The sequence below is a fragment of the Porites lutea genome, chromosome 6, assembly GCF_958299795.1.
Source record: "Porites lutea chromosome 6, jaPorLute2.1, whole genome shotgun sequence".
NCBI lineage: Eukaryota > Metazoa > Cnidaria > Anthozoa > Scleractinia > Poritidae > Porites > Porites lutea.
Genome location: NC_133206.1, coordinates 24,435,623 through 24,543,122, shown reverse-complemented (window position 1 = coordinate 24,543,122; position 107,500 = coordinate 24,435,623). Strand labels below are relative to the sequence as shown.

General features: G+C 39.0%; 5 protein-coding genes, 1 non-coding gene and 2 pseudogenes across 7 annotated transcripts in view; 2 read left to right on the top strand and 6 right to left on the bottom strand.

Moving 5' to 3' along the window:
* LOC140941349 (melanocyte-stimulating hormone receptor-like) overlaps positions 1-15,085 on the bottom strand; it is a 15,344-nt gene extending 259 nt beyond the window's left edge. The window contains exons 1-2 of one of the 2 annotated variants that reach the window (XM_073390331.1): positions 14,936-15,085; positions 1-996 (exon numbers count right to left, since the gene is read on the bottom strand). The exon at positions 1-996 is cut by the window's left edge and continues 259 nt beyond it. In XM_073390331.1, coding sequence (XP_073246432.1) covers positions 48-947 — 900 coding nt within the window. In that variant the 5' untranslated portion in view covers positions 948-996; positions 14,936-15,085 and the 3' untranslated portion in view covers positions 1-47. Of the gene's footprint in view, positions 997-3,622; positions 3,730-14,935 lie in introns of those variants that run through there. The other variant, XM_073390332.1, reaches the window with a different exon arrangement.
* A 20,545-nt stretch (positions 15,086-35,630) lies between these two features.
* Positions 35,631-47,710, bottom strand: LOC140940773 (uncharacterized). The gene is made up of 8 exons (XM_073389736.1): positions 47,005-47,710; positions 46,069-46,163; positions 45,146-45,302; positions 44,351-44,414; positions 43,772-43,890; positions 41,394-41,540; positions 39,922-40,084; positions 35,631-36,458 (listed from the first exon to the last, which is right to left on the bottom strand). Exons 1-8 carry the CDS (start codon positions 47,548-47,550, stop codon positions 36,211-36,213), a joined length of 1,539 nt encoding a protein of 512 aa, XP_073245837.1. The 5' UTR covers positions 47,551-47,710; the 3' UTR covers positions 35,631-36,210.
* Positions 42,820-42,892, bottom strand: Trnas-gcu (transfer RNA serine (anticodon GCU)). The gene has a single exon. It is a non-coding gene; the product is annotated as a tRNA-Ser (tRNA).
* Positions 47,711-54,657: 6,947 nt separating the features above from the next.
* On the bottom strand, positions 54,658-55,913 carry LOC140942064 (uncharacterized). Its single transcript, XM_073391046.1, has 2 exons — positions 55,909-55,913; positions 54,658-55,135 (listed from the first exon to the last, which is right to left on the bottom strand). Exons 1-2 carry the CDS (start codon positions 55,911-55,913, stop codon positions 54,658-54,660), a joined length of 483 nt encoding a protein of 160 aa, XP_073247147.1.
* A 539-nt stretch (positions 55,914-56,452) lies between these two features.
* LOC140942063 (uncharacterized) lies at positions 56,453-58,790 on the top strand (annotated as a pseudogene).
* A 21,283-nt stretch (positions 58,791-80,073) lies between these two features.
* On the bottom strand, positions 80,074-85,369 carry LOC140942255 (large ribosomal subunit protein uL3-like). Its single transcript, XM_073391216.1, has 7 exons — positions 85,315-85,369; positions 84,017-84,209; positions 83,344-83,512; positions 82,592-82,727; positions 81,232-81,684; positions 80,882-80,977; positions 80,074-80,286 (listed from the first exon to the last, which is right to left on the bottom strand). Exons 1-7 carry the CDS (start codon positions 85,315-85,317, stop codon positions 80,116-80,118), a joined length of 1,221 nt encoding a protein of 406 aa, XP_073247317.1. The 5' UTR covers positions 85,318-85,369; the 3' UTR covers positions 80,074-80,115.
* Positions 85,370-91,182: 5,813 nt separating this feature from the next.
* Positions 91,183-92,558, top strand: LOC140941431 (uncharacterized). Its single transcript, XM_073390430.1, has 2 exons — positions 91,183-91,446; positions 92,314-92,558. The coding sequence occupies exons 1-2, from the start codon at positions 91,188-91,190 to the stop codon at positions 92,367-92,369; spliced, it is 315 nt and encodes a 104-aa protein (XP_073246531.1). The 5' UTR covers positions 91,183-91,187; the 3' UTR covers positions 92,370-92,558.
* A 2,910-nt stretch (positions 92,559-95,468) lies between these two features.
* LOC140942062 (uncharacterized) lies at positions 95,469-98,496 on the bottom strand (annotated as a pseudogene).
* Between the last annotated feature and the right edge of the window lie 9,004 nt (positions 98,497-107,500).

Genomic DNA, 107,500 nt, shown 5'->3' with positions numbered 1-107,500 from the left:
GTGTCCTGGGAGAGAACATGGCGAAAGAGAACGAATTACGTAAAGCATTAACGGGTAGCAAGAGGAATAGCAGCATTTTGTCTTTTCTGACATGTAAATAATGCTATGAGAGCTTTTCTGAATTCTGGTATTCTGATTGTGTAAATGATGGGATTGACAAATGAGTTTGTGTAAAATAGAAGCAATAAAGTAAATCGCACACGCATCATTTGCTGGAAAGAAAGGGAGCGCCTACCAGTTAAAATAACAAACGTAAAAATTAGGTACGGTAGCCAAAACAGCAAAGATACAATAGTCATAATGAGTAATGTCACAGTCAGTTTTCTTTGCCTACTGGTTGCACCATGGTGTTGAGGACGCGCTGCACACCAATATCTAACAGCAATGGAGGTGTAAGAAACGCAGATAACAAGTAGGCACAAACAACAGTATGTAAGCCATAAGTACAAGGGAAGTGGCTCTTGTCTTCCAGAGCGCAGAGATACCAACGTCATGGCAGTTGACATAACTGCAGAAAAAACCCAGATGGCTCCAATAGTTACCCAGTAGACCCATTTTTTGATGTTGCGATGCCTGAATGGACGAAACGTGGCATGCATCCGATCTAATGAAATAACTGCAATGCTTGTTAGAGAGGTGAGAGGGAACCACCGGAAGACGAACAACGTGGTGTTTCCTTCCGGAGCAGTATTAGAGCCTACATTTACAATTTGGCAATGGGTGCCCAGTATTTCAAATAGAAAAATACTGGAAATTCCTCCAACAAAGATATCAGCTACGGTCAAGTTAATAACCAAGTACATGGCACGAGTGCGAAGGTTACTGTTCTTTATAAAAATGATGATTGATAGGAGATTCACTGTTACTATGGCAACAGGCTCGGTAAGGAATAAAGCAAACCAATTGATGCACTCGGATGAAGAAAACATCGTGGATCGATTTTCCATTTCCTTCCAGCTTCACTTTAACAGAGCTTTCTTGCTATTGCTCGTCTACCTTTAGAAAAAAATCAATTGAATTTATGAGTAAATTGAAGAAGGAAAGTAAAGAGGATTCTTTTTGTAATCGGGAATGAATTTAATGTGATAATGACGTCATAAATCTTTTGGCAATAGCCCACGTTCGTTATATTAAGATTTCAACATGATTCCGAGGCTTTAGGATCAAAATTGCAAATTTTTGACGATTCCATTGTCTCGCAATTCCCAGAAGAGACTTGAGCAGTGTAAGAAAACCAAACCAAACATAGAAAAATGACCAGAAAGCCTCGGAGTCATGTTAGAATTTCACTTTATCAAAAGTAGGGCTATTATCCGAATTTCAGCCGTTCTTTTGGTATCTTTTTCTGGAGATGCTCTTTGCTACGCATACTTTCGGTTCTGACTCTCTGCTGTGCCATTTTTTGTTGTTGTTGTTTTTTTTTTTGCAATTCGTAAGGCTACTTTCACGAAAACAGCGATTAAATGTACTATACAATTTAAATGTCATGCTCAATGAGAACTATATTTATCATCCATAAATTTATTAAACTAAAGCAAAATATAACAAAGGTATACACTATAGTAATATAAGCAAACCATGTAAAAACAAATAAAATAAAATAAATAAATAAACACATTTGAAAATGTCAACCCGAGAAGCCACAACACATATCAGAAATGCTTAGCTGGGAGGTCCACTTATCTCTGTGTTTCGTGTGGTTTCCAATTACGAACGCAATTTTTCTTTCATATTGTTTCTAGCAAGGTAGATGTAATAGTATCGTGCAATAAGAAGATAATGATTTGAGGGGGAAAGCATGTTGATTTGGGTTTATAGCCCTAAAGAATTTCTGTAGCACCTTTTGTTATGTTTTCAGAACGTGTGAAGTTCGGCCAATTTAAGACATCATTCAGGGAAAGCTTTTCACGGCAGGACAGTCATGTAAACGATTATTGGTATGTAGTTTCAATAGGAAATTTGCAGTCCTCACATTGAGGCTGGAAAGTCTTTATGTTAATTTTCAAAAGGTCTTATTAGTAGCAATAATATTGTGCATGAGCGTAAACTGGAATTCAACTGAACTTGTCAGCTTGTTCTCAGTGGTAACTATGAACGGAAGTTCATTCATGGCGCTAGGATTCAATTGTTGTTCCTTTTAATAGGCAGAATACAAAGGAACTTTTCGCCGCCAACCCGTCGAAACACGCAAGCGAGCTTGGCGGAGACTTTATCAACGGTTATTCTTTTGTAGCCTTTTGGTTATATCCTAAAATGGCGTTTTGGTAATGTCTCGGAATCGCTGCTAGAAGGCCAGCGAAGTCGAGAAAGGTACAACGAATTTCATCCATGGCTACTTTTGAAGTTTTCGAAGGAGAAAAAGGTCCAGGAGTTTTTTCAATCTTTAAATGCATTTGCTTGCCCATAATAAATAATGTTGACTTTTCACCTGTCTTAATAAAACAGTTGTTCTAAAGTGTCAACCAAGTTTGGTCGACAAAAATGCGATATAGATCGTGAAAAGTTCTATTTTGTTAAAAAGATAAACATGACACTTTTGCAAACTTCAAAAGCATGGTAGCCTCGAAGGTTATCCGGGCTTCTTGCGTGATACAACTTGAAAAGTGAATGACCATAAGAGCGAAAGAAACTTAACGGGGTTTTTGCTAGATTTCTACAGCGATGTCAGTGAACTGGACAAAATCTTTTGCCATTATGCGAACTGATAATCGTCATGATTTCAGTTACATGTAGTGTATCATGCAGGCGTGGATAAAGCATCGCATGTATAATAAACGCTATCACTGATAAGCGCGTAAAATTCCTCAAACGTGCTTTATTCTAGAATGTTTTTCGTGTATGTGAGAGGTATAACTTCAAATATATAAACAGATCCAAACGCACAAATGTTATCTGGTGTTTATTTGTGTCTTTCTAACTTCGAAAAAAGCTCCAAAGTTCATTCATTTGCCGAATTCAAATAACCGTGCTTTTGACACAATCATCTTGTTTGTCTTGTTGGAGCTAAGGTGCTACACGTGATTGCCATTTGCCCATATGACTTAAAAAAAAACGCAGAAATGCAGACCTACGACGGAAAACGCTCAATGAAAAGGTCACCATAGAGTACTACAGGATACCCAAATACCAAACGGATCCCAAGATTATGTGTTGCGTTTTCCTAACGCCGAACACACACACACACACACACACACACACACAAAAACAAAGGTTGGACTTTAGCTTAGGATTTCGTCTCGAGCTTGTTTGGTGTCAAGTCCTTAAGGATCGTTTGAGTAGAGATTACATTGAGAACAATTCTTCGACCTTTTTCTTGATGCCGTTACAAAAATTGGGACAACACTCTTGCTTTAAAATTACCCTGAAGAGAGGTATTGGCTGACAGGGATCTGAGAAGCAAAAATATTTGAATCTTAGCCATTAACCTCAGCCCTCGTTCACCTGCTGGTAAGCGTAAAAAGCAACTGCACCTTGTAGAAGTTTAGAGCCAATGGTCAATGCTAACAGGCCAGCTGTGGGAGGACGCATGGCGGCAAGAGTGCAGGGGGTTCCGTGCAATGAAACCTACATACATGTATACAAAAATTATCCATCGAGCTTCATAAAAGACATCACGACTAACCTTATTTAATGTAGTGACCGTTTTGAGCCAAAGGCAAGGCTGAACTATTAAGGCTAGGATGAATGCACAAGACGTGTTAGATTTGACAGTTATGTTTGCCAATAAGGAGGCGGCAGCTGACATACATTTGTTTTTTCATCGTTTGTGTCATTCGAGTATTTGTTCAGACGTAAAAAATCCAGCTGTAGAGTAAACAGGGTAAATTCTATTTATTCGAAAAAATAGACCGATTTAGCGCACTTGATTTCGATGATATAGAAAGCACTCAAACCCCTTTTAAAATACCCGTGCGTAAAAAAGTCAATGAAAAGAAAGGAAACAAGCTTATCCTGCTAGAAAATAATGGAAATTTTACGCAGATGACCAGGCCCGGTTCCTCGAAAGATGGTTAAGTTTAATCCAGGATTAAGCCAAATTTTAAACAAGGTTTTCTTGTCTAACAGCATGTAACTCGAGCTGGTGTTTAGATGGCTCCACAATCAAAAATTCGACGTTGTTTATTTACAAGAAACTTACTCTTCCAAAAGTGTCGAAGAAATATGAAATACTGAATGAAATCTTATGGAACAACCGCTTTATTAGGATCAACGATTATTCAGTATACTACAAAGCATGGCATGTAGCGGGTGTTGAAAAAATTGGAGATCTTTTCAACGGCAATACCTTTCTATCTCACCAAGACTTCTGCTCTTATTTTGGTCTTAAAACTAATTTTCTTACCTACTACGGTTTATGCAAAGCAATTCCTCCTGACTGGATTAAAATAATGAAAGGTAAATTACAACCGCCTTCGAATAAATCCATAAGTATGGATAGAATTCCCGTTGAGAAGCTTTCTTCTAAACTTGCTACCAACTTTTTTGTTGAAAGGAAATTTGTTCCTGCCACCGCCAAAAAAAGACTCAGAAAAGCTAGTTTACATGAACAGCAAATTTCTCAAATTTACAAGATGCCTTTCAGTGCTACGAAAGACATACAACTCTCAATGTTTCAGTTCAAGATCTTACACCACATCTTACCCACCAACGCTACATTATATATATTCGGAATTAAAGAACATGACCGCTGTCATTTATGCGCTGAAAAGCAAACAATCACACACCTATTTGTGACTTGCCCCAATGCTCAGCTGTTTTGGACACATTTTTCAGTTTGGTGGCGCGAAAAAAACAACATTGAGATCTCGCTTTCTGAAGCACAAACACTTTATGGCATTACAGACACCGTGCCTCAGTGTCTTGGTTTAAACCTCTGCTTGATAATTGCAAAATACTATATTTACACCGCGTCTAAAAATGAGGAAGATTATTTTTTCGATGCTTTTTTGTCTATCCTTAAAAATAAAATACAAATTGAAACTACCAAAGCTAAGGTGCAAGTCAAGCTGTAAAAATAGTTTTCTTGATTCTGGCTAATTTCCCTTGTTTTTTGGCTTTTTTGTTTTGTTTGTTTGTTTGTTATTTATTTATTTATTTATTTATTTTTTGTCCTTTTTAGCGTATTTACTCTTCGTTAATAGATAGTAAGTTAGTAATTAGTTGTTTTAGAATTCCTTTTTCATTATTTTGTAACAGACTCCAACTCATCGGCTCCTGTTTTGTAAGCATTATCTTGTAAGTTAATATTATGTAAGTAAGTAGTATTTAACTTAGCAAGCTATATGTAAGTAGGTATTAAAGCTTTATGTAACTAAGTAAGTACTATGTAAGTAAGTCAGCATTATGTTTGTAAAAACAATAAAAATTAAAAAAAAAAATGTAACTCGAGATTACGAAATACTGTTGTGCCTTTACTTCAAAAAAAAGAAATGATAACCCAAATTGTTACTCTAAGCAATGCATAGGAAGGTAAATATAAAAGGGATAAAAAATTTTACTCCTGGATTAGCGCTAATTGGCCTTTCAGGAACCGGACCCAGATCTCTTCGTTTGTTATTATAGACCATCATCATCATCATTAATATTATTATCATTATCATCATCATCATCATCATCATTATTATTATTATTAGTTTATTACACCCTAAGTTCTCACACGATCACAAAGTTGTTAATGGAAAGCGATTTTCAAATAACACGTACTCAGTTAAAACAATCAATAATATTTTACCGCAAGTAAAATTAATTGACCCAAGAATATATCGAGTCTATTTATAATCGGGCCGTTTCACGAGATTAAAAAAAATAACGACATTTTAAGCCGTCTTTGTCACTTCTCATGGTGGGCAAAGAAATAGTTTACGTGGTCAATTTTCACATCGACGGAAAAAAAACGAGGATCCGTAATTTACAGTACGGACCGAAAAAACGAGGGTAATAAGATGTTTATTATATGGCTTCTCCCTGTTTAGGGGACCGGAAACAAGTTCACTGAGGACGCGCGATTTGACAATCATTTGACAGGCGTCAAGAAAGAAAGTTTTTATTGGCTCACGAAAACAATAGCGCACAACAAAGGGTTTCCGAGAAAGTGAAAACAAATTTGCCACGTTGAAAAAGTTTATTTGGTCAAAACTAAGCTAAGAGCGCTGTAAGTTTTAACTCTTCAATGCAACGCTAAAGTATTCTGGAAACCGAGCACTGTGTCTGTCTCGAAGTCGTTCCTATCATTCCTCCGTTCGTCCTTGTTTAAAAATAACAATGAAAAAGGCAAAGGAGCTTTTCAAGGTAAGTTTGTTGTCGTTGTCGAAGGATTCACTCGTTAATTTTTTTGGGAAGCCTCTCTAATTTCTGCCAGTTCATTCTCATCCCTTGCAACACAAACGCAGCGACAAATAGTTCCAAAGTAAGGATTACACAACTCTAGATCTCCAACAGCTCAAAAGAAAGGGAGTGAGCACGTAGTTTGTTCCATAACTAGATTTCCAACGTCCGGGCACTCCGGCGGACTTTAAAGTTGGGCACTCGACAGGAATCATGCTAGTTTTTGAAAACACTTTTTGTATAGTGTGAAGTCGCGAATCGAGCTCAATAAACGGTTACATTATCACTCTTAGTTCCGTTCATAGTCCTCCTACTAGTTCGTTCACCACTGTCCTATATGCAAATCAAGTCCCTCTTTTCTTAGAGTGTTAACACTCATTTCGCATCTAATTATCCTACATTAAGTCCCGACACTACATCTTCCCCCCCCCCCCACTTTTTCTAGTGTGGCTCAAAGTCCCTGTAAATAGTGTTCCAAGTAGACGTTTTTGCACGCGCTGGTTCTTGGCCCGCTTACTGCAGCATCGTCTGGCTGCTGTTGATGTCCCTCCGGTTCCGTCGCTCCTAGGGATATCCGTGGACCATCTGACTCGTTACGTGGACCGCCAATTATCATCTCACTGGATGCGCCGAGGTTGTCGGGTTGCAAACGCAAATCTTCCCTGGCTCCTGTTTCAGTTTCTTCCGCACTGGATGTATCCAGACCTTCTTGGTCCAAATCCACAGATACGTGCTCATCCTCCCTCGCGTGTTTACAGTGGGATGAATTCCGGGATTTAATCTCCCTACCCCTTTTCACGGTGGTCATACTTCCTTTCACGCCTATTACTGAGAAGGGTCGCGGGTCAAATGATTGGGTGAGAACATCTGCTTTGCTCTGCTTCAAAAGAACTTGGTCTCCAACCACTATAAGGCTTTCCCAGGCGTTCCGCCTCTTGTCTGCGTACTCTTTCATCTGCTTCTTTTTAGCCGCGTCTCTTTGTCTGATTGGGTCGTATGGAATTTCTCCTGCGAGTACGATCCTTTCCGGTAGCTTCCTCCGTAGCTCTCTGCCGAACATGAGCATATCAGGGCTTTCCTTTGTCGCTGGGTGGGTGCGTAGCGCGATAGCCGTTAACCGTTCTTTGCACTCCCTCCCGAATAGCTTTTCCTTCAAGTTTAGAAGTTCTCGCACTCTTCTTGAGGGTTTACATGAAACGCTCCACGTCACCATTAGCTTCAGCCCACCCAGGGGTGACGTTTGGGCGTCTGAACCCTTGTTCCTGATCCATTAAACGGGGGCTCATTATCCGTTTTTTATCTCTTCGGGGATTCCGTACTTGTTGAACACGCGCGTAAATAGGGGAATGACGTAATCAGCAGAAGTACTTGATGTAAACTCAACGACCGGATACCTGGCATACTGGTCCCAAAAGACCAAAGCCATGTCTTTGTTTCGTAATGGCCCCGCGAAATCTACACTGACCTTTTTCCACGAACCCCTTGGCAAATCTGTCATCTGTAGAGGCTCTCTGGTGTGACAGGGCTTGGTAGATTGGCAAGCGAGGTATTTCCCTACATGCTTTTCGACCATTGTGTCCATACCAGGAAATCACACATAGGCACGGAGTAACTGCTTTGTACGAACAATCCCTTGGTGGCCTTCGTGAGTAATCTTAACCATGGCTTCCCTGAGAGTCTGAGGCACCACGATGCGTTCACCGCGGAGAATGAGCCCACAAACTACGGCCAGTTCGTTGAAAACGTTAGAGTACTTTCTCAAGTCTGTGTCTTTTATGGTCTATACTCTTCTCTTCTACACACTTAATCAATTTCTGTAATTCCCTGTCATTTCCCGTTGACACGATTATTTCTTCCTTGCTTATCGCCTTTGGAATATCATTTTCAATTACTAAATTCACGTAATGCATGACATCTTTAGTCGTGCCCAGTTCCCTCTTGCCACTCTGCTCGAGAGGAAGGGGGTACCTTGATGTGTAGTCTGAGATGTTGGTCTTCCCTGGACTGTATTCTACCTTAAACTCATAATCGAGCATTCGCACAGTCATTCTCTGCAACTGTATAGACGTTGCATGCCTCGGGTTATTAAAAATGACCTCCAAAGGGCTTGTGATCAGTGACAACTATGAATGGCTTGGCATACAGGAAGAAGTGAAACTTTCTACACGCGAAATCAGCGGCCAGTGTCTCCAGCTCGTTCTGGGAATATCTCCGCTCGGCGTCTGACAGCGCCCTGCTCTCATACTGTACCACTCCCCAATGGTCTTCGTTCGGACTGCGCTGGACTAACGTCGCCGAGATCCCAAGCGGACAGCCATCAACATTTACTTCATGATCAGAGGCAGGATCAAAGTACCGTAAAACTGTATCAGCGCTTAGAGCATTCTTCAAAGCTTCGAATGCTTGCTGGTGTTTCTCTTCCCACTTAAAAACGTCGGCTCTAACCAGTGCCCTCAGAACATCGGTTTGTGGGGCGTAACTCTCCATGAACCTTGCATTGTACTGGACGGTGCACGTACAGAAACGAATTCAGTTCTTTAGCGTTGCGTGGGGGCTCAGCCTGTTTAATGGCCTCTACCTTCATGGGATCAGGGGAGGCCCCTTCTTTCGAGAACACCATTTCAAATACAGGCACTTATCCTTAATGAATTCGCATTTATCTTTGCTGAAGGTGATTTCTTTCTCTCTAGCTCTCTTAAGCAACTTCTCTAAACTCTTATCATGTTCCTTTTGGTTCCTGCCGAATACAAGGATATCATCACTGATGTTGATACATTCCACTATGTCTCGGGTTATTTCTTTGCTGACGGTTTCCTGGAATATCTCCCCAGCGGATCTCGTACCAAACTTGAGTCTCTTGTACCTGTAGAGACCTACATGTGTCGCTAAAGTGGTGATGTTGCGGCTATTCTCCTTCAGTTCCTGTTGGTGGTACCTATGGTTCATATCAAGATGAGAAAATACTGTGGCCCCATTGAGCTCATTGATGTTATCATCAAGTGTAGGCATGACAGTGTGGGTTCGTGGAATGGCTTCATTTGCTTCCCTCATATCCACATTCAACCGTATTTCATTGCTGGACCGCTTCGGCGTTATAACTACAAGGGACACCCAACTGGTAGGCTTCTCTACCCTGTCAATTATGTCGTCAGCCTCGAGTTTCTCCAATTCTTCTTCCAGCTTGGGTCTTAGACTGAATGGTATTCTCCTGTGGGCCTGTGCAACCGGTACGGGGTCAACGTGCAAATCTACCTTCACTCCTTTCATCTTTCCGATACCGTGAAACCAAGAGTGCGTGAAACAGATCAGCGTACTCTTGTAACAGATTGCTTGTGATTGTTTCCTCACTTTGGACCGTATTTGCCACCTTAACAAGACCAAGATCCTCAGTGGTCTGGAAACCTATCAAGGGCTCATGATCAGTGTTCGTATGTCCCTTTATAACATGAAACGTGGCAGGGGCGATTCTAGTGTTCGACTCAACAATGGCCTCAAATATTCCCTTGACCTTCAGTGGCGTTCGATTGGTATGCACGCAAAACGCTCGATGACCTTCTCAATATCACTTTATCGGCCAGTAACCTCTTGAAAGTTATCTCGTCCATTACATTTACCGTGGCCCCTGTATCCACCAGCACTTGAAATTCACGATTTTCCACTGTCACACTGCTCACGGGCCTCCGGCCCTGATTTTGTTTGACTGCCCCAACTTTCTAAATACCGCAAAGGGATTCCTCATCGCTACTATCCGAGTCCTTTTCAACTGCTTTCAGCACACCCCTGTCTTCTTTTCCTTTCATCCTACAACATTTGGCGAAATGATTCATTTTGTTACACGTCAAGCATTTCTTTCCTTGGGCGGGACATTTCATCCTTCCTCCAGCGTGCGGAAAAGTTCCACCACAAGAAAAACACACCTTTCCAGCCGTTTCGCTTTGCGCCTGTTGTTCGAGCGTATATAACTTCTCCTTTGGATTGATGTCAGTTCCATGGCTTTGTCGGTCTATTTCAATTCTTTCCGCTTGCTTATCCGACATTTCCTGGGCTCTTGCGAAATCCAGGGCCTCCCTTAGGGTATGAGGTTTGCTAAGCAACTGTCGTCTGACCCGTCTCGATTTTCCTTTCTCTATCAACATCAGCTGAATTTCAACATCACGCCAGTCCGTCGGAAAATCGCATGGACCCGCTGCTTGTTTTAGGCGTGTAGCGAAGTCATCGTATGACTCCTCTTTCTCTTGAGTTAGCTGCCGAAATTGGTATATGTTGAATAGGTGATGTTTTCTTGGTTCAAAATATTCCATGAGTTTCTCAGCGGAGGTTTCGAAATCTTCACAGGTGTCTTCTAGGGTGTCAAAAATGTCTTGTACGTGTACTTTTGGTCCTGCACAATGTAAAAATAAAGCTCTTTTCCTTGCTTTATCCTTTATGTCCAGTGCCAACGCATAAACCTTGAATCTTTCCACGTATTTTCTGAAGCGCGAACCCACCGAAGTTGGATCCATGTCGGGGTCGAATATTCCGTAATTCAGGATTGTATCGAAACCAGCCATTTTCAAAGAAATAGAGAAACTCCTCGTCGCCAATATGAAGTCGCAAATCGAGCTCAATAAACGGTTACATTATACGCTCTTAGTTCCGTTCATAGTCCTCCTACTAGTCTGTTCACCACTGTCCTATATGCAAATCAAGTCCCTCTTTTCTTAGAGTGTTAACGCTCATTTCGCATCTACTTATCCTACATTAAGTCCCTTGAGACCCGACACTACGTATAGTACCAAAAAATGCTACATACCTGAAAACGTTAAATTAAGAAAGGCGACTCACTTATCGGCGCCCTCACAGAAAGCCCCTTTGCTCGACGTTTCCACAGAATTTCTCTCTCCAGTCACAATTGAACCGAAGCTCTCACCTATTCGCTTAATGTATCTAATCACTCTCCGCCTTTAATTTCGCAAGGTTTCAAATAACATAATTGAGGACTAAATTCCCTAAGGCTCAAAAAAGAGTAATAAAAGAGTTTCCTAGAAGTCGGCACCAGAAGCCATTATTGATGACGTCATCGAGTGTCCAGAAATGGTTATGGCCCGGAATGGCTATATTCGCAGGATAAACTGCTAACTAAAAACGTGCCGAAGTGCTCTCCTTTTTGAAGAATATCTGGTACAATGTCTGCTTAACATCCCGCCTGTACTTTTCGTAGCACGAGAGTTGGTGGGATGAGTGAGATCACAAAAAGGAGAGATGAAAGACGTTCTCCTTGAAATATTCTACTTCTGACATGAATTTCGCCAAGAGCTTCACCTTCAGCAGTTATACTGTCTGCCACTGGTGTTTTGGATCAAAACCACCAAATTCTGAGCTATGCCAATCATCCTCATACATTCAAGTATCCATGAGTAATGTTTTTTTTTTATATATGATCAAGTAATCCAAGCCATTCCGAGTCTGTTCTTCCTCATTTTACAGTTATTGTTACTAGTAATAGTTGACACTACAGCTGCCCTCGCTCTGTATATAATCGGTCAACATAGAGGAGAAGTGTGACGTCACGTTACCATGGTAGCAAAATGTTTGGATCACAACAAAAGGAAGCTTAAGCAACAACGACGGCGACGGCAACGGAAAGGGCAAAGAAAGCAATAAGTTTATATCAGTAAAACAAAAAGTTTGCACTTGCATCACGCTTTTTTGCACATTCTTTAGCAATCGTTGCACGATTGCGACATGAAACTTCCTAACTTCACTCGCCCACTTTACGGAGAAGGTGAACACAGTACAAAAAGGTTCTTGTTCTTTTTCTAAACTCAGATACGGTCCTTTCGGATTCAATCCAGAAAATTTCGCCAACATTTGTCAAATTAAATGAAACTGAATATGATCGATGAAGTTTGAAACAGGGCGAATTTACTTTTTAAGTGAATTTTTTTCGGTTTGTTGTCATCCAAAAGTTTTGCTACCATGGCAACGTGACGTAACGACTTCTCCTCTCTATAGTATTCTTGGTCGTTGGGTAGCTCTTTGAAATATATCGATTCATAATGAAGATTTTCGCATTTTCTGAAACTTTATAGAAGGACATGTCTGAGCAGGGAGTAAGTCTGCACCGGCAGAATTTCTGTAATCGTCCATCCTTCTGTGGGTGATAAGCTAGCCGTTGATTCACTCGTCTTACTTGTTTGTGGCCATGGACTGAGTTTTATTCCCTCAAAGACAGAGAAAGAGTGTCTGGCAAATTGTTTTCAATCAAAGATTTGTCAGTCAACCTCTCCAAGTGTTTATATATACACAATTACACACACCTTATTACTACTTCATCTGCGCTTAACGGGTGCCTTTTGGTCCATAACATTCAAAACAGCTGCTACACAGAATGTGAACGTGATAATACGTAACGCAAGAGAGTATCGAAGTATGACTGTACAGTAAATGTCACAATATGTACCTAGGCGGTCCCTTCGGGTTTTTCTGTTTTACGTTATCCTAACCATCTCTTACTTGCGGGCGCGAACAATAGAAACGTCATCATTACCCAACGATTCCGTGCGGACCCTGTTCAAGCAAATAAAGATGTTTTTCTGGCACACTGACTGTATATTTCAACTGTAAGTACTATTCTTAATATACGCGCGAGCTACTAGTCTAGAGTGTCTCCTCGGGATTTTGCCTTCTGGGCGGAATCCCTGCGGGGCAATTATTAAACATACTGAAAGACCTTTCTAAATTATTATTATTATTGCAACGCTGTGTTCCGCTAAAAATCGTCCTTGCATATCGTCCAGTATCCTGTTCCAGAGGTTCAAATAGTAGAGCGTGGCGGTCAGTGGGGAGCGAGTTAAACTGTACACCGTGAAAACGAGGGGGGAACGACGGGGGGGGGGGGGTGAGAGCGAGGTTCCCTCCCCCTTTCCCCCTCTAGTCTCCCCTCGTTTTTTTTTTCTTCGTGAATTTTTCTCCCGCGCTCTCCTATCTAAACGCCTGGAACAAGCTAATCGTCCAGTCTAACAACACCTTAAAGCATGCAGCAAGCGACAAGAGCAGGAAGAATGTATAGGGAAAAATTCTTTTCCAAGCCTACTACTGTGATCGAACTTCATTAATTTTTTTTCTTTTGCTGTGCTGTTTTCACTTCATACGGATTCAGGTGTTTTGGCAGATTTTTCCTTTTTCTTAATTACCCAGTCTTTTCCTAAAGAGGTAAATGGTTAGCCTCCTAACCAGACGTACTTAGAGCGTCGTCACGCATTACTGCACTTTTCAAAAACACGTGAACTCTGAAGTTCAAAAGCCAACTGACGTTCGCATTTTTCGCTGTCGCGAATCATATTAGCGGACCCCTTAGGAAACAGAAATTTGCTTTACTTTTTTTAGTAACTAGACGTCGTGTTAGTAGAAATCTGACTTTATCACAATGGGTGCAATGTTTTCAATTAGCTAGCTCAATGTCCGTTTTTTATGTTTAATAACAACTTTATTTGTAATAATCAATACAACAAGGCTGCCATCAGGGAGGAACTGAATAGTAGTATCCCGTATAGTGGAATTGACCCCGGAGTAATCGATCGATAAAAATCGGTAAATCTGATTTGATTGATATCATTGTAACGATCAATCAGTAGAAATCGATGACACACTCGTTTCGTTTATCGATTTATTTGATTTTGACCGATTTCATCGACTTACATCGGAAGATACATCTGTTCATCAAAAAATGAAAACTGAATTCAAGCAAACAACAAATTTATTGACAATTGAGTTGCAATTAAGAGTCAAAGGACCAAACATTTATTATTGGTCACTGTCTGTAGGCGCTTTTTGACAGGTTTTCAGGATTTAGATCTCCCACCCTTTCAAAACAGTCGGTGTAGTTCGGGGTGTTGACCGTTTAACTGCTTTCCGTATTAACCGGGTTAATTTTAGAGAAAATATGTGAACTTTTCGTCGGGACAAAGGAATCTATCTTTCCGTTATATATGGTTTTTCTCGGAGCGGGGTTCACTACATAATGGAATTTATGATGTTAACAAAAGGTGAGAAAATGCTAACACGAAACTGTCACTTCTGTAAACAACTGATACTTCAAGAAATTCTGTTATGATCTTTGCATGCTGTCAGTTCAGAGTCAATTACTATTAACAGTCACCGAACCATGAAACGACTTGCGTGTTTATAAAATGCTCCATTTAGAAGTACTTACAAGTTTTATTTCTGTTGTAGCTTTTCTGGCTTTCTTTTAGCATTGTAACGAAAATTAATTAATTCAAAGCGTCTCTGTTCTGAGACAAAAATATTTGAGAACGATTATCTCAGCTATTAGTGTAAAAAGTAATTTCATAATTCCTTTATCGACTTTTAGTTTGTGTTATTGCTCTTAAATCTCGGGCTGCAGACTTGTGACGTCGAAGAATTTCTGCCAAACATGTTCTGAACTTCGGTGAAACGAAAGGTTGAAGATAATGCATCACAAAAAGCTCTCAGTGTGTGTCACCGCGTCTTGTAGCTGACTAAGAATTCTATTAACGAAACTAAGACAATGAAATTGTTGTTTGAAACCATTCATAGTTTTGATAATGAAAAAGTGATATATAAATTATACAGGTTGAACTGTACCCACCTCGAGATCTATGATGTTATCCGTGGTACGTCTGACCTTTGCTCTAACTACAAAACCATCAGCTACAGAAAACAACTGCGAAAATGCGAGAAAATGATGATCAGTGAAGCCAAAGACACATCGACGCACTTTCATACTTCATATCATTGATCTCAGTCCACTTGTGACAGTATATACGCAAATTCCTGTGATTTTTAATCCTATTGGCCACTAAACAACCTACATACGCATGAGGGATGTCACAGACCAAAGACAAGAACAATGGAATTTATGAGGTCATTTGCTCAAGCACTTCTGTAAACTGTTCAATTCTCTGGAAAATTTAGCCAAAATCGATTTACGAGAATAACTGAAAAAGGCATAACGTTGAATTATACGCAAAAAATCATACTGGTTTGACCCTTAAAATAGAAAAAAAAAATGAAGAAATTGAAAATTTTGAAACTGGCGCCTGATTTTCAGTCGATTTCAGCATTTTTCCTTTTTCCAACCATTAGGCGCTAGCTATCAGCCACCAACAAAACAGAGGAAAAATTATGTTTAGAGGAAACGTTATTGAATTCTCCAATTATCGGGTTATTTTTATTGACTTGGGTATTTTTCTAGCACTGAATTAAAGAGCACGATATTTTAAGTACAGTCGACTTCCGGTAACTCGAACCTCCCACTAACTCGAAAAAATTTTCATTTCCCTTCAGATCATTTTCAGTAAAATTTTACCCTCGACAACTCGAACTCCCGATAACTCGAACTTTTTTCTATTTCCCTAGAAGGTTCGAATTATTGGGAGGCGACTGTGGTGTTGACATCTACACTCTCGACATACGAATAATTAACGAAATAACGATGTATTGTTTCAGACTGAGTTAAAATTACACTCACTCTGATGCTGTGTACAACTACTGCTAAACATGTATACACCCATACTGGGGGGGGGGGGGGAGAGACGAGGTCTGGGACCGAGAAACGATGTTCTTACAACTTGCACAGCGGTCACCCTGCGTGGTGGTCAGCGGATAATTGCACTTTTTCCCGCAGTAAATATTTTTAGACTTTCAGAAGCAAGAAGCGAACCGGTAGAGGAAATCAAAAATGCTTCAAAAATTGAAAAAAATAATATCATGCATCTTTGTTTTTCTTGCATATCGTATTTTTCTTTCGGTACTGAAATTGCGGGGGAAATTAAAACGCAGCCGTGTTTAATAGATCTTAACCAACAACAACGCGCTCCCCATCGATTTATAAGTTGCATCGTTTTTGCAGAGCAGTGATAACCTGATGCTGATAAAAATTACTGGAGAAAGTGTCAAATTTATCGCAAGCAAGTATATTCAGAGAGCTTTATAAATATGAGTTTGCAGCTCTACATATCATAACTGAATAAACATCCACACTTCATAACATTTCACTTCGTTTATTACGATCAGTCAACACCTTGAATCCAACGTTAAAATTCAAAACGATCCTAATAAACAAATCACAACTACTTCTGAAAGCTCTGTACCTTGAAGCGACTTTAATTTTCCTAAGGTTTGTAGCAAAACACTGCTCGATAGCTCAACTCTTCGGCGATTCTTATCAGCTATACGGAGCTACATTTTGCATATTCCAAACTCTGCGGAGGGAAATTGTTTAACAGAAAAAAAAAACCACAGACTATGTCTGAAAAGCGACATAAAATTAATAAAATTGCGAATTACCAATTGTTTGTTTAATTGTTTCTTCTCAAGACCGTTGATTTATGGTTTCTGACGTAATGCGCATGATCAGTACACAAATCCGCTGGCAAGAACCTTGCTGATCGCTTTGCAAGTTGTGAGAACATCGTTTGGAATTCATTTAAGAGAATGTACGGGAAGTAGAAATGTAGAAATGCTGATTAAAATGTTAGTTAGTAACTATGACTTTGAGGTCTTATTATTTCTGCTATCCAACACTCTTACATATATCACACACACACACACAAAAATTATATTATCTCTCTGAAGTTCTTACACATAAGATCTAAATTTTTACTCACACGATTGAAATATGATAGACCAAGAATCACTACGTGAAGGTGCTTCCACTAAACCTTTATAATTATTCAGTTTTCATTTTATCTATTAATTAATTTATTTGTGTTTCTTTTATTATTGTTTTCTAAAAGCTTTTTTCATTTAAAACATGTTACCTTTATATAGTGACAATCGAACTTTGATAAATAAATAATACAACCCATTGAACTAGTATTTTCCAATTATTAACGGAAACGGGAAGGAATAACAGTATTTTGTCTTTTCTGACATGAAAATAATGCTATGAGAGCTTTTCTGAATTCTGGTATTCTAATTCTATAGATAATGGGATTAACAAACGAGTTTGCGTAAAATAGAAGTAATAAAAAAAATCGCACACGCATCATTTGCTGGAAAGAAAAAGAGTGCCTACCAGTTAAAATAAAAAATCTAAAAATTAGGTACGGTAGCCACAACAGCAAAGATACAATAGTCATGATGAGTAATGTCACAGTCAGTTTTCTTGGTCCACTGGTCGCACCATGGTGTTGGGGACGTGCTGCACACCAATATCTAACAGCAATGGAGGTGTAAGAAACGCAGATAACAAGTAGGCACAAACAACAGTATGAGAGCCACAAGTACAAGGGAAGTGGCACCTGCATACCGAAGCGGAGATATACTAACGTGATGACAGTTGACATAACTGCAGCAAAAACCCAGATGGCTCCAATAGTTACCCAGTAGACCCATTTTTTGATGTTGCGATGCCTGAATGGACGAAACGTGGCATGCATCCGATCTAATGAAATAACTGCAATGCTTGTTAGAGAGGTGAGAGGGAACCACCGGAAGACGAACAACGTGGTGTTTCCTTCCGGAGCAGTATTAGAGCCTACATTTACAATTTGGCAATGGGGGCCCAGTATCTCAAATAGGAAAATACTGGAAATTCCTCCAACAAAGATATCAGCAACAGTCAAGTTAATAACCAAGTACATGGCACGAGTACGAAGGTTATTGCTCTTTATAAAAAGGATAATTGATAGGAGATTCACTGTTACTGTGGCAACAGACTCGGTAAGGAATAATGCAAACCATGTGTTGCACTCGGATGAAAAAAACATCGTGGATTGGTTTTCCATCTCCTTCCTCATTCTTGTTTCAGTTTTCTTTCTTTCACTCGTCTACTAAAACAATAGAATGTAGTTTACTTAGTTGGCAAAGAAAAATTTGGTATATTCTTAAAGGGGCTATAGGTTACGCTATCTGCGATCTTTTAAGATATTTTCGCATCAGTTGAATTTCAAACTTAATGGCTCAGTTTTGATGGCTATACAAGTATTAAAACTGTTTCCTGTCGTCTGTTGCTAAGAATGGCAAGGATGGACGTAATGAATAAATGAATGAATGAATTTAAACAAGATGAGTGTTAAAGCAGTAAAGATGCTTAAATTGACGCGGATATAAATGGATGTTTTAGCTTTTAACAATTGAACCAACTTTAACTGTGGTGATATTTTGCCCTAAAAATCACCAAAAAATCATCATGGTTGTGCTTCTTGATGAAATTTACCTGATTTTTAATAACTCTACAGGAGCATTTTGAGCATGCGTACGGCCACTAAGTAATGACTTAAGCTATATTCAGACCGGGCTTTTTTTACTTCCTCCTAACATGGTGGTGGGGGGTGGCGGGGGTTGGCGGGGCTCTCCCTCATGTATTCATCATTACCAACTAATCTGACATCATTGTGACCTCATATTGTCGAATTTATTGGCAGAATTCAAATTCCATCAATTTTCCCCTCAAAGCAAAAAATCATACTTCATTACATAGTAAGGTGTCTGACAAAATCAATAAGTAGGCTAATTAGCATCAGTAATCTTTAACAATATCAGTGGTGTCATTTATTATCAATAAAGATCTGAAACCATTCGCCATCTTAGATCTGCCATTTTGAAGACGGATTTGATTAGTATGTATCGAGGCGCTCTTTTTAGCGGTTTTTGTAAATATTTTGGTGTACTTTAACAAATGAACAAATAATTTTATTAGCTGGATGAATTTTTTTCAGAAATTTCAGATTCCCGATATTATCCCTCGTTTTATATGACCTTTGAGTTTCAAGATTATTGATGTATTGTAAGGCATTAAAGTAAGGCATAATAATGGATGCTATTGGCTATTTATTTTTTGTCGGAGGTTTCGTGTTTACAGGTGAGAGCCTCTCATTAGTCAGGGGTATTGTCTCCAAGTTTCATTTTAACGTGCATAGAAGTAACTGACAAGAGAGAATGCATCTGAAATATGCAGAAACGGTAGCTATGTAGGGTTAAAACAGCAATATTTTCGTGCAGCCTTTTAATAATTCTTCGATAGAGTGCCTAACCCTGACCTGATTCGGCTCGATGACACCGAAAAGATTGAGGCCAAGCTATTCCTTTCCCCTGTGGGAAAAAAATAAAAGTAGTGCTTAAGGGAGGAGTATGATGAATTGCTTGACTAGAAACTGAGAGCAAAATATGTGAATCTTAGTCATTTATCTCTGCACTTGTTCACCTTCAAGAATAAGAAGTAACTGCACCTTGTCGAAAGCTCAATGTCAAGCCAGCCGGGAGAAGACGCGAACCAGGCAACGGCACTGAGAATAGTGCCGCGCCAAGTAGTGATGTATATGCAGAAAATTCTCGAGCGGAGTATAACCTCGACTAATTGACTACATGTAAGGTGGAGCTTCGGTTTCGCCAATGAGTGCAAGCTAAATTATTAGAACTTGCATGTATGCCTGAAATGCAAAGACTGACATATTAGACGTGTTAGATTTTGTTGCCACTTATATAACTGTCTAGTTGTTATCTAATAAGAAGGCAGTAGCTGACACACAAACTTTTTTTCGTCTCTTGTGTCATTTGCGTGTTTGTTTAAAATGTAAAAAGAAAACTCCGGCTGTAGATGTGGAGAGGTAATCTTTCGTTCTAGTTGACGACAAAGGCCGGTAAATTCTATTCCTATTTGAAATTTTAAGAAACAAGAAAAAGGAAGTAATCGAGACTGTCTGGCAACACAGCAAACAAACGGTTCTAAGTTTGCCTGATTTCGGAATAACTTTTCACATAGTATTTACATTGAGCAAAAACGGATAGCAAAAGCAGCAACGCGGATATAGCCTTATTTTGATGGATTCTTACACAGTCGCAAAATTATCTGTAAAGCGAGATCATAACATTTAATGTTTTCAGATAGCACGTACGCAGTTAAATCTCTTAGAAGCTAGCAAATACAACTTTCTTTTACCTGCATAAAATGGCTTTAATATTTACCGAGTCTAAAATTAAATCGACACAGGAATCCTCTACCCTACTCGGACATTTCAGCGAGTTTTTGTTATCTTAGATACCCCGAAAATTTCTCTGCGTATGATGTTTGAGGGCAACAAGATGGCGACTAGAAACCAATCTTCGGCCATCGAGTTTTGCTACAAAAGCGTGATATCCTCTCTCAAATTGACTGCGAACAGTCGTCCTTCTTCAATTCGGTGCGATAGCTTAAAATCTGTAATCAAGTTATAGATCTAAGCTGACCCCAACTCCATTTCGAAGTCTTTGGGATATGAGCAAATGAAGGAACCCGTGAGAAAAAGCATGTTGTGCTGTTTAGTGATTTCTTAATCTTATGTTTATACCTTACCAAGAAATAATCAGCCCAGTTCTTTTAAAAACAATAGGCCGTGATAGACATTTTGTATCTCGTCCGTCTTTTATACCCAGTCCACGTCTTACGCCTCATTCTCACAGTCCTTGATTTAAACTGGCACAAAAGTATTTAGAAATGGAAACAATTAACTGTGTAAAGTCGACTTAACCTTTTCAAAATAAATTATGAAGAGTTTTTTTATATCAGCCCAAAATTTGGGCGAAAATTGAGTGAGTCAAGTGAATGAGTACGGTGCGATAGTGAGTCAAGTTGAAAGGGGCGAGCACATGGTGAAGAACGGTTTACAAGGGCAATAACCAGAACGAACGCCCTAGATTCTTATTTGCTAAAAACCAGATACGCTTCACGAATAGCTGCCGACTGTACCTGCAGATCACAGTTTTTGCATGTTATGCCGGTTTATTTAAAGAAAAATATTGATTAAAATATGAAGATTTACTATCTTTCATATCTTTAACAACCCTATATCTAAACTCTCTTATAGAGATAATGAAGGTTACGATTTGGTTGTTTACTTTTAAGTAATTTGCATGGAATATAGTTTATCCCTATACTTCATTTTAACACTGAAAGATTTCTTTTAAGTAATCCAAAGTTTGGAGGATATCTTAACTTCCTTCTTGGAAAGCCTCTTATAACGTACATGTATCTTGCAAACAGAATCGAGTTGGTTATAGAAAAGATCAAACTTGCCATTAGTGTTCAAATTACTATTGTAAACAGGAGAGAAATCAAATTTACTTCCTAATATAGAATTACCGAAAAGCGAGATTGTCGCGCGAGTGCTCTACAGGAAAACTTGTATCGCGATGTAAATGATGCGGTGCAAAAAGCGTTTACTGTTTTACAAGGTAATAGGGAACTTAAGAACCACGACGCCGGCTTTGTGGACGACGACCGGAAGTGAGATACCGTGCACTGCGCAAGCGCGGTTAACAAATTTCGTCGTCGTGGTGTCGTCGACGACGCCAAACACAGTACAGTCTCGTCGTCCTGCAGTCCACAAGCTTTGGCAGGTATAACTCCCTGTTTTTAAGCGATTTTTCAAGGGCTTTGTATTTTTTCACCTCGCAAATCCAGGTATCCTTTCTTTTTTCTGCTAACAAGCGATGTTGATTTAAAATTTGACTGATGAATTGTGTTTACTTCGAAGACAACACTGAGCTGTGCAGGCCGAGTGACAAATTTATTTGTACGTATTTAGGTCAGGCAAATCATACATCTTTAATATAGAGGAAATGAACTTTATATAGAAAACAGCCAGCGCATCGGAATGTCTCTTTTTCCAAATCTAAAACTCTGACAGACAATCGGACTCGGTCATGTCATTCAGGTTGAACGTTGAATAACCTTCGTACGGAAAGCAGAGATTTTTCCATTCGAAAAGGTCAGACAACACTAAAAATTCTTCATCGTCAATGAAAGTAGACGTACGGCTTATAAAATAAGATCTTGCATCGTCTTAAAAGACGCCTTTGCGAAAAAACCTTGTTGCGAACGAACATCACAGTTGTACTACTTCTACATGTTTGTTTACATTCAGTGTCGTCGTCGTCGACCTACCGATCGACTGCATCTTAAGTTTCCTTTTTCCCGCCGAAACTGACGTTCTCGTTCCAGTCCTTTCCCAGTCAACAGACGTCGTCGTCGTGAACTTCGTCGTGGTTCTTAAGTTCCCTAATATTTGACGGAAAACGGAATACAGTATTAATCCCCAATTGACCATGACTGAGTTAGTTCCTCCTAAAAAGACAAAGTCGACTACCAATGACATGCACAGTAAGAGAAGCGATTTCATTTCCTCAAAAACGGTTTCTGCGTGACCATTTATAGCGCAAATAACCTTCAAAAAATCTCTTACTATCTATCTAAAATAACTAGTAACAAATATTTTCAAATAAAATTCACTAGTTGCTGAACTCGAAAGTAAAAATTGTATAAAATTCGCTGGCATCTTAGCAGGAGTGATGCGCGTAAGAAGAAAAATGGAACGCAAGTTAATATGCCAGCGAACAGAAAACAATAAACTCACGAATTGTTTCTTGAAAATTTCTACTCGAAGACTCATAAGTTTACCGTTAAAAGCAATTTATGTAGCACTGACTGGATCGTGGATCTGTTCCCACAAGTAAAATCGGCTGAGCAGATGGCAAAAATTAACACTAAAATTATCTGCCTCAGAATTCGGGCGCATTTCCGAATTTTTCTTGAAAACTCTATCAAAAATATATAAAACGTCTATGAAACATTTACAAATACACAAATTTCCTTTCAGGCGTACTTTTAGCTCGAATTCTCTGATTCCATATTTGGGCAAAATAATTTTCCGTGCCTCTGATTGGACGGCTGCGTCGGCTAAAAAACCCCAGCATGCATGGTTCTAAACAGATAAGGGGAATTTAGACGCTTCAGGGTTATATACTTCTGATTCATTTCAAGGTACTTATAACTTACGTTAAGATTTAACCCTCCTTGAAATAGCCTTTTCTATTTTAATAATTGAGACCCACATAAAACAATTACATATTTTAGATCTTCTGTCTTTGTTTGCTGTTATTATTGTTGTTTAAACAATAACAAAAATAAATCCTTTACTGCTGCGTTTTGGATAAAAAGGAAATGACAGCAACCTTGAAAACACAGGTTTAAGTCAGAAAAGTAAGTAAGGAAAATAAACATCGATAGTAATCATAATAACAACAATAATGCGATGGGTGGTAGAAAACAAAAATAAACGAGAAAAGAGCATGAATTGTGATCCCAATCGATAACCCATAATCGACAAAAACAATTGAAACTAGAAATATTTCTGCATTATAGATTGTCCTGTGTCATTACGATCCTTATCTCACTTTTTAGGTAAAGATAGCAATTTAAATGAATATCAAATCGGGGGCTGAAAAGCCAAGATGAAAAAAGAATGACGGAAATTTTTGAGTTGGAATAATGACACAATTCCCTTGATTTTTGGCTGGGTGCATGGGCGCAATAATAGAATAACGAAGTGGAGGTGGAATAATAGAGTAAAGCTTTCTTGAGAGGCCTAGGTGGAATGACAGGTGAACGACAGTTTTCGAGAAGACTGGTAATGAAGTAATGAACAACATTTATTTCCCGAAAAAAAGAGAATTCACAAAGTGTGTTATTTTAACAAGTAGATTAGTCTCTTTATAGCACTGATTCTGGATGAGGGCTACTTTTGTAAAATTAGCTTTCAGCATCTCGTAGCAGGACGGACTAAAAGTAATAGTAAGTAATAAAATATTTATATAGCGCTTATACTTTTCAGTGCTAAGCGCTAAAAGGTATTTTCAGAAAACTTAAATCCTATAATCACTTTGTCAGAGAACACAAATATTCATTCGGATAAATTTTTAACTATCTAAAAGAAACATCCAGTGAAAGAACTAACAAATCGATCGATATGAACTTTATTTATATAAATATAAAAAGCAGGGAAAAACCTACGATGAACTTTCAGACTACTTATTAATAATTTCATTAAAACACCCATGAAAAATAAAATCGCAAAGTGTGAGAAGTATTGCAAACTTTACTTCTGATCAACCTGAAAATATGAACAGAGGCAAACAAGTAACTGATAGTACTTTAGGAGAGTTTCCCGATTTTCTGGACAAGGAAATTCACTTTATATTAAAAAGGTATGCCATGGCTATCATTTCAGACGAGGAGAATTTCTCCTCAAAAAGTTTTGCAAAACTTCCCAAAGTCTTCCATACCCTTTTTTCCATAACAAGGTTCTTTCTCTTTAAAATACTTTCCTCTGGCTAGCGTTCGATGAAGCGATAGTATCTCAATAAAACCCACAGCTTACCCAATTTTGTATTAATGTTAGTACTTTTTGCGTTCGACGTCAGGAGGACGCAATCTAATAATCTCAACGCGCGAGCATTTCCGAGAAAGAATTAAAACTCGATTTTTAGTAACTTGGGTCAGGTATTGAAACAAGAAATACTTGTTATTCCCAGAGTCTTTCGTTTCTTTAGGTTATTTCAAGCCATTGAATGTGGAGCCCCTCGGGGACAAAACATGCTTAGAAAATGCTACTGGAATATCGAGAAAGCGCAAATGGGATAATATATAATTACAGTTGAAACGACAGCAGAAATCAGCTAGCCACTGTTGGCGTGTAGAATTAAGGCCTGGAGTAATCGGCAGGTGATTTACTTTGCAAAACTGCACATTGCAAAGCAACTGTTAAAAATATCTGTACCGTCAACACATGTCACTCTGCTGAAGAACAATTTGTGCGCCAGTAAGAGCTATTTTAAACTGCAAAAATGTTTTGTTGGGTACAAGGGAAATAGGAATGGAAAAATTAATATTTTTCGTCATTGCTTGATACAAGAACCTTTCGTGTATTTTACTCAGGTAATTTTATCAGTGAAGTAGCTACAAACGAATTTAATAGCGCCGTGCTCGTATTATCAACGCAGTTCTCCAAAGTTCAGGCGGAGCATCCGAGAACCGCGTTTATTACTCGAACGTGGCTCTATCAAGTCCTTTACCCTAATTTCACTCATTAATATTATACGAAAGATTTCACGCTGACGAAATATTGACATTTGCAACCGCAATCCTGAAGGTAAACCGTATACATGGCTAACTAAACCCCGATTACTGCTACAGTTGAACCTCCATGTGCGACGCGACCTCTCGTAAGCGACCACCTATCCAAAACCCCAAGAATTTCCCAGTCAAAGCCTTACAGTTGGAACCTCTAGTAAACGACCATCTCCTGTAAGCGACCAAGACCACTTTTTGGGCCTGACGGTTAATGATTTTCCTTTGTTTTTAAACTCTTGTAAGCGACCACTTGACGCATGCTCTGATCTCTATTTCCGCTGTGTACACTATGCTACTAAGAATATACGAAGAACTTTAGTGACAACATGGAACTACAGATGGCGTAACTTAGACATTGCGTGCAATAAACATCTTCCATAAAGTAGATGTGTCTGGACCTCTTCTCGGAAGAGAGCCCCTATGGTTCGATTCTTGTAAACGACCACCACCTCCCGTAAGCGACCACCCAGTCTTTGCATTTTGGGTGGTCGCTTACGGGAGGTTCGACTGTAGCTATATGCTACAGATTTTCCTTTATTAAAGTGAACGGAAATACGAATTTCAAAAAAGAGAAAAAAAAAAACACCGTTGAAAAGACATCTCATCCGAAAATTCCCCATAGTAGTAACACAAATGCCGGGGAATTGACTCAAAATTTTGATTAAGTAATTATTTATTCTTAACAGTAACTGTAACAAGCTCTCCTTAAAGAGAATAACCCCTACGATCGTCATAAACCCTGTGATAAACCCTGTCTCGGTGTTGCACTCAAGATCACGCTATTTGCACTGTTTTTTAACGGTTATGAAATCGTGTTAATCCGCAGAAATCTGTGATGGTACATGGGTTAGATGTTTACAATTACCTCATAATTGTGAAAATGAGATTACACAGTTTCCAGATAAAGCAGGGTTGACGATACGTAAGAGTTTGTGACAAGGGGCAGAAATATGTGTCCGTTGACCTTATTAACCGGTCGTTCGTAATAAGCGTGTTAATTTTAGAGAAAATGGCTGAGCTTGTGTGGGTGTCCGTAGAGTGGAGCTCCACTGTATGAAATATTAGAATTCATGCTCCAACAGCGTTATAAAACGAAAATACGGAACTCTGTAACTTATGTCAACCTCAGTTTGAAAAGTGGTATAAAGTTGGGTACTGATTTCGTCTATTAGTCTATTAATTCCGTCATGAACTTTGTCTGCTGAATCATGACTACAAGACTCCTGCGAATTTCAATATTTAAACAGTCATCGAACCATCACACCACCATCTCATCGCGTGTTCATAAGTTGCTATATTTAGTAACTGCTTAAATACTGCTGCAGCTATCCTTTAAAGTAATATTTTTGTTGTAAACTTCCAGACTTTCTTTTAGTATTGTAACGACCATAAAATTGATTAATCAAAGTTGTCTTCTTCTGTGTTATGAGGCTAAAACATCCAAGAACGATTATTTCAATTGAGTGTTGAAAGCTATTTCAGGATTTATTTTATAGAGCGAGTATTGCTTCAAGAGTTTGTGGTCAGCTTTAAAATTTCAGACTGCTGGCTTGCTAATAAGAAGTTGATTAAAGTAAATGATCTCCCAGCTCTACCAAAAAATATTCTGAACTTTGAGGAGTTAAAGGTTAAAGACTATGTCCCATAAACAAAGTACCTTTTAAACGAAGAGCCTTTAACACCTGTTCACGTATCTTTTAGCACTAAAGGTGACGATTCATGGGACGATTCGCAAGGACGATTTTTAGCGCAACACAGCTTTGTAATGTTGGCACAATGTTGTGACCATTCGAAACAATGCCGCAACAATGTTGCAACCCTATGTTGCGTTAAAAATCTCCGTTGCGAATCGTCCCGTGTAACTACACCTTTAGAATTCTATTAATGGCACTGAGACAATGAGATTTTTTCTTTAAACCGTTCATTCTGTCGATAATATCTATTAGACCGATTACATGTATAAAAATACCCACCTCTCGATCTGTGATGTTCCGAGGTTTTTCTGACCTGCTGTAACTAAGAACATCGGCAACAGAATGATGACCAGAGAGTCCAAATATACATTGACGCACTCTCATACTTTATATCGTTGATCTCAATCCACTTGTGACTGCATATACGTAACTTCCTTCCTATTGCCAACTAAACAAACTAATATATACGTTTGAGGGATGTCACAGACCAAATACAAGAACAATATAATTCACGAATCATTAGCTTTAGCATCTTTCCAAACAACCACTGGTGTAATATTTTCAATTCTCTGATAAAATTAACCAAGTGAATATCATTTTTAAAAATATTGGATAAATCAACGGAAATGACTAAGAAAAGCACAAAGATGTGTTTCACAAAACAAGTAATTGGTTTGACCTGTGAAATCGAGACGACGGCAAAATTATTTCCTTTTTTGGTTTTATAAACGGAGTTAGTAGTAAGAGTGAATTTCAAAGCATAAAAAGATCCAAAAGATGTCGTTTCGAGTTCTTACCTTGCCGTCATGATCTGTGTTGAACGTAAACAAAAATAACGTTAAGACCATAGATCCTTCTTGATAATCGGATCGCGCACCTCTACAAGGGTCTACAAGGTACGAGGGAACGAAAGCGATCCCAGGGGCGGAATATCGGAAACAGACACTCTAGGATCAGCATTTCAGACGAAGGGGTAGAACTAAAAATGGTCACCAATTGAATCATTCCCTTCAGTCATGGCGGATAATTTTCTTCATCCACTGGGTGATTTTGAACATATTGAACCGTCAAAGGTGATTTTGCAAAATATGTTTCAAGGAAGTATAATCATCGTTAACGTAAAATTAGTAGAAAACCATGATTTAAAGCCGTGCCGCAATGTCCTTCAAAACAAAATTAAAATCAAACCATGAGTCAATGCACGCTGGACAGAACTGGCCACAACGGGCAGTTTCGGGGAAGGACATGCATAATTGCCATATGTTGGAATAACCCACATATGGATTCAATTGAAAGCCGCCAGGAAAGTTGCGGTAGAGACCTATCTATTTATTAAACGTGGATTGAAGTTAGTCGACTCAGACAAAGGGCAAACTATGGTACCACAGTAAAAAACGTGCGGAAGAGTAAAAAGACAAGTTTTCCTCAGCAGTTAACCGTTACGGTAGTTATATATTTTCTTCTTTCCTATCATAGTTTAAAGAAAGTGAAGGCTAACTTAGCCTAACTTGAAGTTAAAAATCTAGACACTTTTAATCATGACTTAAAATCTGAGGCGCTCCTTGATGGAGACGATTCCATTCTCCAATTCTTTTGTACATAAAAAGAAATGTATAATCGCGTATCCATAGTCTTAATATATATCCGCTATCAACATTCCTGCAGAACCGGTATCCGGAATGAAAAGGCGAATACGATCACCTATCTCCTTTTGAGAAATAATAATAAGCGACATAGGAAAGGAGTGGGAGTCCCTCTTGTAATGGTAGAAGACTAACCGGATATTCTTCGTAAATTTCAAGATTAAAAAGTGATATCCCTCTTTTGTATTGAGACGCTAGCGAGCAATATTACTCTTCGTGTGAGAATTTCAAGTACACTTGTAAGGCAAATTCAGCCTAAATTAGGTCACACACAACCACAACAAAGAACCAAAAACGAGAAGTCCAAAGACTACTGCAAAGCTGATCAGAACAACGTGTATGGTTCATAAGAATATTTCGGCTGGCCATACCAGTCTTCTTCAGGTTTACAGTAATTACTAAATTTATGATAGGAATCACAATGTTATGTAGATGAAGAATGTCGCAATAAAAGTTGTTTATAAAAGGGAGAGGCGGAAATGACGTACAACACAAAAAACTGGAAAAAAATAATATAATAAGGATATGGATTACAATAATAATTTTATTCAACTTTAAAAATATGTACATAATTTACAGAAATATTTGAAGTAAGAATTAATCACTAGATAACTTTAAGAATTATATAAATCAAATAGATTCCTTGCGGCCCAGATGCGATCAATAACTCTGGGGTCCAGAGTTTTAAACACCGTAAGTCATTACAAAAGAGAATCATCCTTCTTTGATATTAAAAAGAAACAAGTTAAAAAGAACGAAATCTCGTATTCCTAAATTCCAAATTCTTTAAAAAAGTTCTTTAAAAGAAATAATAATCAATTACTAATAATTAATTCGGGCAGGCTCTAATATTTTCGATCTGTAGATCTGAGTCAACAAAGTCTAGCTGTCGTCTTCTGGATCTTGAGCCTCTCAAGCATAGTATCACAGAGCGTACGATGGCGAAAGATACTTTAGCTCTTATCCAGGAAATTGCGCTTGAGTAACTTTCTCCCTTGTTATATGCGATCAGCCCCGCAAGTCTGCTGTGGTACTAAACACACTCATCCGCCATTCCGTGGTTGTGAAAACTAGGGGAGTGAACGTTCCCTGTTCGATCTCCATTACTATTTCAGCATACTGCCTCTTCTTCTCGTTTTCATGCTTCTTGTAGATTTGCTTAGAGGTCAAGTCTCTGTAAGAGTTTGCATTAGGGTGACAGATCCGAACTGAGTCGAAGAATGCAGATATCTGTCTCTCCCAAAAACCTAGAGCATGAATATCCACACGGGCATCAGGGACTTTGTTAGCGCCATGATTTAATGTCTCCCCAGTGACCTCCCGAAAGGACCGGCTCTAATTCCGGATCATTACAGAGCATCTTAGCATCTCTGCTTCCAAGTCGCGCAGTTCGTTATGACGCTGGATAATGAAACCGCCTCGCTGACACACCATTGCGTGATCCACGCCAAATTGAACATTGCATGCGCTATTTTCCGTTATTTCCCAGTCATACCGTAACTTGATTGCATCTCTAAATTCCTTCTTATTCAGTTTGTAATCCAGCTCTTTGAGGGGAATCACGGTCAGCCAATTTGATGATCCCTTCTCTGTAGCTAACTCACCAGCTTGTTTAGCTATTGTCGGCAGGGAGTTCTTCACCTGCTCCAGCCTCTCACTTAGACAGTCGTCTTTTAGTTTTCGTGTGCTCAGTTGCAGTGTTCGAATTTCTCAGGCATCTGGAGGCTGGTGCTCTTGCTCAACAATTCGCCTCACGAGCGGACCGGATTACAATAGTTTGTCACGGTGGTTTAGGCCATTAGGTTAAAGAGTCATGGCCTTATCTATCAAATGCGACTCCCTAGCCTTACGAACTGATGAGTCACTTGAAGAATGAATTCTCTCAAGTGCGATTAACTGCATGTCAGTATGAGAATGGTTAGAGTGAGAGAGAAAGTGTTTAGAAACATTAGTGGGTTTAGATTTAATGTTAGTTTTGTCGACTGCACGTCTGTGTTCGTTAAATCTGTGCTTAAGGCGTCGCTTAATTTCAGCTATATATTTTAGATTACAACGGTTACATTTAGCCATGTCGATCACGTTTTTAGTGTTACAAGTAATATGTGAAGTGATGGAGCGTGTTTCACCTGTAGCGCAAAAAGTATAACTTCTGAGGCCGTTAGGTAATGTATGGACAAGTGGCACCATTTTGTCCACAGGTAATTGTGGTTTAACTAAAAGGTCACGAAGATTAGGGCTACGTTTGTAAGCAACAGAATGGAGTTGCTTAAAGTCGTCTTTGCAACTGTTAGGGGAGTGTAAGGTGTTAAAATGTTTGCGTAAGATATTAGAAATGCGTGGAAGTGCTGGGTTATATGTGACGACAAAGAGTACAACATCGTTAGAATCTTTATGTTTAGTCAGTAACACGTTAGTACGATATTGATATTGATACTGATATTGGCGGCGTGAAGAAACTGTTCCTATAGGAAAGTATTATCAGTTGTAACCACGAGCAAGGAGATATGTTTTCTGTTCATTAATGCTTAAGTTTAAACTTAACGTCTGTAGAGCAGATACGGCGGAGGCGAAGGGCTAAGCTGAACGGAACGGCTTTCTTAGTGTGGTGAGGATGGCATGATGAGCTGAGAAGGTGTTGACGTTTATCTGTGGCTTTAGTAAACAGATCAGTTTCAATTATACCGTTATGTAGAGACACCATGACGTCGAAAAAAAGGAACGTTAGTAAGTGAGTGAGAGCTAGTGAACTTAATAGTGGGATGAATGTTACTGAGATAATCGACGAATATTTTCAAAAATCTGGACCTTCTGTCCAGATCATAAAATATCATCAATATATCTTCACCATGTGGGAGGCTGCCAACAAAGGGTGTTAGTGAGAGCGTTAGTTTCGAACATACCAAGAAAAAGGCTAGCAAAAGAAGAAGCCATTTTAGTACCATAGCAGTAGAATGGATTTGAAGATAATGCTGTTGGTTGAACGTGAAATTGTTCATGGTGAGAATCATACGTAGGAAATCACTTAGTGTCTATGTGGGGATGTGTCAGAAAATGACAGCATTCATCAATTCGTTGATTATGTGGAATGTTGGTGTAAAGTGATGACACATCAAGAGTTACTAGGATAGCATCGTTAGGTAGGTTACCGAGGTTAGAAAGTTTATTAAGGAAGTCAGTAGTGTCTTTGATGTATGAATCCAAGGTAGAAACGAGAGGGTTAATGTGGTAGTCAACAAATTGTGAGATGCGTTCAGTAGGGTGGCTGTTAGATGAAACTATGGGACGTCCAGGATTTTCCGTTTTATGTAGTTTAAGAAGTAAGTAAAAACGTCCTGGTTTCACGTTTGTCTGTACTACAATCATGGACAAAAGTTTTGAGACACTATTGCATTTCTGAGGCGTTTTCCAATTCACACAGGTCCAGCCCCTTCGCTCACCCCACAAACAATGTTGGACGCGTGTATCGAGAATTTTTCCGAGTTGTATAGGGTGGGGGGAGGGAGAACTGCAAGAACATTTCGAAAAGGATGCACTGTTTTAAGAGGGAACCGAGAAATGGTAGAAAAATATGAATATTGCAGTACTGTCCCAAGGACTTTTGTCCAGGATTGTAGGTGGCTCTCATTTCACTGTTGGTGTCATGCGCCGGTTGTTATTATCGTCTCGCGTTTCATTGTTGGTTATTAATTTATTAACGATTCGGGAGAGAGTATGTCATTATTTATTACCGTTAATTCAAATTGCTAATAAATTAATAACTAACGATGAAACGCGAGACGATAATAACAACCGGCGTGTGACCACATAAAGCATGGTCGACTTGAACATAGTTTTCGCATCGTAAAACAACTTCCATTTCACTTCGCGCCACAGCAGATTCAAGAATAGAACAAAACAGGTAAGATTTTATCTCTTATCTAATTTCCATTTGCAGTTTACAAATAAGAGCGTGGGTTCCCTATGAAACAATTTATAAAAAAGCTTAAAAAACGTTTTATGAAATCAAAGTATCTTGATGTTTCTTGGTGTTGTGGAATCTTTTGTAGATTAGATTTTGTTTGTTTAAGTCAGTGATGGGTATTGTTCAGTGTGTATTCATGTCTTGTGATCGCATCCATCCACAACACCGAGAAACTACCAAATGTCTTTAAATCACATAAATAGAAACTTCTCCTCAAAGGCTGGGTCAACTGGTAATGGTTGTGTGGAATGTTTCGGAGAAAATCAAAAATGGAACAAAGTGGTTTTTTATTGGGATCCCTTGAAGGGTGACAAATTAGAAGTGGAGGTTGAAGGTCAAGGTAAGGTGCAGTTGAAGAAGGAGACATGGTCCAAGAGGAATCGTGCTGGGCAGGTAGTTGGAAGCCGCACTGAATATCCTTTATCCTTTTTAATATACTCACCACAATTGCCATTCCGGCGAGCAAAGAGACTGCTTGCTTTCCTTCTTTATCGAATACTGCACTGCGTTCGTTAAAAAGCCACCGATTTCGCATCTCTGTAATGAAGACATGCTCTTTAAAGACGTTACCGTACTTTGTTTTGAAAGAGGAAATCTTCACTTTCACATTTTGCCAGTTTGAGCTCCTATTAGTCAATGAGAACAATGCGGACAAGTCATGCCTTTGGCGCGTTTTAAACTCAGGTTTGTGGAAGAGAGCATCGATGAAAAGATGGAGCTTAAGCAGCAATGGTAGAGGCTCAGCACAAGTTGAAGATCCCTGTTGAAGGTTTCAGTAAGAGCCCTTACCGACTTCGAGCACGGCGATTTATATCGATCTCAACAATTTTCCACGTAAGCTTCGTATAGGTAGAGAGGATCGCCCTAAAGAAAATTTATCAATTAACTTTATATATTTTTTCCCATTTTGGTTTTTTCCCCTACAATCTCTTTTTTATTGGCGCCATGCTGTGTTCAGAAAAGTATATACTGCTGCCTGAAGTTCAAATAATCGTGAATCACCTTAAAGTGACTCAATGGTGTTTATCAGGGTCAATACCTCTTAAGTTTGAGTATAAACTTCGTCGCCATTATCAAAGATTTGGAAAAATTACCACCAAAGTAGTATTATCATATTCAATTTTTTACCGTATTTCTAACCATAAAAACTTCATCCAAAAATATATCGATAACGCTCTTATAAATTTCGTTTAAACTTCACGAACATCGATGCGGCTATTTAAGGAAAAAGTTCCAGTGAACGATTTTGGAAGCGCAGTTCCCTGTGCCGAGAAATACGGCTGCAAGTAAAATAGGTAGTGGCGTCATTTCTTTGCTATGACAACTCCCATGTCATAGTAACCCTGATCAAGACAAATTTTCATCTTAATCTAATACGCCATTTCCGAGTTTCCCCGGGTCTCTTTGTCAAAACGAGGTTAAGTGCTCAGCCTTTGGTATGGAAATGATTTTTCATTCTCATGCAAATAAAACTCATTTTCACAAGAAAGGCTTTGCACTTGGCCTCATTTTGAAACTGAGTGTTTTTGGAATTCGGAAGTGACCTATACAGCTGTGGTCGTAATTTTTCCAAAACTTTGTTAAGATGGCTGAACACAGTTTTGCGGGCGGTCAGCGGTAGCGCGTGTTTTAAATTAGACAAACAAACATGGCGGCGAAAAAAGCAATGGTACGCAGAAGATGACTTCTAAAAATCTACTGATTAAAATTTTGTCATATTTGGCAGATTTTTACTTTTATCATATTTTAAATAATGTGAACCAGGAGCATATGGGCTCCTGTGTGAACGTTAAAGTGAAAATTGAGCAGACAGATTTAGTAACATTCAATCATTACAGTACAATTACATTTTATATATTATTTATTGTCTAAAAACCCGTCTGGTCAATTAAGTTTCAAATGGTAATTATTAATTATAGTAAGCTGTGTGCAAAGTTTATAGGAAAATTTCATGAGCGAATTTTAAGTAAACTGAGCAAAAGTGAATTTTTAAGGTTGTATTCAATCGTTCATGTTGCCATGGAAACAACGAAAACGTCAAAGTTTACCCGTCAATCAAAATCTTTTATCAGTGTATTTTTCATTTGCCAAGTTTCAGCTTGTCAGCTGCAACCTTTCTCTTGCCATGATTTGGCAAATGACATATCCTCACAAACTGCCAAAACAGTGTTCAGTAACCTTAATGCCGACGTAGTTTATGCTCAAAGCTGGAGGTATTGACCCTGAAAAACCCTATCAAGTCACCTTAATCACAATATTTGCTCGTTAGTTTATTTATTCCAGCTCAGACCCATTGTCCTTGATGATTGATTGATACCGTCAAGCTGTTTGCATATATCGCCTTTATTTCTTAAAATTAAAGATCGCGATCATTTTGAAGAAAGCAAGGTACCGAGCAAAGTGACATCCCGTAATATTCCGATCATCTTGTTGAGCGATAAATAGGATATTTGCGATTACGCGGGCTTGTTACGTTTTTTTACAGGCTATGTTTTGTGTGACGGTGTCTTTATTAACTCTAGTTGCAATAGGCATAGACAGACTTCTCGCCCACTTACTGGGGCTGAGATACAGACAAGTTATTAATTCGAGGAGAACCCGTATGACCCTAATTGTTTGGTGGATCTTTTCTATCGTCGGCATATCAACCTACTTTTGAGATCCTCTTGTAAAGTCGTGGTGCATCAATGTAATCTTACCTCTTTGTCTAATTACCTCATTTTTGTCGTATGTAGTTTTTTTCCATTCTGCGTCATAACCAAATCAAAGTGCAGGACCACCTCTCCCAAAGACAACAGAACCAATCAATTTCATTGAACATAGCTCGATACAGAATAGCAGTGACCGGTGCATTGTGGGTGCATACGGCATTGATCGTATCTTACCTATCGTCCCTTATAACTGCTGTTGTTGACACCAGAACGGGGTATGCCATTATCGGTTTACCTTGCTAGGGATTTTATCGGTACCTTGGTTCTCTTAAATTCCTCATTAAATCCATTGTTCTATTGCTGGAAGATCAGAGAAGGCAATCTGAGAAACATACCATGAGAGAACTTTTCTGTTTACTCGGGTGTCCATAGACATTGGTTACATTCATTGAATATTTAGAATTATTCAGAACTAATACGATTTAATAAATAACGGTCGAGCTGCTACACGTGCAATTCATAAAAAAGAATATAATATGGGTGCATGATTTATATATTGTATAAACGCCCGTGAAATACCAGATGGGTTTTCCAACGAAAGCATGACACCTTCCTTCACACATTATTTCATGGCTGCTTGGAGATGCGAAATTTCTCCTCTCATGCTGAATAATGGTCGAACGAGTGAAATATTTTTCAACACTTGAAGAGATATTTTGTATCTCGGCGCGGTCATGTATAAAGTATCCTCTAGGTGTTAGCTGTAAAGGCTGGGTTAAGTTTCATCAGCATCCTAACACAGATGTGGAGAATTGCGAATTTACCTTTATTGCCAATACCATGGGTGACAAATTACCCTCTAATTTTGCTGCGAGATTTCAACAATACATGTATTTTATCATTTTACACATATGAAATTATAAAAATTGCCACAACAAAGTTTCCTCAACGCCAACATGGCGTCCAGGTTTCAAGATGCTACCGTTAAAGATGTCATGGTACATGTATCATGAACGCGGAAGAGTCATTCATCTGCAACAACTGGCAAAGAAGTGAGATCTTTAGCTCGTTCCCTTTGGTGTCGCTCTAACATAGCTGCTCGTCTTTGTTGCCAGCTTTGCTGAAAACTTTGGAGTTCTTCATCTATTCTCATAACCTCCATACTTTGTCTTGAGAGGAGTTGTTCTGAGGGATCAGGACCAAACGATAATCTCGGGGTCGGTTTGGTTTCCAAATCCTCCAAAGTAATGTTGGCCGATCCTGACCTGACCCCTGTAATAACAAATGATTTTTCTCATTACCTATTTGTTATCGATCCCAATATTTTCTGTAATACGAGTTATAATTTAAGGAGCATAAAGCAGTGACGTGTCTCTTAGTCTTAGTTTTTACTCTAAAAGTATTTTAAAACAGACGGAGATGATATGTTGAAAATAATTAAGAAAAAAAAACAATACTTTGTCGAGATAGGATTTTTTTCAGCTCAAGAGTTCAGCGAGCTTTATCAAATCATGTAGGAAAATTTTCTGGGAGCAAAAATGCTTTAGGTAATAGATCAGTTCCTCTACATTAATGTTAATACTTTTCTGGTTCTGTGTTGTCATTTGCTTACGTACATATAGTTTAATTTTCTCTGTTCGTTTAATTGATAATCATCATGTAATTGGGATTAAAAAATCCATCGTCTTGTGCTCTCTATGGAGGGTGACCCGCATCTATGCAAATTTATCGAAACAAAAGAAAAAGTTTACAAAAGAAAAGAGTTCAACACCCACAGAATTTGTTTGGAACACCAATATGGCGGCCGTGACGTCATGTGAAAACGCTCCATTACCAGGAAATCAATTTTCTTGCATTAAAAGAGTTAATAGACCTTTTAAGCTGGTATGTTATTTTGTTTTACCATTTCACCAGACTTGGTGATGTTTCTCCAGAGAACTGTTTCATTTAAATGTTCTTCTATCTAGCTGTGCACGTGCGTTATATGAATGCATAATTTATGAGATTCGTTTGAAGACATCGCGTGGTCTTCACTGGGAAAACCAAAAGCTCTATTTTCATTAACCCTGTTGATCATTTTTATCTGAAGAAAAATTGTCGCGGGAAATAGGGGACCACGCCCTTCCATCCAAGTCAAAACGAGGGTTTTAGTATATGAGAATAAAGTTGACCGCTTTGCCCAAATCAACAGTACTCGCCCCGGCTCTGATCGTGTCGCCTTAACCCGGCGAGTTGGAGTGGCAGGGCTAGCCAAATTGTTTAAAATGGAGAAACATTGGTTTGGGTGGGAGGGTTACCTTACCATCGAAAAATAGTGACCCGGCTAGGCGGGTTAACCTTCGAGCCAAATTTTTGTTTCTCTTGTAAACGGTTCCCGACGTTTTGTAAGAAAACGTATGTGAAAAGTTGGCTGACCTAGGTTGCTAGCAGGGTTCTCGACATCGAGGCCAGCCAATATTGACAATAATTTCACTGAGAAAATCGAAAAGATTAAAAAAATCCTCGGGAGCTGGTCGGCCAGAAGACTCACACTTATGGGTAAAATTGCCATTCTAAAAGCTCTAGCAGTATCTCAGATTGTTTACGTTTTGTCCTCCCTTCCGACACCGAAAGGGGTCATAAAGGAAATTAACGCTCTGTTATACGATTTTCTTTGGGACAATAAAGGGAACAAAATAAAAAGAACAGAAATGATCAACGATTACAGTAAGGGAGGGCTAAAGATGATCGATATTGCTAGTTTTAACCAAGCCTTAAAAATGAAATGGGTAAAAAGCTATTTAGATGATCAAGATACAGGGAAATGGAAGCTTTTTTTTAACCATCGACTTGCACAATTTGGAGGGAAATTAGTTTTCTGGGGAAACTTAAGCCCAAAAGACGTTCGTTTACTTAATCTGCGAGATCCATTTTTAGCTGAGATTATGGAGTATTGGACGACCCTAAATTATAAGGACAACAATCTAGATTTCACGTCAACTCAGATCTGGCACAACTCCCTCATAAGAATAGAGAACAAACCAATTTTCTATAAATCTTGGTTCACCGCAGGTGTGAAAGATGTTGAAGACATCCTTGATACGGACGGAAAGTCTATATTAAGCTATACTGCATTTACCGCTAAATATAAAATCAAGACTAACTTTCTAGAATTCTATAAGGTAGTATCAGCCGTTAAACTGTTCAGGCAAAAGTGTTCTCAACAACCCAATAGAGGACCCAAAACCAAGACCTTTGGGCAAACATTACTAGCCTCAGAAAAAGCATGTAAAACCGTTTACAAATCAATTATCGAAAAAAAGGCCACCACCCCTCTTAAAAGCCAGGAAAAATGGCTGTCTAAGGAAAATATAATAGGAAATGCGAATGTGAACTGGGAGAATACATACCGCCTCCCCTTTCTGTGTACAACAGAAACAAAGTTACGAGTGTTCCAATTCATGTTCCTCCACAGACGAATAGCAACAAACGACTTCCTCTTTAAAATCGGCCTAAAACAAGCAGACTCCTGTTCTTTCTGCGGGGAATTTACTGAAACCCTTGCCCACTTGTTCTGGTATTGCAGTTACACTCAAAAATTCTGGAAAGACATTTATCAATGGATAGCTCAAAACACCACCTTAAACAAATCCATTGCCTTCTCTCCTCTTATCTGTCTTGGACTAATTGATAATATCTCTGATTTATTACTACATCACCTTTTCCTTATCGCCAAACGATATATTTACACATGTAAGTTAAATAACTGCAACCCTGCGCTACAGGTTTATATACAAACCGTTATGAACTCCATGGAAATTGAAAAAGAGATTGCCTCTAATAATAACAATATGTCCTCCTTCAAAAACAAATGGCGCCCTCTTAAACTTTGCCCCTCGGACAAATAAACTTGCTGTTATTAAATAATTCCAAAAGTTCCAAAAATTAAAAGTGATGCAGAAACAAATGCAAATGCAAATCACCTTTTAGTTGGTAGGACAGACTCCTTATGTTTTTGTTGTATCGTGTTTTATTTTGCAATTTTGCAAATAATAGTCAATTTTGTAAAATTTTTTAGGCTTAATTAGTTGCAAATGCTGTAACATTGTATTTTTCCTTTATCTCTTGTACGTTGTTTTTATTTTTCCTTCATGTAAATGTAAGTATTGTCATAAGAAGTGTTGTAACCAAATAAATGTTATTTTAAAAAAAAAAAAAAAAAGTGGACGCACACAGTATGTATAAAAAAAAAAAAAAAAAAAAAAAGGTTGCTAGCAGGGTAGGTGGGCGGGTGACTCTTTAGTACCCAGGATAACTCTGATAACTTTTCCCCTTATAAACGGGGCCTAAAACGAATCCGCTTATAAATGTAAATTTCCACTGTTCAATGCTTGAACAATTGCCAGTAAAGTTTGCAAGTCAATGTAGGTTAACAAGTGTCTTATAAGATGTAAAGGTGGAATTTTACTATATCGGTTGTATCTATTGTTCTTGCCGCAATGTTTGACTGTAGTAGGATAAGTGTTATTGTCTCTCTTTTTTTAGAAGTTGGGATCGGAGAATTTTGCAATATAACTAATCAAACTATTTCTAAGTAACATTGTCATCTTATGCATGATCATATCCTCGCCACGTTGCAAAAATAAGGAGCGTAAAGAAATATGCATGAGCTCTTTAAATGCGGATTCATTTTTAGCAGCCTCAGCTAAGTGCCGCATCAGTTTTAAGTATTTCATTTAGCAGGGTAATCTCACACCTTCCTGATTCTCTTCAAGTTGTTTTTTCTTGTTGGTTTTCCTGTACATCTCCCAGCCAAGTCCTACAGCAATCAGTACCACAAATAATGACAAACCACTGTACACAGTGATGCTGAATATTCCTCCACTTCCGAAGTAGTCCTCTGCAACATTTATCTTTGTCTGTTAAATCATGAATGTAAAAAAATCCTACTTAAACCTCTCATTTTTTTCAGCTAGTTTTAAGTAATTAGCTAGTAATTATAAGAAAGGAATGCGTAGGCAAGTACAACTATCTAATCATAGAAAATATTTTAAAAAATAAAAATGAGTGCAGACAAGCGCGGAATAACCTCGTTTGTCTACATTGTTATATAGCTGGGAATTTTTTCCCTACAGCGCGAGCTCTCATTGGTTACTTCGAGGTCTCATCCCATCTAACAAAATCTCTGAGCAGGCAGTGTTGCAAAATATGACGTCAGAGGGTAACAGTTCACTGTTACTCGCGTATGGCTACCGCTTGGGAGATTTATTTTCATAAATTTATACACAGTCAATAATTAAAAAGTTTTCTTCGTGGGCTATGTAACAAATCGCTTAAAGACTGGTCCCTCGGGAAACAATTCATTTTGTTCCCCTCGAATCTCGCTGTTGAGATTGAGATTAAGATTGAGATTCTCTCGAAACAAAGTAGACTTTTTCCCTCGGGACCTGAGTTATTAAGCGTTTATTAGCGAGCAAGAACGAGCATAACCTGACCTCTAAAGAAATTGGTATTAGAAATTGGTATTATTAGAAGAAGCAGGAAAAACTACCGCGAAAAAGGCAAGGTTATAGTGTTCAGATTGAGAAATGAACTCACATAAATGAAATCTATTGTTCTAGAAGCAGCTGTTTTTATTAGCGGCTTATCTAGGCGAGTCGGTGTCACACTGCCTCTTGCTTAATTACCTTGTATACAATAACTTTCAATTCAGCCGAAATTTCAAGTCCTCTTTAAGGCTTTCTATCAGGAAGGTAGGGGAGGATCTCTTTTCAATAAATGAGTTTCAGAATGAGCTGCTATATAGTTCAACTATAATATAATTTTTAATTTCTCCTTTTCCTGAACGACTTTATGAAGTTTAAGTTTCAAAATTTTTCCCTGACTTACTTTTTCTTAACTCCACGTTAACTATTTGTAAGTAAAGTTTCAACACCAACCAACACTAGGAAAGGCAGCGGGGAGGGGCTGCTATGAAACGGGGAGCGGGAAGCGGGGAGCGTGGAGTTGGAAACGAGAAGGGGGGGGGGGGGGGCGGGAAAAATGCATTACCTAACTTGAATCCTAGCTCTATCATCAACTTTACAGTTATGTATTTCCATTTCTCTGCATTTTTTTTCATTTTTCACTTTCCCGTTCCCCTCTTTAGAAACATCAAAACTCAGTGTTTGGTTTAGTTTTCCCACTGAAATTTCCCCCCTTTGCATACCAGTTGAAGAAAATGCTTACCTGAGTAGTTCCTGTGTTCTCTGCCAGAACATGAAACAGCCGCTGCTCTTCATTTTCTATGAATTCCCTGAAGCATTGTAGGAAGTGGGTGGAGTTAGGTGCGACGATTGCGCCATATGTCACTTGACTGCTGAGAATATTACCAACCTGTCGACAAACATTAATTTAGTGACTCACAAAGTAACTTAGGAAAACGCTGCGAAGTTCATGCTTTTGGTGTGTGATAACATCAATGTAAGGCGAGTGCTGAAGAAGCGCACGTATTTACTCAAAAGAGAACCTCGCTCGCACTAAAGAGCAAAACGTTATTTTAATAAGCGAAGAGTGATCATTATCATTAATTTTTGACATAAGAGATCAGTGGAAGGGGAAATAGCACATTGTTGAACAGATAGTCAGTTGGAATAATAAGTTTATTTAGTCTGATAAGAAGTCAATGTAAATGCAGCATTGGCGTTACGCAGGAATTCTCAAAATTAAGGACATCTTTGATACACAGCAAAACTTCTTTCCGTCCTTCGACTCTTTTCGTAATAAATTTAACGTAAGATGTAATTTTTTACAGTACTTTTGCCTTTTAGTAACGCCATCCCTCAAAGTTGGAAAAAACTCCTTAATTTGCTCCCTCAAACAAAGCTCAATACTGCAAATATTAATAGAGGAAACGACTTGCAAAAAAAATTATACTCGTGCTGTCTCTTCGATCAAAGCCTCCGCCGACTTGTGAGAAAAGACTCTTAAATTTTGGCTACCAGAGGGATGATTTGAGAAAATTATATCTATTGCCTTTTTTTGAAATAACAAAAGAAGTAAAGCTATCAATGTTCCAGTACAAAATTATTCACAATATTCTGTGCACTAAGAGCTTATTATTTAAAATGAAGAAAGAAGTCTCCCCACGCTGCCCTTTTTGTTCAGCAGATCATACCATCGTACATCCTTTCACTGAGTCCGCGCAAGCCACTTTCTTCTAAAAAGAGTTCTGGATTGGGCCTCGCGCATAGTGAACTCAAAATTATCGCTTTCAATAAAAGAAAGTATGTTTGGTATTATTAATAACGATTCTAAATTCTGTTCAGCCCTCAATCATTTAGTCATTATAGGAAAGTTGTTTTTTTTTTTAAGTAAAAGCTCTTAGCGGTAAATTTTACATCTTTAATGAATTTGTTTCCCTAGCTCGTGATAAAATTAGTCTAGAAAAATTTATTTCTTGTACGACTGGTCGCGAAAAAGAGTTCAGAACAAAATGGTCTGTTTTTTCGTCTCTTTTAAATACGGTATGAAATTCTGTTTACTATAACTGATTGCGCATCCATTTAATTTTAGCAATGTTTTTATTGTGTTAGCTTAATGAAAGCGAAGAAATGATCGTCGAAGTGAACGCAATTTATGCAATTGCGTAAAGAAGCCTGAAAAAAAAAATTCAGGACTTCAACGGGGTTTGAACCCGTGACCTCGCGATTAGCGGTGCGATGCTCTACCAACTGAGCTATGAAGCCACTGACGTTGGGACAACACTTATTTCCATCCGCCAAACTGACGTTGACAGGTTAATGATTCGTACACAAAGTAAGGGTTAGGGTTAGAGTTGTTGCTATAAATATTCAAACCAAACCATCCATTGTCAGCAAATCCTCGGTGGTGTAGGGGTTAAAGTGATGCACTGGAGGGCCATCCTGAATTTTTTTTTCCTTGAAAATTGAACAGACTTAGACTTTTATGAACAGAAATTTCAAGAGACAGAAAGTTCATGTAAGGAAAGTGAAATGTCTCGTGAGAGCCACTGAGAGGAAAATGTCAATTTGGTTTGGATGGAAACAAGTGACAACCGCTCCGATCCGTTAGGAGCAGGCCAATTGTGGGTTCATATTTTCCCGTGAAAGAAATGAGTGTTAATTATGTATGAAATAAATCATATATGGACTGCGGGCATGAAATGAAAATGAAGAAATGATCGTCGCAGTGAACGCAATTTATGCAATTGCGTAAAGAAGCCTAAAAAAAATTGTTGCAGATTGGTATTTGTGAATGTCAGCTGTACGTGTGTATGTTCAATAAAGTTGTATTGGAAAAAAAAAAGGAAGGGGAAATAGAGGCTAGAAAAGATATTACCTTGTGCATGATACCCACATGAGGAAATATTTATAAGTGGTGAAGAAGAAGGAAATGCGAAACGACCCGGAAGAACAAGGCGTAGAGGGTGGAAAACATTCAACCGTGTAGCTACGTTTTTGTTGGGGTGAGACAAACTCGAAAACAAAATATTGCCAGGTTGGTTTTACCTATGAGAAAATGAAACTGCCGCATGACTTAGTTACATCTTTGGTTTTAATGGTCTCGCTAGGAGTTAGATTGTATCTCTCTTATATTTTGTTTACCTGTATGTTATGCTGTGTGAGTGAGACGATGTGATGCTTAAGTCCGTGCACGTCCACTAAAGCGCCTTCAACTTTGTGGTCAAGTACATAAGTGAATACTTCCTCACTGTTGGCTAGAGCTGAGGAGAAAAACAAAAAACAGAGAGAAAAAAGGAAATTCTCCATAGCATAGGGCTTTTTCAAAATCCTTATGAAACGCCACATTTGCCCAACGTAGTAGTTTAGCAGCATTCGTTCGATTATTGGCCACAGTTAAGAGAATAAAGATAAACTCAAGCTCAAATTATGCCATTTTGGTCATCTTAAAACGTATTTGAAAGGCTGTCTTAACTAATAACCTGGGGGAGGAGGAGTCCCAGGCAAAGTTATTAAAAGTCATAAAATAAGGGATGTTTTCATTTATACTTTTCAATTATTTGGGGCCATTTGTTCCCATTAAAACGGAATTTTCAGTTTTATTACTCAAGGAAGACAAAATAAACAAATGCATGACGTTTGATGCCGTCTAGTAAATCACTCTTTTTGAGCTGCCCTTCGACAAAACAAAACAGTAGCATAACGTATGATTAATTAACGGACCTTTAACGTTAGCAAGCTCACGAATGCCGAGCTTGTGTTCTTCGCTATGATTGACTGCTGAAACCTATTAAATAGAAAAGGAAAGAGCAGGGCAATTAAGATTAACACGTGTATACGGTCCGTTACGCCCTGTTATTAGAGATATATGTTCCCAGAAATATCATATTCATCCACTGCATTAGAAATATTTTCACTCATTTTGGTTAACTAGATAACACAGATTTTTTGATCACGCGTTGGCTCATTTCATTTACTCTTCGAGGGAAAAAATGGTCTATACCGTAACATGAAAATAAAAAAAATAAAAACAAACAAAACAAAGACAAAAACAACAACAATGTTACGTTTTAGTCTGTCTTCCTATTATAGCTAAAGGGCCTGCTGTTAGTTTTAAAAATCAGCGCAACGACCTACAGATTGTATGATTTCAGTAATGAAGTAATGAGTTAAATAAAGCCCCCTAATGTGAGTGTGACCACACCCAGGGGACTACGTTCACTACTCTTTAAGAACAGTGTGTGGTTCTTTAACGTCCCACAGAATTTATGATTCGTGCAAGCTTACGGGTTGTAAGACGGGACGCTTATTCGAGAAAACTATAAAGTTTCACCGTTTGCAGATGTCATTACAAAGGCAGAACTTTCCCTTCACCTATTTTATAGACCCTGAGTGTTAGTCAGTCCGGGATTTTGAACCATCAGCGGCAGACTGCTGGGGTGGTTATCCAACTGTCCTAACCGGGCAACTCACTATGTACCAAACGGGAATACTTTTACTACAAAAATCACATTTTACCGTGACATCTCGTAAGTTGGTTCTTCCTTCCAAACTGACTGAAGTCAGTGAGGTGGTGATGATACTGATAAACATGGTTGTAATAATAAGTCCGCCCATCATCCACACGACTCCCAGAAGTTTACCGGGAATTGTTTTTGGGGCTTTGTCCCCATACCTGAAAAAAAATACATTTTAAGCCTTAGAAGTGATTTTGATTGTCAAGCGCAAGCTGGCCAATCAGAAGGCAGAATTCTGGTAAGTGTATAAGTTGGTTCTACTATAATTGGCTTCCACGGACCTTTGCGTTGGTATTTACATAGAAGCCCTTTTAACAATACACTACAAAAAAGGAGTGATCTTTTGATTCATCCTGTTTTTATGGGTACTGCGAGTCGAAAAATGTGTACTGACTACCCTGATTCAGACTGACTTGGGAGTTACGAAAACCGTCACTTTCAAGCCAGTTCTTATGGTTGTGTTCTGCCTTTGGATTGTTCTTACTGTCACCTTCAGCCGTCAGAATTCATTAAATTTTCATAAAGTGCTGGTATTTGTTACACCGCAACAGTTATTTCAGCTTGTTGTCTTCTTTTACCAACATGCTACTACTAAATATCTCCGGAAAGCTCCGACAGCATTTTCAGTAATTATCATATAAACAATAAATTGCGTATTGCAGTGACACATGCCCAAAAGACAAGCGTCCCTTTAGTGTTTGTAAACGAATTGAATCTTATTGTACTCACTATGTTGGATACAGGTTAAGTTTTTCTGTCCGCTTCCTTACACTTGCAGAGGCCGTCTAAAGGACTATGTGAGTCGAACATAATTAAAAAAGTTTGGAGCCTCCTACACCTGTTAAAAAGGCCTTGCGAGTCGTTTTTATCATCGGTTTTACTCGGCCTCTCCCAGAAATTATTACTTATTGCGCACGCGCTTACCCCACCGTAGTCATGGTGATAAATGCCCACCAAAATCCTTCAAACACACCACGGGAAAATGCCAAAGGAAACTGATCTGAGTTCTGTTGTCTCTCCTGTAGGGTAAACAATACAATTTATAGATCATGACATTAAATATAGAGGGTGAAGTGTGTTATCATTACGCACAGTATGGACGGAACGGAACGACTGACTGAGGGGCAACACTGAAGTATCCAATAGATCGTTTTCTTATAACGTCGGCGATATTGGTGTTCCAAAACAATGAAACGGCCTCCACATATACCAAACAACGGCGCGTGTCAGGATTGAACTCTTTTCTTATTTTATTATATATATTTTTTATTTCTTATTAAATTTCTCGTTTCACCGTGAAATTTTGCTTTTATCAAATCCGGTTACACTTATGTCATAACTTTTTTTTATTGTTCTAAGAAACTTGCACGGATTTTGACTGATTATAGCTGCAAATACGTGATCTAAGAAGAAAGAATTGTTTTACCCTCCCCAAGCCTACCTCGAAATTTCCAATAAAATCAGTCAGGTATAGTGTGACTAAACTATGGAATGACCTGCCCAATGAGGTCAGGGCAGAGTAAAGCTTAGCCGCGCGCCTTCAAGGAGGGGCTTAAAAAAAAGTGATAACCCAAAATAGCAAATAGTAATGAAACAAGTGAAACATTGTAAAAAAGAAACTGTAGATAGACACCTGTAAATAGTAAAATGCAAATCATTTCGTGCAAATTCAGCCGGGCAAATGTTTTTAGTATCTTTTCGTTACTACTATTTATTCAGTTTCAGTTATATTATACACAACCACATCAGCTAAGATGTAAAATCATTGGTTTGAATAACACTCCATAATTGCTATAAATAGATTGAAACGTGACTGCTCAGCCGAGTTTGAAAATCATTAATAGTATGAATTCTACCTACCATTAACCAAATTAAAACCCCTGCAATAGATGCTGTAATAAGAATGAAGACGAGTAACGGCCATGCCTGAAGCACAGACAGTAACAACTGCGTCCCGGAAACATTCCCCCTAATCAACACTGCAATCCCTGGAGACTCCAGAATCCCGGCGAAGGGGTATAGACGAACGGTCGATGCTCCCACTTGCGTTCCCACGGGTATTATGACATCAAAATGATATGTCGTTAAAACCCTATCTAAGTGTGATGGCCCCTCGGGGATTTTTGTATAGTTGAGGGTTGCGTTGCTATGACAACAGCGCTTAAGCATGATGCTTAAGATGTGTGGAAACATCCCTGATAAATCCGTTTCCTCATCTGCTTGTCGATCTTTGCGTGAGTGTTTCTCTGAAGAGTAAATATAAGGCTCTTGACTCCACCAAAACACAGTCAGTGGCTGTCCATTAGCACACTTGTGGTCGACATCGACTGAGTTTCCAAAACGAGTATTGTATACGAAAAAAAGCACTGTCATGAAACACAGCTTCGTTTCTCTCACCATAATCATGGCCCTACGTATCCAGTCATTGTTGTTTTCTTTGACAAATCCTTTTAAATTTTCCAATGTTTCCGTTTAGCCTCGCGAGGATTGTTTAAGGGCCTTTAGAATGTTTGCTGCGTCTTAAGGGGGTCTGTATTATAGCGATCAAAGGGCCGTTTTACGCATCTTGATAGTCGAGTCTTACAATTCCCTTGTCGGAAACTCAAAGCCACAACGCGTAAAGGAAAAAAATGCCTGGACTTAGATTCACCTTCAGTTACAACACGAAACTTCCGTCATAGTCGTTAGAACTTGGAACTTTTACATAATTGATGGCAATGCATACAAGGAGATGTATATTGTTAGAATAATTAGCATGAGGTGATTATCATTAATTTTTTATAGCTGGTTATCAAAGATGACGCAAAATAACTATAAAGGTTTTGTTTCATCTGGCTTTAAAACCAATTAATTATTTTACCCTTCATTTTTGTCTGCTTCCTTTCCCTCCAATTTAATACTTCAATCATTAATACTCTTTTTGTACTTCTTATGCATTTGTGCCACTGTTAAGACTTTATATATAACTTCCGCCTATACATTCTGTGCTTTAAACTTTGTATAAATGGTACATTTTTTAGTATTTTAAAGTAAAATTGTAAATAGCTACGGTTTCAATGAATACTTTATACTTTTACTGTGTGAATGGTCTATAATATTTCGAGGAACCACTTTAATTAAGGTGTTTTGATACAGTTTTTCAGAGGCCATACTGATATTTTTCAATCGCCTTAAAAGTGATTTTTTCTTTATCCGATCGACAAAAAATTTTCACCAGTAACTGGCTACGGATTGAAATTTGTGAAAATGTAGTTTTAAATAAAATCGATATTACTATGAGAACAATAAACAAAAAAAACTTTGAAATTAATAAAAGCCGAATTTTGTGTGATCTAGACCAGCTACTGAAAATCCAACACTAGGAACTTAATTAAAGTTTGATGTTTAGCAAACAATCTCCGTTAGAAGTAAAAAATTCTGTATGTTTGAATTCGACTAAAACGAGGAGAAAATATATTTCAAACCTCACATTTTCAATAGCAGTGATAGATTAATTTAATAAAAACGCTATAAATGACTCAAATTATTCTTAAGTAGCGTCAGAATGCTGCTTAGTATCGGGTTTTGATGCTAGGAAATTTTGGTGTATTTTCGTTCCTGCGATCTTGAAAACTAACCCGTTTTCTCACCACTTGTCTAAGTGCAACTTCATTCAAAATTTGGACTTTTAGCGCTTTTTTGTATATCTCTGAAACCACTTGAACTAAGTGAACTCTTCATATAATCTTCATAATGCATATAATAAGGTCTGAAACTTTCATTGAGATTGATTCACTGCATCATCTTAAAATTTTAAGACAAACCTGTCCTACGAACCTGTCAAAAATCTGCGCTACAACATTCACTGTTTTGACGTTATGCTAATTTTTCCAAAATAATGGGCACTATACATGTACATACCTCCATGACTAGTACATTTTAGTTTGAATTTATCACAGCTTTTATATGTAAAACATTGACAATACTCACACTTACAAGAAAACGACCACCTCGACTCTTGCAGGCGACCGCGACCACTTTTGGGATGAAAGTTTAATTTTCCATTGTTTTAAATCTCTTGGGAGCGACCACTTGACGCTGTACGTACTACGCCACTCAAAGTATACGAACAACTTTCCGTGACATCGTGAATGCAATAGTACTCCCTTCCAAAAAGTAGATTTGTCGGAACCTTCTTTTTCGAAGATACTGCCTTCGGGGGGGGGGGGGGACTCCACATATGAAAGGGGTGAGGATGCTCGTCGGAAATTTTGAATTAAATCCCTAAAGGAGACCGATCTGGGTGTGGCTCGAGTTTTTTTTGACCCCTAAAAGAGACCATGTTAAAAAACAGACAGTATATATATACATTTTTATATTTTTTCGCGTGCAACCCTAAACGAGACGTTCACGGCTAAATATGATGGCGTTTTTCACAGAACACCCTACGTGAGACCAAAATCCGAAATTTACACCGCTTAACGAGGCAACAAGCATCCCCATCCCTTTCATATGCGGAGTCCCCCTCCGGGACTGCTTATTCGTCGCTGAACTCGCTTATGACGAGGTCGAATGAAGTAGAGAGAATTCGTATCAATTTTCATCTTGTTTGACCATCAGCTCTGTTTCATTAAGCAATGATATTACAGGAAGAAATTTAATGTAATCAAGTTGTTGTTGTATTTCCTCCTTCGAAAGTCGAAGATGACCATGACCTCAGACTGAAGACTAGCGGTGGTGGATCCAAAGATAGCTAGTGAGGCCAATCCGAGCCCGAAAGGCTAACCCACATATGGGACATATGAGGGTGCGGGAGCTGCAAGTGGAGGTTGCTCTGGCTTTGTACTCAACAAGTTTTCTGCCTCACGGACCCCAGTGGTGACTTTGCTACGCCAAGTTGGACGGTCCTGGGTAAGCGGCTCCCAAATACCGGGATTGATGTCCAGGCTTTTGTGGTGTGGAACTCTTCAAGGCAATCTTTGAAACGCTTATTCTGCCGTCAACCAACCGAACGCTTGCCCTGCTGACAGAGTTCTCTATACAGAAGCTGCTTCTGACGGTCAGCTGTCAGGCATTCTGGGGACATGTAGGGGGGTGTGAACGCTGGGGATGCCGGCCCTTTCTATGACCGTTTCAGGAATTTTGTCCTGCTACCATCTGATATGGAGAAGTCTGCAGAGGAAGCTCAGGTAGAACTATGACTGAGCTGCTTTTCGTGTCTCTGCTGACAATCCAGTACTTGCAGGCGTAGAGAAGAGTAGTGAATATCACTGCACGGTAGACCTTCAGCTTCGTGAGGCTGATTCTGTACCAGACATTCACGCAGTCTTCCGAAGGCGACGCTGGCCTTAGCAATCCTAGTGGCTCTGTCATGTTATGACGAAAAGTTCGTCACAGCTAAATGCGCCTGTATTAATGACGGAGTCACCTTAACTCTAGTGTGTGGCTGGTTCCTGGTAAGGCTTTCCGGTTGCAGACTGTACAGTACCTAAGCAGTCCATTTCATGCTGCGTCATCTGCTCTGTGCTACTGCTAAGGGCATAGTTATCAGCAAATAAGAAGTCTCTGATGACGGTCTCCTTCACCTTTGTAACAGCCTTCAGACGCCTGAGGTTGAGCAGCCCGCCGTCAGTCCTGTATCTGACGGTATTCCGTTCTGGCAGTTAAAAGGAAGGCATCAGTCAGTATGGCGGAGAATACCATATTGAAGAGCGTCGGAGAAAGACTTTAGCCTTGTCTCAAGCCGTCCGTGACTGAAAAGGCTTAAAAGGCTAAGCAAAACATTTGTCTCTCCTTGAGCCTTTGATCCTCCAGCAGTACAATTTAGGACTTAACGTGGAATTAACGAAAACGAGAGTCCCTGATATTAGCCATGCGAGCCAAACAGTTGGCGTTAGGTCCATGCAAGAATCTATCTACGCATATTGCGGCTAGAGTGAACAAAGACAGTAAATCCATAGACATACCAGCCGCAAAACGTCACCACTAGACTATTATAAAACGGAACGGACTCCCATCTTTCGTATTGGATCGTCAAACTTCGGAATATGACATAAAGTGGCCCTGAAAGAATGCCAACGAAAACGTCAGCAAGCGCAAACAGATGAAACAAGATTTTGAAGGGTGAATGAAGAGACGATTGCTCGCAAAGTGCAGCAAGGTTCATGATAATATGTAGATTTAGCTAGGGCTAAGAGCGAAGCCCTCGTTAATGTCTATAGTTTACTCAAACAAAATATAAAATCGTGTAATGCTTAGCTTCGACGGCAACGAAAACAGCCAAAAAAAAACATTTGGTCTAATAAACAAAAACTGAAACAACTTAAACGTGTAGACACTTTCTTTGCCGTTAATTGTTTTGCGCGACTACAACGTAACCTTCCAGAGACGTCATAGTTACACATGATAGAGGAAATGTTGTAACTGTTCCTGCTCACTGTTTTTCGCTGCCGCTCATTTTCACCTTGGTGGCCGCTAGCATTTCTCATTTAATTTTCTTTACCACCGCTATAAAATTTGCATGTCTTTCCTTCAACGAAATTGGTCTTACTCCTTTATTTTTTATCTCCCGCTCTAGCTCTTTCTCACAGTTATCTAGATTAATGAAGACATTAAAATGAAGTCGAAAGAAAGAATCAGCTTTGTTGTTGTTGTTGTTTTTTATCTCTAAAAGTCCAGGGGTGGTTACGCCATTTATTGTCAAAACGTGCGTGTGCTTGAAATGCAAAATTTCACATCGGGTTGCATGAATAAGTGGAATTAAGTACGTGCGTACGGACGAAGAGCTCTGCTATTACCCAGAGTCGCAGTCAAAGGGAAAAAATGTTCAGGGCGGCCAGAAAAGAGATGTCGCAACTATTGTTTACTGTTTTGGAAGACTCCAGTATACATCTTTGTTCTCTTTCACTTATTTTCATGCACCGTTTTGTTGTTATGTTGCTTCTCAGTTAAATACTTTATGTCGATGCACCTCAAAATGTAAAGCGCTTACAACGAAATGAACTGCAGTAGACCAATAACAGACGACCAATAACATTGCGCCTCAAAGACCGTGTTAATGAACACAGACGACCTATACTCAACCTTACTGGTAATTACATCCATACTGCAGTTTCAGAACGCTTTCTAACCAGTAATCATTCCGACAATCATATGCTTTTGATTCCTATTAAAAACTTAAAAATGGGCGTGATTCTTTCAGGAAAGCACGTGAGGCCCACCTTATCCATAAAGCTAAGACAATTGAGCCTCTGGGCATCAATAAACGTGATGAACTGTAACTATATATAGCATATCTTTTATTTTTTTGTTATCTTGTCTTTTTAAGTAGCCACACCATGCCACGTCATATTATGTAATTTCAGGTCATTGTTTTACTTCATACAGTCATATATATTTCTGTAATTCGTGATATCTCAATAAACCTGATGAAGACTGGTATTGGCCAGTCGAAATATTGCAACTAAACTTTATTTCACGTTGTTTGATCAGTCCCTGCAAAAATTGTCTTGACTGCAACGCTTTCAATTTGATCTATTTTGACTGATCACGATCTTTTTGGATCCGATGTTGAGCAAGACTGATCGTACACGGTTTTTGCAGTGGTTTTTTTAACCTTAATTATACATTGCGACGTAATTGACCAATCAGATCAATAACCAGAGTACAATACCATCAACTGACTTGATACAACTCACTTTGACTCTGAAGATGACTACCGCACAGGTTGTCGAAACGTCAGTCACTGTCAACTACAACAGTCCTATTCAGGACTACGTTCACCCGGACGATCAAACTCAACCTACTTTTGAAATGACTCCAGGGTTCAAACCTTTCACACTTTTACAACATTGTTCATCATTATTTACATTGGTTCAGTTTAGGGCAGCAAACCATTTGACTTTTAGGCCTAGAGGAGCTGCTACATGACCTCTCTCCCCGGAATGAAGAAAAATAATATGGCCGCGAAATACATCCTTTTAGTTTTTAAAGTTCTACTTTATTAACAAACGTTGAACATTTATTTCGGCAAACAAACCATGCAAACAGTTAAGTTGAAAAAGGATTTTACAAAAGTTTGAAAAGTAGGTCTCCTTTTCGATTTTAATTTCCAATATTGGTCAATTTACGCAACTTTTAAACACCTGGCGCAGTCTTCATTTGCTTCTGCTTTGAAAATGGAATAATAATTACTCATGGCTAATACAGTGTAAAGATTTGTAGAGAAAAACAACAAAAACTTGCTAATTTATGGTGAAAAATGTACTTCAAAAACGAACTAAAATATTCAAAACGCTCTGATTACGTGACTGATGACGTCATGTCCCTCTTTTGGTAACGAAAAATATTATCAGGTAGAACATTATTTTCCTGCAAATTTTCTCTGCCGTGTGATAAAACGTCAACTCTCTACAGCCCTCGGCCTAGTCTCCCGATTTTTTCGCTCATGTTCATTACCCCCTTAAATTTTAAATGCCGGACGTCAACTGGTTATTATTAAATGCCCCACACATCCAAAACCTGACAAATATGCTATTTGTTTTTAACTCGTTAATAATAATAATAATAATGACTGTTTATTAAGACTCGTTGCAGCAATATACAGAATGGCTGAATTACAGAGCTATTTACAAAACATATAATACTAAAATATAATACAATAAATCCAATAAATACTAGAAAATATAATTGTACAAGCCACTAAGTATACATATGCGTGACAAACTCTTGCGTGCGCTTGGCCCTACAGGTAGGACGCGTAGAGCGGCTAATGCCAGGTCTAAGAGGTCTAAGCTTTGGGGAGCATAAAATGCAAGGGGTGATTCTCATTCCGGAGTCTATCAATATAAACCTGGCATAGATGGGCACGTGTTTCACTTAGAGTTGTTAAATTAAGGGCATTTAATGCCTCGTTGTAATTCATTAAAGGAAAAATGATGCGCATAGCCCCTTTCTGAATGCTCTCAATCTTATAAGATAGAAAATCTGGTATATTTTGCCAGACAGGGGCAGCATATTCTAGAACAGGACGAACAATGGTTGTATAAACCTTAGCCAGTGAAGCTGGAGGTGCACCACATTACTTAAGGACCCTTAAAGGGTAAAGCCTCCTGTTTCCCTTTTGCACTATAACTTCTACATGATGGTTCCATTTCAGGTCATTACTTACGTAAACGCCTAGTAATTTATATGCCATGACTCTCTCAATTGTGTTACTACCAGTTACCATAGGATTCACTCATAAAATTAATTAGCATCTCCTTGCATTTAATAGGGTTCAATTTCATTCTGTGATCTTCAGAAAAAGCATAGATATCATTTGTAACAAAATTGAGTATACTGGCACTGTTCCTAGGGATTATTTCAAGGGCTTTGACATCATCAACAAACTTTATTCTAAGGTTTCATGAGCGCAATAAATTATTTGTCATGATTGTAAACAAAATGACTCCTAACTTAGTGCCTTGTGGTATACCGCCCTTGGGAGTTTTCCACTCAGATATAATGTTCTCAATCCTCACAGCCTGATTCCTGTTACACAGAAAAGCTATTATCGCGAACTAAAACAGGGTGCATATGCATGTTCCTTAGCTCCTCAATCAGCACACTGTGGTCAATCATGTCAAAACCTTTAGAGCAGTCAGCAAAATAAAAAAGGAAAAAAAGCCTAGCAGCACAGCTCCCTGTATCCACTGCCTCATACACAGCCTGCAGCAAATAGACTAACGCGTCAGTGGTGGAATGTCCTGCACATGCAAACTGACGAGGGTGGATCTGATGAGACACTTGTGTAATCAAGCGGTCCCGTGTGAATCCCTCAAGCACCTTAGCAAGAGTGTGTGTCAGAGCGATGGGCCGCAAATCGCTCTCTATCTGCTGCGGAGGTGAGGTTTTAGGGATTGGGTTCAGCAGTGAGGCCTTCAAGGCATCAGGAAAATAACCCTCGATCAGGGATGCGTTGTAAATATCCTTGACAACTGGTGCTAGTTTTTGAGCGAACTCCTTCAGTACCCTGTTTGGGATGCAAAAAACTCTAATAGTCAACAAAAAAACCTAATAGTCACGTGACTGATGACGTCATCACCCTTAATGAGACATGGGAAGATATTTTACGGCAAATGTTATCTTGTTGTGGTCTGACATTCTTCTACGTATAAAATTGTCAACGTTATAAAGCTTTAAAAAAATTGCCTTACGGGATTCTGGGATAGTTTTTATGATAATTATAGTTTACTTTTATAATTATTATTATTATTACTATTATTTTGAAGATCCCGTCAATATGACCAGGATTTCAAGGTTTAACGGTGGTCGCACTAACGTAGCGAGTTTTTTAATTTTTCCTGCAGCTTCACCGCTGAGACACTAATATATATAAGCTTATTTTAAGTTGCCCGAAAAAACCCGCCAACTACAGAGGCTTCCTGTTTATTTAAAAGATATCATGAATATGTCGGCGAATAACCTAGAGCATCGAGACTGATTTGTTGTAAATAGAATAAATAAAAAAATCATAAAATATCACTAAAATCAGTTTACTTGTGACACCGTTAATACTTTTTTAAAGCCAGGGTAATTTTTCCTCTGCCATGGATACAGCCTTAGCTCTTAGCCTATTTGCTAAAAACATCTGGTGATAACTGACGGATAACTTACCCGTCATAGAACAAAACGTGGTAGCGGGTGAAACAAAAACATCTCCGATCGCGAATGAGTTATTTGAGTCAAAATAATCAGTTTAAAAACATTTTAAAAAAGTGAACGACGTTTCGGGTGCTACGTTACGCCATTATCAAGTTGAAAAGTGAAAAAGTATAACAAAGGGGTGTAAAACGAATATATAAAATTTGACACAATACATAAAATATTTGCGGGTCCAATGGCTATAATTCCCAAGATAAGAAACACAACAAGAGAAAAAAACAACAACAACAACAAAAAAATGCACGAAAGTGTCACGTAAATAGTTTGGCGTGAATGGAGTCGGCTTGCTTTCTCGATTAATATCCAAGGACATAGACGAACACATAAACAACATTTCGTCGTGTCATTTATATTTCTCCGAGAAGCTAATCTTAATCTCAAATTTTCTCTTCCTCTCAGCACTGCTACAGCAAAGATATTCAAGCCAGCTTCGAAAAAGCGTTTTGGAGATTAGATCCTCTTATTAAAGATCCCAAGAAAAAAGATCTGGCATCCGCCACCTTGCGTTCAATCGCACTTAACTACATCGCAAAGAAAGGCCCTAATCCTACTAACTGCACTTTTGAGAGCCCTCAACAACATTAAAAGAAGAGATGACATTATCATCTCCAAACCAGACAAAGGCTCTGGTGTTGTCGTAATGGACAGACACCAGCAGTATCTTCGTCTACTAAGTGAGGCCTCGATCAACAACTCTACGAAGTTTACACACATTGATCAACACCGTTTAAAAACCAGAGGAAGACCTCCGAAACATTTCCACCCACTCCTAGAGAAAGAAAAACAGCTCATGAGAGGGTACACAAGATTCTTCCAAAAGCCACGGCCGAACAACTTAAGCCTGGTTTCCATATGATCGTCCGGATCGTCCCGTTCGCCCCAGTCGTTTCAAAATATTTCCAGACGATCCGGACGACTGAGGTGACTGGTAGTTTCCATATGATCGTCTCGACCGCCTCAAAGGCAAGAGATGCGGGGTCGTCAGCGCTGTCTCTGGGTCAGACAATAGAATTTTTGCGCGTGTTTTGCAAACAAGCCAGATAAATGGATGATTTTTATTCACAAAGCGAACCTCGTACCTTGGTATCTGCTTTTTCTCTTGATTTTGCGGGATTGAGAAGCTAGAAGAGTTCCCGAAGACATAGTATCTCTTCAAAAACTTGATGTCACGGACTTTCTCTAATTTCAAATAACTCCCATAAGCGCTGCGAACATTTGTGTATTATTTTTTCGGCTTCAGCGCCATCTGGGCCGAACTTATTCTCGATTACTGGAATAAAAGCGACGACTTGTGGGATAGCCTTCGATCGTCCCGATCGTCTCAGTCGTCTGAGAGCGTTTCCATATGATCACTTCAAAATTTACGTGATCGTCCCGATCGTCCGGATAGAACTCAACTCTATCCATCTATCCGAGGTCGTCCGGGTCGTTTGCGATCGTCTGGGTAGCGTTTTCATATGATCGTCCGGATCGTCTGAACATTTTTTGAGACGACTGGGACGATCGGGACGATCCGGACGATCATATGGAAACCAGGCTGAAAGGTTCCAGACTTGCGCACCTGTATGGCCTCCCCAAAACACACAAAGAAAGACTGTGCATGAGACCCATCTTATCAGCCTCTGGCACCTACAACTACCCTCTGGCGAAATGGCTGGATAAAAAAATTAAAGCCGTTATCAACCAACAAATATTGTATCAACGATATTTTTGGTTTTATTGACGTGATTAAAAACACTAGCATCCAGCCTAACCATATCCTTGTCTCCTATGATGTATCCGCATTATTCACCAATGTTCCTTTAAAAGAAACTATTGACATTCTCGTTGACAAAGCTTTCGAGGGTGACTGGTTCAATAAGACACATAGCAAGCAACTCGAAAAGCATCAACTGACGGATCTATTGGAAATCGCTACTATGAACCAGCTATTTCAATTCAACGGCGAATTGTATGAACAAACGGATGGTGTAGCAATGGGCTCACCGCTGGTCCCACTATTGGCTAACGTTGTCATGTGCCATATAGAAAACCAACTAGAACAAAAGAGCATGATTTCGTCTTTTTATCGAAGATATATTGATGACACTTTAGTCACAATGCCCAACACAGAATCAGCGACAGATTTCCTTCAAGTACTCAACAGTGTGCACCCTAGCTTGTCTTTCACTATGGAACTTGAACATGACGACTCTATTCCGTTCCGCGGTACAGTTTTGACAAGATGTGGTGGCACCCTAACAACAGAAGTCTACAGAAAACCAACCGACACAGGACTGCTACTCCATTTCCAAAGCCACGTCGACAGCAGATACAAGAAAGACCTAGTCAACACGGTGGTTAACCGTGGGTACCGTCTATCTTCCACCAAAGAAGGTTTTGCAAAAGAATGCAACAAGTTACGCACCATGTGTTCAAAGCTGCGTTATCCGAAACATTGGTCGATTCCACTTTAAATAAGTTCAGCCAGGAACCAGATAAAGAAATACACACCGTGCCTTCAGTAGACTCATCTGTTTACATAGTATTGCCCTTTAAAGATCAGCGATCAGCTGATCGCGTACGCAAAGATATCTATTCTCTGGGAGCCAAGATCGATGTTAACGTAAAACCCGTCTTTACAAGCAGAAAACTGTCACAAACCCTGAGTGTCAAGGAAAACAAGCCCCCGATCGTCAACACTCAATGCGTTGTATACTTATTTCAATGTGGTTTGTGCGATGCAAATAATGTCGGGTACAATGCCCGACACTTACATAAGTGAACACCATTATTCAGCCATCGGGAAACACCTTGAAACACAGCATGGCAACAACAGAACAAAGACTGACCATCTTTTCAAAGTTCTGAGGAAATGCGACAGCAAGTTTGATTGCTTAGTCTACGAGATGCTATACATAAAGGACATCAAGCCTTCTCTTAACACGCAAGCCGACTGCATTCGGGCCAAACTATTTACGTGACACTTTCGTACATTTTTTTGTTGTGTTTTTTTGTTTTTTTTTCTCTTATTGTGTTTCTTACCTTGGGAATTATACCCATTGGACCCGCAAATATTTTATGTATTGTTTCAAATTTTATATATTCGTTTTACACCTTATACTTTTTCACTTTTCAACTTGATAATGGCGTAACGTAGCTCCGAAACGTCGTTCACTTTTTTAAATGTTTTTAAATGTATTTTAAAAATCTTTCAGCGTTTAACTTTTTGATCAAATCATTTTCGAAATCTCTCCTGTTACAAAATAATCTGCTTGCGTGGAAACACCTGTTAGTATCCAGTGGTGTTCAGTTCCCAGTCTTCTTCTTGTTTTTCTTCTTCTTCTTTCTTCTTCTTCATACATGTTTCTTCAATGTACGCCAAATCTGAGTGCTTCTCATTTTAAGGTTAGAATTACTTTAACTGGACCATAAGAATGGATAGGGACCAGGAGAGGGTAATAATGGAGCAGCCGGCACAAAACCCTTCTATGACAGAACCATGCAGCCTTATGTAAAATCTATCACGGCGTCCATCACAGTCCATCTGATCCAGTAATACAAGCAGAGAATCGTATGTTTCTAATTTGAAGAACGGCTGAAAACCTCTCTAACGGTGTCTATGACGGCTCATCTCACATCTCTTATCTTCCAGCAATACAGGAACGGGTTCAAGGTTGAATTTAAATTCACCAGGGTGGCAGAAAATGTGCAAGCAAAAGCAAGGGACGAAGTCATTGTTTTAAAAACAATTAACGCAGAAACCACCATGAAGGGAAGATAACACACAACAAGTGTTAGCAATATCCACAGACAAGTCGATACTGTCTTTCTGTACCTCGCCATATTTAGTCGCTCTTCCGGGTTTATTGACGGTCCTTGGAGAATATTCAATTGCAGTACTTGTATTTGAGCTTGCTGATGTCGAAGCCTTTTGTATATTTTTGTATAACAACAAACAGATGTTAACAAGCATACCGCAATTCCAACCAAGCTATAGTATGGAGCAATCAGAGGGTTGATGAGTACCGCTAAACCAAAAGCAATCCCCTGAGTCCAACTAAAAACCAAGAACAGTCTAACGCGCTTTAAAGTGACAATTTGTCTGTAGCGCAAACCAAGTATTAAGGCATATAACCTGTCCACACTTATAGCAGTCAAAATTGACAAAGACACTGAAGACAGAATCTGGCTTGTCGAATATGAAATCTTATAGAAGCTGACACAAATTTCCGAGCCTTTAGAATCCAGCGTTATTAAAAACACGATAAAGATGGAATCCGCGAGAAGGCCAACAAAAAGGTCGGTGAGTGCCAGAGAGCGAAACAGCGTCTTGGAAGGCGGATGAAGAGACGACGCCCGGTAAACTGCAGCTATGATAAGACTATTGCCTAAGATTGCTGTGATAGCGAAAAATACATGAGAGGCAAGGAGAAACCATAATGTATATGTTTGTCTCAAAGGTATAAGTCTGCATAGCAACTCCAGTTGATTCTGACCCTCTTCTTCAGCTTCCATGGAAAATAATACCGATTAAAGCACTGATGGAGCCGATAGATACTTTTCGAGTTTGGAAAGTACTATTTAAGATTCGTCCCTGAAATCAATCGGGCGTTTATTTAGCCAGTCTTCACGAATTTTAGGTAAAACAAATAACAAGCTTTCAAAGTCGATTGGACCTCCTCAGCGACAAAAAAGCTTTTTCTCATTAATATTTTTGCTGACAGATGGTTCATTTTTGTAGTTCTTTATTAGCATCATAAGACTAACATAAAATAATTTAAGATCTTTCAGACAAAAACAAACAAAAATAGATTGCGCTTTTATTCTAGCCTGCGTAGCTAGGGGACTGAATTGTTTGCCTGCCGACGTACATTAGAGTTTTGGTGGCGAAGAAGCGAGAAAACTACTAGAGAAAATTTCTCTTCTCCATTCTCCGCGCGGCTTTGCAACTCCTCTGTCAATGCGTACACTGGCAGACTACTTTAATTTCAGATGACCGGCCTTTCTCCTCAATTAAGAATCAGCTGCAGGTTAATCTTTTTCTTGTCTATTTACAATGTAGAACCGACAGTGTTAAGAAAAAATTAAAGGAGGAGAGACTTCACTGCAGCAGGTGCAATGGTTTAAAGGGCTCTTAATTTAAAGATCTGTATGGTAAAAAGACTGAAAGTAAAAAATATCTACCGAGAAATATCTATATAACATCAATGGTTAAGTGGACTTGCTCATATTTCGGTTTGCAGCACAAACCTTCAACGGAGGCTAACGACATGCTGTTTAAGATTTGTAACCCAGACTCCGCCGACAATGAAACGGAAGGTTTTTTTTGGCATGTCTAAGTATTGTAGTAGGAAACTTGGGGGAACAGTAATCCTCTACAATGAACTCAAACTCTTGTCTCTTTCAACTGTTTTAATGTAGATAACTTGTTGCTCAACTTTTCACAATCAAGACTAGCAGTATCTCTCTGACAAGACCTAGTTTCAGCTCCTTTTATCCTGACTGAATCTTAAGGCTGCCAATCTTACTCAAACTTAAAATAATCTTACATCAGTAAAAATTCGATTGGCTATAAGAATTATTAACATATTTTCCTTCGAGGTTGTGTCGTAATGGGAAAATCAGTTAAAAGTCCAAAATTCACTTTTGTCCAATAATTGTCCAGTCAAAACAAAACAGTCAGAGAGACACAAAAATTACAAGGAATGTTTACATGAATGAAAATCACATATGTACAATATCGTTACTCTAAAATGTACAATTTGTCAATTCGCGTACAGTGCTTAAGTTGTCGTTTAAAAGCTTCTTGTTGGAATATCGTACAATGGTAATTAGTCCCGCCTTTTTCCATATATTAACTAAAAGATTGTTTACAAATCCCTAGTCAAAAATCAATTAGCAAGATATTTACATTGCGAAAGCCTTTAAACAAAGGTATCACTGGTTACAACTTTTAGCAAGTAAATTGAATTAGGCAGTAACAAAAGCTTGTTTATCACAACGAGTTAACTAAGATAGTCTGTTGGACAAGGTTTTCTTTTGGAAGCGCACTGAAGTTTCGATCAAACCACTAAACACGCGAAAGATAGTAAAAATAGGAATGTCCAGGAAAAGACAACTTTGTAAGGTCAAGCTTCTAAAGATTTAGGAAAAACCAATTAAGCCAATTAATGTAAGATAACAAACAAATGTCGTTAAATTTACCAGAACTAATTAGATTAAGAACCTCTGTGTGGGCTCAGTTTAAACAAAAAGCATCATTTCTTAATTGAATAGCGGCACGTGTGCAAAGAGAAACCGACGTCCAAAAGAGCATCTTTACAGAGAAGGGGCAAACCTTATTAACGAAAGACAAATAGCTTTTGTAAGCCCAGTACATTCTAGTAGAACGTATTTATATAACAATTCAAAACACTCTACTTAGTGATAATAATAATTAAAATATTTTAAAATAGCAATGCTTGATGATTCATTAACGTTCCTTATTCGATAAAGGTATTTTCATTTTGGTATTAACTTATACCCAAAAATATCGTTTTACAGTATGTAGGACAATTACACGTACACTATAGCACTGGGGTGGACTTGCCCACTCAATGCAAGCGGCGCGACCTACAACCGTCTGTAATGGACAGTCAGAAAGAGTTCCTATGTAATCTGTTAAAAGTCTATGATCTCCGAATGGTACTGATAAATTTTATTTTACTGATGCTTGAGCAACCCGGTTTGGGAGGCAAACTTCAATTCGTCCATGGAACAAAGCTGAATGTATCCATTAATTCACCTGTTCCGCAGAACTGAAATTCTCGTATTTAATTTATCAATAATTTGGTTTACTACTTATTTATCAAGGACCATAATGAATATGAATAGTTTCACACAGGAAGTTTTCGACAAACGGGAAAAATTCGTGACATACCTCATCCTTTTGCCATGATAATGGCTTTTGCTTAATGACACTTCAGGTGCAGCGATTATATCGATGAGTGATTTGTTTTTCCACACGGTTTTCACGACAGCCTTAATTATTATGGCTGCTAGGAAAGTAACACAAGTTTCAAGTAGATAATGAAGTATTTGAATCATTAAAAGGATAGAAAAGTATTTCTACGATCTTATAACTTTCGACTTTTTATACATGTACTCCCTTGCTCTGTGTTGAAGACAAAAACAGGATATGCATAGTTACCATTTCCAAAAGAAATCAAGCGTGAACCACTTGAGATGGACAGCCAATCAAATACATCTTAATTATTTAAACAGCTATTAGCGCTGCTTTTAATACTTTAATACTGTCGGCAATGCAATTGCGAGGCAGTTTGTGGGCAAAGCAGAGGTTCTAAGGGTTCTCTATACCAAGCGACATGGCCGCTAAACCTGCTGACAATCGAATCAAAGCAGTAACCGGAGGACAGAGCCTTGCTGTGGATGGAGTACGATACAGCATCCCTGAGCCAGATGACCAAGATGGGAAAACATGTTGGTACTACTCTGCTCGTAACATGTTGAAAGGTTGGGGCTTAGACGACAGCAAAGGCGGAACAGACTTGAAGAAAATTAACCCTAGAGATACGAAGTTCGAAGGAAAGGATAGGGAGCGCCTCTTCAACGAACTTTTGAAGGAAGCCGAATTCTCCTTCCAGAAAGTCGACCTAGTCGATTTTGGGCAAGTTTGCGACTTGTTAAAAGAGGGTCCCTTTATGATCTCTTTGACGAAGCATCCTAAGGCTAATCAAGCTACATTATGGGATGCGAGAGTATTGGGTACACCACTTGGCGAGTCTGCTGACAATGTTTTGACCCGTGTGCCGTACGAGTTGGAAGGAATGGTGCCACACATGATGGTAGTCGTTGGATTTGTCAAAAGGAAATACAATGAGCTGACAAAGCGAGTGCGTGAGGCCGAAGGCATTCCTGAGGGGTTAAAGAAAGTTATTTCCGAGATTGCAAACGTGGGGGGTTTTACTAACGAAATGCTTTTGCTCGACCCTAATCAACCCAAAATGCGTCCAGAATTCGGTAAACGGAATGACGTCGTATTGTGCGATTGGCACGTTTTGTCAGCGAAAATCCAAGGAGAAGGCAATATCACAAAAGCCTTTCGCGTTGTCATGAAAAAGTAATCTGACTAGTACTCAAGTGAGGCGTGAAATGATATTTAGATAGATGCAATAAACTCTGTTATACTACTACATGAGAAATTTCTCCAATTTGATTGGCTTAGAGCAGTGGTATTTCAGCTTAATTTGAAATACCTACATGTGAAAATTACAAACCTTTTGCGGGTAGTAGTATAAACAAATAATAGCATGATTTGTACGTGATATTTGGCATAATTACCACTTGTGATATTTCAAAATTGTCTCAAATTTCACTCGCCTAACGGCTCGTGAAATTACGTATAACAATTTTGAAATATCACTCGTGGTATTTATGCCAAATATCACTACAAATCATGCTATTACCTATACTAATAATCTTTCTGCAAATCTAACGCGGAAAATTAGCTGGCCTGTAAGCAAGGACAATAAGGAGTTTATTAAACCGGGGTTTGTGTTAACTGAGCCTTAACACTTCAAGGGTTTTCATGGTTGAATATAGAAAACGATGTCCCAATAAATAAATATAAGCTTACTATTTTAACTGAGCTTTTATATTCTCTCCTCATTCCCCTTGTTTTTAATAGAGATGTATTTCTAGCGCGATCTTTTTTTTCTCCTCTGACCAAACCAAGAATAAACTCAGGCGTCCATTAGCTCAGATTTTGACGATCGAGGGTAAGTTTTGAAAAGAACTTTCGAAACGCACAATAGACCATAAAGATCTAAAGATATTTCTGCTAAGATCATACGCTGAGACAACAGATGTGCATGGAACCCTGACTTAAACAGTGAACTAAAATCTACCTAGTAAGTATTTAAGTAACTTTATTTAATCAGGGTATCCCATTCAGCGGCAACAAGGCTGGTATCCATAGGGGCCTGTCACTATCTCCTCCTCAGAGGTTCCCAGTGGGTATGCTAATAAAAATTGCAATAATTGAATCCCTACTCGGAACACAAAGAAGCCTCCGCAGAGGAGAGAGGGTCCTGAGAGAAATAAAGATGCCATGTACAATTTTAAAATTCCCAAGGTATCTACATGATTGAAATCAACAATAATACTATAAAAATTTAGCTAAGTCAATATAAAAAGTGTGTGCTAAGTAATAATTAAGAAATACTTAATCATCATATTTTTACAACTAATTACAGACGTGGCAAACATGTTACGTTTAGGCTTTGGTGGGTCGTTCCTTCTTCTCCCAGTTGCATGATCGCGCAAATCCGCATTCCTTGTAAGATATTGAGTAAGATACTTGGGTACCAGATTATATTATTCAAGCACTTAAGAACTAGAATACAAACTTGTTCAAAAATATGTCTGATATGAAGCGGCAAACTGATCCTTACGGATAAGTTTAGAGAAAGGTCAAGAAGGGCTTCGAGATGTCCGCAAATTTCGCAAAAATCGCAAAAGTAACAAGAATTTTTCTTCCTATGTGAAAAGATTGAACAACAAATATGGCAAAAATAACAAGAACAACAAATTTCACAAAATTCTACACTTAGAAAGACAAAAGGTCGAGAAGGGCTTCGAGATGTCCGCAAATTTCGCAAAAATAGTAAAAGTAACAAGAATTTTTCATGCTACGTGAAAAGATTGAGCAACAAATATGGCAAAAATAGCAAGAACAACAAATTTCACAAAATTCTACACTTGGAAAGAGGAAAGGTCAAGAACGGCTTCGAGATGTCCGCAAATTTCACAAAAATCGCAAAAGTAACAAGAATTTCTCTTCCTATGTGAAAAGACTGAGCAACAAATATGGCAAAAATAGCAAGAATAACAAATTTCACAAAATTCGACACTTAGGAAGGGAAAAAAAAGAAAAGGTCAAGAAGGGCTTCGAGATGTCCGCAAATTTCGCAAAAATCGCAAAAGTAACAAGAATTTCTCTTCCTATGTGAAAATTTAGAGCAACAAATATGGCAAAAATAGCAAGAATAACAAATTTCACAATATTCTACACTTGGAAAGTGGAATGGCCAAGAAGGGCTCCAATAATTCCGCAAATTTCGCAAAAATCGCAAAAGTAACAAGAATTTTTCACGCTATGTTAAAAGATTGAGCAACAAATATGGCAAAAATAGCAAGAATAACAAATTTCAAAAAATTCTACCCTTGGAAAGAGGAAAAGTCAAGAAGGGCTTCGAGATGTCCGCAAATTTTGCAACGTTCTTGTCCAGTAATTTTGTAATGCATTCCATTTTTGAGAAAATGAAATCATCAGTTACAAACGTGACACTATTTATAATTACTGACAGTAGCAAAATACCGTAATATCAATCTGTTTATGCTTCTTTCTTCCATCAACATACAGCTACAATGCACAGAAAGGAGTGTCGCTCACAGAAGGGGTAAATTTTCAGCAACAAAAGGGGGTGTTAAACAATCGTTCCAAAATATCAAGAATAGCAGATTGGGGGAAAAGTAAACGGATCATAAGATCCGCGCATTATACATGAATGTTGCGGTGCAATACGATTTAGTAACAAATATGGCAAAATGGCACAAATTGCGCTAGAGTAACAAGAATACGGGCTTAAGTATAGAATTTTGTTAAATTTGTTATTTTAGCGATTTTTGCGATATTTGTCATGGGTGTTTTTAGCTCGCAAGAAAAATCCTTGTTACTTTTGCGATTTTTGCGATATTTGCGGACATTTCGGGGCCCTTCTTGGCTTCTTTGCTTTCTAAGTCTTGAATTTTGTTGCATTTGTTATTTTAGCGATTTTTGCGATATTTGTCACGGGTGTTTTAAGCTAGCATGAAAAATCCTTGTTACTTTTGCGATTTTTGCGATATTCCCGAACATTTCGAGGCCTTTCTTGGGTTCTTCTTTTTCTAACTCTAGAATTTTGTTACATTTGCTATTTTTTGCGATTTTTGCGATATTTGTCACGGGTGTTTTCAGCTAGCAAGAAAAATCCTTGTTACTTTTGCGATTTTTGCGACATTTGTGGACATTTCGGGGCCCTTCTTGGTTTCGTCTTTTTCTAAGTCTTGAATTTTGTTGCATTTGTTATTTTAGCGATTTTTGCGATATTTGCGGACATTTCAGGGCCCTTCTTGGCTTCTTTGCTTTCTAAGTCTGGAATTTTGTTAAATTTGTTATTTTAGCGATTTTTGCGATATTTGTCATGGGTGTTTTTAGCTAGCAAGGAAAATCCTTGTTATATTTTTTTTTGCGATATTTGCGGACATTTCGGGCTCCTTCTTGGCTTTTTTTTTTCTAAGCCTTGATTCTTGTTACATTTGTTATTCTTGCGATTTTTGCGACATTTGTTAGTGTTTTTCTGACATAATTTTTTCTCAATTACTTCTTTTGCGACAATTGCGAAAAACATTTGTTAGCAAATTTTTGCTAACAAGATCGATCCTGGACATATCTCGCCTCCTCGGGATTTCGCCTTCTGGACGAAATCCCTGCGGGAGCAACTACTACTGTCACTACCACTACCACTATCACTACCACTGTTACTACCACAACCACTACCACCACCACTACCACTAACAATTCTACTACTACTACCACTACCACTACCACTACAACTACCACTTCCACCACCACCACCACCACCACTACTACTACTACTACCACTACCACTGCCACTAACACTACCACTACAACTACCACTACCACTACCACTACCAAAACCACTACCACTACCACTACCACTACTACTACTACTACTACTACTACTACTACTACTACTACTACTACTACTACTACTACTACTACTACTACTACTACTACTACTACTACTAGTACTACCATCATGTAAATAAGTTAGTTATGAAGTTTGTTTCCTTCTGTATGAAAATACGTGATTCATTGTTAGTAATGTAACTGAATTTTTCCAGATTATTATTAGTGCTGTTTGTTTTATATTTTGATTGTCATATGCATGCTTTTGCAATACTGTAAAATGATGCAGTCATGCAAATAAAGCAATTTATTACTACTGTCACTATTACTACCACCACCACTACTACTACTACTACTACTACTACTACTACAACTTCTACTACTACTACTACTACAACTTGTACTACTACTACTACCTACTACTACTGCTACTACTACTACTACTACTACTACTACTACTACTACTACTACTACTACTACTACTACTACTACTACTACTACTACTACTACTACTACTACAACTTCTACTACTACTACTACTACAACTTCTACCACTACTACTACTACTACTACTACTACTACTACTACTACTACTACTACTACTACTACTACTACTACACTACTACCACTACCACTACCACTTCCTCTTCCAATACCAATACCATTACGAGAATCCTGTCTTCAGAGTTTTTGCTCTCTTGTGCAAATCATGGCTTTTGTTATTTGAACTTCTTAATTTACTTCACTGGGATTTGTCTTTGCACATCTTACATAATCGTGACACCTTGTTTGCCCCGCAAAATTTTGCACAAGCCGTGGTCTACAATTTCTCTTGGAACGACTGAGAAAATGAGCAAGTGAGCAAGTAAATAAAAACCCTTTACAACACCAAAAGCTGACGGCACACGCTCAGTTCTTCCCCGGTGGGGGTACTCCCATACATTACCTATACGGGAATGTGCCGCCCAACGGGGTCGTGATTTTGAAGCTCCTGATTTAGAACGGGGCGTTTTCAGAGGCGTTTTCTAGAACGGGGAATACAAAATTGTGGATCACGGCTTTATCTTCTGCTTAAAATTGTTGCTGATTATGAAGAACCGTTTATTTGATGTATAAGTCGAACAAATAAAGAAATATCTTTTTAAAAAAACAGGGCTATTTCAATTTACAAACTTTCTAGAACGGAGTATAAAAAATTGGCCTATTTCTAGAACGGGGTATCAGTTTTAGGGCAAATTCTAGACCCATTTCTAGAACGGGGTATCAATTTTAGGGGAAATTTTTTTAGAACGGGGTGCCAATTTGGAGTCCCGGGCGGCACATCCCCACCCAAAAAATACCCAAGTACCCCCCCCCCCCCCCCCCCTGAGAATTCTTCAAACGTCAGCTTGAAACCGGAGATGTGATGCAAGTTTAATTAAACGAATTTCATTACTTGCTCAGTGAACATTGTCAATATATAAATATAGTTTTGTTGACCTGCCAGTGAAGAAAAGAAGCTAGTCATTTGCTCACATCAGGCCTTCTTATCAATATACCGTGAACAAACATATTTTTTCCGATTTTCTAATGATAATTTATTAGGAAACCGTCTGTAGATAAGCAATATGTGCGTACACAAGAGATCAATATTTTCCCATTTGGGTCACAGATCAATAACGGAGTTGAGTTTTGTAAACAATACTTAGCATAAAGTAGACTTTTTGGCAAATATATGACACTCTAGAAGCAGCTGCAAAAGGTCAATTTAATTGTACATTCTACATTCTAAGATGCATTAAAGATACACTACGAGCCTCAGCGCTCCGGAAGTTAAAAAATTTGTACCGTCTGGTTGCTATGAAGTGACGTAATCATCCAGTTGAGTATCCATCACCGTAACACTTTTGCGCTCAACTACCGCATCGCTCGTAAAGTACTTTAATTAAAACCGTGTTCAAAACCCTGTAGGAAGTCTGTTTATTTTTGAGTCAATTAATGCACTGCTGACTTTCACGAGGTCAACTTTTGCATAAATTATCAATCATTATGTTAAGCGGGAAATCTACCTATGGTTCGCGGGAGAAGCAACTTCTATAACGGCGCAAGACAAATGTTTCGAGGGTCGAGGATGTGCTCGCAAACTATTCACTATGCGACGAAAGGAGAAATCACTGGCATGATAGCTGCATGTAATGGTAATTTTATCAATCCAGGTCGCGCCGTGTTCGCTCGAGAACACTGTGACAACCTCATTTGGCGCGCTTCTCAATACTTCCAAAACATGTTGTAATCGGTAAGTAGACTTAAGCACTTAGTATCGCCAAGCCATTCGAATCAGTGTATACCCAATTCTTTGTCTGAAGATTCTCGCAAACACATATACCAAGTAAATCTGGATGGAAGAGGAAATTGTCTCCCTGAACGCAGCCAGATTATGGATGGCGGCACAATTCAACGTGTCTTCCAGGTCAGCCCTAATTTATAGTTCGTAAGAGTATAAATTGCGATCTCCCTATTTTCGCTTAAGCTTTTTTTGATAAAACTTCAGTGGAAACAAAACAACGCAGACATGACATTCTCCTGCATGAGACACAATCGGCTGAAGGAAATATCTGTTTACAAGTCGGGTAAATTATCCATTCTTGCGCACCGCAAAATCAGCTAAAATCAGTCGCTGGAAACCTGGCATATTATTAAGCCTGAGCGCTTCTGAGAATAACACGTTTAGAACTTCGACGCGTAGAAAAAAAGGCAGTTGTTCTATATCCTTTCTGGTTCATCCAGGTAGAAGTCCTGGCATATTATTATGCCTGAGCGCTTCTAGGATATATAACACGTTTAGCATTTCAACCCGTAGCCGTAAAAAAAAAATTAGGCAGTTGTTCTATATCCTTTCTGGTTCATCCAGTTAGAAGTCCTGGCATGATATTATTATGCCTGAGCGCTTCTAGGATATCTAACACGTTTAGCATTTCAACCCGTAGCCGTAAAAAAAATTTAGGCAGTTGTTCTATATCCTTTCTGGTTCATCCAGGTAGAAGTCCTGGCATGTTATTATTATGCCTGAGCGCTTCTAGGATATATAACACGTTTAGCATTTCAACCCGTAGCCGTAAAAAAAAATTAGGCAGTTGTTCTATATCCTTTCTGGTTCATCCAGGTAGAAGTCCTGGCATATTATTATGCCTGAGCGCTTCTAGGATATATAACACGTTTAGCATTTCAACCCGTAGCCGTAAAAAAAAAATTAGGCAGTTGTTCTATATCCTTTCTGGTTCATCCAGGTAGAAGTCCTGGCATATTATTATGCCTGAGCGCTTCTAGGATATATAACACGTTTAGCATTTCAACCCGTAGCCGCAAAAAAAATTAGGCAGTTGTTGTATATCCTTTCTGGTTCATCCAGGTAGAAGTCCTGGCATGATATTATTATGCCTGAGCGCTTCTAGGATATCTAACACGTTTAGCATTTCAACCCGTAGCCGTAAAAAAAAAAATTAGGCAGTTGTTCTATATCCTTTCTGGTTCATCCAGGTAGAAGTCCTGGCATGATATTATTATGCCTGAGCGCTTCTAGGATATATAACACGCTTAGCATTTCAACCCGTAGCCGTAAAAAAAATTTAGGCAGTTGTTGTATATCCTTTCTGGTTCATCCAGGTAGAAGTCCTGGCATATTATTATGCCTGAGCGCTTCTAGGATATATAACACGTTTAGCATTTCGACCCGTAGCCGAAAAAAAATTTGGGCAGTTGTTGTATATCCTTTCTGGTTCATCCAGGTAGAAGTCCTGGCATGATATTATTATGCCTGAGCGCTTCTAGGATAAATAACACGTTTAGCATTTCAACCCGTAGCCGTAAAAAAAAAAATTAGGCAGTTGTTCTATATCCTTTCTGGTTCATCCAGGTAGAAGTCCTGGCATGATATTATTATGCCTGAGCGCTTCTAGGATATCTAACACGTTTAGCATTTCAACCCGTAGCCGTAAAAAAAAAAAAAAATTAGGCAGTTGTTCTATATCCTTTCTGGTTCATCCAGGTAGAAGTCCTGGCATGATATTATTATGCCTGAGCGCTTCTAGGATATATAACACGCTTAGCATTTCAACCCGTAGCCGTAAAAAAAATTTGGGCAGTTGTTGTATATCCTTTCTGGTTCATCCAGGTAGAAGTCCTGGCATATTATTATGCCTGAGCGCTTCTAGAATATATAACACGTTTAGCATTTCGACCCGTAGCCGAAAAAAAATTTGGGCAGTTGTTGTATATCCTTTCTGGTTCATCCAGGTAGAAGTCCTGGCATATTATTATGCCTGAGCGCTTCTAGGATATATAACACGTTTAGCATTTCAACCCGTAGCCGAAAAAAAATTTGGGCAGTTGTTGTATATCCTTTCTGGTTCATCCAGGTAGAAGTCCTGGCATGATGTTATTATGCCTGAGCGCTTCTAGGATATATAACACGTTTAGCATTTCAACCCGTAGCCGTAAAAAGAAAAAAGAATAGGTAGTTGTTCTATATCCTTTCTGGTTCATCCAGGTAGAAGTCCTGGCATATCATTATGCCTGAGCGCTTCTGGGATATATAGTAGCAGTTTGACCCGTAGAAAAAACAAACTCAGCCGTTCATTTTGTAGGAGATATTTAAGCGTTTTTGTCTGTGTTAGCAATGTGATCGACTTTATACGCAGACCTTAATAATATGTTTTTTTCTTTGACGGCACTGAATAATTTTAGCCGAAACCTGAGCCGTACATTTGTTGAATGCCGCGCTTTTAATTAAATTTCTCGCCCTAGAAGGTCCTAGAATGACGACATGATGGCGCGAAAATTGACGCCTCTATCGTATTAGATGCGAAATATGATCAGAGATAAATGGAATAGTGAATGTTACAAGCTTCTGAGTATCCAGCTGAGATAGGGGACTTTTAGTCCCCTATCTCAGCTAGATAAACAAAATTTTTTTGGTTGCTAAGACGGTGCGGCTCGTTATGGCCTCCAGCTGTCCTCGAAGGTACGGTTTCTACTACTGACACGAGAGTTCATGTCGTCTTAAGCGTTTTGCATGTTGAGGTGCATTGACATCAAACCCTTAACTGAGAAGCAATATAACTTGAACAAAATAGTACCATGGAAATAAGTGAAGATATATACTGGACGTTTCCAAAGCAGTAAGGAATAGTTGCGACATCTCTATCGAGTCTCGTCGCCCTGGACATTTTTTTCGCTTTGACTGCGACTGTGGGTAATATTGATCCTTGCTGCACTTTGCAAGCAATGTTCTCTTCATCCACCCTATAAAATCTTGTTTCGTTCGCTAGCGCTAGCTGACGTTTTTGTTGGCATTCTTTCCGGGCCACTTTACGTCATATTCCTTTCGACGATGAAGGTGAAGAAGACCGTCATCAGAGAGTTCTTCCTGACTTGCTGACGACTGTTCCCTCAACGCCAACACAGCAAATAATGTGGCATGAAATGGACTGCTTAATGTTATTTCAAAGCTGTGACAATTTCGACCTTACCATCACCAAAAAGTCCGAGGGTCGTGTATAGGCCTGCACCTGGTAAGCCTTACCAGGAACCAACCATCAACTATGGTTATTAAGGGACAGAACCTACTGACAGTTAACGACTTCACCTAACTGGGAAGTACACTTTCAAGAGTGGTGTACATCGATGCTAAGTCTGCTCAACAACAGGATTGCTAAGGGCAGCGTCATAGGTAGATGGGAAGGCCATGTCCCTAGAATGCTTGATAGCCGCCTGCCCAGGCAGCTACTGTTGACTCTGCCAGGGCAAACGCTCGGTGAGGGAGCGGAATTAACGTTTTAAAATTCAAAGACTGCCTCAAAGAGTTCCACAAAGGCCCGGACATCAATCCCAGTGCTTTGGAGTCACTTTCCCAGGACCGCCATGCAACTTGGCGTAGCACAGCTGTATCACTCTGATTTGTAATAAACAACAGGATTTGTAACATCAACCGGATTTGTATTAAAAATCAACGTGATATGTAATAATAACAGGATTTGTAATAAAATCAACCTAATATGTAATAAAATAACTAACCGGATTTGTAATAACATACTTAACCTGATTTATAATAACCTGTTAACAGGATTTGTAATAACGCTGCGAAAGATGAGTGATACTTTGATGTGCTTTTCCACTGTAAAATGAATACCCTTCAACTTACCTCTGAGGATGGGTTCGGAAATTTCCAAAGGGTATGTGCGGGAGGAGGTGAGTAAGGGGCTGAAATAAAATTCTTGATAATTTTCTGACTGCCCCGCTTTCTAACCTGAGTCTAACAAGAATAACGAAACGGTGTTCTAGTTTGTTTTAATATACACAAAAGTTATATGCTCTGATATATAGCGCAAAATTAGAAGTGCCAACGCGGCACACATATATAGTATTTTTATGTTCGGCAGGTTACTACAGTTAAAACTCGTTATCATGATTACGTATTATACAAAATAAATTCAACATCTGGTATATTACAAAACACTCGCCCAAGTGGTACTTGAACTGGAACAAAAGAAAACTGGGCATAACGACTTTTTCCTGCAACGACCAGTTAGTTAACAGAGTCAACTTGGCATAAACCTTTAACCGACAGGCCAAGTACTTTGCCCGTAACTTTTTGGAATATCCAAACCCTTACGCAAGTGGGAGAATTGCGAGTATCTTTAAGACTATGCATATCAAGACAGTATAAAAATAAGTGACTCACCTTTTGTAACGTTATCACAAATCCTGTTCATGGATAGGTTATTACAAATCCGGTTAAGTATGTTGTTACAAATCTGGTTGAAATTTAGTTACAAATCCGGTTAGTTATTTTATTACAGATTAGGTTGATTATTATCACAAATTCTGTTATTACTACAGATCACGTTGATTTTCAATAAAAATCCGGTTGATATTACATATCCTGTTCTTTATTACAAATCAGGGTGATAAAACCCCACCTCTCAGGGCCCGTGCGGTAGAAAACCGACGGACCTCAGGAACGTGCTGCGCGCAAATCCACTCGCAGCACGCGGGGCACACTTATGTCCCATGTTTTAGTTTACTGTTTGGGCACGGATTGGCCCCATGAGCCATCTTCGGGCCCACCGCCACTAGTCTTCAATCTGAAGTCTTGGTCATCTTCTACTTTCGAAGGACAAAACAACAACAACAACGTGATTAGAATAAGATTTCTTCCTGTAACATCATTGCTTGATAAAACAGCCGGTAGATGGTAACACAAGATGTAAATTGATACGAATTCTCCCTACTACAATTACATTCGAACCTCCCCTAATCGCATGACAACGCAAAATACAAAGTTTTAGTGGTCGCTTACGGGCGGGAGGTCGCTTACGAGAATTCGGCGACGAACAGGCAGTCTCTTCCAAGGAGAGGTTCCGACAAATCTACATTTTGGAAGAGAACATATTGCATGTAATTTCCAAGTTATATGTGAGTTTCATATTGTCACTGGACGTTTTTCGTTTACTCTGAGTGGCGTTGTACATACAGCGAACAAAGAGATCACACCATGCGTCAAGTAGTCGCTTCCAAGAAGTTTGAAACAATGGAAAGTTAAACCGTCAGCCCAAAAAGTGGTCGTGGTCGCGGTCGCCTGCGCGTGGTGGTCGTTTTCGAGAGGGTCTAATTATAGGGCTTTGAATGAGAAAATTTTGGCGTTTGAATAGGTGGTCCCTCAAGGAGGTGGTCTCTCTGTACTTTCTATCAAATATGTCGGCCGGTGTAAAGTATCATATAACGCGCTCAAGTAGTACATCAAAAAGGAATTAGAATATAAAGACACTGGTTAAAACACTTAAAAAAGCTCAAAGTTGTCGCACATGACACTAACAGTATAATTCCTCTCGAATCAGCTTCCGTACACTCTCAGAGTACGTTTGGCCTTAAAAGAGCAACGCTCGGGGAAATTACCCGTTTGCCTTTCCTGACTTCTTTACAGCATGTAAAATCTCTCAGCTGAAATTTCAGATGGATCAGTGCAACTGTTTTAGGATTGTCTTTAAGTCGCTTTTTGCCGCCATTTTGAAAACATATCCGGATTTCCGATCGGCCGAGTGATTTAACCGGTCATAGGTGTCTCATAGGTGTGGAACAAGCATACGGATTGTTAGTAATTGCAAAAATGCACTAAACGTTTACTGCACAAGGAATAGAGGAATAATGACACCATTGATCCACTGTTAAAAAAAAAGTTCAGAAATATAAGCTTTTCGAGGATGGTTCCATTTTCTATACAAGGCAACGGCAGGGAAAACGTCATTTACGCAATCACCGTCCCATCGAACTTTCTCGAACTATAAAATTCTTATGAGGATTTGATATTCCTTTACGCGCAACCATAAGCGATACCCGTCTGGCTAGAAATATTAACCGAAACCCGCAATTTCTACCCAAATGAGAGGTGACAAGCATCCCGGTCACTACATGGGATCCCCTCCCACGCCCCCACTCCTCCCCGGTATCGCAAATAAGGCTTTCGGTAACTTCCGCTGAGCACAGTAGCACGAACATTGTTTGAATAGCTAGGAGGACCAGTGCTGACAGCATTCACTGTGTTTGAAACAGAAGCATTTGAGTTCCAGGATGTAAAAGAAACTGACGTCAAGTCTGTCGTTAAGAGTTTAGCTGCCAACAAAGCACCAGGATATGATAAAATCTCAGCACGAGTCCTGAAAGACAGTTGTGAGAGCATCGCACCTGTGATTTCTAGATTGGTGAACAATTCATTTAAGATGGCTGCTTTTCCTAAAGCAAGGAAAATTGCTGAGGTGATACCTGTACCCGAAGAAGGAAACTCAGAGGAACCAGCCAACAACAGGCCGATTTCATTGTTACCCATCCTATCGAAAGTAAGCGAGAGGCTGGCACACAAGCAGTTTGTGGAATTTTTGACAACGCATGACAAACTGTAGACTTATCAAAGTGGCAACAGAAAAATGCATTTGACAGAAACTGCCCTCATAAGTGTTACAGATAACATTTTGAAAGCAATCGATGAAAAATCTGCCTCGTTACTAGTACTGCTTGATATGTCAAAAGCTTTTGACAGCCTTAATCATAATCTATTGTTAGGAAAATTTCGAAAACTGGGTCTCAAAGCTTCCGTAACTTCCTGGTTTAGTAGCTACCTATCAAGTAGATACCAAAGAGTACGATACGAGGATTCAGTCTCAGAATTGTTACCCGTAACAAATGGAGTATCTCAGGGTTCGATCTTGGGTCCTATGCTTTTTCCTATTTACATCAATGATTTAATCAGTGTTATTACCCATAGCCAACCCGCTGCAAATGTTGATGACAGCCAATTGTACTTTAAATTTTCTGTATCAGACGCAACAAGTGCTATGGCAGCCGTAAACCAAGATCTTAGGGACATCAGTAAATGGTGTGCAACGAATTCTCTACTCATAAACCCAGAGAAGACAAAATTAGTGGCTGTTGGCTCAGCACAACTTATTAAGAGACTACCTCATATCTCCTTATCCCTGTTGGGCAAAACTATTTCACCAGTGTCAGTTGCTAAGGATCTCGGGGTATACATTGATCAATATCTTACCTACGATGTACTTGTTACCAAAACAGTCTCTAGCTGCATGAACCAGTTGGTACAGATAAGTAGAATTATACATCTTTTGGAAAGGAAAACCCTTTTACTACTTATAAATAGCTTCGTTTTCAGTAAACTTTTTTATTGTTCCTCAGTATGGGGGAATACATCTAAACGTAACCTACACTAACTGCAGTTGGTACAAAATTTTGCTGCCAGAGTTGTATTAGGTTTAAAGAAGTTTGACCATATCTCCCAGGGACGGAGATCTCTTAAATGGTTACATGTTACGGAGAAGGTTCTATTTAATGACTTAGTTTTAGTATTCAAATGTGTAAATGGCTTAGCTCCAGATTATTTAGGTAAATATTTTATTAAACGTTCAGCAGTTCACAACAAGAACACAAGGGAATGTAACAATTTTGTTGTCCCCCGATGTAGACTATCAATGGGACAAAGGGCATTTTATTTTCGGGGCCCAAAGGAATGGAATGGGCTACCTGACAATATTAGGAACACTAAAGATTTTGATAGTTTTAAGCGGAGACTTTTTAATAGGATATTTCATACGAAATAATTTTGAATATATTTTGAATAATTTTGAATGTATTTTGAATTTAATTGAACTACTGTAAATAAGTTTTCTTTTCTTTTCTTAATTACCAGTATTATGTAATAATTAACATTGTGACTGAAAAGCCCTGTTGAAGGGAGTCTCAATAAAGTATGTATGTATTTATGTATGTCTGTTTAGAATGCGACTCGTCAATAAAATGTCTATGTTTGATCTAAGAGTATCCGAAATATCCATGAGTTCCATGTTCCATTCTCTCAGCTCGTTCCGCCACCCTGTCACTCAAACCCTAGACCTTTTTACCGATACGGCGGCCATATTGAATTTATTAGATTTAAGGAGTATTATGGGATGCCCAGGGGGCACTCGCTCAGTATTTACGCGCCCTTTTCGGGCAAAAATGTATATTTCTCGGGAAAAAGGCGATCATTATTACATCCAAATACGACACAACGACCTTTTTTCCCATTACAATCTTTTTCTAGGAAAACTTAAAGAAAAATTGGCCCGAAAAGCGCGCAGAAATACTGTTGCGAGTATATCGGATCGTGCTCAATCCCCCCTGGGCATCCCATAATACTTCTTAAATCCAATTAATTCAATGTGGCCGCCGCATCGGTGAAAAGGTCTATTGGGAAATATCACCCCCGGTGATGCTCATAAGGCTATCGGGATTTCAGGCATTTCAATGTCACACAGGAAACTGTCAAAAACTTTATTCGTTTTTTAACTCGTGGGTACGCGCGAGCGTACCACGAGTTATTGCAGGGACCGAGATATGCAAATGAGTCACTCGCTCACTCGTAGTAGACGCACTTCGTAATTAATGTTTTGCGTCCTACTTCGCGGAGGAGTTGTGTCGGCTTTGTATCGCATATGTTCCTTCATTGCCATGAAATGCGTTTACATTGTTTTTTACTGTGAGTAGCCTGGTTTCAATTAGCCTTAATTTCATCCGATTGCTTCGAGTCGTTTTCTCAATCGGTTAAGTATGGCTCGATCGTTAGCCCCGGTCGTTTGCCGGCGGAAGTTCCATGGAAAAGGCATTAAACTTGAGACTTTTCGCCAAATCATGTGACCATCCTCAACGGAGTAGTGGCTATGCGAGGTCGGGTCAACCCGAAGGTACTGGGTTCAAATTCTGCTAAAGACCTTCATTTTCCCTTCTTCCTTTTTTTTGTTTCTTTTTTGTTTTGCTGTTTTGTTTTTTTTTTGTTTTTAAATATATACTTAAATGACTGTTACTAAAGTGCAATAAACAGCAAGAAAAGTATTGTGTTTCCAGAACAAGGATAGTATATTTATAATCTGAATTTCTATCATTTCCTAAAATTCACTGTGGGAAAACCAGAGGTGCTAACTAATTGATTATTAATTTTTCTAAACAACGTACCCACGAGTTGACGATAGTCTTTCTTTGATCTCTTTTTTTGGCACGATTGGTGCATCAACGTTCTCATGCAGTGCGTTTGTTTTAACTTCAACCATATAACTTGAGAGTTACGATCAACGACACTTTTCAAGTTTCTTTAAAGATAGGCCAAGGGTGCCCGCAAGTAGTTTATTTGTTGTGGTTTAATTGCGGTACCCTCCTCCAAACATTAGAAGAGAACATCATCAGTTCTTCGACAGCCTAGACAAAGACAGTTTCTTACCTCGCGATAAAGCACAATTGAGGTGTTTCTTGGTGTTGCGAAACTATTGTTGGTTCCCTTTTGTGATGTGGTGTTGGTTCTGTTCAATGTCTTTTCAATATTAGGTCAATTGGTCACTGCACCCCACCGCAACATCAAGTAACCATCCACACTTGAGGGCACATACGACACGTGTTCATTTTACCCTAATCTCTTGGGTTGGGTATTTCTGCTTTTGTTTATACCAATCTCAAATTTGCTGTGGAGGACTTAAGCGCTTACCAAAATTTAGAAATAGCTAAACGGACAAGCCAGTTTAAAGATGAAACTGAATATTAGTCTTTTCTTGAAATTATTACCAAAACCCATCACTGCAGTGCGTACCATTTAGGAATTAATTGATCTGGCTGGATAGCCAAAAGTCCTGATTGATAGTGGCATTCTCCTAACTATTGGACTGGTCTGGCCTGCCAGTTCTGACAAATACAGTCGACTCCCGATAACTCGAATCCCCGCTTACTCGAACCTCGCCCTAACTCAAACAAAAATCGATTTCCCCTGGATTTCCGTCATACAGTCACTGTAATTTTACCCTCGGTAACTCGAACCCTGGATAACTCGAACTCCCCCTGACTCGAACTTTTTTCGATTTCCCTTGAAGGTTCGAGTTATCGGGAGGCGACTGTAGTAAGCACCGTTAGTTTAACGCATGACAATGTAGCTTCCAAGAACGTCATTTCGTAAATTCAGAATAACTTTATTGATCTCATAATCAAGTTTATTCTGCACCAGCAGTTAGCTCCCTCTCACGCTCCTTTTTGAGGAGACCCATGAAAGCCCTCTTCTCGGCCGGATGCTGGAAGCGACCATGACCAAACTTGGATGAAGTGTCAATGAACTTGAGTTCAATCTTCTCCTGGGCAACACGGCTTGTTTGAACAAGAAGTGACTGTGGAAGATAACATACAATCAATTGTGAGGGCTTTAAATTTGTTGGACTTGATAAAATTGAACCAATAATGTACAAATGTAGAAATACTAAGAACACCACAGTTTAAATACAAACAAACGTCATCCCAAAGATCAAAAAATTAAATCAGTAATAACAATAATATTATTCATTAATAATATTTGTCCGTTTCCAATTGATTCGAATCCCCTAAAAAAATTCTGGCTTCCTGGGATTCGTACCCTAACCTCCGTGATACCAGCGCACTGCTCTAACCAACTGAGCTAGCAAGCCACCTACACTGTATATTCATTTGGTTTGTAATATACGTTGGAGAGACAAAGATTACCTGGTGATAATGAATAATTTTTTATACGAATTTCAATAACTACAGGGTGAAAAGACTGCTTTGATGTTCTTTACATTTATTTTCTTCATCCTGCAGTTCCAATAAATGAAATTCATACATTCCTTGATCACAAAAATAATAATGATAATAATGCTAATTCTCATCAACAGAAAGACTGCATTAACAGTAAGGTTCTTAACATAAGAATACAAGGTTTGTCAATATTTACAATAACTGAACCATTACCTTGCGAAGAGTCAGTACGCGCTTCACTTTGCCCACAGTACAACCCTTGAGCATGACAAAGTCTTCATTTACTTCACCATAGTGAGGGAAGGAACCCTAAAAATTAAAGTAAATAAGGGATTATTGAGTTCAACACATGATCTGAATAAACAAAATACAACCCTGAAGGACCACCTTAAAAAATGCTCACTTCACCCAAATTTGCACGAGGACAGGAGATGCTCTGCAAGGTTTGCCAATTTTTGTGAGACAACCTGTCTCCACTATAATATGCTGCATGAATCTTACCAAGGCATCCTACACAGTAGATTTGTCAACCTTAAGTTTACAAAAATAATATTAAAACTCACCATTGGAGTAATGGACTTGTCTGTTAGATCATACTCTGTGCTGGCATTGTTCTTGATAACTTTGCCATCTTTGGTATGGATGCCACGACCAATGCGGTAGATTTTCTTGTTGATTTCAGTGCGGTGGTGATACCCAAACTGACCAGCACGGGCAACAGAATATGAAACACGAGCGGGATGCCATGCACCAATACAAGCAACCTTGCGCAGACCCTTGTGGGTCTTGCGTGGCAGCTTCTTGGTACCCCAACGGTATGTCACACCCTTGAACCCATGACCCTTAGATACACCAATCACATCAATCATCTCATCCTTTGCAAAGACCTTGCGCACAGGTGCAGGGTTTTCAAGGCGCTCACGAGCCCAGTCAACTTTTTCTGCAACATCCTTGCCACCATTGACTTGAATCTCCTTTATGATGGCCTTCTTCTGACCAAGTTTCACAAGTTTTTGCTATAAATAGGGAAAAAAGTATTATCATGCTAATAGAGACCTCAGGTATTTGTTGTAGCTTTTAATACTTTGGTCAAACATAGAGCACTAAACAAGATAGACTAAAAAAGGAAGTTCCTCAACCACTGCATACCCTATTGGTACTTAAACCCCAAAATAAAAATCCTTGTGAAATTTAAACATGCAAAAGTCAATGAGCCTAAAATTCAAATTCAATAAAAAAAATAACATACACAGGATAGATAATATCCACAAATCCCAACTATTGACTGGTAGATGAATAATATAACTGATGAGTCTCATTTTGTATCTTCTTTTGTAGAAAAAGGTTGATGTGCAAAAATTTCACAAAAAGAGTAGACAATCTAGCATTCATCTTCATCTGGTTGTTTCAGTTTATCCACAAATTTTAAAAAGTTCCAAATATGGTCACTTCGTTATTATGGCCACTTTATTTTGGCCATCTGGCAAAATGGCTATACATTTAATACGGCCAATAATGGTGACCGTATTAATGGGGTTCCACTGAAAAAAGAAGTTAAAAACAATTGAATTGAGAAATGTATTGCTCTTTTTTTATATCTGCCAATTTACATCGTGAAAATAAAGCCACGCAAAATACTGACCCTCCAAAATTGCGGAATTATCAAGTAGAAGTGAAAATTAAGTACTAATAAGGTATTAAGAACCACATTTTCTACAGAGATCACTGACATCAAGGCTAAGAAGAGATCACTAAGGCAGGGCTAGCTTGTCAAAACAATGCGATCGCCTAAACGTGATCCCTATGGGGTACCTACAGAGCCCTGTGGAGAGGCTGCCTGTGGATATCTTTAAGTATGTGGACTGTTAATCTTACAAGTAGATTGCTATCTTTAACAGAACCATGACTTCTGTCATGTCTTACCTGTGTGTGGCAAATGACTCGGATAACCTTGCAGTACTTCTTCATTGTGTTGAAGTCATTCTCAATTTGTCTCTTGCCATCCTCATCTGCCCATCGCTTGGAAGCTTTAGAGAAGGCCTTCTTCTTAGACTTGCACCTTTATGTACAAACCAGCATTTGCATGGTTGATGAAACAGAAGAGAGAATAGGGGAGCCAGTTCTCATCGGCAAAGACAAGCCGAGCGGAGAATAGGCACTATCATGTGGGCAACACTGGTTAGAACTGCACCACACAACACATCAATCACAAAAAGGTAATAACAGGAGTAATTTGAACAATACTTTACTGCCAGTTTAACTTATTTTATTGAAAAGCAGTTTCTTAGTGATACACAGGTTCTGTAACTAAAAAAAGTCATCTTAACTCTTAAAAGAATATTCTTGCAAGCCTCAATGACTAAGCCCTGTCACAACTGGATTGCGACTCAATATAACCTCTTTAACTGAACTTTTTCATAGCACTCAAAACACATTCCAACAATTCTTAATTTTTTCTTTGGCCACCAATAGGAGTGAAAGGGCTCAATTTGCAGGAGGATTTACCACTTTTTTCTGATACCACACTCTGATTACACAGCAAAGTGTGGTACAATAATTTACCTACATATAAGAGTCTGACCTTGAATTTATTGAAACATTGATTTGTTTGCTGCTGTAATTCTGGTAAAATGGAATTAAGGGAAAATAGGTTTAAATAACAAATCAAAACATACCAGTTTTTGTAAAAGCGGCGCTTGCACTCTTCACTAAGATGTTCAGCCCAGACAGTCTTGAGGACACGTAGGCCTCGTGGGGTTTCAATATACCCCACAACACCAACAACCATCATAGGTGGTGTTTCAATGATTGTTACAGCTTCCACCACTTCCTTTTTGTGAATCTCTGTTGAGCAAGAGGTAATTAAATTTTAATTTCTTGTTTGCTTACTCCTTTTGTCATTAGCTAAGTTAAGTGATTTGCTATCCAAACCAATTTGGGACACATCAATAAAACATTCTTTTATATTACAATCCAACTTTTAAAATAGTTCGGTCATCACTTGTGGAATGTCATTCTGTCCTCTACACAGATTAATTTTATTTCAGTGAAAGGGTATTTGTATATAAATAGGTCAATGGTTGGGCAATTATTCCATTTCAAAATGCACTGTAGTACTTGATGAGAATAACTGGGTCACTCATGACTTGATTATCATTTTCTGCTTGGTTACCATGTCCGAACTTCAATTAAAATGACAGCCTGTTCTCTATCCCACTATCAAGTGCAACTTTCGCTCATTTGCAAAGCTTTCTAAATTCACTTGGTGCTATACAGTGTTGTTCCAAGGAACTCATAGTTAGACATAAGCCTACAAAGATCAACACAATCTATTTAGCTGATACATACTTGATCCTGGTTTTTCGACTTCTCTCACAATGTGGGTCATACCAGCCTTAAAACCCACAAATGCCGTCAAATGAGGAGGAAGAGTTGGGTCATCTTTGGGGAAGGATTTTATTCTACCATTGTGGTGCTTGCACCTCTTACGGGGCAAGAATCCCAGAGAGCCGTGTCGTGGTGCTCTGTACTTTCTATGAGACTAAAAAGAAAAAATGCCTTTCATTTTAAAAATATTCGTATTTTGGATCAATTGCACAACAGTCTCACCTTCTGTAAAGCGACATAAAAGAACTTTAAATTCAGAGAGCTGTCAAATACATAGCCTAAGAAACGCAGCATTATAGTTGACGATTTTGATGCCTGTCAGCCATCTTTTTCAATATTGAATTTCTTTGGCTGTGTTTAAAGACCTCTCTTAATATATTTATTTGATAGTCTGAGAAGACAGCCAACATTTTGCAATGCAATGCAATGATCTGCAATTGTGGGGAGTACTGATTGGATGAAGCACACTTTCAACCAAATAAGAAGCACTACCCAGATCTGGGTAGTGACATGTCATCTATATGGAATTTCTGCAGATTTTTATCAAATATCACTTTGCAGCCACTGGTCCTGAAGTGTCAGCCATTTTCTTAGGCCATATATTTGAACTTATATTTGAACCGAATTAATTTCGTCAAGAAGAGGGGTTGAGTACTCATCTCAAGAACAAAACAAAACAAAATCTGAGGCCCCTTCACAATTATTTAGAACTCTTTCACATGGGGAAGCGGGGATAAACTGTACATCTTGGAACCGAGCATGGTCAAGCGAAACATAAGCTTATTTACATAAAAGGCGTAAAGATATTTTATACCCAGAAAAACCTGGAAAGTATTCCGATGAAATACCGTACTGAAAATGCAGGAGAAAGTAATGGGATGGAAGCAACAGGGTCGTCAGTATAAAGCACTTCGTCCGCGTATACCTTCCTCGAAAGTTATACGATTACACTGATACTAGAATTTCAGTTAACCCATTACTAAGTCAACAAAAACAAAGAAAAATGACAGCGTCGTACAGGAAATTCAAGAAATAAAATTAAAAGCACAAGGAAAAAGTATCAAACCCTAGCTGGCATCTTGCAACACGACATGAAAAAACGTCTCTGAAGTTGAGGAGTTTACTTTGATATTCAAAATAACAAAATTTTCGCCAAAAATATAAGATATCCAATTTTTCTACGCTTTTATTTAGAACGGATGGATCAAAATTTGAGGGATGGAACCAAGTTTAATCGTTACATTTATTGAAGCACCCACCATTTCTCTGAGCACGGGGAAAGAGAACGATGACACGTGACTTACCAATTTATGTGTGATTGCATTAGAGGGGGGATGCCAATGCTCCGTATCATTAGACCCCCGTTTACTCCATATAACTTGCAATCAGCGGTTGATGCAAATAAGTATATGATATATGATAAACAAAATGTGCCGAATCCGGAATTGTTAGTGTTTCTGTCATATTTGAATAATCTTCTAATTTACGGGACACGTCTATATGGCAACAAAAGTATATTATTTTTAAGATAGCGCATTTTTTAAAAAATACAGTTTTTAGAGGTCTATGAAACCCTTTGTGTTATCATTTCGGGACATTACACCATGCCTTATACGACGTAATGCGATACGATACGCTAGAGTGTGCCTCGACTGTCGTGTACCTTTGCATAACTTCACGGGAACCGAAAAGTCAGTTTGCTTCTCGGGGAAGAAGGTATTGTAATTAATTTATAGTTTTTTCTTAAGAAGTGTGACATTTTGGCCTGTTTGCAATGTAAAATGAAAGCATAGCTAACGCGTGGATGCGATAACTTGCTCGAAAATTTGCAGTCAATATCACAGGAAAAAATAACGGATTCCCATTTTTGGATATTTTAGGTTATTTAAAGAATACCCATAAAAATCCCAAATTTGGCAAAGTGAGACAAGTCCCAACCAGGGAATTACCAACCAAGTTCCCTGATTGGGACTTGTCTCACTCCTCCAAATTGTGTAGTTCCAGAAAATATCCAGACCCCCACTATGGAGTGAATCTCACTTAGGATCCCCCCACCCCCCTGGATTTTCCATTTTTGCATGGACCTGATGGGCCCCCCACCCCTCCGGAATTTCCACAAGTGTGACAAAGACCCCCCAACCCCTCTGAAAAAGTTCATTTTCACGAAGAAAGACTATTAAAGTAAAAGAATGAGGCATTTTATGGTTAGTACGTAACAGTTTCCATCAGAAGCTTGTATGCTTCTGTTTCCATTTATTTGAGTGATCTCGCAACATCAAAACTCACTACACCACCACAAAGTAACCTAATCTGCAGTTTTTGCTCATCCCTAACTTTAAATGAAATAGATAAAGTTACAAGTCGGTTGTATTTATGAATTTACCTTAATCAGGGCAAGGTTTGTCTTCATGGGCGTAAGGTAGGCGTAATGTTGGTAGAATTAATGAGTTGTGCGGGAATGCTATATGGTGAACAAGTCAAACTTTCAACCCCAAAATTAAGGCAAAACAAAGAGAAGAATAAAAACTGTGACTTCTGAAATCATAGCAATGAAGACCCCCTACATGTTATAAGGAAACCAAGTTCAATTTACTGTTTTCCGATCGACTGATGCGACGTGCGTTATGGGCGATGGCCGTAATGTTTGCTGAAATCAACACCAGTTCAGCGAGCGAGAATTCGATCATGAACATGCCACATCTTCAACCACAAAATTACGGGAAAATGAAAAGGAGAATAAAAACTCTACATTCTAAAGTGGTTACAATGTATAGTTTGTACTTCGTGAAGTAAAATTGCCACTCTACGGTTCTTCCATCGATCGACTGACGCAACGTGATGTGTTGCATGCGTTGATGTCTTAAGGGAGACTGGTAACGAGTAATGGCGGCCGAATATACGATCATGGGATAAAACGAGTTGTAGTTGGTCAAATTCCTTTGAAATTACATCCAAAACGCTTTTGGAAGAAAGGAAACCTGGTTAAGATCAAAAGGAACAATCTTAAATGATAAATTTCTAGTTATTTATGATCTAAAAATGATCTAACAGTTCGGTAAGAAGCAATGTTCGAACTCAGGTCGAAAATGAAATGATATTTACCCCCGGAAAGTGATTTTATAGTCCAACCCCCCTCTCCTCTGGAATTTCCTGGGCCTCTGACACCCCCCCCCCACCCCCCTGGAATTTCAAATTCCCTCCGTGGTGGGTCTGGATATTTTCTGGAACCACACATTTGGGATTTTTGTGGGTATTCTTTAAATACCCTAAAAAATCCAAAAATGAGAATCCGTTATTTTTTCCTGTGATACAACATGGCCATTCGAAAGGTGGTTTGTAGACTTGCTTCCTTTAGGACCATTATAGCACAAACGGTTTCGAAACTGAAGAATTGGCTTAAGATAATCCTTAGAAGACCAGGGAGGTGAAATAAAGGAATCCAACAAAATGATTATGTGCAGAAGAAGCACCAGAGTTACGGAGCAGTATAAGAAATGGCAACCCGCCATGTTCACCACGTCACAACAACAATTTTCAAACATTTTAGGGCTAAGAACACAAAGACAAATTTTAATTGTAATCAACTTATCAGTGTTACACAGTTCCTAACTGTGTTTTGATGCAATGAAATATGTGTTGGCCTCACAATGCAAAATACAATTGGCTGATGCGTGAAGCGTTGACAACAAACTGTCAACAGTTGAAACCATTGACAAGTTGATGATGGCTGAAGCACTGCAGGAATGTTTGTCATGTCTCCCGAAGAAAAAAAAATTACATTCAGAGCAAAGAGAAGCATGAGAAGGTCTCATCTTTCCAGATATGTGACGTGACTGCTCAATTTAAATCCTCAAAGCCTCTCTTCACTGTCAAGGAACGCTTTAGTTCCAAAACAGTAGTCTTACTTTAGAACTTAAAACAGAAAGTAGCATAGACTGGAAGACTCGTAAAAATAAAACTAAGGTAATTACCAACGAATGCAGTACAGGACATCGTGCTACAGAACAAAGATTCGTTACATTGAATCTCAAGAAAGAAAGGAAAAACAAAAAAACAAATCGGCGCCCAAAGAATGAGTTAAGCTACAATTAGGATATGAAGAACACTATCCCGTGAAAATTCAACATCCTGCAAACAAGAACTACTAACTAGGCCTTGGGTGATCTCCTTCAAAACATAAAGTACAGGAAATGAATTATTAATGTACGTAAATAGACCAGCTTCATGACCTCGAGACCAGTGGCCAAAATGAAGATTTGCTCTGTCAATTAATTTAGAATCGACTCTAACTCTATGCATTGCATAAGCTGCGCTTTTTAAAAAAAGAAATGTAGGAAAATCCCTGTTGTTCAAGCAAACTCTAAGGTCACGTTTCACGTGCCTGGACTGTCAACAGTTCAGTTTTAATGCCAAAAAAATCACTAGACCGTGAAAGACCATTCTCTCTGGCTTTACGGGTAGTCTCTCTTTTGTCGTGCCTCTCCCGTCTCGCGCCTTCAGTCATGCACGTGGTCATTTGCGTGTCTCGGGCGTTTTGCTCAACGGACCAAGAAAAAAACAGAGACTGCTCGTAGTCTAAGGAATTTGAGGGAAATTGTATGAATATAATCTATATTTGTGGAATGTATTTTTAGAAATGTCATAGGGTTGTGGAGATGTTGTGATGAGTAGATAATTCTAAGTGTTGTTATCACTGTTAATTACTTTGATGTCCTGTTATTTCTAATCACAACAAAGTCGTTTTGCCACTTCCCTGAGAGTAGAGTTAACTTTTTTGTAGCATGTTATGAACTTTGGTGTGAAAAGTAGCCTCTACCAACAACCATATCATTTTATATCGTGCATGCATGAGTCTCCTTATGTGATTCACAAGCAAAACTGGATGTACTACAAGGTGTTCATAGTTCATACTTAGTCCAATTTGTGTCAATTCCTTCTGACACAAGTTGCTAAATAAATTGCTACAATATATTGACCTAACATAGTTTCAAATTCTTCTTAGGGGTAGAAATGAAGCCACATTTTATGATGTTGTGATTCTCTATTTTCCAATTCCCCATAATACACTCTGTTTGCCCCCCAAATTTTGCATAAACCATTGTTTTTAAATGCTCCTGGGAGTATTGCATTTTCCCAAGAACATTTTAAGACAATAAGTTATGCAAAATTTGGGGGGCAGACAGAGTGTATTATGGGGAATTGGAAAATAGTCAATAGGTCATGAAAAAACTTCACAGGCCTTAAAAAGTGTGCAGACCAGGTTAACTCAACACAATAGCAGATCAAGTTTATTCAAGTTTATGCACTCACCAAACCAATAGAAAGCAGTAATTTTATATTTGAAGACCCACAAAGACCCACATTTCACCCTTGCTCACCATCTAGTCTCCAGTAGCTCAGTGGTTAGAGCATCTGACTAGATGATGGAGGGTCGTGGGTATGAATCCCATCTGGGGCTTGGATTTTTTTCCAAGTTTCCATTTGATGCAAAAAACGTATCATGAGGTTGTACTTCTACAAATGTACACAAGACTTACTTGATAGTTGGATGTTGCATCTCTGATATGCCTAAATGTGACTGTGTAATGCAGTTATGAGTCATACGTGCTTGTCCTGGTTTGACTATGTGACTGCGTGATGCCGTTCTAGTCAAAGACCCACATTCTACCCTTGCTCACCATCAAGTCGTGGGTCGTGGGTTCGAATCCCATCTGGGGCTCAGATTTTTTTCTAAGTTTCCATTTGATGCAAAAATGTATCATGTTGTTGTACTTGTACACAAGACTCCCTTGGTGGTTGAATGATTGCATCTCTGATATCAGGGCTGTCATTAAGAGCCAGGTGCCAGGGATTTTCCCTGGCTACCATGAATGTGGCTCCCAGCTACTTTCATTGGAAAATAGATGAAAAATAGAATCAAAATAAAACCCTAGCTGTTTGATACCCCGCCTACTTGTTGTATTCACTCGGCAACTTGAATCTTAGTGACAACCCGTGATATGCCTTTATGTGACTGCATGATGCAGTTAGGAGTCATGCGTGCTTGTCCTGATTTGACTATGTGACTGCCTGATGCAGTTCTAGTCAAAGACCCACATTTCACCCTTCCTCACCACCGAGTCTCCAGTAGCCAATGGTTAGAGCATCCGACTAGATCACGGAGGGTCGTGGGTTCGAATCCCATCTGGGGATCGGATTTTTTCAGAGTTTCCATTTGGTGCAAAAACACATCATATCGTTGTACTTCTACAAAAGACTCTCTTGGTGGAAACCAGTTTTCTATTTATATCCCCTTATTTCTGGATGGGAATGTATGGTTGTCAACAGGAGTTACTTTTTTGTATGTAATCTAAAAAAGTAGCTTTATCCTTTCATCAGACCAGATCCCTTTATGTCTTTTTGTTAAGCATGCCTAATTTTACTATCTAGCTTTTTAAATTCTCCCTCTTTTTGTTTTATTTTTCAAGACAGTTTGACTGCAGTTACTATTAGGTGTATGCACTTGTGTTGAAAATTCATATTATTTTAGCACAATGGGTACTTACTTATTTGAGGCCTGGCATTTATATGCAACATGAAAAACAAGACTCTCCTTGCTGTCTTTAACATCTGTCAAACCATGTTACACCAGACATCTGTACCAGACATATTCTGACTAATGAACAAAAAACTTGTGCCTAAAGTAATAGCACTATTGGGTAAAACTCCAACACAAACTATGATCTGCAAGGATCAACAAACAGAGCAATAGTGAATACAATCTCATGATATAAATAGCAGCCCTTTCAGCCATGACAGGCGTCCCCACCAGAGAAAACCTGTTCTTACAAGACTGCACTTCTGTCTCAGATGCCTCGATTTTAACCTTGCTTGAAATATTTGTTTTAATCTGTAAGTTTCTAGTGGTGTTTGAGGGGAGGGGGAAAGGCTTGTTTAATACTGTGGTGACTACCCATCACACACCTTTCTTTACCAAGTAGCAATGTTTGTCCCTAGTGATCCCAGGATCTTGTGGGCATAATGTAGGTCTGTTGCTTCCTTTACATTATTTCCTGGCTTATCTAATACCTAAAAAATATTATTATCATCATTATAATAATTATTATTATTTATTTCCATGCAGAGATTTCAAATGTCTGCAAAGTTTCAAACCAGATATGATGAAAGAATCAAAGCCCCATCATTTGAAGAAATTGACCGAAAGGATCCTGTGGCATTTAAAGCAGCAAGAGATCGATGGAATCTGGAGAGATTAATTGAGTTGGAAATTGTGAAAATATACCGAGATAGAGTCACAGAGTGTCACAGAAAAGAAGAAGTTAATGCCAGACAGAACTGCAGAAAAGTTGTTAGTGACTACATGAAAGCCTTCAATGAATACAAGAGGAAAGGTATGTTAACAGATCAAGAGGTTTAGTTGCATGCTTTCTCTGAAGTAAAAAGTATGTAAAATCAAATGGATATAAATTTAGAATGTAAATAATTATTTTATCTGACAATAATTATTGGCTATTTTTATATTTCAAGGGTTAAAAAACTTCATTTGCAGATGAAAAAAAATCTGTTTGGTTTTTTTAATTAGTTCTGACAGCTTGATTAATTGAAGAAAATATTGCTCCCCTTCCACGAACAGTGATCATTTTATTTTACACTACACTTGATCTCACAAGCAGAAACATTTACAGTGTAAAGTAATGTAAGGGATATAGAATGATAAATTTGAGATTTTACGACTGGTTTCAAAATTCGAGACTGAGACTTGAGCGCTTTTCTCAATTTTGAGCCCGAGACTTTACTTCTACAAAATCTGTGCCTGAGACTCAAAGCGCCAAAAATTTCGAGATAATAGTGCAAATAAAGCCAAATAAAATGAGTGAAAATGCCAGTAGAAGCTAGCAGAAACCCACCAATACAGGTGTATACTCCTTTGTCTTGTTTTACTGTCTTTAAATCTAGTAACTAGCTCAGTCCAATAAGCTGATGAACTCTGAACAAATCGACTCCTGAAGACCCTTATGGAAAGAAAAGATGACAAATATGAGACTCTGAAACCCATAAGGGGAAAAAAAATCAAGACTCTGAGACGCAAAAATCACCTGAAAACGAGACTTTGAGACCCATCAAAAACGCTTCTGAGATTTGGAGATGGGGCTAAAATTTTCTGAGACCCATGTTTTTAGAGGAACCATTCTATACCCCTAATATATGCTTGATTGTTTTATTCTGAGTGTGTGTGATGTTTACTCTTCATTTCCCAGCATGGTTTTGCACAGAAGAGGGAACCTGGGCCCGTTGGAAAGTGGAGTATGATTAGCTGATGGAAAATAATCAAGGATCTTTCCAGTAACTGTTAAGTGTATTAACCTGTCTGTGGATGTTTACTTCATTGTTACCTTTGGGACCTTTGAGACTGTTTAAAAATGACCTTCGTCTGTTGATGTATGACATGGATTAGCTTTATGGGTTCTATCTATTTTTGGTGCAATAAATGAAGTTAATGTCATTGAATCCATATTTTTACTCTGTACTTAAAAATTTGAATTTTAACTTGTTAACTTACTCGTGATTGAGGTTTCAGTTTGTACGGGTGTGACATGGAGAAGATAATATTTAGTATTATCTATTTGAATGTTCTCAAAACATAGCCAAGAAAAGTGTTAATGATGCTGACAGTTTCAATGACTGTCAGCCATCTTTATCAAAACTTGAAAATCGTCAAAGGTATCAGAAGCCTTAAATAGGCTTCTGAAGGTGTTAATGCGCAAAGTCACCCTGTAGATGCACCCCCCCCGGTTGGGGGGTGGACATCACTTGTGTCCATATGGGAGAAAGCTGATAGGCTCCCACATCCCTGTAGGAGTGTTCCATCTAATACATATGCTTTCCTTGATCCATCTCTTAAACTTGTCACTTTCCTGTTCAACTGTGAATTCACTCTTCATGCAACGTTTTCGTGGTTGTCAGCCCTCGTGGCAAATTAAACTCCCTAATATTTACGAACGCGTGATTGATGCAAGCGTGAATACCTGTTGTAAGCTCAAGCTTGTATTTTTGGAAAAGCGTCTTTAGTTTTCGTGTAGACGGTGGTTGTCTTTACAGTAGGCTGTTAAGTAAGACTTAAGAGCTGCTAAGTTTTAATTAACCAAAAATGCGCGTGTGAAGGCCTAAGCAAAATCTCAAGTAACTTTACTTTGCATCTCTTTAAAACCGACTTAGCAAACCTGCGGTTTCCAAGCTTTGACAAAGCGAAGCATGTCAATCAATCTTAATTACGTTGCATGGGAAAACCTGATTGCAGAAGTAAAAAGATAGGTGTGTGAAGCTTTCTTTTACTTGAAGAACTTAAAATTTACTTGTCTTGAAATATTTCTTAGCTTATTTAGACTCTAGTGTAAAGACTACCAGTATTTTGAAATGTAGCGTTTATCTCAAACTGAAAGATTCCTGACTGCGTGCATTTCTTTGGTGCATGAGCCAGACAATCCATGATTGAGTCAATAGCCGTCGTGTACGAACTCACGAAAAGAACTCAGGAGATGCTGTTCGCCGATTGGGCACAATAATACAAAGCACTTTTTTGTGCCCAATCAGGAGCCAGCATTTGCTTGACCGTTTGGAAATGGTTCGGTGAGAGTAGGTGCCCAGGGGCTTTTCCGCTTGTGCTTGAAAACTTTTGTCTTTTTGTGCTTGAAAACTTTTGTCTCGCCTTTTCTTCCGGCCCGACTGACCGCCCCTGGGTCTCCGAGGATGGAGGCCTACTTGCCAAAAATGAGCATTTCAGGGCAAATTGTCTCTGAGATTGTAGCCCAGCTGTGCATAGAAAACTCCATGCAAACCCTTCTAAATTTTTTTGGGTCGACCCAAAAAAAATTTAAAGGGTTTGTATGGAGTTTTCTGAGCATAACCGGCTAACATCTCCGAGAAAATTTGCCCCGAAATCCTCATTTTTGGTAAGTAGGCGTCTTGGACATTGTTCTTTCAGAATATCCTGGCAAATCCCATAATTTCAGAAATCTCATTTTTATGACGTCATCACTTTAGTACTCTATCAGTATGTGGAAGTCTGTATGGAATTTAATACTTGTAATCTTTGAAACTACATTGTATAGACAGGGATAACTGACTTCAAGAAGAGTTCATTCTGACCAGCCTTATGGAAAGTTTTCAAAATGTTAAAATGATTTGTTTTAAAAATTTGAGCTTTCAAGTCTCTGTCAGTGTCTGTGGTAAAGAGTGCTTTGGAGTTCCCAAATAAGTGAGTCAGAAACACTTTGCTTGAAGAAATCTGTAATCTCTCTACTAGCAGTGTGTTATAACATCCCAGCTTAACAGATTTATGAGAACCAGGACAAAATTAGGATAATCATAGTGGTTTCATCTATGTCCTTAACTCTGTGTATTGTTTAAGTCTGCAAACTATTGATGAACATAGGCACGTTAAACGTGCATGAGCTATTTTGAATGCTTCGGTGTAACTTTACTACTTCAGTGTAACCTTACCAAGAGTGATGAATCTACCTTTTTCGTCCTAAATGTAGACTGGGTTTTTGTGCGAAATTGAGTATTGCCGTACATAAACGAAAACGCGAAACGCTCAGCTGTGTCGATCCTCATGCTATATATTCACTTTCCTCTGTCTTTCCCTGTTACATTTGGTGCAAGTTAAACAAATTGCTAAAGTAAAATATATGTCTACTCACCAAACGTTGATTAGAAGGACAACTCTAAGGTTTCCTCGGAGTTTCTTAAGCCAAAATGTGACTCATTGAATTCGAATAGTTATGAAATACCAGGATTTTTATCACTGTGGTATACGGTTGCATCATCACAATTCACGAGGTTTTCACGTGCGATTCTACCCAGTGAAACAGTGTTTAACTCCGACAACTTATTTCTTCACGTTTTAAAAGCTATTGCTTCTTAAAAGACAAGAGCCTTTTTTAAGGCATTGGCTACAAAACGAAACAGGTCTTCATACGTAAATTCAAGTTACTATTATTATTGTGAAAAGGCAATCTGCATGAGATGTACAGTCACACAACTGGCACGTGAAAGTGTTGGACTTTGCCCCTTTCGTGGTTCGTACGTGAGGGAATTCGAGTTATCACACAGTAATCGAGTAAACAGAATTATAAAAATAACTCATGCACACAATTTGCACGTAAAGATGTTGGTTTTTGGCCCTTTTACAATTCGTACTTTAAAAAAACGCAAATTGTTTACTACAAAATTTTCTCAAACGATTTTAAGAAATCACCTCGGCTTTAAAACATCTGCAATTAAATTATGCTTCACGTAACGTCAAGATTGATAGCCTAACATTTATTAACTTCCAAGAAAATTATCAGAAATATATTTCTGCTCATATCATGTTACTCCACTCAATAAAGCAGTATCTAATTATTGTGTCAACTAGCTTCTTCCAATTTTATTCCCTAAAGCTACTGTTTCTACTTAAGTTACGCATCTTTACTAAATAAAATAAGTTTCCATAACTATAATGCTCAGTATGCAGGAAGGATGTATCATGTTTCTTCACTTATTATTCGTTTTTTGTTTGTTTTTTTTGCCGGAACGAAAAAGGTCTGTTGAACTTTGTAAGCGAGAGAATAATATTTCTACAGCTTGTTTACAGGATTAACAATACTCGGTACAGCTTTAAAAAAATAAACTGCCTTTCAAACTTCTAAAACCACAGTTTATAGGCCGCATACTTTCGAGTTAAAGTCCATATCTAAATATCAATTATTGCTTCACTGGAAGAGCTTTGAAAATATATGATCTTTTATACTCTACCTTGAAGCAGGTGAAACACAACTCATAAATACGTGCGTGGTACCGTTCGCGATAGCCGAATTCGGTCAGAACGATGTCTTGAAGTAGCATCCACACTAAAATATGAACCCTTAAACAGCTGCATCACTGTACACAGCGTTTGAATCATGAAGATATTTAATATAATGTTTCCAAACACCCGTAGCCGTAATAAAAGACGAAAAAATTGTGAAGAATCAAGATGGCGGTCTTAAAGTGTCCTTGTTCGACCTTTGGCAATATCATTTTTAAGTAAATGCCAAGATCTCATTGGTTCCTAAGCATCAACTCATAGTACCTTCAACCTTATTGGCTCTTGCAACAAACATCCGAACATACAAAGTTACAAAGATACAAAGCCACAAAGATACATACGCTCACACCACTGACATATGAGCTATTTTTTCAAAATAGCTCAAAAAGGAAGCTACTCTTGAACCGTATGCCTTGTTTAAGGTAAAAGTGCAAATGGTAATAACCTTTTTGTAAAAGTGCTTGATTGTTTATCAAATTGCAAGGCTAATTGTAAGTGGAAGAAGTTTGTGGCTCTCAATCCTCCTTGATGGGATGACAGTCAAATTCATCCCATCGCATTGAACTTGGCCATCATCACCACAAATGACTCCTTATCTGCAGCCATTGCTGTCAGAACCTTCAGAGATGCTTCCTTGAGGATGCCACATTTTTTTGTAGTAACACCCTTTATCAGCCTTAGTGGTGGGTTCTGGGTTTTCAACTGTGTTGTCATAGTTACAGTCATCCCAGGCCACTATCTTGCCTTTGGCATCGCATATCACATGGCACCAGCCCTCTCCATCAGATGCACGGCTAATCTCACTGCCTTGTTCATAGCATGCACCGTTTTGAAAACACCCAAGTGCAGGAGGTACTGTGGTGGGAGAAGGTGTAGAGGAGGTTGTGGGGATGGGGGCTGATGTTGGTGCAAAGATGGAGCTGGAGGAAACAGGACCTGTTGTAGTTTCCAGTCATCAAGTGCTGTCACTTGGCTGTCATCTGTACAATAAGTCCCATAGCACCATCCCTCTCCATTAGACCCCTGGCTAATCACGCTTCCAGGTTAATACCAATTACCATTTTGTAAACACCCCAGTGGAGTAGGGACTGTAGTTGGTGTAGGTGCAGTGGTGGTAGTAGAAGCATCAGTGGTAGAGGTAGCAGGATCTGTGGTAGCTGGTTTGCAATTCCAGTGAACAATAAATGCTATAACACCACCCATTTCTAGCTGATCGTCTACTAAGACCACTGCCTGCTGGGTACCATTTGCTATCTGAGGCAATGCAGCCAACTTCTGTGTCTTCACAGTTCCGGTCATCCCAGGCCACAATCTTTCCATTGGCATTACAAGATATTCCATGGCACCAGCCCTCTACCACCAGCACGGCTAATCTCGCTGCCTAGTAAGTTCATACCATGCACTGTTTAGAAAACACCCAAGTTGAGGAGGTACTGTGGTGGGTGAAGGTGTAGGAGAGGTTGTTGGGATAGGGGTTGATTTTGGTGCAAGGATGGAGCTGGAGGAAACTGTGTCAGGGTTAGGGATAGGGCTTAGGGTTAGGGTTAAGGGTTAGCGTTAAGTTAGGGTTAGGGTTAGCGTTAGGTTAGAGTTAGGGTTAGGGTTAGGGTTAGGGTTAGGAGTGCAGTGGTAGTAGTAGGAGTATCAGTGGTAGAGGTAGGAGGATCTGTGGTAGAGGTAGGAGCATCAGCGGTAGAGTTAGCAGTTGCATTAGGGTTAGGGTTAGGGTTAGTTGGTTTGCAATTCCAGTCATCCCATGCTATCAAACTGCCACGATATGAACAATAAGTGCCATAACACCACCCATTTCCATCTGATCCTCTGCTAACATCACTGCCTGCTGGGTACCATTTGCCATCCGAGCCAATGCAGCCACCCTCTGTGGGTATCTTAGTAGTATCTGGCAGAGGTGGTTGGGTAGTCTGTGACACGTTGGTCACAGGTATACCATTGACAAACCAAGGAATAAGGATGACAACTGCCAATAGTAACATTCCTGCTGTTTGGTGCAATAATCTGTAAAAATAACACAATGATTAAATGTTGTTGCAGAAAGGATTTGAATTCGAACCGTTTCAGAGTCACATTCCGGCCTGTTAATCATCCACACCAGGATGCTGTCCACACTTAACAGAATTAGCCTGAAGAAAGTGGACGGTGGAATATATTTTATATACTCTAAATTTTCCTGGATTTACAGAATTCCTCAAAACTGGTAAAAACACATCAATTTTCCGTTAAAAAAAACTGTATGCCGTATACCGTATGCCAAAAGGCCCTCAGCAATTTTTTATAACTGGGGAGGAATCAGAGGAAGAGGGAGAGAGGATTCCTTGGCCTCGCACCTCCGCGCTGTTTTTCCTGCTCACATCTCTTGCATTGAGCCGCCCGCTCACATGCATCTGAACGCGTTGAACATACTAAAAACGAGTGTAATTCCGAAGCGTTTTATGAAAATTATTGTTTACTGGTTCAAGCAAATGAAATCGATAAATTAAAAGTCGTACTTGGCTCTAAGGCTTGGGGGAATAAACAAAAGTAATGCATAGTTCATTACTGAGCTACGTAGTCTCAAGATGATTTCTTTTGACATGTTTTATTCCCCAAGCCTCGGAACCAAGAATGAATTTTTTCGAAATTGGTGTATTTTCACTTGACCTCATTTTAGAAGGCTTAAAAGAAAAAATCCTCATATAACATACGTAATAAGTTGTTAAGAAAAGAAACATCAACACGGCACGAAAAGTTCGATTAATATCTCGCACATTTCCGGAATTTCGATCCTTTCTGACTGACTGGTCTTAGAATTGCCTTCAATGGATCGGGAAATTCGGCTGCTGGACCTTTTTCGCCAGGGCAGTGAAGAGCACAAATATAAGTGTTCCTTATTATGTTTTTCTCTGGAAAAAATTCACGCGAACAAGCCACTAGCCAACGCTTGCACTTCGCCATGTCTCTCGAAGGTTTTGGGAAAGGAATGAATACTTTCTTCCCGATTCCTCTAACTCTTTGAGTGATTTTGGCCATTTATCTGCATATCTTGAGTCTGTCTTACACTCACCCCAACAACAGTGTTTGGTAACAACCATCCCGCTTCCTTATAGAACGGTAAGTCATTTTTTGACGAAATTGTCCGTCGTTTTGTTTCAATTTTAGAGCTCACGCTCATACATTTCCTTTAAGCTGGTCGCAATGTTTGTCTGAGTCTGTGCAGGGGTCTCATAGATTATCACGTCACAAAATCTATTTTTAGTAATAGCAGAAAGCGCTATTGTGCACAGAGCAGTCTTTCTCTTAGCTCATGGATGACGTAGTCATGCCATGGGCTTTTGGAGGCACTCGAATGGCACTCTATCACTCACTCACTCACTCACTCACTCGATTCTTATTAATTTATTCATTAAAGTCAGATTAAACACGTTACTCCTACCTCCCTTACTTTTCCAAGTGCCTTTTACGTATATGTTTGGAATATTCTAGAGGGTACCAGTAAGGCGAATTTTTTTCCCGACACATCGGGCGCGATCCATTCAACCAAAATTCCAACCGGTCCGACCGGGAAAAGAGGACCACCTCAAAAGGTGGACCCGTTTTTTCGAAACTTTGCCGGTTGGACCGAACCGATCCATTGAGTTTTGGACCGAAATTTCCGGAAAGTTTGGTTGAATGGATCGCGCCCATCAATTATAGAGATGGGTTTTGTATAAATACATGTAACAATATTTTAAAGAACACTGATAATATCATCCGCAAGAAATGGACTTAGAATTGTTAAAAGGACATTGAAATAATTGAGCGTGGATCATTGTTGTATATTTGGACGCATTGTGCACATTTGTTCCCGATATTGTACTTGATATGGAGAAGATGCGATCAACAGGAGTCTGAAAGAGCTATTGCAGCCTGACGATGGGATTTCGTTCAGCGAAAAGCGAATAAGCCAAAGAGCCTTATAATCACTGCAAAAAAACTGTCCTCGAATTGTTAAAGCGACATTGGGGAGTATCTTTTGAGGTTTATTCAGTTATTTGGACGAATCCGTTCGACCATTTGTCTTCGTATGCAAACAGGGAATGAATTAATGTTGTGTCAACTAGAAGCACAGGTTTTAGAACCAACAAGGCCGTTACGCTATTTTGCTTGAATTCTTAGGTGATCTTTGCCTTAAAGTAGGCTTTTGTTTGTCTTTGATTCCATTTAGCAGTGCTATTTATGTAAATTTCTACAAGAAATGCTGCGCCTGGTATAAACAAGTCTCTGGCGAAAGGCAATCGGATACTTCGTTGAAATTACTTGGCTAGGTCAGAGCACGTACTGCTTTGAGCTTAATCCGTTTTACATGTATTAAAATAATTTTTAGCTCGTGTTTATCAAAAGCAAAAGCGCGTTCTAAAGTAGTTCAATTTAGCCATAAACGCCTGTATTCTAAGAGCCAGTCTCTGTAAGATCCTCATATCGAGTTTTGACCAAAAAATGGATTTCGCTCATAATCTTTCTGTAGACTTCTTTTAATAAGTATATAACAAATATGAAACTAGATTTAACGCGATTCAGTAGCTGAAGGAAATACACAATGATATGCAGGAGAGTCTGTAAGTGTGAGCCACTTTTGAGATTTAATCCACTGAATTTGGCTAAAATCGTATGTTTCGCTAAGTGGGTCAATGCAGCTTAGCGTCGATAAGTAATCCGTATCGATGGTCTTTGGTTTTACGGCTTTCAGTAACAGGCTTTGCTTTTGTTCACGCCTTTGTGTTGAGATCGAATTTCTTTTTCAAGTAGGAGAATGATGTATTTTCAGTGTTTGGCTAGGCCATGAAAAAATCTCGTGCATGCGTGATTACATGAGGACCGGCATACGGCTTTCTTTTGCACACCACATGACGCCGGCGTTGTTAAGGACGCTAGGTTTTGAGTGGCACGCAATAAACCTCCTACTGCGAAAAGCAACTAGTTTCTTTACCGTTTGATCCAACCATCAGTTCATTTGGATAAAGCGTTACCTTTTTTAACAAGATTAAGACGGTGTCTGGCGATAGAGTAATTAGGGAAGAGATTACAATTTAACATATGCCTGAGATTTGTAGACTACGAGTAGTCCCCTATTTTTCCTCAGGGATAGTAGAGCGAGCTTAACGCGAAAATCACCCCACGCGAGAAAAGGCGACACGCGGCGTGTCGCGTTTAGCTCGCTCTACTATCCCTGAGGAAAAATGGGGGACTACTCGTTGTCTATGAGATCTGCGTTCTATAAAGCTCACGAGTTATCCAGAATAATCGCGCGTGACCTACGACTCAGGCCAGTATTAAAATGTATTGTAGTTCCGTATTGTATTGAATGTACTGAAGGTCGCGGAACTCGAATGAAATCGGAAGAATATTGCTAGATAAAAGCGTTGGTTCAAAATGTTGATTATATGTTGATTATGTATAACCCGCAGTCCGTGAACAAACAGCATACTACTCATCGTAAAGGAAAGATAGATGCCAAAGCAAATTGCAATTTTCATTGATCTCCGAGGCTTTGTGTGTGCAGATTCAACCAATTTTTAGCCTGAGCTTGCTAAACTTTCCGTTTCCGCAGTGAATCGTTTCACGCACGCGCTGGTGCGTTGTGCTTGTACTTTTATGGCCTCTCTCTGGGTTGATAGAATCTTGTACATTCAACGCACTATGGTTAAAAATTTAACCAAAACATTGGAAATAATAATTGACTTTTTCTTTATATGGAAGAAGTGTGACATTATGCGAATAAAGCCAGCATTGCATTCTTGAGATGATCGTAAAGGATGGTGTGTGCGCCTGGGTAGGTTTAGATGACATTAGGAGAAGAAGAGGGTCTTCCTATGCCTTGAAAATGTTTCTGAGCCTAACGATATTACGATAAACGTGTAAGTGGTAATATTCATCGGCAGTCTGGTAGGCATTTTGATGTAGAAAACGTTAGATATTCTAATCCGACTGCGATTTGTTTGGTGACTATTATGCATGATCTGCTGTCAGTGATGTAAAGCGTTTGCAAACGGGCTACATAAAAAAAAAATTCCGTTATTTTATGACGGGTTTGCGGAAATACTATTGTTAGTACTAACTCGACCTAAATTCCTAAAGATGTCATAGTAGAGGCAGAAAACACAAAGGCCAAGCGATCAAATGGATTCCGTCGAATAGTGAAATCGTCATCCCGCCAAAACGTGTCCAAAGCCCGCCAAAAATGACCTAATATCGCCGCTGCCGCTATTTAACTCGTTACCCAGTCAAGAAAAAGCTATGTATTGCAGGAAAATGGAATCACTTGCGCACAGAAGAAAATTAAGGGTTATTATGTCTGATATGTTTTAGCTCGAGTAAGGGAGTGTTATCGTAATTCCATGGTGTTCTAAACTCCTAAGTGCAATATTTAAAGCAACAGAAACACTAGGCAGGGGCACCCAACGAGAATATGGTTCAAAACCACTTAAACGTAGCATTGTTAAACGTATTTCAGTATTTAAACGGTAGATATTGGCATTTTTTATCCCCTAAAAATTTTTCATCTGTTCGGATTTCCGAGCTGAAAGTCTAGTGATCCGAAAATTATAAGGATCAAAACTTACCTTTTCCACAGGGAACCCCGAACGCTGTTTTAACTAATAGAAAAATTAGATGTATTTACGCTGTATTAGCAAATAAAACAATAAGATGTATTTACCTTTGTTCCTGTGTCTTTATGAGTCGTTTTGGGAGGGATTTGAATCCGATCATAGACGGTTATTAAATAACCCAGTGCTGGTTATTAAATGCGTTTGCTTGTCTGGCGCGTCGTAAATAAGACGCTCAAGTTTCGTCTCACGTTTCTAATATTGTTAACTATTAACTTCCCTCTAACGGCCACGAGAAGAGAAAAGAGACTCTTTACTCTACTAGTGAAACCCGAGATTATCTCCCAAGGAAATCGAGAGTAAATAGTTGACATGACAATATTAGAAACGTGAGACGACACTTGAGCGTATTATTTCTGATCGGATTCAAATCCCTTCCAAAACGACTCACAGAGACACAGGAATAAAGGAAAATACATCTTATTATTTTATTAGCTAATACAGCGTATTCTAAATACATCTAATTTTTCTATTAGCTAAAACAGCGTTCAGGTTCCCTTTGTACCCTAAATTTTTTTTCATCTGTTCGGATTTCCTAGCTGAAAGTCTAGTGATCCAAAAAAATAGGGATCAAAACTTACTTTTTCGAAAATTTCAGCCAGAAATAAGGCTCCCGAAAATTCTAGGTGACCTTTTCAGGGTAAAAATCCGTTAGAAATGAGCAATTATACCATTTTTTAGATCTTCGAAAATCCTAGGAGAGGTAGGCAAGCAAGAACTTTTACAACCAATGTTCCGAAACTTCTAGATCTCAAATCGTCTTCGACCGAACAGATGTTTTCCAAAAATTGACGTTGGGTGCCCCTGTGCCGGTCATTTGGTGTTTTGAAAACCTTGACCGGCAGTCGAGCTGAAAAACGTTCTAAGTGTCACAAACCATGGTTTCGTCTTCGCGTCTTCTGAGCCCAGCGTGAACCAAACGCTATTCTTGAGATCTATAAAGCATTTCAGGGTCGCTTGATTTTTCTTAATCGACTTATGATACTGTAGCCTGCGTAGCAAGCGTTTCCAGTCGAGTTAAAGCAGAAGAGTTGGAGCGGGAGCAAAAAAAAGGGAAGGGAGAGGAGGAAAGGCTTGCCCGCAAACCCCACCATTCTGGAAAACGCCCCTTGATATTTCACGGTTCGGTTCAATTGTAAATTGACAGCTTGTCAAGATAGATAACGAATAGATTACCAGATTTGAAAAATTTACTTTGTTCCCTAAAACACGCTCCACGCGATTGCAAAACTGTAATAAAAAGAAGCTTAACGATAAAAGAAGGTTGAAACTCTAAGCGATTGCTGCGGAATTTCTTCTTCTTTACAGTTAAGTTAAACTGTTTGAACGTTACGTGGCTTTGTCTCATCTGAAAACTTGTCAAAACGTCGCAAAATAATGATTTGTCCGGAACAATTCACTCCGCCGGCTGTGAGTTTTGCAGAGCGGTTCCTTTCTATAGGCTAGCCAGTGTAGGCTAGAAAAGTTCTCTTCAATAAATGCCACTCAATTTCCAATCACTTGTCCATGGCGGCTCTAGCTAGTGTCTAGTACCGATGTTCTAATTTACGTTGATGTTACTCCCTGACAAACAGTCCATTTTTTCCAGTCAGATACACACGCCATCATTCCCAATAAATTAGCCTTCACTAGTCTCCACTGCTCGATCTCCAATTATACTTTTGATCGAAGAGACTTAGATCTGATAAACCTTCGCACAAACATGATTAAAAAATATCAGACCAAAGCATATGTAATCTGCAACCACAAGATCAGACCAGATCTGCGACGCACGTAAACAAAACATACCTGGTTTGATTGATGCTTCGAGTGCAAAGTAATCAACACTACCAGCACCGCGCCAATCAGAAGCTGCGTTCGTGGGCGAACGCTTTTTTTCAAAATCGTGGGGTTTGCGGGCAAGCGTTTCCTTCTCTCCCCTCCCCCTCCCCCGTCATTCCTTTTTTTTTTTTCTCTCGTTCCAACGTTCTCGACGAACTCGCGCGGAAACGCTTGCTACGCACTATGATACTGGTTTAGCTGGATTTGTTCGATTTGTGAAATTTACTGAAAAGACAGGACTGCCGGGTTACTTAGTATGGTCAGTATTTTGAAAACCTTGACCGGTTACTGGCCATATAGCCAGGTACCGGCTATGTAGTTTCGAAAACGAAGCACTCGAAAACGAAGACCGAAGCACGAAGCACCCAAATCTCGAAAACGAAGCACCCAAAAATCGAAAACGAAGCACCCAAAACTTGAAAACGGAGCACCCAAATCTCGAAAACGAAGAACCCAAATCTCGAAACCTGTCTGTCCTTTAAAAACACGAGACAGTCCCTTGTCAAGTCACCAGCAGCATGCGACTTCATTGTGTACCACGACGTGTTTTAGTTTCCTGTCACCGTTATTTGAGCTTATAACCAGCCTGTCATCGGCCTATTTTTAATCTTTTTCATGATGTTTTGTTTTTATCAGAGAAGACTCGCTTCCGGCCTGTCGGGGACGTGTTTGTATATAAGGGTATAGAGCGACGATTCCGCGGTTATTTTGGAAGTGTATCTGTTTGTAAAAGTACCATTTGCAGAAAACTAAAGGAAACAAACGAAACTGTTGCTCATGAACGTCCACAGACCAGAGCCCAAAGTATGGGGAACTCAGACAAAGTATTGTAATTCTGGAGAAGGAAAGGGACCTGGCAAAAGAAAGAGAATTTAAATAATACTTCTAGAAAAAATAAGGTAGCCTTTGTAGTTTTTGGAAAACTCGAACTAAACAATATAAGGAAGGACAGCGGTAACAGTCAGCGCTTGTCAGCAGGGCGGATAAAGGTTTAGCCTGCAAAGCAGGCGTATTTTGGGGCGGGATCCTTGAATTGTTTTCAGGAATGACGTTGTCCCGCCATCTTGGACGTTAATACTACCACGAGTTTTCGTCCACCGCCCCTCCCCCTTAGTCTTTTTCGTTGCTTTTCAAGATGGCGGCCACGATCAATGTATCTCCGAGTTTTCGTTAAAAAACGCCTGCTCTGCAGGCTAATAAAGGTTGGGCGGTGAAACGAGCGCGTCCGAGCAAAAAGGTGTGATGCAGTGGACTGGGACTCTGCTTAGAAATGTCCCTTGTTTTCGACTTCGGTCAGGGCTTGCGATGTGGTTTGTACATTAGACACTGCCGTACATTGTAGCCTGAAATTACAGAAAGAAAATAGGATTTCCGGTTTGCAAAAGGGAAAATTTCGCCGGCCTTCAAGCGCACAGGGAGCGCGGAAAGAGCGCTCGTTCTCAGGGCGGATAACATCCTCGGAGACCCAGGGGCAGTTAGTCGGGTCGATAAAATGTTCGTAGTGAAAGTTTACTGTAAGATCGAGACGAGCCCCTGGGCACTTACTCTTACCGAACCAGTTCCAGAAGCGTTTGAATTGCCTGCTTCTGATTGGCCAGAAAAAATTTTTTCTGGCCAATCAGCGAAGAGAAGCTGCCGGGTGACTCTCGTGTTTTCTTACACGACGTAGTTTTCCTCATCGATTGCCATAGTTGCGTAGCGCGTTCAACGGGGAAAGTTTCTCGACGAAAGTTTCAGAACAAAATGTTAACAACCCGCAAAATTGCAACCTTTAGCACGACTACAAGAAACAAACACTCTCCGATGAATTTTTAGGGCGGATCTTTCCAAGGTATCGTAAATTTTTATTGCTGATACGATACGCGATGCATGACTTTCACTTTCCACACCTTAATTTGCTCACATTGTCTAGTATATAACGCCAAGCTTACATTTTAGATGTCCATGTTCATTGCACAACTTCTGAAACTTTCTACAGCGTGAAAATTTCCGTCGCACGGGCCACGCAACTACGTCGATTGATCGTGGGAAATGCCGGCTAGCTGCAGTGCCTTCTTCTTGCTTTCGCTCCCAACTCCTTTTGAAACTTTTAAGCTTAAAAGCTTACAGCAGTTGACCGTACGAATTCTGCCGAAGTTGATAGTAGTGTTAACTTTAGATTCTAGGGAGACCTCCAGCAAGCGCTTGAAGAATTAGAAGGCTTGTCTTTGTTTCCTGTGGTACAGTTCAAAGCGAAGCAAAGATTTATTATTGAGACGATTGTGGAAAGAAGAGATGTTTTTGGGCAATTGATAGAAGAGTCTAACGTTCCAAATGTTGCCTATAAGCTAGGGGGTTTAAAAATCGTTAGATGCAAAAGGTTATGAATTCCCTAGTAATCCATAGGTCATAGTGATTTCACCGTCTCATGTCAATAGTTGAGGACCAGGTAAAGTACTCGAGGTCACTGGGAATTCAGGCCGCTTTCTTAGGGGAAAGCAAAACAAAAGATCGAGAAATATTGAATGGATAGGAAGCGTTTTCTTTGTTGTACGCAAGCGCGGAATCATTAACTGGGGGACAATAAATTCAGGGCAATGTTCTTTAAGGAGTTTTACCAGAAAAATCCCGTTGCAAGTACATACAGCAGTTCATTGGTAAGTATGCTGATTTGTTTGCTAGGAAGGGTGCTACACTGAATTCATTGTGGAGAGTTCTGAAGGGGTAAAATGGGATGTTGTTGCTCTGGGAAAATGGGATTTAAGTCACTGGCAGGGGGATTCTATCACTGAGAATGGGAAAAAATGTAAAAAATGGGAATTGAGGGTTAAACAGTTTCAATGGGATTGATATCCCCCCATCAGGACCCTCATTATACTTAACAGTAGATCTGGCTTTTATTCAAGGATGCTCAGTAATCTTATGTCTAAAAGCTGACAGACACTTCACAAGAATTATCATGTTTTTTTGTCACCATTTATTGACAATTGAAAGCTGATGAAGTAAGCCTTGTGACTGCTTAAGATAATAGTGCAATTTAACTTTTACATGTTATAAATGGAAAAACACCCCATAATACAGAACTACAGATGCCATTACATGAATTTTATTCTTAAGCTGTTGAGATTTTTTTTTAAACTTTTTTATTGGAGTTCA

Coding starts and splice junctions, on each gene's coding strand:
- LOC140940773 (XM_073389736.1), bottom strand. CDS start 47,550: ATGATTATGGTGAGAGAAACGAAGCTGTGTTTCATGACAGTGCTTTTT. Junction 46,164..47,004: donor GGGTTTTAATTTGGTTAATG/GTAGGTAGAATT, acceptor TTTACCCTACAG/GAGAGACAACAGAACTCAGA. Junction 36,459..39,921: donor ACTTGAAGAGAATCAGGAAG/GTGTGAGATTAC, acceptor TTGTTATTACAG/GGGTCAGGTCAGGATCGGCC.
- LOC140942255 (XM_073391216.1), bottom strand. Junction 82,728..83,343: donor CGCCGCTTTTACAAAAACTG/GTATGTTTTGAT, acceptor TTGTACATAAAG/GTGCAAGTCTAAGAAGAAGG. Junction 80,287..80,881: donor GCGTACTGACTCTTCGCAAG/GTAATGGTTCAG, acceptor TATCTTCCACAG/TCACTTCTTGTTCAAACAAG.
- LOC140941431 (XM_073390430.1), top strand. CDS start 91,188: ATGTCTGCAAAGTTTCAAACCAGATATGATGAAAGAATCAAAGCCCCA. Junction 91,447..92,313: donor CAATGAATACAAGAGGAAAG/GTATGTTAACAG, acceptor TTCATTTCCCAG/CATGGTTTTGCACAGAAGAG.